This window comes from Eupeodes corollae, chromosome 3 (assembly GCF_945859685.1).
Source record: "Eupeodes corollae chromosome 3, idEupCoro1.1, whole genome shotgun sequence".
NCBI lineage: Eukaryota > Metazoa > Arthropoda > Insecta > Diptera > Syrphidae > Eupeodes > Eupeodes corollae.
Window position 1 is genome coordinate 134,723,632 of NC_079149.1, and position 119,697 is coordinate 134,843,328.

At 33.6% G+C, this 119,697-nt stretch overlaps 8 protein-coding genes across 11 annotated transcripts; 4 read left to right on the top strand and 4 right to left on the bottom strand.

The window, feature by feature from the left end:
* Nucleotides 1-3,960: 3,960 nt before the first annotated feature.
* LOC129951470 (short-chain dehydrogenase/reductase family 16C member 6) lies at nucleotides 3,961-14,757 on the bottom strand. Of its 3 annotated transcripts, none has more exons than XM_056063620.1 (6): nucleotides 14,630-14,757; nucleotides 13,592-13,682; nucleotides 5,345-5,498; nucleotides 5,024-5,178; nucleotides 4,498-4,858; nucleotides 3,961-4,416 (listed from the first exon to the last, which is right to left on the bottom strand). In XM_056063620.1, the coding sequence occupies exons 2-6, from the start codon at nucleotides 13,612-13,614 to the stop codon at nucleotides 4,159-4,161; spliced, it is 951 nt and encodes a 316-aa protein (XP_055919595.1). In that variant the 5' UTR covers nucleotides 13,615-13,682; nucleotides 14,630-14,757; the 3' UTR covers nucleotides 3,961-4,158. The 3 variants fall into 3 exon arrangements, with proteins under 3 accessions (XP_055919595.1, XP_055919597.1, XP_055919596.1); XM_056063622.1 differs by having other exon boundaries at nucleotides 14,649-14,667; XM_056063621.1 differs by lacking the exon at nucleotides 14,630-14,757 and adding an exon at nucleotides 14,294-14,551.
* A 10,232-nt stretch (nucleotides 14,758-24,989) lies between these two features.
* On the top strand, nucleotides 24,990-29,574 carry LOC129949612 (rab3 GTPase-activating protein non-catalytic subunit). Its single transcript, XM_056061177.1, has 7 exons — nucleotides 24,990-25,204; nucleotides 25,272-27,306; nucleotides 27,367-27,583; nucleotides 27,641-27,756; nucleotides 27,819-28,827; nucleotides 28,883-29,080; nucleotides 29,151-29,574. Exons 1-7 carry the CDS (start codon nucleotides 25,129-25,131, stop codon nucleotides 29,322-29,324), a joined length of 3,825 nt encoding a protein of 1,274 aa, XP_055917152.1. The 5' UTR covers nucleotides 24,990-25,128; the 3' UTR covers nucleotides 29,325-29,574.
* A 2,478-nt stretch (nucleotides 29,575-32,052) lies between these two features.
* LOC129950827 (uncharacterized) lies at nucleotides 32,053-32,685 on the bottom strand. Its single transcript, XM_056062746.1, has one exon. It carries the CDS (start codon nucleotides 32,683-32,685, stop codon nucleotides 32,053-32,055), a length of 633 nt encoding a protein of 210 aa, XP_055918721.1.
* A 638-nt stretch (nucleotides 32,686-33,323) lies between these two features.
* On the bottom strand, nucleotides 33,324-42,625 carry LOC129952683 (WD repeat-containing protein on Y chromosome). 2 transcript variants are annotated; one of them, XM_056065440.1, is made up of 8 exons: nucleotides 42,123-42,625; nucleotides 41,954-42,065; nucleotides 41,367-41,896; nucleotides 40,345-41,298; nucleotides 40,058-40,283; nucleotides 39,790-39,988; nucleotides 34,370-34,570; nucleotides 33,324-34,305 (listed from the first exon to the last, which is right to left on the bottom strand). In XM_056065440.1, exons 1-8 carry the CDS (start codon nucleotides 42,570-42,572, stop codon nucleotides 33,801-33,803), a joined length of 3,177 nt encoding a protein of 1,058 aa, XP_055921415.1. In that variant the 5' UTR covers nucleotides 42,573-42,625; the 3' UTR covers nucleotides 33,324-33,800. The 2 variants fall into 2 exon arrangements, with proteins under 2 accessions (XP_055921415.1, XP_055921416.1); XM_056065441.1 differs by having other exon boundaries at nucleotides 34,167-34,305; nucleotides 34,366-34,570.
* Nucleotides 42,626-43,073: 448 nt separating this feature from the next.
* LOC129951817 (glutathione S-transferase C-terminal domain-containing protein homolog) lies at nucleotides 43,074-45,131 on the bottom strand. Its single transcript, XM_056064164.1, has 2 exons — nucleotides 44,136-45,131; nucleotides 43,074-44,071 (listed from the first exon to the last, which is right to left on the bottom strand). Exons 1-2 carry the CDS (start codon nucleotides 44,925-44,927, stop codon nucleotides 43,106-43,108), a joined length of 1,758 nt encoding a protein of 585 aa, XP_055920139.1. The 5' UTR covers nucleotides 44,928-45,131; the 3' UTR covers nucleotides 43,074-43,105.
* Nucleotides 45,132-46,484: 1,353 nt separating this feature from the next.
* LOC129950139 (uncharacterized) lies at nucleotides 46,485-47,636 on the top strand. Its single transcript, XM_056061975.1, has 4 exons — nucleotides 46,485-46,629; nucleotides 46,692-46,979; nucleotides 47,045-47,390; nucleotides 47,453-47,636. Exons 1-4 carry the CDS (start codon nucleotides 46,619-46,621, stop codon nucleotides 47,564-47,566), a joined length of 759 nt encoding a protein of 252 aa, XP_055917950.1. The 5' UTR covers nucleotides 46,485-46,618; the 3' UTR covers nucleotides 47,567-47,636.
* A 3,401-nt stretch (nucleotides 47,637-51,037) lies between these two features.
* Nucleotides 51,038-118,123, top strand: LOC129950829 (uncharacterized). The gene is made up of 19 exons (XM_056062747.1): nucleotides 51,038-52,167; nucleotides 80,118-80,239; nucleotides 80,305-80,438; nucleotides 80,516-81,068; nucleotides 81,632-82,281; nucleotides 82,473-82,867; nucleotides 82,934-83,230; nucleotides 89,234-91,426; nucleotides 100,249-100,392; nucleotides 100,841-101,014; nucleotides 102,777-102,961; nucleotides 103,021-103,098; nucleotides 103,162-103,287; nucleotides 103,350-103,554; nucleotides 114,478-114,642; nucleotides 116,903-117,082; nucleotides 117,180-117,442; nucleotides 117,506-117,631; nucleotides 117,698-118,123. Exons 1-19 carry the CDS (start codon nucleotides 52,029-52,031, stop codon nucleotides 117,959-117,961), a joined length of 6,393 nt encoding a protein of 2,130 aa, XP_055918722.1. The 5' UTR covers nucleotides 51,038-52,028; the 3' UTR covers nucleotides 117,962-118,123.
* LOC129951841 (uncharacterized) lies at nucleotides 99,892-103,729 on the top strand. Its single transcript, XM_056064190.1, has 6 exons — nucleotides 99,892-100,392; nucleotides 100,841-101,014; nucleotides 102,777-102,961; nucleotides 103,021-103,098; nucleotides 103,162-103,287; nucleotides 103,350-103,729. The coding sequence occupies exons 1-6, from the start codon at nucleotides 100,236-100,238 to the stop codon at nucleotides 103,584-103,586; spliced, it is 957 nt and encodes a 318-aa protein (XP_055920165.1). The 5' UTR covers nucleotides 99,892-100,235; the 3' UTR covers nucleotides 103,587-103,729.
* Nucleotides 118,124-119,697: the final 1,574 nt, after the last annotated feature.

Here is a 119,697-nt window from a genome sequence, read left to right on the forward strand (position 1 = left end):
CATGTTCAAGGTCTATTTGACTATTCTCCTTCTCAATTCAGTCCTGTTGCCAACGTACATAATTATATTGAAATGTATTATTGTTTCTTTTACGTAAATGATATATGTATGTATATACAAAAATATAACAATTTCTTTGTTTTGTTTGTTCATTTAAGTAATTTCTTTTGAAAAAGTAAATATATCTTAAGACCAATAGTAAGATTTAATACTTTAGGTAGCCAATTAAGCACTTTTTCGATGTGTCAATATCAGTTACGGTTCTTTAAATACCAAGTTTCCAACAAAACCTACTTACAGATGTCAAAATTTTACATAGAAATTAACAGATTTTTAGTTTGTGTTAACGTTAAATGTAAGTAAAACAAAAAAAAGGTTTAATTGAAAAGATTTGTTTCATGTCAGAAAAGTGTCATTCAGACTCATTCAAACTCATGATTCCTATTAGCTTTCCATTGGCTAAAATTGTTTTTTCTGTGCATTTTGGTGAATTGTCAAACTTAAATAAAATGTAATCAATAGTTTAAGTTTAAGTTGCTTTTTTGTCAAGGCATTCGGAACGTTACTGTCAATTTAGTGTGACATTTTTGATAAAAATATTATAACTTCAAAGGAATGGAAAATACTTTTTATAAGTATACTTTACTTCAACTTTGACATTTTTTTTACAAGTGTCAAAAAATGACACATTAATATCAAAATTATTCAAATACAACATCTTTTTAGACCGAACAGAGTTGGTTTATTAGCTATGTACTTTGAATAAATTTCAACTATTACTTTACTGAGCTTGAGCTTTCTCTGTTTGACAAAACTGGTCTTGAATCCAATCCTCCAAATCTACATTATTTTCACTTAACGTCATCAGGAAAAAGAAGCATTCCATGGCCCAAAATGAATTGATTTATTTTTGATTTAAGATCAAATCTACAGATCTGGATTTTGCGACTAATTTCCCAATTGTGTAGCTTTAAATTTGACAGCCTAACCACACTCGTTGACACCTACACGAAGGTGCACTGTTCCAAAGGCAAAACAAAACCATTTCCAATGCTGTTCCATGCGCCACAAAAATGTTGTTTACAGAAATCTGAATTTACCCCATAAATGGTGTTTATAAAAAATGTGCTAATCATTATGGCATAATCTTTGGGCCTTACCAATAATTATTGCCTAAACAAGCGTTTAGATAAACGCCACGTTAAACTTTAGAGACGAGTTTATTTGTGTGTTAACCAATAACCAAATTAAACACGTCTTTAACTAAACTCTGCTCTATTACATTATCTACTACATTTGTTGCCAAACAGACATATGAGTGAATTGCATCGGTATCAAATCTCGCATTATCTAATTGGAAGTCCACTGACAACATTGCAGATATTTCAATGTTCTTTGGGGGGTGTTCACCAGTTTCCTTCTGAAACCGACTAAACTTATTTTGCTCCTGGCTTGCGTTTTTAAAACAATAGCCAGTGGCATTTCTTGAATGCTCTGTCAAGCTTCAAATTTAGCTTTGAGTGTTTTTCCATCCTTGAGTTTACTCTCCACTGTCATAGAAAACGGCTTTATTGCTTCAACCAGCAATTCCTTCATTGCTGGTGTCCAGTTAACGGACCCGACTTCGCTTTATTGCCATTGGAATAACAATTTACTCTGAAATAAATTGAAATGTTACTTACATATATATTTAAATAAAAAGAAATTAATCAATTTGTTTATTTTGATTGCTAATTTTTATGAGCTCACGGTCACAGCCAAAAATAAATTAGCAGCAGAAGAAACATACGAAAAATTTCTTTTCCTGCCAACTGCCAGAATGACAGCACAAACATGACGTTAAACCTTAATCACGAAGTTAAACACGCGTTTCTCTACTCTAAAATTTAGAGTGACGTTTAGCGTTAAGTTGACTATTAAATTGATTATTGGTATGGTTCATTATTTAGAGTCCACTTAAATATTTAAGTCGTCACTTAATTTGATTATTGGTAAGGCAATTTGTATTTTGAAATATAAAGAAAGAACCTATCACACCTCAAAGTATTTGTAGAGATTTTAGGAATAATTTAGCCTAATTGCAATTTTGTGAGTCAAGTCAAGCCATGCACTTTGCGCCTTAAGAAATTACAAAATAATTTTTTAATTCAAATAACACACTCTAAAGTGTAGACTGTTTCAGCCTATTTGTATACAACATGGAATTGAGAAAAGCAAACATCGAACTCTTTGAGGTATGTGATATTTAGTAGTTTCCTGTTTAATACTCGTTAAAATTTAAATTAAAAAAAAATTTAAAAATTTTTATGACACTCGATTAAATTTGTTGTTTTTGTTTTGATTTTAGAAAAATGTCCTTCAAGAATAATTCTACACCTAATTTGAATTTTCCAAGGACAACATACCCACAGCAATCTATTGGATTAGAGAATCCAACAACGTCTAATTATGATGAAGACCTTGTAATAGAAGATTTGGACTTATGTGATTTGAATTTAAGTTCTTCGAGTACAAGGACAAGTTCGTCATCGACGGTGACGAGTAAGAATGGTCATAATTTGGGGAACCGTATTCCCGGTGTAGTCTCAGAAGCGTGCACTCAAAACAATCTTTATATCTTAGTTCGAGTACCAACCAGTAGTAAAAAGCTTGGTAGAACAGCATCGACTTGTTCCCAAACAACTCCACCAACGTCTGATAGATCCACAAGTCCACCTTTAAATGCCAACCGATGGATTTTCCCCATTCCTGAGGAAGAAGCTGAAGCTGTCAATACATTTCGAACGCTAACGTCATCAGAACATAAAAAAGCGACATGTTGGACAAAAGATAGTGAAGTTAAGGAGGAATTTACTTCCAGAACAAATATAGTCTATGAAACAACTCCATGCTTTTTACCAAATCAAGTTCCTGATTCAACGGAAATTAGGGAAGAGATTGTTATTCCAACTATTCCGACAAGCCCTATCCGATGTCAAAACCAAATTAAACTTCAAGAATTGAACTTAAAATCTATTAACCTAAAAGGGCCAACCAATGTGACATTAGAAAACTATGGAATATTAATTACTCCTACAAAAATGCCAAAAACAGATAATTTACTCGTTATCCAAGTGGATACAGAATCTGATAATGATCCACAACGAAGTAAATATTGTTCCTGTTTTCAGTGGCTTCGAAAGTTCTTAAAAATTGGGCAAGGAAAGTCTGACCACCTTGTTCATGCGAAAGTATACAAAACTTATTTTGTAAAATGGAAAAAATATCCTAATGAAAAGGAATGTTCTTGTTCAAAAGAAATACGCGGAAAGAGTCAAAGGTTGAGAAGAAATTCGACATAATTCGCCAAAAATGTGATTTGTATTTAACTTAAAAAGTTAGATATAAACTGGAGTGTCTAATTTAAAAAAAAACGCATTGTTTTTCTTATTTATTTCAGCCACCAAATAAAATGTTATGGTATTTTTGACACATTTTCTGTCACTTTCAACTTCTACTACTAAGATGATGTTTACATTAGATTATCTTGAAGGGATTCATTTTGACATTTGGTCATTCTATCTCGCTCCAATTCGTTTTCATTTGGTTTCAAAATATCTGCATTACTCTCCTGTTTCTTTTTATCTGTCAAATGGAAAAAAGATGTAACCTTTAAACGTCAAATGAGTTACCAGAAAATAGATACAACGGCTTCTTTCAATCTCAGAAAGATAGAATATCCGGATACCTAATTTTAGTGTTCGATCCAAATCAGCTGGGATAATTTCAATCCTTCAAATCGGTTGTCTACTTTTTGTGAACAGCCGAAAGTTGACACTGGACTCTTTTGAAGGAACCCATTTTGATATTTTGGGTAAAAATTGTCAATTGATAATTACTTAAGGGAGCTGTCAAATATTTTAAGTTCATCAATTTAAAAAAGTTATTTTTGACAGCCCTTTCGATGAATGATAAACTCACTTAAATGTTTTCTATTTGTTTTATTTCTTGTGTAAGCTTATTTTCGTATGCATACAAAACATTTCACCTTAAAAATAAAAGTTCCTTACTGAGCTAAGCTTAAGCATCTGGCTATATCTAAATCATACTTTTGTATTTATACATTTATATCACCTACAATTCAAATCAACACTAAATACTATAAATAATGTCCTTAAATTAATCAGAATAAACACCACTGTCCACATAATCCTTAAGCAATTCAGCACAACTCCTTGGCAGATTTCTGCAAACATTATTCAGATACAAAAGTCCACGTGGAATAGTTGCTTCCGCCACATCAGTTCGTTGCGCCACCACAATTGCACTGGCCACTTGCTTTGGATCCAATAAGCCCAGGATTTTTGGGAACTTCACTTTGGGATTCTTGCACAATCCCGTATTGGTCATATACGGATATATCGTTGTGGTTTTAATCTGTAACATATAACAAGCCATATAAGAACATCAAAAGGACCTTCAATTGCTTAAAATTCTATATGTATATATATGGATTACCAAATTCTTGTGCGGTCCTTCTCGGAGCTCCTCTTGCAGAGCCTCCATCAGACCACGAACAGCAAATTTCGATGCACAGTATGGTACTAAATTTGAAAGTCCTATCACTCCGGCAATCGACGAGATGCTCACAATGTGACCACGATTCTGTTCTCGCATATGGGGGAGGAAGGCCTCCAGAGTCCAGAATTGCGATAGCACATTGATATCGAAGGTTTTGCGAATCTCCTCAGGTGTTTGTTTATCCAGGGGACGGGTGGGCATTATACCGGCATTGTTCACCAACATCGTTACAGGGCCAACTTCAATTTTAATTTTAGTTGCCAGTTCAAGGACCTTTTCTCGATTGGACACATCACATCTGTATGCAAAAGGAGCACCAGTAGCAGCAACAGCAACAGCAAGTCCCCAAAAATGAAAATGAAATGAAAATGAAAAGGTTGAGGAGCGAGCAATTCAATGAATATGAATGAAGGAACATTTTGCCAACTACTATTGATTGTGGCTATTGAAACAGTAATCGTACGTGTATGCTTGGGCGGCTCCTCGTTGCAAACGATTGCAATCGGACACTGTCTGTTGATTGCCACTCTCGTTGATGTCCACACAGACCACTGTTGCACCCAGATCTGTATATTGCAATGCCAGTTCTCTACCGATTCCATGTCCAGTTCCTGTAATCTGGAATTCGAATATGCAAATCAAAATAAGATACAGATAGATAGACAAAGACAAAGATAAATAGAAAGAGAGAGAAAAAGGATGTGAATATAGGATTAGTATTGAACGAATGGCATTGGTCTTTTGTTTTATTTGAATTGAAGTGAAGTGAATCTATCCCACTTACCACGATGATTTCTCCACTCACGTCCTTTTGTTCTTTTCTGGTAAATTGCTGGACAGTAGAAATGAACACTTCGAGAAGAATGCGAACAAGCAAGACTGTAAATTCAAATAGATCCACAAGGACATTGTATAACCGAGATCCGATTTGCCGAGATCTAAAATCAAAAAAGGAAATTCATACATCATTTTTTTATAAATCAATATTTTTAATATATATAATATAAATATATTTATAAATAGAAATATTTAAAAATACTAAAGTTACAACTATTTTAAAAGTGTAATAAATGTCACACAAAAAACAACCTCTGAAAGAATAGTTAAGTCATTTTTTGAGACTTGTTGAAATTGAACATTTTCATTTTTCCGTTAATTCGAAAACGTTAAACAAACTGAACTGAACAGAGTTGTCATTAAAGTTTGACATTCTCAACTTTCACTAATCTAAAAAAATATTACCCTATTTAACTGATTTGAATTCTTACCAAAAAAAAATTAAGAAATGTCAAGTTAAAAATAACATTGGCATACTATTTTGATCAATATATTGGAAAGAGCTTATTTAACCATTAATATGTTAGCAGTTTTCTAAATAGTTATCAAAGCTATCCCAAAGTTTGTATTCCTTGCCAACTAGTACAGTATTAATAATCTTTTATTTAAATGAGTGCATCTGAACACGTCTAAGGAATGACAGTTCCTAAAGCAAAATTAAACAAAGCAAACAAACATATGTAGATTTAAGAAAATGATCTGTCAATTGGAAAGAAATGTCAGAAACCCAAAAGTTTTACTAAAAACCACTTGGTTGTTCTAGTAGAGTTTCAATTGAATGCATTAACTGTAGTATTTTTCTAACTGCAGAATGTCCAAAGTTCAAAGGGTTTGTTTAATATTTATTTTCTACTTTTTTATGCAGCCTCACAATCTTTATCTATTTGAACTCCAAAAGATGATGTGTGTACTCATTATGAAAACTTACTTAAAAAACAATCGCATTCATATGCATATGTAGATTGTTTTTATTGACAATTCTATTGAAAGCAAATCTATAGACAGCACAAAAGCAAACAGAACTTAACAATAATAATAGGCGTATAAAGCTTAATTACCACCTTGTACTGAAAAACGACAGTTAACACGTATATCGATAAAGGTTAGGCGAATTGAAGCCGGCCGGTCGGTCGTTGGTATATATTTTCCACAAATGTCAATGAAGGTTGTACAACAAAATATTTAAATTTTATGTGTTTGTTTTTTCTTTGTCATTCATTTAAATATTTATCTACGCCTAAAACGAAATTTTTAGAAGCTAGCAACTCATAGGTAAGATATTACGATTGTAATTCTGACTACGCATAAAATACTTTTATAAAGAAGTAATGTACTCTAAGTCGTAAGTACACGTTCAATATCAAATATGAGTACAGAAAATTAATTGATCTCAAATTAGTATTCATAATAATCTTGCTAATTTATAATTATTACATTAACACCATAATGGGATTGGTAAGGGAATGAACATTAAGCCATAGTCTCCAGCTGCACCTTTAAGATGAAGTTTTTTTTGTACTGATGGAATTGAATCTTTAATTTGATAAAGAACATAATTATCTGATGTCATATGGTTTTTTATTTCTCGATAAACAATTTATTTAGCGAATACTAATGAGCAAGAAGTTGATTTAGATTTTATTGTATTGTGTTTTCACAATATTTTGCTGAAATGAACGTTATGTAAATTTAACAGACAAATAAAATTTGTTGTATGTTAATTTGATTTGATATACATTTTGTACTCGCACTGCATAACAATTCTTAAACTTTTAGAATACTTGTTTAATGTACTTATTTAAAAAAATTAAAGCATCTCAAGTGAAGAATGTTGCTGGGTTTCCTGGTCTATTATCATATGACAGAACATTTCTGACATTTTGTTACTATTTTTTTTATCTAAATTTTTGAAGCTTTAAGAACAAAATTGTATTGTTTGATAAGTATGCCAACAAAACACAAATTACCTTTTACTAAAATATATGCATCTGAACACGTCTCAATGGTGACAGTTCTAGAACAAAACTTAAATAAACAAACCTAAATCTGAGTCGTATCCATATGACATATAACAAACAAACAAACCAAAATCTAAGTCATATCCAAATAACTCAGATTTAGGTTTGTTTGTTTAACCGACAAATTAATTTCTAGGTTAAAAGTAGTCATTTTAATATTTTAACTTTTCAACCATTTTACTCAATCGTTCAAAATATGGCACTGATGATTAAAGTTCCAAAAAAGTTTGTATCTAAATCTATTTTTAGGAATTTGAGAAAAGTATCATAAGATTGATAAACATTTAGCACGTGTCTTACAATTTTTGAAGTTTAAAAACATCAGCTGTTAATAAATGAATAAAAAAGAAACACTAACGCAAATTAAAAGACAGAGTGACTATTAAAACGACACTTATTTATAATTATTATTGCTTGTGTTTACACTAGACAAGCGCTTTTGTTCAATGATGAGAAAAATATGCGCAGTGTTAAATATATGAATATAAATCAAATTTTATTCTAAGTACAGATAATTGACAGATCAGTCAAATATTATTTAGTGTTTTTTGTATAATAATGAGAAAAAGAGGCACCGTGTGAAATATATAAATATTGATTAGTTAAAATTTAGTTTAAGTACCTACAGACAATTGACAGATTATTTCTAATATTTAACTACTGTGTGATAGCATTGTCATAAATCTTTGTTATCGAACGTTTGAAATTTCCGGATGACGTTGTTGAACATTTCTGACATTATCTTAACTGCCATTTACAATAAATCTGCTGTGTGGTCTTTGGGACAAAATCTGTCATAACTGTCATATAAAATAAATCTTTTGAACGGACGCAAAATCAAACTCGCTATATTTGACAATTAAATTGTAAGACTTTGAAACAAAATCAAACAACCGTGTGAAACAATATATTTTATGTCGGTTTTACACTAAAATAAAACCGATACTATTTGCCGTAAAACACAGCGTCAGAGTAGGTTCCTTTTGGTGAAGACACTATGAGAAAATGACCGCGATGGCGCAGCTGGTGAGTTTGACATCTACAGCAGCTCCGTTTATGCTTTAGATATTACAACAGAATTGGCAAGATTGGTAATAGTTGAGGACGAGTACGCATCAGCTTCTTCAACAACGACCCTCATGTATGTTTCGGTAGGCAAATAATATTTGATAGATTTCGCATTTGTCCGCTTGTTGACAGAGTTCTGTCTGATGTGACAGTGTATGCTTTACTAAGCTTTTATTGGAATGAGATGTCAAAATGATAGACGTCACTCGGTGGAGTTCAAAAAAATTCTTAAAAATATGTGACCCAATATTTAGTACCTAACTATGAAAAATGAAATAACTCCTAACATCGAAATCGATTATGGCTTCTTAAATCTGCTTTAGACCGCTCTTTTTTTTCTCAAGGCCTCACTGTGCTAACATAATAAATTAATTCAACAAAAAAAGTAAATAAACACTTCATTCAATAGATGATGATATGTAATCAAACCATTAACAACCCATGTCATAGTAAAGCAAATTCGTAAACATACATTTTGATAGAAATAAAAACTCTTCAGTCTTCATTACTGTCATTTGAAAAACTGTCTATTTAAAATATCGTAGAAATGAAATTATCACGTAGGTGTTAATTATTTATTCATGGTAAACATTGAACTAGCCAAAGAAGGTCGTTCGGACATAATTCAAGTTCAACTTCGTGTGTGATTGTAGCCGGCGCGTCTATAACGACAACGACGAGTAACGTCGTCGATAGTAGTAACGACAATGAATGACGTTTAAATAAGCAATCAAAACATTAGCACGTGATAAACTTTGACAAAATGCTACTGATCATTGAGTTAAAAAAAAAAAACAAAAATTAAACATGTATTTTTAATTACATACACACGCATGTATAAACTGAAATTTAAAAAATGCTAACGATTTTCAATGTTACCGGGAAACTCATGGTTCAAATATATCCTTGAGTTGAACTATTTGTGACCAACCATGTTTAAAAAAGGAAGTTTAAATGGCCTATAGGATAGTTAAGGTTAAGGTTATGGTAACCAATGATTTGCAAATATAAAAACAAAACAAAAGTTTGATGTGAACGTAAAAATGTCCCAGCTGAAAGTGTGACAGAAAGTATAAACTAAAATGTCAATATTTATTGTTGACAAGTGTTAAGTATATAAATTAAGATTAATAACCATTCCATTTGTATCATAGACGTTTCAGTCTATGATACAAATGTGACAGTTCGTGAAAAACAAAACAAAACAAACAAACCTAAAGGTAGGGAATATCAGAAATTATAGTGATAATTTGATGAAAAATTAAGATTATAAAAGGGGAATAATGACTTAAACAGCATTATAATTCATATCAGCCTTTAACTGATATTTGCAATACCAATTAATTAGCCAGTATAGAACTGAAGTATAAGTGTTTTGACAATATTGACACTGTTTTAAAAATAATAATTATTTTCCATATTTAATTTGCATACGAAATTGAAGTTTGATTCAATATATGGAAAATATTAAAAACAAGAATCATTATTATGAATTTGTATGTCATTTTAACTTGTACATAAAATAATAAAATAATGTATTTCTTTTTATGGTTTAATCCCACTCTTACTTAAAAATGGACAAAATTGGCTTGCATGGCACTTAACTCCATATTATAGAACAAGAAAGAACTATTATTTTTTTTTTATTTAAATTAAACCAGTTTTAAACAAAACGTATTTTTTAACCTTCTTTGTTATTATGGCTTAATAGGTACAATACCAAATTTGCTAAACATTCTGAAATAAGTGAAGGTTGAAATCTTTACAATAAATACTTTATAAGGAGTGGTTCTGTTTTGTCTATAAAATTCTTCTTTCCGGATGCTCTTAACAGATAAGGAAGTGTCGTAAATATATATTTTTTCTTGGTTTAAGTGTCAACCCACCATAAGCTTCTTGAAGTTTTAGTCAGTCGATTCTTAAAATTTAAAGTTCTTTGTCCACGAAATATTTTCATTGAAAACTTAATCACATCATTTAGACATTTTATATGAATGGTTATTATAAGCATTACAATTTAATCCTTAGAACTTTAATCCAGAGATATGTCCAGAAATAAGTCAAAAGCCACCTTTTCTTTATTACAGTTATAACTTAAGATAAGTACATAGGATTAAATTTAATTGTTAAATAAATTTAATCGTATAAACCCTTAAATTGTCTTACAATCGTGTGCACCGAAAGTCAACTGTGGCAATATTTCTAGAAACGTCATTGTAAGGCGATGTTTGATATCATCCGTGGTAGTTGTTTCAGGCAACTGACAATTTTGTCAATTATTTGACTCTTTTGGGCAACTCATTTAGACATTTCATCTCGTTCGTACTAATTTTCTTAAAATTAAAATAAAATTACCAGCCTCTTTCTCCTGTCTCTTTTATTTCTTCAAGAAAGAAGAAGATGCAATTATGAGACATCAAAATGAAGTTCAACGAGGTCAATGTGAAATGTCAACTTGAAAAAGCGCTAACCGTTAGAACAACTCTTCTAAATAAATTTGAAAATTTTGTTAAATCAGTTTGAGAAGAAATAAGTTTAGCAATGGTCAGTAAGCAAAAAGACCGTATATGAAGCAAAGACCTAACTTCCATTAAATTTAAGTGTTTGGTGTGGTTAGCACGCCACCGTTTGTGGCTTATTTCTTTCGAAATGATCAAAAAACTGATGTTTCGGTGAATGGCGAGTTCTGAATTTGAGCTACATATCGGAGAATAATTTATCAAATGCTAGGCCTAATACACCCCTTTTCGACTTCTCTCCCATTACCCCGGAGGATGTAGTTGAGGCCCTTCTATCGATAAAATCTAACGCAGTAGGACTCGATATGATGCACCCTAAGTTTTTAAAAATTGTTCTCCCTACCTTGCTACCATTCATCACACTCATTTTTAACTCCATTTTAAGAACACGTGAGTTCCCTTCTCTATGGAAAAAAGCAAAGGTTATTTCTATACCAAAAAATTCCAAAGGTGATGAGTTTAGACCTATATCTATATTGCCTTTTTTGTCGAAAGTTTTCGAGAGAATACTTCAAAAGCAAATAAACGAGTTTCTATCACGGTTTGACTTATTGACCTCAAGACAATCTGGCTTTCGAAAGAAAAATAGCTGCTTGACTGCCTTGTTAAGTGTTTCTGAGGATATTAGAAAAGCAGTTGATATGGACAACGTTACTTTCCTAATTCTTCTCGATTTCTCTAAGGCCTTCGACATGGTAAATCACAACATTCTTTGCCTTAAGCTCTCAAATTATTTTAATTTTTCCTCCTCTGCAGTCGATCTATTGTTTTCTTATTTAACAGAACGTGAACAGACGGTTGAACATAATCAACAAAAATCGATCTTCTTACCTGTTGCGAATGGTGTTCCACAAGGGTCAATACTAGGCCCCTTGTTCTTTTCAATGTATGTGAACGAGTTGCCTAGTATTGTAAAAAATTGTTCCATTCGCATGTATGCCGACGACACTCAGCTCTACCTAAGTTGTCCCTTAGGGATGATTGAACACTACTTTGCATGTATTAATGAAGATTTAAAAAGAATGGATCAATGATCAATTGAAAATTGCTTGCTACTTAACCCGATAAAATCGAAATGCGTCGTCATCGCTAGGAATAAGATGGATGTGTCATATTTTCCTCATGTTGCTCTCAAAGAAAATGCCATCATGTATGTCGACAAAGCTGTAAACCTTGGTGTTTTGTTCAATATGACCCTGACTTGGGAGGACCATATCAAAAGAACTGTGGGTAAGTGTTATAGTGTCCTTCGTATGCTTTGGCCATCTCAATATTTAATTCCAATAAAAATCAGAGTTCTTTTAATAAAAACGTTGTTTCTGCCTTTAATCACTTACGGTTGCGAAATTTTCTGCAAACTTGACTTCGAAAGCAAAAGAAAACTTAGTGTCGTCTTTAACTGTGCTGTTCGTTATGTTTATGGACTTAGACGTTTTGATCGAATATCCAATTACGTGATTCAATTTCTCGGAATGAAATTTACAAATTTTCTCAAATATCGAACTTTAACTTTTTTCTCTGATATTCTTCAAACCCGACAACCTGAATACCTTTATAATGAGATAAGATTTCTAAACTCAAATCGTTCCGCTCAAGTTTTGGTCCCGCGTTTTTGTTGTGCGACATCTGAACGCCAGTTTTTTGTACACTCCTCACCAATGTGGAATTCGTTACCACGTGAAATAAGAAGTTTAAATTGCGCAAAGAAATTAAAAAATGAATTAAAACTGTACCTTAGCAATTAATTACAATTAAAACAATTAATAATACATTTTTTAAATTCATCTTTTTATAAAATTGTATAAGTACCTATTCTTACTCGTATTAATATTTTTGTTATTATTATTGTCTTTCTTTCTTTTTGTAATTTGATGTTTTAACATTTAAACTTATATTTATTGTGATACAAAATGCCATAGCTGCTGTACACTTTAAAGCTATATTATAAATAAGAATTTATGTTCTTACAATATTAGCTAATCATGATTAATAAAATACTAATACTATGTAACTCATAGCCGTCAAAATTCATATTTTAAAAATAACCAAACTATGAAATTTTCTGCCAGATATTAATAACATAACTTCTTAAGAAAATAATTATAATAAATCTTCTGTTCGACATATTAGCTTACCATTTATGATAATGAAATTAACAGACTTCAAAACAAAATCTGACAACCGTGTGAACAGTTAATTGTTCTATGAAGAATATTTAGCTAGTGTCAGCGCATTGACAGCTTCTGTCAGAACACTGACTGATCTAAATATTGTAAAATCTAAATATTGACAGTATTTAGATTTAGAGAGAATCGATTCTGTCAACTTAGAAATATAAAAGTTCTACATGTTTGACGTTTAGCTTTCATAAACATTGATGATTTTCTTACAACTAGATAGTCGTTAAAATTTCGATCAAATAAAACTGGACGTTTTAATATTTTCAATTTTCTAAAAAAAATTTTAGAAAGAGGTTATTTATGACTTTTAAATTTTCAAAAATTTATTTTTAAAATCTAATTGCAACGAATAAAAACAAAACAAATACAATTTGAATTAATAAAAATTAAAAAAACACAAAATACTCACTCAATAATTTCAGTTTCAATCATTTTGGTTGATTTATTATTTGTTTATTTGTTTTAAATAAATATTTTCTTCAAAAAACACTCAACAAATTCTAAAAAAAAATAAAATTTAAAAAATTAACTATAAAAGGAAGTAAGTTATCCGACAAAACGACACGACACGACGACGCGGCGACGACGATAGCGTTCAATGCGTCACTTTCGATTTCACTTTTCCTCAATATAGTTAGACCGACTTTAAGATTAGACTTTAAAATAAAAATAAAAGTATCTATCAAGCTGCTAAAATGTTACGTCACTTTGAATAATGCAACAACCAACCGAACCGTTTGGTATTTATGTGCAAAAATCCAATAACCACAGCTCTAGCTATGTGCAGAGCAGTGTTGTATCTACGAGTATTTTTGCAACAAACTAAAAAGATACAACTTGCCGCACTATATAGGAGCTGCTCTCAAGAGTCACAAACCGCCGACGCGCCACCACCACCGCACCGTGCCAACCGAAAGGAAAAAACTAAAAATAATATTCAATATAATCAGAAATACACGAAGCGGTTGCAGTAAGCACACAAAATTTAATGTGGAGGAAATCCAAGAACTAGTTTTGTATCTTTTTATTTTATTACAACTTTGTTTTTCAATCTATATACGTTCATAAAGTATCTATGCAATGCACAACTTTATAATAAAAATATCTATACCAAGTCTAATTAACTAAGCTATGTCGAATTAACTTGTTGGGCAAAACAAAAAATAACAAATAAAAATTGAAATCGAAATTGAAATTGAAACTTGAAACGCTTAAAAACCGCGGAAGTTTAAACTTGTTCAAGCTGCAGTTACAAAAATCAGACTAACAGACTAAGTTAAGTTAAAGTATCTCTGTTGTAATGTAACTAATGGGAATGTGAATTAACTTTAAGCAGACTGACTGAACTAAGAGTGTCAGAAATGAACGCTTATAGCTAATTATATGATCGCAATTTTTCGAAATAATGTGGGAGGTATAATTTGTTTCAAATTTTGCTGTTGTTTACTTTGAACTGCGTTGCGTACTCGTATAAATATATAAATTCTTTTATTTGTTTGCTATTCTTTGTTTTTGTTCGAAAAGTTACCGGAAAAATACGTCCGATTGCGAACTGCGGTTGTTAACAACTGATCTGGCATCATATCAATTTGTTAGCTTTAACTTGAGTTTGAATAAGTTATCTACATTTAGTAGCTCCACAAAAGAGTATTTAGGTATGTATGTTTTTTTTTTGTGATATACTAGGCTTGCCAGATTGGGCTATTTATCTGAAATTGAGCAATTTTTTTTTTAAATTGACGTATGATAGCGCAATAATAATTGGGCTATAGATAACCTGCAAGTTTAATCTTAAGGTGTTAGTCTTTTTCACACAAAAACGATTTAAATCATTTAACGTAGCTCAAATTTTATCCCTTGCGATATTTTACGTGGCACAAGTAATTCATTTAAGCACAGCATTCTGTATCTAATTTTATTAAACTTATGCGTCAAAGATTTCAGTATGACAGTCCAATTATAATTGAACTATAAGTTGAGTAGCCCAATTCTAATTTTTGGCGATATAATCTTTCGCACAAATAAATGGTATAAACACAACTTTTGTTATCAAATTACAGTCCAATAATAATTGAGCTATAAGTAGCCCAAATCTTATGTTAGATGCTATTTTCCTACGCTCAACTAACTGATGTAAATTCAAAATTTTCTATTTAATTATTAAATTTATGCATCAAAATTTATAGTACAGAAAATAATTGAGCTAAAAGTAGCCCAATTCCAATTCTCCAATTCTGGGTGATATACATAAGAGTGGAGAAAAAACCCTGCCAGAAAATTACAGAGAAATTTGTATGCTAAACACCTTAAGTAAGATTTGTACGTACATTTTTTATGACAGACTTACCAAATGCATCGAGGACAGAAATCTACTTAGCATGTTTCAAGCTGGATTCCGTCCGGGCTTCTCAACAATGGATCATATATTCGCGCTTAGCAGTATTGCCAAGAAGTCGATTGAAAAAAAAGAAGAAATTATACAGCTGTTTCGTAAACTTCAAAGCAGCTTTTGACAAGGTCAACAGACAGGCTTTGATATTCAAGCTTTCAACGCTGGGAATTTCCCGAAAATTTTTGTTGATATTGATGACATTTGTGATATACTACTTGGAGGAATACTCTATGCTGATGACTTAGTCTTACTCGCTGACAACCCCTTCACCCTCCAGTTGGAAATCAACAAACTTTATACCTTTTGCGAGCAGTGGGGCTTAGGTACTTATCAATATACATAAGTAAAACAAAAGTCATTATTTTTGAAGCATATCAAAGAAGGAGGCGTCACGAAGAAAGCAGGTCTCTTAATAATGTAGCCATTGAAGTTGTAAAAGAGTTTAAGTACCTAGGAATTTTAATTACGCAATTTTTTCGAAACCCGCAGAACTAAAAAGGAGTGATGCTAAACTGGCTTTGAGCGGAATGTGGCCCAAGTTCTTCGCTAATCAGGAAATCGATCTGGTGTCAAAATACCGCGTCTTCCAGACAACCGTAAAGACATGTATGTGCTACGGTGTGCAGGTGTTTGGATATTTATTCTTCGAGTTATTTGAAAAAATGCAAAGATATATTTTTAAGCGCTTATTCAGATTGCCCCACTCAACCCCGAACTACGCCATCGATGTCGAATCTGCTATAATTCCTCTATTCACTCAAAATCTTCAAGCCAACTATGAATATCTAATAAGAGTTATGAAAAGAAGCGGAAGAAATCTTCACAAATCTATTTTGATAAGATTATTACAAACTAATGCCTCCCCATTTAAGGATTGGAATGAGATAGTCCTATCACATGAAGATAATCTATCTATAATGGAGTCAAATGCTGATGAATGGCGAGGATTGTTTGCAGAGCTCACGGCTAAATAGATGAGAAAACTTATAGTCAGTACCTAGGCAGAGCGGCTACAACAACATCAAGGAATACATACAGGAATCTCGAGCACCAATTGACATCGGAAACAAACTATTTCAGCAACAAATTTTCGGTCGAAGCTATAAGCCATATATTTAAAGCATGTGTTGAGCTCTTTAACTTAAGATCTTTGCCTCATCGAGCTGACCTGATACAAATTGCAATTTGCCCAATACTGCAGGAAAAGGAAATCCGGAGTTTATATTTCCAACAATTCTTTCTTTCTTCAAGTCGGTTGTACGAAATTTTAAACGGAGTTCTAGGATGGAATACTTTATATAATTATTGCAAACATGCCCTAGCTTTTCGAAACTCTTTTCTAACTTAAATGTTGTTCGTTTAACCAGCTTTTACAATTTAAAGGATCATTATTATTTATTTTTATATATTCGGGTTTCAAGTCACTTAAAAATTGGTATTTATTTATTTATGCTTCAAATCATTTAAAAATTGGTATATTTTTGTGTTTTAAATCATTGTAAAATTGACATTCTATTAATTGTTATGTTAAATCTCAACAAATATTGAAATTGTAAACTTAATTAATATGTGAATTTAATTAATATATAAAAGTATTTGATTTAATATTGTACAAAACCAGTTACTTTTCTTTTTATTCTTTATTTATTTGAATTAATTACTAAAATGAAATGTTATTTCAGGCAGAAAGGCAGACAGCCAGGTCCTTATTCTTAAGCAAATACTTTTTCTAAAGCATTTTTTAATAAAATAAAAAATAATAATAATAATAGATAGCCAGACAATTTTCCAATGTGATTATTTTGGCTGTCACGAGAATGAGATGGCGATTTTCTCTTTGAACTCACAGAACTGTCAAAAACAATGTGTCTATTTTGTTAGCTCAAATTTTGACAGATCACAAAACTTTTTCATCAGTGCTAGTTTAGAGCTTATTTTTTTCTAATTTAAAAAATTTTAAATGTTAAAAGTCTACTTCAGGTAAACACAAAATTGAATTGTAAGTTTTTCAGACAATTGCGAATGACAGTTTGGCGCTCAGGGGTCTCACTCAGAGACCTTTTCAGAGCCAAAAAAGAAAAACGTCAATAGACTGCTTTTTTAAAGCTTATAATGTTAACTGTGTAAATATCAATTTTTATGAATAGTCTATACATTATTTTTAGCCTTTTAAAAATAAAAATCAAATCTAATTAATTATATCAAATTTGTTTTTGTATTAAAGTTGGGCTATTATTTGAGCTATTTTTTCTGCTCCAGATTTTGGGCTACAAATGTTTTTAAATTCAACTATCGCGCTATTTCAGCACATGGCAACCCTATTCTATACATGCTGAAGTTACTGTGGCATAACATACATATAATAAGGAAAGAGAAATATTTATAATTTTTTATGTTGGTCGAAGATATTGGTTAGCAGCTCGAGTTGTTTGACCAAGTTCGGATGCAAATTTAATCAGAAAACAATTTTTATATTTGTCTGAACGCATGCAATATACATAAACGAAAATGAAAGAGCTATGACCCCTAAAGATTAGGTTAGGTTCATAATGTGAATTCCAATTCATGTAGGCATCAAATTCAAGGTCATATCTTAAGTCTATCACTTTAGTTTATGCTTCCGTAGTGTATTTTTAAATTTGATCGACTTTTGATAAATTTATACACGTTTAATGTGGTTTTGGATTTTTGAATTAAATGATGAGTGTTCAATGATTGGCTTATCTGTTTTCTTACCTTAAGTAGTTAAAAATTAAAAGTTCACAATAATGGAAACAAATGTCATCGTCAATATTATTCTCAACTTCTTTTAATTGTTTTATTTTACTTTGAATGTATACAATAATTGTTTAAATAACTTTACAACTATAAAAAAACGTGTGCATATTTAACAACCTTTTGTCTGGTTTTATGTTTGAAATATATGTACATATATGAAAAGTCTAAAGAATTGATCGACATTATTGATCATACAGATCTTAACCTAATGTTAAACTCATTGCAATAATTTTCGCGTGTAGGAAGGCCGTGTGTGAATTGGTTTTGAAATTTTCTACCACGGTTCTATTTTGAAATTGGCGTGGTGACAAAATGTACTCGTATGGTGGTTAAAATTTTACTTTTTTTAAAAGGAACTCACACATTAAAAAGTTTACTCAAACCCAACTTTGACAATTAATAAGTTTGAGAATTCCACCTAAACACAGCCTTAAGGTAATAAGTTTTGGATGGAGAACAATATTTTCAAAAATGTTTTGCTTTGCTGTTTTGACAAGCATACTTATTAGTAATTTTTTTAATGATAATCTTAAGCATCATCAAGAGTTTTTTTTTTAAGTTTTCTCTCAAGAAAATTGCGTTGGTATTTTTTTTACCATAGAAGTTTGAAAAAAAGGTGAACATTTTGGTTAACCCTAAACATCTTACGCACCGAAAACGCTAGAGACTTGACATCTGATAAAATTTTGAGAAAAATTGAATTGACAGTTTTTTTTATAAAAAATACAAATCTAAAAAAAACATTACTCAAAGTTGGTAAAAATTGAATATCGATTCAAATATCTTTTCAAAAACTTGAAATTTAGACTTCAAACTTATTTTGTCTTGTAAGAAATATTGTTTTCAACATTCTGAAAAATGTAGAAAAAAATCGAATTGATTTTCGAATCAAATATCTTTTCAAACCTGTGAGATATTGGCTTTAATTTACTTTTATCTTTCAAAAAATATTGTTGTCAAGATTCAGTAAAATTTTGAAAAAATCGAATTGACAGTTCTTTTACAGCAAATTAAAAAACGAAAAAAAATTAACAAAAGTTGGTAAAAAATGATTTTCGACTCAAATATCTTTTCAAAAATTTGAGATAATAGCTTCTAACTAATTTTTGCTTATAGGAAGTATTGTTTTCAACATTAGGACACATTTTGAGAAAAATCAAATTGACAGTTTTTTTACAAAAAATAAAAACCTAAAAAAAAATGTATAAAAGTTGGTAAAAATTGATTTTGGACTCAAATATCTTTTCAAAAATTGTAGATATTGGCTTTAAAATACTTTTATCTTTTAAAAAAAATATTGTTCTTAACATAAAGTAAAATTTTGAAAAAAATCGAATCAACAGTTTTTGTAGAAAAAATTAAAAACCTAAACAAAATTTAACATAAGTTGATAAAATTTGATTTTCGACTCAAATATCTTTTTAAAAATTTGAAATATTGGCTTCAAACTTATTTTATTTCACAGAAAATTTCCGTTTTTTCATAAAAAATAAAATCTACAAAAAATAGTACGCGAATTTGGTAAAAATTGATACGAGTACATATGTATAGACAAACTTTTAAGCAAGACAAATCGACGGATGGGATTTGAAGTTATCATTGTGGGTCGCATCTCATCCTCTTTTTTGTTAAACGTATTTGACGTTTTAAATGTGAGAAATTTCAGATAGATAATAATATGTATTTTGCTTGTCGAAAGGTAAGTTATAACCAATGCACTTTATCTTTAATAAAAACTCATGTTACTGCTGACTGTCATTATATACCTATTCCATCAATGTCCAATTGACATAAATAAAACTCTATCAAGTAGATGACAACTTAATTTATGTTTAATCACCTTTAAATTCTCAAACCGTATAGCTTTACAATCATGTCAATAATTTCTTGTGTTCCTTGTAATATGTTATTAATTATACCTAATTTTCCATCAAGTCCACGTGTATGCTAATGCTTAATAAGCTTGTTCTTTTGCTTCTAGAACACACATAATAAGCCAGAATTATGAAATAGTGAGATTTATTCAAATACCTTCGGTAGGTAAGGTACACGTAACTAACTTATATCAAGGCAACGTCCATTCGTAAACCTCTTTTTAAGTTTAATAGAATAAGCCAGAGTAAATGACAATGACATCTCGGTACAGTATAGTATACATATCATTCGTTTATAATGCGTTCTCGTTGTAATTATGGTCATGTTCAAACGTCACCGTCCGTCGTGGTCATACTCGATAATATTTTTAATGACTTTTATTTTTTAACTTACTATAACCTTGGTTATGTGTCTGTTGAGAACATTGATATGTGGATAAATAGGTTTCTTTTTATTTTAATTGATTTGGAAAGGTCATGGTTTCAAAATGAGCACTACACAGTGACATTACTCACAGACTAACGCCTACTTTGGTTAATGCTAATAAATGGCAAATAATGACTTTGCATGAATAATCGTTTTTAAGTTTGACACTAAAAGATCTTCGAGGGTTGGGTTCAGTTTTCAAAAATTCTAAAATAATAAGCAAATACTATAATGTAAAATAATCTCTGAAAGATTAAACAGTTTCTTTTATGGATTCTCAGAGTTTAATTGCAATTGTTGGATTGACAAAAGCTGATGGCAATGAAAAATTGACGACTGATAGATTTGTCCACAAAGTCTAATAATTAAGTGTCAGATGGATATCTGATTGGTTTGTGCGCCCAACCAGAACTTTAACTACAATACGACGATAAAAAAATCGCCAGTAATTGTCAAATGTCATAAACAACGACATCTTACAATTTCAAATGTCAGCTGGCAATGAAGTTGTCACACCAAATTATAAGTTGACACGGTCTGATTGTTAGAAATTTATGACAGATCTAAAAATATTTAAAAATGTGACAGTCGTCGTTACTTAGCTTAATTAGTATAGATTCTATTGTTGTCATAAAGTCACGTACACATCACGTTCACCCAAAACAATACCTTCTCGAAACTCCATGACATTGGTCGATTATGTAACAAAGTCAATTTTTGTTTGCAAACAATTCATCAGCATCACAAATTTGTATTCGAAGATCAAACACCTTTAAAAGCTTCAATATTATGATGACGAATTGACTTAAGCGTTCAACTATCAATTTAAATAAATCCAAACAAAATTAAATAATTATACAAACCGCTGATACTCTCATATGAGCTTGACCCAAATCATATATCGAATGGTAATAGCTTATGGCTCATAGAAAAGTGGCCCGGCATAATGTTTATAAACTATTCAAGCCGAGTTGACGAATTTTTCAAGGTCATTATGTTTCCATACATTCAGAAAAACAAATCAAAACAAAGTACAATAACCAACATGTTGAATAGAAGCGATGAATATTAAAGAAGAAAGAGGAAGAAGAAAACAAAGAAAGGAAAACAAATTAACAGCAAACAAGCTCGATTATATTAAACAACTTTTAAGTTCAAGTTCATGCTTTGAACGACGACGTGTGGTCGTGGTCTCTCTGCTGTCGATGGACTGTTTGGTTGGCTTCACATCCAATTGGGTGCGTTCATTTACACTCTTTTTCAAAGTAATCTAGTGTAGACGACAAACCTGACGCATCTTATTTCTTTTCCTCTTAAGTCTTTATCATGATCTTTTTGTACTAACTTGAAACTTTACTGTGCGAAAGCCTTTGTCTTTGTTATTGAGATTCTGATGCACCGCATTAAGATGCACAATAACCAAGCGAATGGAAGTGATATAGCCATATAAGCGTATAGGCAATAAAATTAATCGACGAACGTGCCTCGGCGAGGTTCAAGACCATTTCTAGGGCGAAACAAGCAGAGGCCTTATACTTCCTGCTGTCACGCCTTTGGACTTTTTTAACCGTGTTGTCACGTTTTGCATTAAAAGCCAATATGCGTCAAGACGCACAATCGTAGGAATGGTGTAGAGGTTGTTATTGTAGATGGTTGATAATATGATTGTGAAGAATGACTTTCAAGGGCTTTTGTCCTTCAGATGACCACCCGACATAATATTTAAACTGTCAGAGAGGCGAATAACTTCGCTTGCAGCAAACATGACATGTAAATTTTTTATTCGGGCACTGGTACTTTCATTCCTCAAGCATATTCAATTACTCAGATCGGCAGTGCAAGCAACAGAAGCAGCAGCAGCATAACAAGAAGACAAAGACCAACCTCAAAGAAGAACAAGGTAAACGTGGTTATTTTCCATTGAAATGTTGTGTAGGTTTAGTTTTAGTACAAAATATTATGAATTTTTCTATAGTACTCGTACGTAGTTGTATAGTCGATAGAACAAGATATTGTACCTTTTAAAAAAGTCATGCAGTTTGTGTGCGAAGCCTCACACAAACAGGTCAGAGATCTGTCACTTATATAATTACTCATTAGTAACTGGGTCAAAACTGTGATTAACATTAAGCCGTGTATGCATATAATTTTGTTTTACGTTGTACTGTAGCCTAGGTCCATCATATCGATGGAAAATTAAAAACTATGTTTATGCAACACACAATAACTTTTAGACCTTGGTGACATTTCAAGTGGAAATCTTTTGCTTAGTTTAGAAATGACATATAAAAATGACGTTTTATTAAAGTTTTTGACAATTTTCATGTTAATTTACACTTTATGCTTTTGTAGTCTTATTGTAACAAAAGTATTCTAAGTAATGTCCAACTGACAGTTGTCAAAAAACAAAACCTTATTCATAAATAATATACCAAATTTCTAACTTTTGTGGGGATTTCTTTTTCATCCGATTTCTTATTAAAATACGGATTAAATATTTAGATGGTAAAACACATTAATTTTGACATTCTAGGTTTGACAAGAGAGTAAAAATGTATCCGGGATTTGCACCAAAATGCAAAATTGGACACAAATAAAATGTATAATGTCTCGATCTGTTCTAAGTTTGTTAAAAGTGATAAAAAGTTCGCTTAAAAAAATAATATGTTCACTGAACTTAGCCCAAAGCCCATTTTTTGGCAGATGACTGTGAATAAGTGAGAATTATTTGAGAACTGTCAAATATAAGTTGAATACCAAAGAACCAAAGAAGTATGTATGTCTATTTAAATAGAGAACATTTTGATAAATTTTAAAATATACGAATATCTTGATCATTATATAAATTATTCACATTTTTTAATTGATTTTTTTTAAGTAAATAAATTCTATGCAATGAAAGTTGTTCCACTTAACGCATTTAAATTTTGTTTCATATACTTATTTGCTAAATCTAAAATTTGACAGCAAATTTGAAAAATTTTCCAACATTTATGTATCCATTATATTTAACAAATTAAAGCTAAGCACAAACCTGGATGCCAAACCGTTGCACAGCCAATTGTCAATATTTTGCAATAGCATAATTTAAAAATGAAGAAAGGAAATGCAAAATGCAAAATGAAAGGCTTAATCGATTTTTATCTGAGAAAGAATAGTAAATTCTGGTGATAGTGACAGATAAATAGCTGTCAAAATAAAAATGTGATATTGTTTAAAATGAGGCTTCCAAACAAGACTGCAAATTTGTAGCTGTTATCTTTAAGTCTGTTAGCAGATGTCAGGTGTAAACCTATACGTTAAAATTATTATATCCACCCTGGATTATCTCATCTCCTGCTTATCCACTTTCTTAATATACTAAATGTCAATCCAACCACATGCTTAAAATTTAACTTTTTCCGGTTTTGTCATTTTTAGTTTTTTTTCGAATTAAGTAATGATATTGGCAGATGTAAGTACCTGATATAAAAAAACTTGACTTATATACTTTCTATTTTAATAAATTTATATTTTAATAAAGGATTTTGTAACTTGAAAACATAAAAGTTTGTTTCAGTTAACAAACAGTTTGGACGTTGGCTCTCAGACCAACAACGTCTTTCATAAAAACAGCAGAAAACGGGTAGGAATTTATTTCGAAATATTATTTTCAACACCTAGAATTCTTCAATTAATTTGAATCCAACCGAGTTGCATCACCATACCTTGACGGAGAACTCTTTAATAGTCATATTTGAATACACATATTTTGAGAATCATATTTTGACGTTTAAACTGATACCACTCCTGTTTACTGACAGTCACAAAACTGTCAACAAAAATATCAGTGCTCAAGAAAATAAAAAAAAAAAAATGATCTAGCAATCGAGCAATAGCCTACTTCACTTATTTTTTAGTGATTTAAACGAAAATGACAGTTCAGAGATCAAGTATATTTCATATAATTATATATGTACATATATCAGAGGCATCTGAATTTATTCTGCTCATCGGTTTGCTCTGCCGATTGCTTATAAATTTATTTGTGCTGTCAAATTGACTGAACAAAATTTTCAGAATTCTAAGATGCCAAACTGACCATTTGTAAGATCTGACAATCATCTGAACTTAGCCTTAGACAACCCTTTTACAATTTTGAAAGGCTTTGAAATATATTGGCTGTTTAAAATTCCTTACCAAAAACCGTTACTAGCAAAAATAAATTTATTTGCTTTAAAATGAAGTGCATTCAAAGTCTTATAAATCGCCATTCAATAGAACCATACACAGATGGCGTCACCATAAGCTAAGGAGATTTTCAAACACAGCTGTTGAAATGTCAAAATTGACATAATCTTTATTTTCTTTGTGGTGTTTACAACGAAATTTTTTACCCAATTTGAATAAAAGAAAAACTCAAGAATTAAATTTATGTTTCTTTCTCTAGAAATTGCCAAATCATATAAAAATCTAGAATTTCAATCGCCTAAAAAATGGCATGTGAGGTGAAAACATTCGCCAGCATCAAAGATCTCCACAAAGTTCAGGAATTCTTTGGTTTGTCTCACGGTAAGTCAACACATTCTCCTTAAAACTTCCAGCAAATAAAAACAACATTATTATAAAAAACAAATAGATGAAAACTGGTTAAATGCTGTCCAATACGCCATATCCCCAACCAGCGAACTAATTGCTCTGGCTCTGGGTGAAAAATTGGCTCTTCTGTCATCTCAGTGGGACAACAAAAGCCAACTCGCCACCTTCGCACCAAGTTGGTCTGGCGAGATTGTCAATCCCAATGAAATCATAACCTCGGTGATCTGCTTGCCTATGTACGGAAAGAATGTGAGCTCAGGCGCCGAATGGACTTGTGTGGCAGTGGGACTCTCTTCGGGGTATGTGAATTTTTACACAGAAACTGGCAACAAATTGTTTTCGCAGCAATGCCACGACAGCGCTGTCTACGGCATCAAATCACTTTACAAACGTGACTCAGAAGAATCACTTCTCTATATTCTCTACGACATTGGGGTTTGTATATTCAAAGGCGATGATATCTTCCCATTTCTTGTCAGCAAGAAGAATAATCTCGGTCACAATGCCGAGCCCGCCTATGGCGCCAAATATTTCAGCGACTTTGAGACTCCAGAAATGATTCCATATCAGAAATTCAAGTATCCCAAAGACCGAGAATGTGTCATCAATGACACAGTTGTGGCGGGGCCAATTAGAACTGGAACATTTGACCACATCGTCCAACAGAGTCTGAGTTCGGGACTGTATGCTAAAGTTGGTGACTTTCCTGCACAGAGTTCACTCGTGCTGGGAGTTGGAACAGAACCATATCTGGGACTGTACTACGCCGAGGAGGGCTATCGAACTATATCTGTTGGTGATGTGGCCAAGGATGTCCTTGGAATGGTCTATAAAAATGTCCTCGGAGGATTTTTCAGTTCGAAGCCAGCTCCAAAGACACCTGAGGAGCAGCCAGTTGGGAAGGAGACTTCAATGCGTTCTGGGAGTAGGATTTACGATGGCAAACGAGATGGTTTCAGTATTTGGATTGCTCCTGGCAATCAACTAGCCGTCATAGCTGATAACCTGGACCGTGTTATTCTCGTAGATTGCCGGCGAGGGGTGGCTCTTCGTGTTTGGAAGGGCTACCGTGACGCCCAATGTGCCTTTGTCAAGGTGAAGGAAAAAACGCTCAAGGGCGACAAAAGTGATCGCAGAAGAGCCCTTTTCCTTATTATCTACGCTCGCGGAATGGGATGTCTCGAGATCTGGGGCATGCAAAATGGGCCCAAAGTAGCCGCTTTCACAGTCAGCAAAAATGGACAGTTAGCGTACATGACCCATGGTCTGATGGGAGTTGTCACCGGAGCCAAATGCAAAGCAACTCTCAACTCATGTCTATTTCTCGATCCATCTGACCAGAGTCTCAAGGAGATAACTATTCCATTCCACTTTGCGTTGCGCGAAGAAAACTCCAAAACCTCCAGAGACATTCACTTGGTTCGACGGCTGAAAACTATTCTACGGGAAGATCCTGATACCTGCAATCTCGAGACAGTCAGAGAGATTTGTTGTGACTTCCAAACAGACGAAGTTCGCCTGCAGTGTCTGGAGATGATGGCCAAAAACAAGAAAATGCCACCAGAGTTCTTCTCCGCTGTGGTGATTTCCTTCACTTCGGAATCGAATGAAAAACTCGAACAACTCCTGGAATTCTATCGAAGACTCACGGAATTTTACATTGCCATGAAGAATCCTCCAAAGAAAGAAGAAGAAAAAACCTATGAGACACTTTCCCTCTCCGACAACGATTTGGAAACAATTGAGCAGATAATGGAACTCTTGGCCGACCGGCCCACATCCAACGCACAAGCCACCCAATCGAAAGTAACTTTCCAGGTAAAACACCAACAAGACGGAGAGTTCGTGGAATACCTGAGAGTGTTCAAATCAAACGACGGCATACCCCAACTCAACCCGGACAAGAGCAATTTGCTTGGAAGCATAAGTGAGAATCTTTTTAGGAATTGCTTCAAGGGCCGCTTCTGTGAACAACATTTCAAGGAATCTGCTCGAGCTGCTGCAATCTCTAGCGAAGATCTAATTGTCTTGGCATTGAATTTCTGGCTTGAGAAGACCTTCACCTATACCTCCAGGTTTGTTTCTCAATTTTCTATCATTTCCAAGGCGGTATTATAGAGTCGTTTGCATTCCAGGGAGGAAATCATTAACGACATGATGCATCTTGGAACCATCGTTAGTGCAATTTGCGATCTAGCAGGGGATAAAGTCAAAAGCTTTTCCTACAATTCAATCTGCCCGTGGTGGCAAGCCGTACGAGAATTGCTTCTGGAAAGTCCACGTTCCCTCAGTCTGATGGTGGCAATCGTTTGTCGAACTGTTGCCAAAACTATAAGACGCTCGCAAAATGATGTGAGGAACTCTTCGATGTGTTCCTTTTATGAATGTAATAATTTGGTGTTTTTTTAGGGATCATGTGAAGAAGGCGACGAGGAAGTATGGGAACAAATCTCGCAGGACGAAGCCCAATGGTCTCTACTCATTGGAAAACTCGATGATATCGCTGTCTTAGGAGCAATCTTAGAGTAAGAGAGAGAGGCACACTTTTTTGAGGAGGTATTAATTTTTGTTTTGTTCCAATTTAAAGATCACCCATGCTCAGCTTGGATCCAACAATGACCGAACTGCCTTACGAAAGCCCAGACTGCAGCTTAAAAGCCATAGTTACCAAAGGCAAAGGAGTTGTATCCGATTTGGCAACCAAGTGGCTTTTGTACTCTCGAATCCATCCGACAAAAATTCTCGAGCGTGATCCTTCTGCCGCTGATCAAGATGAGGAACCAGTGCCGAGGCGCTTACAAGTGCTACGGCGTCATTTCCCCTTCAGTCTGGAATCTGGTGTTATTTTGAGTATGATGTCGTGGGAATACATGGTCCACTGGAGTAAAGAACTGCAAAGTCTTGACCACATGAGAGCTAGTCTCATATGCTTGGGCACTTTCAAAGAATCCGACTACGCCCTGAAGCACGGCATGTGCTGCATGATCTGGAATGCCACCATCAAGTATCCCCTGCAATCGACAATGAAAATGATTCAGAAAGCCGGACGCATTCCGGATGACAAGACCTGTCTCCAAGAAGTCGGAATTTGTTCGAGTTTTGTCGGGGATTTCCTTGATCTTTGCTTAGAATTTCTTATGCACTTTGATATTTCCATGAGTCATCGCAAGAGGGAGCTGAAATTTGAGGAAATTCTATCTGATGGTCAATTGCCGCTGCACTATATCGCCTTGCAGCGGAATCACGCAATTCAGGAGATCCTCCAGCTCCACATCGAACTCTGTCGAGTTCTGCAGTTCATTGTCTTCTTCCAGATGAAGTATTCGAAGCCCATCACAACTCTGTTCGATGCCATGGCAAATAAGACATTTTTCGCTGAAGTGAATAAGGAACTGCCGTACGTGTTGCCCGAGGCAGATATGGTTCTGCAGAAGCATCGGGAGGAGTTCCTTTGTCGAGTGGTGACCGCTTCGATGGATCTGATAAGAGAAGATCTCGAGCAATTATATGTGGTGGAGCACACTTGTTGGATGGAGAAGGTCTACGAACTGGCCGAGTTGTGGAAACTCGAGAGAACTGGGATCAAGCGACATCAGGTAGGTTCTCCTCCCCTCTCTATTAATTGTGGATTTGCAACACTTTCGTTGTTAGATTGTTGAAATGTATGCCCACGGTTGGGACTCCTATGCGAATGATCTCCTACGCGACATGGTTGACGACATGGAAATGGGTAAGCTGCTTCTTGAAATCGCCGGACGTCGAATGAATCTCTTTGCCAAGACTTCTGGTGAGCGGTTCTCAAAGATCGCATCCGTTGGCCAACAACTGCTTCATTATCTCGACAATTTAGTAAGTGTCGGAGGCGTCTACTATCCCCAGACTTGATTCTTTAAAAACAAATGTATGTATATTTTTCTAGAACGAGAACAAGTCAAGTGGCATTCAGATAACAGCTACGTCTCCAGACGAAATTGATCTGATTTCATTGACCAAACTAACTACCGTTGCCTATGAATGTTTGTCAAAGAAAGAGAGTAAATATTTGCACATAGCTGGTCAAATGTTCGACGCTTGTAGTGTTCTACAGGAATAGGCCAACTAATCTGTGTTTTTAATCGTTTTTCTATGTTCTTCTTTTCCTAATTTTTGTTTTCTCATTTTTCTAGAAATAAGAATGAAAGCATATTGAAATATTTTATCAGTTTGTATAGCATGTGATATATGTTTTGTGAATTGTGGCAAGTGAGGATAATGAAAATCCAATTCCAACATCTTGAGTTTTGCCACAAATAAATGTTCAAAGAATCAACAACAAAAATATATTTTATTGTTTTTTAGTCTAATTAGTTTTTCTTTAAATCTTGGTCATTCGAGGGTAACTCTCTTTCAGCGCTATGTAAATGAGGCTTATGTGAGTATTGGGAGGAAAAGGCAACAAAAATGGCGTAAGCGGTTAATGAGGTCAAAACAAAGTAGATGCTGTCATCAAGAAATCCAAAATTCAATACGAGTGCTTTAAGTCATCCCAACATAAGTCGTAGCTATATCAACACCCTTAACTACAGAGCTTCGTCATTAAATGTGAGTGTTGACTGAGATGTTGACGAGATGTGGGGTGAAATTAAAAGTGTTTTTATGGAGGCTGGATCCGAGACTGTACCTAGGCGTAAGAGAGTTAGTGACTCTTGGATATCCCAAGACACCTCGGAAAAAATCGAGCTTCGTAAATCGTTGAAGCTGCAAATAAACTCCGAGACAGACGCTCAACGAAAGGCTGAATTGCAAAACGAATATTGGATTGCAAACAAGATGGTCTATCGTTGTGTGAGACGTAACAGGAGGGTGAGGATAGATAGACTCGCTGATAATGCTGAAAACGCTGCAAGAAGAGGAGATATCCAAAAATTGTACCAAATAGCCAAAGAAGTTGTCGGGAAAAAAAGCAACAACAATCATCCTGTAATGGATGTGGATGGGACACTATTGGTATCAATTGAAGATCAACTTCGAAGGTGGAAGGATCACTTTTGTGCTGAAGTTCCCCAACTTAACAAGATGCGCAGATCCTGCAGGGGTATTGACATCGAACCCCCTTTCAGTAGCGGAAATTGAAACAGCTATTAATCTCCTCAAAAACAACAAAGCAGCCGGGCTTGCCAGAGTACCAGCGGAATTCCCGCCCCAGCAGCTAGTATCTTGCAACCGCTTATACAAACTGTCCAGTAGTCCTACAAAATACTGAAATCATATGTTTCGAACCGACTCTTTAGAGAACAATACGGCCAAAATTACTCGACACTAAAGAAAGTAGAAGCCGGTGTACCGCAAGGAAGTGTACTAGGGACAATCTTGTTTTTTTTATATACAGGGACAATTCCAGTCAATGCTATTTCTTTGTCCAAAGCTAAATAAACTCTTAAGTTTTGATTTGTAGGGATGATAATGAACACAACTTGGAGATTTTGTATTTTTATTTTGTTTTGCTCACTCAAAGTTGACGTTTTCAACTCTCTGATCTCTATAGCTTAGATTTTCTCAACTCTTAAGAAAATTAGAACCAAGATAAAGATATATACATAGTCACTGAAACTGGCGTGTTTCTTGATGGGATTTTAGGGAGTGCAGGTGTTGTGCACCCGAGGCCGTTTTGGTGTAGGAATGGCTCAATCAAGAGTTCTTTCACGTTCGTTTCACTTTTGAACATAAACGTACCAGCTGTTCAGTAAAATGAATACCGTCCAGAAAATAGAAAAATACAGAAGAATAAATGCTTAAACGGCTTGAACTCCTATGAACCAGTGTATTTTTCTTTATAAATAAGCTTTTCAGGTTTAACGACATTAAACAGGTTCGAGGATACAGAAGAAACTTAAAAGTAAGGCGAGTTTCTAATATTTGATTGTTGAAGTGTCAAAAAATTGGCTTCCAATTAAGACAACTTTATTGGAAACTTGACTGGAAAGTAAGTCAAGAAAAATCTCCCCAACTATCAAGTCAAGTCAACTTTTGTCAAAATGATAATTGATCATGTTTTTTCATTTAACTTAAAGCTGAAATTTATTATTCTATGATTTATTTATTTTCTGCACAACTTCATTTAATGCTTTCTGTAAAAAGGTTCCTTGTAAATATGGAAAACAAATAAGTAATATTTCTTTACAATACAAAATACAATTAGTGATGGACTTGTTAATTATGACAATAAGACAATAATGTTTTTGATATTTTTTCTACGATAAACATAAAGCAGAGGTGTGTGAAGTTAAGTTCTAAATTAGGACACTTGAAAAACTAACTAGTTGCCTTGGGGAAAGTTTACGTCCAAAGAATTAAATTGACTGTAAATAAAGTCTCTTATGTTGTCTCCATTCTTGACAACATAAACTCGCACACAGGAATGGTTGAGAGTTGTAAGTCACTAGGCCCTAGTTCTCAACCGACTGTTGCGCCACCCAATTTATTTATTTTATGTTGTCTGACCCTGCCCAATGTCTTAATATTCAAAACACTTTTGAGTGTTTTTAAGAAAAAATATTTTAGAGGAATACATAGAGGCGGAATTTTTCCTCTTTTCTAAATACTATCACTTTCGATTTCTCCAGGTTTATAACAAGATTCCACCGTTGACAGTATTCTGCCATCTTATTTATCATGCCTTGTAGTATGTCTGGCTTATCAGCTAATAGCACACATTAGCAATCGAATTTGCATTCCATTCAGCGAAATACCCCTCCTATGAACAAATGGATATCATTTAAATAGAGTGCGAAAAATAGTGGACTCAGCAAGCAACCTTGTTTAACACCCATCGTTTTTTCAAATCAGTCTGACAATTGTTCCCCATCGCATACAGCAGCTTTTCTTTTATCATACAGATCTCTTATAATTGGGATGAGTTTCTCAGAAATCCCTAAAATTTGCAGTTTGTATAAAAGTGTTCTTCGGTCGATATAGTCAAACGCAGCTTTAAAGTCAATGAAGGAACAGTAAACTTTCTTGTTATCATTCATTTGAAGTTTTATGATATTGAAGAGGTTAAACGGATTATCAGCAGTGCTGTAGCCTTCTCGAAATCCAGCTTGGAACTCATTTAGGATACTAAATTCTTTTTCCCATTGCTGTAGTCTTGTTAATAGAACTCCGGCAAAGCTTTTTCCAATAGTGTCCATAAACGATATCCCTCTATAGTTTTGGACGATGTTCTGATCACCTTTTTTGTAATTTGAGAAAATAATACTTTTTTGGAAATCTGATTCCACTTTTCCACATTCGAGCATTCGATTGGAAAGTTTAGCTAAAATATTTATTGCTGATTGTGGGGCTTTGGTAAGGAACTCATATGGCACTCGGTCTAGACCTGGCGATTTATTCCTTTTTGTGTTTTGAAGAAATTCATTTAATTCGTTGACCGTGATTTGGTTGTCGAGAAGAGGAACAGCAAGATTTTGAGGCATGCTTCCGAAATGCACTGGAAGCGTGCGTGGGTTGAGTAGCACCAAGAAATATTCTTTAAAGTCTGCACTAGTCAAAGCATTTCCTTTCACAAATACAGTTGTTTTCAGCTCTTTTGCTAAACTCCACTCTTCACCTCTTTCAGTTTTGCGCCAATCAATTTGCAGTACTCTTTTTTTTGTGTTTTTACAAAGATTCTTGTAAGCTTTTTTTGTTTGAAGATAAATTTCTTAAATACTTTGTGACGCATATTTCCTCAGTTTTTCTTAACCAATAGAAGGACTTTTTTCTTGCTTTTTCACACTTTTCATTATACCATTTCTTCTTACCTTCCAATCTTTCTGTGTGTCGTTGGTTTCCTGCGACTGATTTTATGACATCAATGGTGTTTTTAGCAGTCCATTCTTCTCGGTCTTGAAATGCAGCAATGGCCACTAGCTTTATCAATGCACCCAATGCAAGTGTTAAATGTAGTTAATCAACCAAATTTTTTCGTTACCAACAGGTTTTTGGAAATTGGTTTGAAAAAAAAAAACAAAAAAAAAATATCGGTTTTAAAGAACTATGTATTATCTTGACGTACGATTTATTTAAACCATCAAATAAATGTTTTAAATAAAGTAAAACAAACACACATAAGTAAATGCAAAACATAAGGATTCTAAATTTGGAATTTATTCAAATCGTTCTTTCTTTTACGCTATTTTTTAAATGTTAAAATTAAAATTTAAATGTTAACATTTAAGTACTTAAACGTACAATTTAAAGTTTAAGCATATCCCACCTTTATTATTAGTCTATGGGTCAATTTATTTAAAATACAAATAGAAATATCACCGTACTTATAAAAGTACTTACACTAACGTTAAATTTAGCTTTTTTCAAAGAACTTAAAATTCTACAAAAGCGAGTGACTCACTTCATTTTACTGAAAATATTTTTCAAACTCCATCGAACAAGTGTTATGTACGTTAAAACATTAAAATTTCTCTATATTCAAAAATATTAAATATACAAATTGATAAGTAAACATTTTAAAAATATAAATTGTCCTTTATCCGAAAAACAAGTTTCGGTTGCTCTGGCGTATACTTAATATTTTGTATGCACCCTACTTTCAAAACTTCTTATCTTTTTCAAAACAATCCATAAATTGTAGGTCCTTTGTCTTTTTTAATATTTCCGGAGTAGGAGGCCTCTCGATGAGTTTGGTATCATGAATTTGCAAATGTGAATACACCGGAATATAGGACAATGATGTATCCAAAACTGGTTGTTGAACCACCGATGCTTTTCCAAGCAATTTGAAATGATTTCCCAAAATCGGATGCCGCAATGATTTTCCATACATTTGTTCCTTAGCATCATCGGGTTTCTCATTATATTTCAATTCCATTTTTGTAGTTTCTTGATAGTTCTTTATGCAGTCCACGTATTCACCACTTAGAACCTTGAGGGTAGTGGAACTTGCAACTCTTTGGATATCCGGAGGCAGGCGATATGTTTTATCCTCATCGACTGGATCCTCAGGTGACAATCGCAACCAAGGTAATGGAGTTCCTAGTGTCCCAAGATATCGTCCTCCCAAAGACCACAATCTACACGAAAAGTCATGACTTCCTCTATAAAAATCCAAGATAAGATAGGTTTTTTTAAAAATTTAAATTCTATTTTCATCAAACCTACGATAGGAGAATCCGCGGTTGATTTACATAAACGAGAGACGTTATAGCTCTTACGTGTGCCTTGTACGAATTGACAAGCATCGGTTCTGGTTGATAGCGAACTATCCTCTTGGGTCGCGGAGCAAATCGTTCCTTGCGCAAAAATATGAACTTCAATCGCAGTTTTGGCATGCTAACGTAAGTCTTTTCCTCTTCGGGAATACTGAAAGCAAGAAAGCAACAAGTAGCAGCAAGTATATAAGTCGGCAATAACAATCCAAGAAATTGTGGGTGGATATTCAAATTAGTTTTAAGGATAAGTATGTACATTCCCGTATCTCGAAATGAATGATAGTAGTTCCATAAAAATGTCAGCATATCATAAAACAACCTCAAGAATTAGTATATAATTGATTATGGGAAGGTCTATGGTAGGGAGAGGTTGTAAACCGCAAAACCACATTAACTAAATAAAATCAGGAAGGGTTTGATTTGTTAGTCGTGTGTCGTGGGGATGGGAAAAAATTAAATGAAGAAGTTAACCCACATTTGACATGCAATCCTATTTACCACTAACTGTAGACTTCTGTGACAAATCTTTCTTCGAATTCCAGTAATGTTTTTTGTGGGCGGGGGTGGAATTTATGATTTTGTCAACATTTCGTGTTTGTGTCAGGAAAGTTTTGCAAAAGTATTTTTCTTTAGATAAGTTTTTACTCGCTCCCTCCCTGAAGTGATTTTGTTTTTGCAATAAAATTATGTGGTAGTACCATTACCATTACTTTATGGTTTATTTATGGACTTTGTAGTTTGAAATGCTGTCTATTGGGAACGAATCAATAAGGATTCTTATACCGTTAAATAAACCCAGAGCACAGAAATATTATTTAGTTTTTTAGTTTAGATTGAACATTTCAACTTATTTTATAAAGTGCCTTAACGTCGATATGTAGACCCATTTTATCATAAATGAGGTTAAGTCAGTTAAAAACAAAGTTAGACACATTTTATTCACTATTTCTTAACTCAAAACGAAAGCCTTCAAGTTGATCAATTCTAGAGTTGACGGACGGTGCTACCTATCGCTATAAGGACAAATTATGGGAGAAGAAGACAACGGAAGTCGGAACGAATTGTAAAATCTTTGCATAAAAAATACACAAACAGAATTTGAGGGATCGAGCGTGCTAATTTTCCAATGGCAATGGCACCGAAAAGACTGCCCAAAAAGGAGCTACCAGCACTAAGTGATCCATTGGAGCAATTGACAGTGGTTTTGACACCTTCGACTTTGGGTGTTGCTGTGCTCTATTAGGTGATAACGACCAATCAATAGCATACCAATTATGGCAAAAGTTTTTGAAAAACTGCTTCTGAAGAGACTTAGCAAAATAATAGAACAAAGAAGGTTAATCCCAAACCATCAGATTGGCTTTAGAAATAAACATTCCACGATAGACCAAGCTCATAGAATTTCGGATGTAATAGAAAAAGCATTAGAAGAAAAACAAGTATGTTCAGCTATTTTCTTAGATGTTGCTCAAGCTTTTGACAAGGTTTGGCATGAGGGACTTGAGTACAAACTGCAAAGGGATCTTCCCAGGCAGTACTTTGAAATATTAAAATCCTATATCTCAGACCGATTGTTTAGAGTAAGGTACGATCAAGAATACTCGGAATTGAAGAAAATAGAAGCCGGTGTACCACAAGGAAGTGTTCTAGGTCCTACCCTGTATTTACTATACACAAGGGATATTTCAGTTGGTAATCACACCATAATGGCTACTTTTGCAGATGATACCGCAATTTTGGTACCCGACAAATGTGTCTCTAAGGCAGCCGTCGACACAGTGAGATCTTGGACCGAAAAATGGCGTATCAAACTCAATGAAACAAAATCTTCACATATAAACTTTACAAATAAAAAGATAAACAATTTTCCAACAATCATTAATCAAGCTGTACCTTACGCCAATACGGCCAAATACCTTGGAATGACTTTGGATGCAAAGCTTTAGTGGAAAGAGCACATCAAAAAGAAAAGAGAAGAACTAAACTTGAAATAAAGAAAAATGTTCTGGTTGCTTGGTAACAACTCTGATTTATCAATCCAAAACAAAATAATGCTGTATAATCAAGTACTAAAGCCTGTTTGGACCTATGGAAACAAACAAATACCGAAATCATCCAAAAATTCCAAAACAAAGTCCTTCGTGGAATAGTTAAGGCACCTTGGTACATAAGAAATACCGATCTACATCGTGACTTACAAATAGAAATGGTTACAGAAGTTGTTAAAAAATACGCTGAATCGCACAACCAGAGACTGCAAAGTCATACTAATTCTGAAATGTAGTCTGTCTTGAATATAAGAAACCATGTTCGGAGATTAAGAAGAACCAAGCCTCATGAGCTTATGGTCTAAAAAAACATGGGAAAGTATTAAAAGCTTAAACTTCCCCCAAAGTGATTGTATAAAATTAAGAAGTCGATCCTTCAAAATTGGTCCTGATGAAGAGGTGGTTTAAGTGGTTAAAAGTCCCTCACTACTTGGTGTCGAATACTGCCAAGTGTCTTTTGAAGATTTCCTCCTGTCAAAAAAAAATCACATTCAAACATCGTGTACTGTCAGAAATGACGTCCAATTGTCCAGATGTAGTTGGCACGAAACATCTTATTTTTTACAACTGATTTTAAGAGCAAACAAGCAACAACTTTAATTGAATAAACATTAATCAAACAATATATCAAGTTTACTCCATCAACTTCTATTATTTTGTGCAGTTGAGAAAATCTTAAGTTAATCGAAAGTTGAAAGTGTCAAATGTGGGTGAATAAAACAAAATGGGCAGGTTCAGACAACATAAGGGACTTCATGTGCAGTCAACTTCATTCTTTTAAGGTAAATTTTGACCCAGGCAACTAGTTAGTTTTTCAGGTGTCATGGATTTCAAATTCAGAATTTTACTTCACAAACCTCTACTTTCAGTTGATGGTATAAAAACTGCCAAAAACATTAATGTATACAAATCACTCCTCAGGCAAGCTACATTTTCATCACGATTTGCATTTTGAATTGTAAAGAAATATTACTTATTTTTTTCTAAATTGCCTAGAAACCCTTTTACAAAAAGCATTAAATGAAGTTGTGCAAAAAATAAACAAAGTTCGGCTTTCATTTGAATGAAAAAACATTATCAACTGTCATTTTGACAGAACTAAACTTAACTTGATAGTGAGGGAGATTTTTCTTGACTAACCTTCCAATCGTATTGTCGAAAATGATGTCCAATTCTCCAGATGTAGTTGGAACGAAACATTTTTATTTTTGACAACCGATTTTAAGACCAAACAAGCAACAACATAAGGGACTTCATGTGCAGTCAACTTCATTTTTTGAACGTAAATTTTGACCAAGGTAACTAGTTAGTTTTTCAAGTGTAATGGATTTCAAATTTAGTACCCGTTGCATGATGGTTAGTGCGTTGGACTGTCATGCCAGAGGTCTTGGGTTCGATCCCTGCCCATGCCATCTTAAGTCTTTTCAAGGGTACTGCCTCTTGCGAAGAATTGAAAAATCCTCCAAGAGTAACTCTTGCCATGAAAAAGTGCTTTCTCAAATTTGCCGTTCGGAATATAAAGTGTAGGTCCCCTCCATTCCTGACAACATTACTCGCACACAGGAATAGTTGAAAGTTGTAAGTCACTAGGCCCTGGTTCTTCATTGGACTGTTGCGCCACCCAATTTATTTATTTCACCTTCCAATCAACTTAGTTGCCTTAATTGGAAGGAACTAGTATTGTTCAGCCATTTGGAGACTGTTATTAAGTATTTGTTATTGTTATATATATAAGCTTGGGTCTTAAAGCCCAGCCACTAGTTTTATATGATAAAAAACAAAATAAAATCGTAAACTAATTATTTTAGGAAATTGGATGACTTAAAGCGAGTTCCAGAGATTGTTACTATTAGGAAGGAAGTTCTCTGTATATGGAAGTCAAATAAATTGTTAACGATCCACACGATAGGTTTAAAGAGGATCATATCTGACGGTTTGTGGATTAGTATAAACGCTGAGTCAAATCATTACGAAAATATAAGGGAAAACGTTGCTAAGCCAAAATGTAATTATTTTAACGAAGCAATTAAAAAAACAACGAAACTTTTTTAATGTTAACAAAATTCTTTCGTCAAAATAAATTGCAAAAGTTTTTAAATTTCTGCTTCAGCTTATGAAATTCTTCCATCAATAAACGCAGAAGTTTAAGTATTTCCTTATTGATCAATGTAAAACCTTTCGTTAGCTTATGACTTTTTTCATTAGGGTTATAATGGTTAACATTTATTAATATAGAAATTATCATTCGCGGATGATACTATTCGTTGATTCAATGAAATTTTTAATAGCTTTAGGATCGTTTTCATAAATTGTATACAAACTTTTATAGATCGGGAAAATTTATTTCATAGATTTAACGAACTTTTTTGATCCCTTCATTATAATTTCATAAATCTAAGAAGGATACATTAATGAACTAACGAAACTATTTATAATAATTTTGTAAATTAATGAAATTTATTCGTTAGCTGACGAACAATATGTTGTTGATACTTTTGTATACATTAACGATTTATAGTTTTTCCTAAAATGTGTAAACGGATACAATCTGGAGACAACTCTTTATGGGCTGTCTTCTAGGTAAGATCCGAGCCATGATATATACAAAAGAGTGGCCATTCAAGGGTCTTAAGGTCAAGGTACAGAACTTGGTGAATGATTTTATCAAAAGCTTTACTAAAATCTGTAATTATAACATCCACTTCATTTCGTCTGTCTAATTCGTTTAAAGGTTTATAAATAAATTCCCAATGATATGTTATTGTAGCATTTTAAAAGCCATAATTTTGTGAAGAAAAATTAGATAGAATAAAAGAGCTTCAGAATTGAAGACAGCCTGGCCAAGGCTCTAGCTATTTTATGAAGAGGAAAAGTAAATTAATCTTTTCAAAATTGTGGAAAGACGGCTTAAGAAAATTGAAGACGAAATAATTCTGAATTACTTTGATTTTAGAATAAGCTAAAAACAATATTGAGTTTTTTTAATCGAGGCTAAGCTTTGCTTCAGTTAACGCGAAGACATCATAAGTAAGTTTTTGGGGGTTGAAGAAAAATTTAATACCCTCAGAATTTCAAAAATGTCAAGATAGTTGAAATAGCAATCAAGTCTTTTAGCAGGTATAGAAAGTTTCGGAACTCATAAAAAGAAAAACTGTTGTAAGCATTGTTGGATCCTATCAGGAAGTTTTAAGAAAATTGGGTTCCGTCGAAATATTTTTAAAATTTGACTCTTCTGAAACTTCTTCTAGAAAATCTATTGATTATTTAATTGAAAGTTATTCCGATGCTGTATTATGATTTTTTGTCTATGTTTTAGTCTTACCAATAATTTTGAATAAGCCAAGCTTTTATATATCCAAAAGCACTTCCGGTGAATAAGTAACGATTTCTTTTATCAGTTTCCATTGCCAGAATACAATCTCCAGATTTATGAACCGCATTGAATTCATTCATGTAACCTCCTCCTTGATGATGTGAGTAAACTTGGATTGTCCCACTGTCTAAGGCCACTAAAAGACTTCCTATAGAATAAGCAGACCATAATTTTATTTTGTAAAAAGTCACAATACAAACCCCTATCAAAAACAAACCATGAACTGTACTCATTGGTCTTGATTGTAGAAACAATAAGGCTTGCACCGAAAGTTTTAAGGTGCTCTTTGTCGTCTGGCTCAAATCGTCCAGATCAAAGTCTTCACCTTGAAAAGTTTTTCTAGTCTGCAATGATATCGACTTACGGATGAGACGAGATAATCGCACTTGTGAGAGTTCATCGATTTTATCATCTTTAACGTCTTCCTTTTTTCTATAGATGAGCTAGAAAGTATTTCCAAAACAAAACTAGATAAGTTTAACCTGGCTAACAATTTCGACCTACCTCAACAAATTCCTTTGGTTTCTGAACATTGTAGCGCCTATAGGGTTGGCCAGTTTCTAATTTCCAAAAAATGATCTCCCCCGAATAAGTTCCTGTCACCATGCCCTCATTTAGCTTAACTTCGGCACAAGTTATATCATCGCCATGGAACTTGAGCCACTTCTTTGATTCAGTCTGCTCCTTGCCCTCAACATCAGCGAATTCGGTGACGTATTTATCCCAGCCGACGGCAAATATTCGATCAACTATCCACGCCACTGCTGTGATCTCAAGGCCAGGAGTTATGCTCATATTTCGCACACACCTGGCATTGTTGTAATTCCAAACTTTCATGGAGCCATCTCGAGCTCCAGTGAGCAAATACTGCTCCAGTGGATCGAAACAAGCAGCGGTTATTGGGATATCTATCCGTTCACCGTAAATCATTTGGGTGTGGCAATTTTTGATTATGATCTGCCTGCGCCCGGTCCACGGATCCCAAACTATAATATAGCTATCTAGGCCGCAAGTTACAATATTCCTGAAGAGCTTATTGTAAAGAATCACTGATACTGTGTCCGCATGGGAACTTCCATCAGTTAGATCCATTCGAATGCGGGGACAACACTTGATCATTATGAGCTTCCGGCCTCCAACAAGCAATTTCCGAGAATGTTTGTCGTAGTAGTAAGCGATTTCTGTTTCGGTTTTTGGTATCATCTGATTAAGATCACTGAAGGTCTGCAGAAGATTATGATCCTCAAGATGCCAGACGTTGATTATCTTCGTATAGTCGACGCTGTAGATTTTTTTCTCAGCTGGTTGGATGAAAATGAAAATTATCCCTCCATGATGACCTGCTAGAATCGCCGTTGGCTTCGAAGGAATGTAGGTGTTCCAGAGGCGAAGGTATGAATCCGGGCCACCAGTTGCTATAATCCTATTAGTCTCATCGAGATAAAACGCTGATACTCCCTAAAACAACCACACATCAGAAGAAGAAGTATTTTTGATACAGAGAAAACTCTTTTATAGAATCTTACCAACGGTACTCGGAAATAAGTTTGCTTCCAGTCATTCCATTTGACTGCAATGGTTCCTGGACACCGTACCCTATATTTCTTTGTGTTTCTGTACTCTGCTGCCGCTAAGAGGATATTCAATTCAAAAGAGAAGTACAGTTTTTGTATCAGCTCCGTGTGAAGGTTGAGAAATTCTTTGGGTTTAAACAACGGATATTTTCCACGAAGCACATCTGACCAATAAAGTTCGACAAGTGATGCTCCAGGTTTGCTCTGAAAAGGACCTCGCAGATGTGGTGAAAACTCCAGCACCCTGACATTACCACTAGAATCACCAAGGACAAGCTTCGACATTGCTGACCCGTTTCTGTCAGATCTATAGGCCATGCAGTAGACTGCAAAAGGCATACTACGAATTACAATTCGCAGATTAAAATTCGAAGCCATAGTCTCATGGAAACGTAGCTCCCGTTCAGTAGAAGAGGTGCAAATTATGGACACATCCGATAGAGCTTGAATTGCCAAGACCCAAGTGGTCATTTTAAGGAAGTCTACAAAATACAAACATTTGAATGCAAGGCTGAATAATTAAAATTGAAACTACGTACAGCTATCTGATAATCCACGGCGAACGGGATCAAGGTCAGTGGACCAAAACCTAACGGTGCCTTCTTTACTTGCCGAAAGATACAAACCATTAGATTCTGATTCTTCATCTCCCTTTAAATAAACTCATTTTTATTTTAATAATTTTGTCAGACCCAAAATAATATACACCTTCTCAAAACTCTTCATATGACTTATGGACACAATAGGGGTTCGATGTTCCGATTTCTTAATCAATGGAACTCCAGAAATAGGCAGAATCAATGTTTCTTTTTCACCATGCGATTCATCGTCCTGAAAGCCATGAATCAAATGTGTCACAAATTCATCCCATTCGATTGTGTAGTACTTGTTTTGGTTGATTATCAAAAATAACCGATTGAACTCATCATCAGTAAATGTTAGGTTTAATGCTTTCAGGGTCGCCCGAAGTTCTTTGTTATTGAGTTCTTGTTTGGGATGATCAAGAAAAACGTTGTACAATTTTTCGATGTCTGCACGGCGCAGTCGTTCGTGCAGTCTAGTTGGACGTTCTTCATGGCGCGTTGCATATGAAACGGCCGAAGGGCGGACTACCTTTTCAGAATTGTTGTTATCAGCTAATGTTAATCTATGTGACATTATTTTTGTAAATACAATTCGGAGCGACTTAAAAGTTTCAGTTTAAATTGTTTTTAAACGATAAACATCTTCAAAGTAAATAGAATCTTTGAAATACTAAAAGGAGTATATTGCTCTGCTTTAAAAGGTAGATTGTAGCCCTTTTGGAATAGCTCTTTTCCACGAGAAGTCTTCGTAAGTTTTTTCTCTGAAACGCAGCTAAGAGATCTAGGTGCCATTCATAAGAACCTGGACCATGATCCTGTGCAGAAGCAGCTCAAGAGTTATGATAAGGCTTCATGATTTATAGAGCTTACCCTCTGCCTCCCTGCTCAAGAATTTGTAAACGATGTACGTCTAGTTTCTTTACAGTATTTCCTTGTTCTTGCCGTGGTTGGGACTTGAGGTACCCAGAAACGTCTCCTAAAAGAATTCTGAGTTCCGACACATTGATGACCCTTGGAAACATTCATTCCCGTATTGAGAAGGAAAACAAATCAATGAAAAAGAAAACAAACAACAACAGATTTTTTTAAGTGAATTTATTGCCACAATCATATCACTCCAACGAGGAGTCTATTTTTCGGTGTACAGTTCTCAGGACGAAGTCGTGTTAATATCACCTCATAGCCAGCTTCCTCAGCGTGCAGTTTCCTATCGGAATCAACAATATCCATGCACATTTGCCCCTGAAACGTTGTTTCCGGTTTACAATTGAGAGTGCCCAGTTCGTGGGCTTGATCGGCGGCGTGTGCTATGTGCAGAAAATCCTTCTCGTCCAACGCCGATTGGAATTTCTTGCTCAGTGGATACTTAATGTGGGGCATTGGCTGAATAGATCCGTAGCAACATGGACAGCAAACGAACTTCGCTCTACTGCGAATGCATTGGTTAAGGACAATGTCAGTGGCGGTGCCACAGGCATGTAAGGATGTCCCTATGTCGAAGATGCCCTCGAAGTAGTCGATGTTGCATTGGTAGAACAGGCAGTTGGTCAAACCCAGTTCTTCGCATCGGTCCTTGGCTTTTTGCAGTGATATTGCTTTGTTCTCGAGGAACAACACCGAACACTTGGGAAGGGTGAGCGCCAAGAGGATGCCCAGATGGCCAGTTCCACTGCAAAAGTCTATTATTCTATCACCGTCCTCGGCTAAAGATTTCACGGCATTGGCTACGTTCTCCAGCTGTTGTCGCTTTCGGTCCAGTCGCTGCTCGGGCAGGGCACTGGTTTTACTTTGGTCTGGCTCGATGGCGTTCCAATCGATTGGCATATCATAAGCAACGTCTGTGTCGCTGGAGAACTCAATTTGCAGTGGCGACAGCTTCTCCAAACTCTGGTCGATCTCACTTTGCTCGGTGAAGATTCTGTTGCGGGGTTTGTAGCGCTTCGGGTCGCTCTTGTACAAACTCGTATGCTCGTAATCCGGCAGCTTGTATGATGTATGAGTTTTCTTGGATATGTTGATTTCGGGGTAGAGTTCCTCCAGAACTTGTTGGCACTGCTCATCTGCGGATTCAATCTGAAAGCGAAAACCAAATTAATGTTAAACATCTAATTAATTTTCTGTTTCTCTTCGAACTTACCTCCTTCATCCATCGATGGAGGCGAGGAAATTCATCCGCCGTAACTAAGCTAACAGGCATTTGTCCTAAGATCAGTCTGAAGCACGGATAGAGCATCAGGTCAGCGATGGTGAATGAGATCCCCTCGGCGAACCTATGCTCGATACCCAGTGTTTCCTTTGGTGTTGTGCATTCGATGATTACTTTGCCTTTCTTTTCCTTCTTCTTGTTGGCATTCTCCCGGGCCAATTTATAAATGTTATGCATTCGGACTGGCTCACCCATGTGGGCTTCGAATCGCGGCAGTTCCTGTGGCAGCTCGTATATTCTTGACTCCGCAACGGGCTTTCCCACGAGGATCTCCTCCAGAGCTCGCAGAATATTCACCTCACAGAATCGCGTCCAAATCGAGCTCTCCGCCGGTGCCAGCAGACAACTCTGTTTGAAGCCCAGCAGTTCCCTTCGATTCGAATCTGAGTTGCGGTCCACAATCTCTCTGCACACCGCGCACAAGCCTGATATGAATGTGTTCTTGTCCTTGACATAAGCTGGCAATTTGAGATCCCTGATTGCTTGAATTGTACTCTTATTCTTACAGATTATCCTATCGTCGTTGAGCTCCTCCAGAGCCTCAGTGTTGAGTCTTATCTTAGCGTGTTCGTGGAAGTATGTCTTAACGTAGTTTAGTTTGATATTGCTCGGGGAATTCAGGTACTTGTAGACATACAGGGCAATGAACGAGTGAACGGTGGTGTATATTTCGGTTTGGTTATCTCTGTTGATCAGTTCGATTTCTACAAATAGTTGATCCATGTTGGTTATGTTTTTTAGTATTTTGTAAAGGAGAACAAGTGTGTCTAATTTATAAAGGAAGACTTTAAGCTTAGCAGAATGGAATTCTGGATTAAATAAAAAAATATGTAGAAAGTTAAAACAAAAAAGAAATAAATTTTGTTTTTCGTTTCGTATGGTTAATGGTTTGGTTTCCCTTTTAAGTTGAGTATGATAGTGACAGCTGACAGTAGAACGTATGATTGGCATGGGATGTGTCCGAGAGATAAGTTAAGGAAAATTAATTAATATTATTCTAAGGGTATATTGACATGACTTGAACATATATATGGTTATTCTGACATCACATCATAGAGGAAATATATTATTTTCCTTTAAACAGGGAACCATCAAGTTTGAGTTTCTTTTTAATTTCCTTAAAATTCTTTTTTTCCCAAAGAAACAAATATACCAGATATTCCTTTTATTGTCGTTTTGGGTGAAAAAGAAGACAATTTTCTTCAACTATGCGATTTTAAACTGTTTTTCAAAAATTAAGGTCGAAAAATGTTGACATTCAGTTCAAAATGGGATTGAATTTGGCTTTTTGCTGATTGCATTACATCAAATGGGACTTTTTAAAAACACTTTGATTTGAATTCCTTAAAGATAAAAGAAATATTCTGAAAGAAAGTTACAATTAATTGTTTTTGTTTAAAATCTAGTGTACAAAAATATTAATTTTAAAATAATGTTTGTTAGAATATTCTGCAGTACTATTTAGTCAAATTTTACCAAACGTCAAATGAACCTAACATTTTAAGACAATCCACACACGGCATTAAGTAACACTGTGTTCACATTAGATTCTGAAATAGCGAATACATATTTCAAACTCACTTCATTGTCTTTTGAGCTATCAAGTAAAAGACAAATGTAGTTGTGTAAAAATCCGTCACCTAAACCAAAACCATTTTTAATAAATAAATAAATTGGGTGGCGCAACAGTCTGTTGTGAACCAGGGCCTAGAGACTTACAACTCGCAACTATTTCTGTGTGCGAGTTCTGTTGTCAGGAATGGAAGGGACCTACAATTTTAGGCCGAATACGAACGACTAATTTGAGAAAGCACTTTTTCATGACAAGAATTACTCTTGAAGAAATTGTCAATTCCTCGCAAGAGGCAGTACCGGCGAAAATTAATTTTTTAATTATGGTGGCACAGGCAGGGATTGAACCCAAGACCTCTTGCATGACAGTCCAACGCACTAACCATCACGCCACGGGTACCACCATTTTTAAGACCATCTAAAAACGTCAATCTTTTTTATTTCCTTCTAAAATTTTTCATAATGAAATTCATAGATAAAGTGATTCAGAATACAAAATATATTGCATTAATGCACCTGTTGTCAATTTTTAAATTTATTTAAAAAAAAATCTATTGTAAAATTACTTGCTCTCATTTAAAAAAAAACTTCAATATTCTTGTTTAAAAAAACAGCTTGTGAACATAACTTAATGAAAACATTCTTTAATCAATTTTAAATTACAATCATTTTGTTTTAAGTGTACAAACTCCAACCAACTTCACGCTTATTTGCCTTTAAATTTTGACGTTCGCTCATTTCAAATTCTGACATCTCTCTTTTCTACCGCACGTGTTTACGTTTAAACAGTGCACAAATTTAATATTTTTCTTTTAAACTTTCTTTAAATTTTACTTAAAAATATGTCCGACAAGTAAGTTTAAAAAGGTTCACCTAATTTGTACAATAAAAATACATAAATATGTAAATTTTTAGATATGCTGTGCCTAACAAACTTCCTGGCAAAACTGTTGCAGTTCTTGCCCATCGTAAGCGCCGAATTCTTCAAGACAAATCGGTGGTCGAGCAGAAACGCAAGGAACGTGTGAAGCGCCTGGCCAAAGCAAAGGAACACCACAAGTTCAGACGTGCCGAATCCTTTGTTATGAACTACATAAAAGCCGAAAGGACTTCCAAGCGTATCAGGCAAACTTTGTTGCATACTAAAGTGACGAGAGAAGAAGACACAAACCAAAATCTTTTGGTTGTTATGAGACACGCAGGGTAATTTAGAGAAGAATTTACTTTTTTGATTTATTTGTATTTATCTTCTGTTTTGGTTTTTGTAGGAAAAAGATCTTTGACGAAACAACAAATAAAATATTCAAAACGTGGAACATGACAAAACGCCATCATACCGTATTCCTCAAGAATAGCAAGGAAAACCAGATTCTCCTGAGACTGGCAGAGCCTTTTGTGTGCTATGGATATCCCTCGTTGACTACAATCCGAGAATTGTTGTTCAAAAAAGGGTTCGCCATGATCGAGAAAAAGAAAACTCCAATTCAATCGAATACAATGATTGAAGAACAACTCGGCGAGAAGGGAATTATTTGCTTGGAGGATATCATTCACGAGATCTTCACAGTTGGACCAAATTTCGACACAGTAACTTCCTTCATTAGTCCATTTATGGTAAGTTAGAGTTCGTTTGCATTGAAGGACTTTGGTAAACTCATTAAAATATCTTTTTTTAGCTAAATAATCCTAAGGACGGTTGGCAAAAGAAAGTCAGTGTTAGTTACAAACGAGGTGGGGAATATGGTAATCGGAAAGAAGCTATCAATGAACTCATAAGCAGGTGCCTATAGATGATGATATTCTTTTTTTATTACTGTAGATTTTAAGTTAAATAAATGTTCCCTCTACTTTTGAAAATTATACGTTTTATTTACTTCGTTATTTCTTCTCTGGAGTTGATTGAAACGTTTCCCTAAATACGTATTGAAATGGCAAGTAAGGTAATTAATGTATACAGCTTTTGAAACTCAAAAGGTTTCTGGTACCTTATTTATGCCAAAGACACTGTGGGCACTAAGAAAGCAAGAAGAGTTTGAAACGATGTGCCTTAGTTTAAGTTCCTGAATATTGACAGGAAAAGACAAAGTGGTAAAGGAGACACACATTCGCCTAATACGGTTAAAGAACGAATATTGGTATTTTATATGAGTATGATGAGCATTTCTTAGGGGGGTGTTGGTACAACTTGCTAGTACACTAGAGTATTATCCGTTAAAATGTCGGTAAATAGCTCTTAAAAATGAGCTTTGAAAAAAGGACTTTGGCGGTTGTGCGAAATCTCTTTCCAATCATTTTCAATCTTAAAAACCGTAATGTTTCAGAGTTAGGTCTAATTTTAGACCAGCCCCTTTTTATGCAAATTGCGTACTTTGAATTCAGGAATTGCATTACTTAAAAAAATCGTTTAAACTTGAAATCCAAAATTTCAGTTCTTTTTGCCAACAAATATTTACATTATTTTTGGTCCTGAAATGTTTATAGGAAATTTGGATCCCAAACCACATGAAATTTCGAAGTTTAAGAGAAAAGGCAAAATCTCTTTCGTGGTTGGAAAGTTCTTTCTTAAATCAGTTGTTTTAGTTCGCTATGAGAACTGTTCTAAGGTTTGTGATGTTCTTATCTTGAATCAAACATCCTCAAAAAGGTAATCACACCAAGTTTTTAAAATAGTTTTGAAGAAGGATGGATGGAAGGCTTGGTGCCTTTATTCTTTTCCCACCATGGCCTTGCCATATACATTAGGAATGATGTTGCTTATCAGCTCTTACCACAATATGGTATTTGCACCAATTCCTTTTTTAATTATTTGTGGTTTAAATTCTCCGTAAATAAGCAAATTATTCACTATTGCTTCATTTATCGAAGCCCTAATTTAGAAAGAGTATCAATTTCTCGTAAATTTGATGCTTTTCTCTTATTCCACCCAATGAATTGTTTCGTCCTATCCTCGCACTGAAATCGTTGTTACGGGCGATTTCAATGTACACAATTCTTCATGGTTTCAACATTCAGGCCAGACAACACCCGATGGAGTGTGTGCAGAAATCTTCGCTGAGTTGAACCACCTAACTCAGCTGGTCAACGAGCGCACCCGAATATCGGACGTTGAAGGTCGGACAGAAAACACTCTTGACTTATTTCTTACCTCTGACCCTGATAAGTACACTCTCCTCTAGGCACACCTGACAATTGTGTTATATCTGTTCAGTTAAAGAAAGAGCTCCTAAGAGAACCGTTTGGCAATACGAGAAAGCCAACTGGGACGGTCTCAATAATTACTTCAGGATCTTTAACGGGTCACTATGCTTCCTCGATAGTGACGTTGACGCCAGCGCTGATATGATCACAAGTTTAGTTCTCCTGTGAATGAGTACTTTTATACCGAACAGGGTTAAGAGCATCAGACCGAAGGAAAACGGAAAACGTATGGTTTGATGCCAGCTGTAAAGAGATTATTAGGGCCAAAGAAGTAAGTTTGCGTTGCTATAAAGCCAACCGTACTGAGGAAAGCCGGAAAAAGTTAAAAAAAGCCAGGAAGGCCTGCAACGCCCATATCCGACGTACCAAATTTTTACATGAACAAAAATTACGGCAAAAAATACTGCAATGTCCAAAAGCAAATGTTTGGTCATTTATAAAAAACATGAGGAATTCTTCCTCTTCATCGGTTCCTACGCTGGTTGTCAATTACACGCCTTTTGTTAGCTCCTTAGAGAAAGCTTATCTCTTTGCTAGTCAGTTCGAAGCAAATTCTGCGCTGCCAGTGAGTGTTATGACTCCGCCAGTACTTGAGCGAGTAAGTGATTCTACGGGACCAATCTTTTTTCGCACTCGTACTGTGGCAAGAGTACTTAGAGATCTAAATACACATAAATCCGCCTGGCAAAACCACTCCGTATGCTCAGGCCTCGCTCTGAGCGGATGGAAAACCGAATTTGTTCAGCCTATTTCCAAAAAAGGCGAATCTTCATCACCCTCTAATTACCGACCGACTGCACTTATGTCCCTTTTTTCCAAGGCCAAACGCTGATTAATTATTAGCTCAAGAAATATCTTGAAGATCGAAAGCTTCTTAATGACCGTGAGTAGGGCTTTCGAAGCAAAAAGTCCACTGGTTATCTCATGGTTCATCTCACCGAAGACTGGAGCAAATCTTTACATCGATTTGGAGAAAGTAAGATTATTGCACTTGATATTTGAAAAGCATTTGATATGTTTTGGATCCGGCTCTCTTACCGAATATGCGTGCTTTCGGTTTTCATGAATACCTGCTTCATTGGATTAGTAATTACCTTTGGGGTCGTTCAATACAAGTAGTATTAGATGGATTGCTGTCTGAAACTCATAAAATAAATGCTAGTGTGCCCCAGGGTTCTCTTCTTTCTCCAACACTCTTTCTCATTTTTATTAATGATCTTCTGTCTGCAACATCTAATCCAGTATCATATTCGTTTTCAGACTCACATCCCTCTTCTTCGGATGTGGAACTGCAACGACAAAATATGATAAGCTCATTAAATTCCGACCTAAACAGCATTGTTCAATGGGGATTAAAAAACCGAGTGGAATTTAATGCTTTGAAAACCCAATGCTGTCTTGTATCGTTAAAGAGAGATATACACCCCTTGGCATTATTAATGGATGGCACTTGCATCGAGGACACTGTACATCTCGATATTTTTGGTTATGTGCATCACCAACAACCTCTTGTGGAACGATCACATACGCGATGTCGCCAAAAATGACGCAAGGGATTTAGGTTTCCTTAGGCGATGCAAGAAATGTTTCACATCTTCTGATATGGCTGTTATCTACAAGACTTATATATGTCCGAGCATTTAAATTGATAGGTGATAATATCAACATAAGTTCATTTACTTCGCTTGAACATCGTCGTAAAGTTTCTTGTTTCACCCATTTTTACCATTATTTTAACAGTTTATGCTCTAGTGCAGCTGCATTCCTCCCCTTAAAAAGTTCAACTAATGATAATCTTATTTATGTACTTGCAAATTTAAAGAGAATAAAACAAGTAAAATAAACGTTCCTTTAAAATATTATAATGTCAAGATTCATATAATTTCCAATAGTGCTACCCTGTATTCTTTTTGCCCATTCATCGAATCACCCTGTTGTGTAAAGTTTCCTCCTGCACTACGCTTTCAACACTACATTATCCACACTAATAAGAAAACCATTTCTATCCATCTCTCCATTACTCTCCACTTCACAATGACGTTTCTCAGTCGACGAGAGAAAGGGGAATCAATCGTCAAAAAAGTGAAAAGTTCTCCAGGTGAGGACGACAAAAACCAAAAACTACCGAGTTCGAGTTAAAAATTTAATTATTCCCAAAACCAATTCAAAACTCTTCTAAAATCCAACAATTTCCTCAACAAATTAAAATAACAATCAACTATCCCAAACCTAAACAATCCCAATCAAACATAGCCACAAATACGTTTTTTAAATAACTTCATAACTTTTTCTTTTCCCAATAAAATCGATTCGTGAATCTTAAGCAGAGAGTGGTGTGGGCGAGACGCAAACAAAAACAAGAATTCAAAAAGAAAATCCTGAAAAATGTAAATTTTTTGCAAATTCAATAAGAAAAATAAAATAATTCGCTAAAATAATCAAACCACTTGAAGTCGATCTTCATTTGGACAAAATCGAAATAGAAAAGTGATAAAAATTAAAATGTTTTAACGCCCATAATCTGCTTCGTATCTGAAATTCCATATTTATTTTTTCCAAAGCAAAGGAAAATTTTGTGCAATTTCGGTTTCGGAATTGAGAATTGGATCTTGAACGTTGGACGTCGTCGTCGTGTCGTCTTTTCCAATAGCAAAATAAAAGGAAAAAATATGCAAGTCTAGTTCGTCGTCGTCGTCGCCAAATCGTCGTCGTCGTCGTGTGTTATTATTTAATTATTTTGTTTGATTCTTTTTTTTTTTTAAATAAAAGTTTTTTTTTTCTTGCTTAAAGAAAAGATCAGATCGAGAGGAGGGTTTGACGGTGACTCGACAACAACTGTGCTTTACAATAATAAAAAAAAGAATACAATTGTGCAAACAGGGGGTGTTATCAGTGTTGCCAGGTTGCCACCCAATTTCAAGTCTTTTAAGATTTGTTTCTGTTCTCCTGTAATCCGACTAAGAACAGAAACAGAAGCACGAATCTGGAAAGGTTAATCCTCGCGAAAAATTAAAACAACTTAGAATTGGAGCAGCAACTACAACATCAGGCACAATGAAGAAAATATTTTCCAAATTCGACAAAAACGAGAAGCTCGAGAACAGCACCACCACCAAGGAGACGAACAGTTTTGTCGGCAAAGTTTTCGTAGTGGGTCGAGTGTCTGTGACAGTTGAAGATGTGCTGGCAGAAGGTAAGTGATGGGCCTCAGGAAGAGCAAATATACAAACCTACCTACAAACTATGTTTAATTCCCACAATACTTGAACAAAAAAAAAATCAAATAATTTATTATGTTTGACTTAAAATATGTATTTTATTTTTAAGGAGCAAATAAATAATCTGCAAAAGTAGATAGGCAGGTGGTTCTTGAGTATTTTCTTTATTTTTTGTTTTGTGTTTTTCCTTTTTGAGTTTGCACACATTTTTCTTTATCAACAAATCAACATGGAGAATGCGTTGATTGTGGACTTAGTTAATATGTCTTCACATTCTCTAGACTTCTGAGTTATGTATTTGGGTTATAATAATTATTATAGGTACCTAATGTGATAAGATAACAAAATGAAGTAACATAATTTCAACAAAGCAATAAATACCAAATAGGTTGATTTGAAGCTTTCTGAATATTTATCTTACACATAGCTGCAATAAAAATAAAATTGTTTTACACTTGTGACTACGATAAACACTCAACCTCTAAGATTAAGAGATGTCCCTGCTGACAGTAAACACTGTGTACTTAGCACAAAAGTATTACTAGGCCCATTAGGATAAAGTCGCTGGTTTTTAATAACTGCTAATGCCATCTACATGCACTTAGTCCAAAAAGTCTCCGTACAGCAGCCTAATTTTAGTGCTTTTTTTTTTTTTGAAAAAAGAGTATTAGGAATAAATGTAAGAACCAAAGTGGTAACATTGAAAAAAAGTTTTAATAATTTAAAAAAAATTATGATTTTCTCAAAAACCCGTTCTTAATATATTGCAATAGTAAATATTTTATTTCGAATCAACAAAAAGAAAGCTGCTGCTACGGAGACTTTTTGGACTGTGTGTACATCGTATATTAATTTTATTTTTAAACTTGACAAAATGGTTTAGAAGTACCAATTTAAAAACACTCACCGTAAAAGTATAAATACTTTAGATTGATTATATATAATTAGTAGAATCCTTCAGTCTTTTAAGCCTCGCCCCTACAGTTTGAATCACTGGTTCTACTGATTTTTATCTTGGAAATTAAGGTCTTGAGCATATTCAAATTATTCGTTTTTACAACTTTAAATAAACGTTTTAGTTAAAAATTGAAAATTCAAATAATTGAAAATGAATTTTTCACATTTTCTTTAAATTTTAAACTAGACTTTATTAATATAAAAAATATGTTTTTGTATTGTCCCAGAAGAGTAACCCCGATAGAACCGTTATTTTTTTTTTATTATATTTTTTTTTTCCAAAAAGCTTTTATATATTGTCTAAATAATATTTGATGATCAAAAATGTATTACATTCTGTTGAAAATTTAATATCTCATACATATGTACAATTATGCTAGAAACATTCCGGATTTTTTTATAATGCCTTCCTTAATATCAACTAGGAAAAATCAAACTGAATTCGTTGTTTGTATTTATTTCAAAAACATATTGGAATACTTTATAATTACTTTAAAAAAATAATCATCTGATGGTAAAAAATAAATAATAATAATAATGAAATATGTTAATTCACTCCATAACATCCCTGCTCAAAACGAACCAGATTTTATACAAAACTTCGAGTCTTGATGTTTGGGTAACGGTTTTTCTTGTCATTTGGATAACATAATTAATTTAAGAAACTAAGCAGGTTGTGAGCTGTCTAAATAGAAATTAATTCGATTAATAAAATTGCTAAAAACACGTCACACAAACGCTATTGGTTATAAAGTGTTAGAAAAGTATCGAGCCGGTACAAAACACAATGTAATCGCTGAAATGCTGAAAATTCCAATTTCAACGGTTTATGACATTATCAAAAAGATTAGAAGCGGAAAATCAGTAGAAGATGAACATCGTGGTGGACGCCCTCGCAAAACAACAGCTAAAACAGATAGGCGCATATAGGATTTTGTTTTTAAGCACCCTTTTGCGTCCTCGAAAAACATCTCTGAGGATCTAAATTTATCTAAAGCGCCATCTACGGTAAAGAGTCAGTCGTTTAAGGGGATTCGGTCTTTATGTCTTCCGACCAGCAAAAAAGCCACTACTTAAAAAAACATCGTAAAAAAAGGTAAACTATGATAGGTGTATCGGAAAGACTTTCAATTTCTTAATTAAAATATTTAATCAGGGTTGAATTGGCAAAAAATCATCTGAACTGGAGTATAAGCAAATGGAAAAGTATGCTCTTCAGTGATGAAAGCAAATTCAACTTATAAAATAAAGGTTGCTGTTCAAAATATTAATTTTTAAGATTTAGTGACAAAAATCCGGTTAGTTTTTAGCAGACGAATTTATAATTTGTATTATTTTTTGTTAACACCATTTATTGTGTGGATTATTTTAAATTGTTTTAATTTTTGTATGAACTAATTACATTATAAAAAATATGCAAAACATGGATTAATAAATTTGAACAAACAAATCCGGATTGTTTGTAGCACCACTGTATATACAAAAATTGAAAAGGTTCAATAATACAAACATTTAAAAGAATTAATTTTAAACTGTACCCTTGGACCTCAAAATATTAAACCTTGAAGTATAAGAATTTCGGATTTAAGCGTATAAAATGTATTGCAAAATTGTTCATGATTTTACTACTAAAGTTTCCAAACGCGTTTATCTCGCTTTTAAATTAAAAAAAAAACATAATAAATTAGGTAGCCTAATAGCTCGTAGAAAACCAGGGTCTTTTGACTTACAACTCTCAACCAGTCCTACAGTTTTTATTTCAATATATATGATTTAAAATGAAACCAGCATAAGAGTGTTCATATATGCGTTTCGCTCCGATGTAATGGTTGGGCTCATCAGAAGATGACCATTACACCTTTTCTTGACGCATATTTTCTCGAATAAATCAAGATTCCATATAATCCGTATAAGAAGATAAATTGTAGATGTACAATTTGTAAGCCTAATCCTAACAGATGATTTTAGAAAGCACTTTTCAAAACAAAAATTTCTTCTGGAATTGTCAATTCTTCCCAAGAGGCATCCAACATCTCGGGATTGACGGTCCTACCAACTAACCATTACGCCACGAGTACTATCATATTTTTCAAATGAAATAAATTAAAAAGACTTCGAAAATTGAAAAATTACTAATTTTGTGCAAGTATTTAAGAAAACTAAATTTAATAGAGAAACGTAATTATATAATATAATACACCTACAGTAAAACCTTGGTAAGTTCATTTCACTTAAGTTCGTAAGTCGCACAAGTATTTCATTTTTGAAAATCAAAATTCTAAAAGTCATCTAATAATCAAACGTCTACCTCCCTTCCGCTTAGTCGAAGTGTCCCCCAAGGTTCAATTTTGAGACCTCTTCTATTTACCATGTATATAAATGAACTGCCGCCTCTAGGATTGAACTTGTCATTTCATTTGTATGCTGACGACGTTGAACTTCGATATAGCTGTTCTCTAGGTCTAATTGAAAATGGAGGTTACAGTGGGGCAAGGTATGTCTTTGGTCTGCGGAGATATGAACATATTTCTGCATACTCGAAAATAATACATGGCGCCTCTCTCGAAAATGTATTTGCTTTAAGAACTTTATAGCAAGCTTCATAGTATTCTGCAAACAAAAAAAACACCATATCTTAAAAGCAAAATTCAATTCCCTCGTTCAACTATAAGTTATGATCTGACTCCATTACGTTATTCTTACCTTATTTCTAGTCGTCAATTTTGTAAACACGCGGTTCGATTGTGGAATTCCATCCCCCTGCCCATAAAGATGATTTGATGCAGCACTCGGTTAAAGACGAGACTTAGACAATACTCTGGAAACTCGCGATGATAAACTTTTTATATTTAACTAATTTTATTACCTTTCTATTGTTAAATGCAACTATTCTTTCTTTTTCATTTAATTTATCATAAAGTAAATTTGCATTTTGTTTTTATTAGTTTTTGAATCTTTCATCTTTAAATCATTAACATTTTTAAATAGTATGATAATACTGTTTAAAAATTCCAAAAATTTTAAATTTAAATGAATTTTAACTTTAAAAATTCTTTTAAGTAAACATTTGAAATCTGCTGAAAAACAACTTTACTCCCTAAGTAGTTATTATTATGTTATGCCTTAATTTTCAAAAATGAAAAAATTGTAGTCTTAATCTACTACAATGGTGAATATAGAAATAAGTGCCTTGGACAGCTTAAACAGGTTTTTATAGCTGCCTAACCAGTATACTCGTAAGTGCATGATGGTTAGTGCGTTGGACTGTCATGCCAGAGGTCTTGGGTTCGATCCCTGCCTATGCCATTTAAAGTCTTTTCACGGCTTGACACTCTTGCGAGGGATTGACAAATTCTCCAAGAGAAACTCTTGTCAAGTGCTTTCTAAAATTAGCCGTTCGGATTCGGCATATAAACTGTAGGCCCCTCCATTCCTGACAACATTACTCGCACACGAAATGGTTGAGAGTTGTAAGTCACTAGGCTTAAATCTTTATGGACTGTTGCGCCACCCAATTTATTTATTTATTTTTAACCAGCATAAGTATATGTTATTAAGGTGAGGCACTTATTTGGGTTTTACCGTATCTTCCATAGACTACTTTGTTTGCAGTACGCCTTTACACGACTTTTTCCCTTTTATAAAATCTAAAACAAAAAATTGAACATATTTCCACCCTGGTTAAACAATCCTTGAATATGGAAAGACCACTTCTCCAAATTATATAACAGCAATGACGAACCGAATTCCGCTGTAAAAGAGATAGAACCACTTAACCTCGGCGATGCAGATCAACAATTCCGCCTACCCGACCTTGACGAAGTGAAGATAGCTATATCTAAACTTAAGTCAAACAAAGCTGGTATAGCGGCCAATGACTTGGTAGGGAGCATGCACCAACTCATTTGTAAAATATGTTTGGAAGAAAGCATGCCTGATGAGTGGAATCTCAGCATAGTGTGCCCGATACACAAGAAAGGAGACCCTCTAAACTGCGCCAACTACAGAGGCATCAGTCTCCTTAACATTGCATATAAGAACCTCTCTACCTTATTGTGGCTTCAGACCAGGAAAGTCCACTACCGACCAAATTTTCACACTACGGCAGATATTGGAAAAAAATCCAGGAGCTTCAATCGATACCCACCATCTCTTTATCGATTTTAAAGCCGCGTATGACAGCATCCATAGGGAAGAGCTATACAGAGCAATGTCTAGTTTTGGCTCTATCAGGGTCGGAAAAGATCTCACCGATGCATTTGATGTCATAAAAGGTTTTAGACAAGGCGATGCACTGGCATGCGACTTCTTCAACATCGTTCTGGAAAGAATTGTGCAAAACTCAACCGTCAACAATAGAGGCACAATCTTCCAAAGGTCCATCCAATTACTCGGATACGCAGATGATATTGGCATAATTGGAAGATAAAAGCGTGATGTCAGTGGAGCGTTTTTGAGCATTGCGACGGAAGGGAAGAAGATGGGTTTAGTGGTCAATGAGGGCAAAACCAAGTATATGCTGTCATCAAAAAAGGACATTGAACAACATCAAAAAAATCAAATCAAATGGGGTGGCGCAACAGTCCGTTGTGAACCAGGGCCTAGTGGCTTACAACTCTCAACCATTCCTGTGTGCGAGTACTGTTGTCAGGAATGGAAGGGACCTACAATTGTAGGCCGAATCCGAATGGCTAGTTTGAGAAAGCACTTTTTCATGACAAGAATTACTCTTGAAGGATTTGTCAATTCCTCGCAAGAGGCAGTACCCGCGAAAATTAATTTTTTAAAATTAAGGTGGCACAGGCAGGGATTGAACCCAAGACCCCTTGCATGACAGTCCAACGCACTAACCGTCATGCCACGGGTACTATTGAACAACATCATGTTGGACAAAACGTCACCATGGACAGCTATAACTTTGAGGTAGTTAAGGACTTTGTCTACCTAGGCACCGCTATTAATGCAGACAACGAAACCAGCGCTGAAATCAAACGAAGAATAACTCTTGCAAATCGCTGCTTCTTTGGACTGAGAAGGCAATTGAGAAGTAAAGTCCTCTTTCGAGCATGTAAAATCACCATCTATAAGACACTCATCATCCCGGTTCTCATCTATGGCGCTGAGGCCTGGACCATGTCAAAGAAAGATGAGAGCGTCTTAGGATGCTTCGAGAGAAAAATTCTTCGGGTGATTTTTAGTCCCGTACGCATAGATGGAGAATGGAGAAGAAGATATAACGACGAACTGTACGGGCTGTACAGCGACACTGAACTAGTTAGCAGAATTAAAGTCCAACGTCTAAGTTGGCTAGGTCATGTAGAGCGGATGGACATCAACGCTCCAGCCCGGAAGGTCTTCGAATCCAATCCCGAGGGACGGCGCATTAGAGGAAGACCGCGACTCAGGTGGCGCACTCATGTGGGTGAAGACCCCAACCAACTTGGCGTGCGAAATTGGAGACAGCTAACTAGGGACTGGGATGGCTGGAGACGCATGTTGGTTGATATTTCATCATGAATAGACTTACTAACGCGCAACGCATGCAAATCATTGAATTTTATTACGAAAATCAGTGTTCGGTTCGAAATGTGTTTCGCGCTTTACGTCCGATTTATGGTCTACATAATCGACCAAGTGAGCAAACAATTAATTCGATTGTGACCAAGTTTCGCACTCAGTTTACTTTATTGGACATTAAACCAACCACAAGAATGCGTACAGTGCGTACAGAAGAGAATATTGCGTCTGTTTCTGAGAGTGTTGCTGAAGACCGTGAAATGTCGATTCGTCGCCGTTCGCAGCAATTGGGTTTGTGTTATTCGACCACATGGAAGATTTTACGCAAAGATCTTGGTGTAAAACCGTATAAAATACAGCTCGTGCAAGAACTGAAGCCGAACGATCTGCCACAACGTCGAATTTTCAGTGAATGGGCCCTAGAAAAGTTGGCAGAAAATCCGCTTTTTTATCGACAAATTTTGTTCAGCGATGAGGCTCATTTCTGGTTGAATGGCTACGTAAATAAGCAAAATTGCCGCATCTGGAGTGAAGAGCAACCAGAAGCCGTTCAAGAACTGCCCATGCATCCCGAAAAATGCACTGTTTGGTGTGGTTTGTACGCTGGTGGAATCATTGGACCGTATTTTTTCAAAGATGCTGTTGGACGCAACGTTACGGTGAATGGCGATCGCTATCGTTCAATGCTAACAAACTTTTTGTTGCCAAAAATGGAAGAACTGAACTTGGTTGACATGTGGTTTCAACAAGATGGCGCTACATGCCACACAGCTCGCAATTCTATGGCCATTTTGAGGGAGAACAATTCATCTCAAGGAATGGACCGGTAAGTTGGCGACCAAGATCATGCGATTTGACGCCTTTAGACTATTTTTTGTGGGGCTACGTCAAGTCTAAAGTCTACATAAATAAGCCAGCAACTATTCCAGCTTTGAAAGACAACATTTCCGAAGAAACTCGGGCTATTCCGGCCGAAATGCTCGAAAAAGTTACCCAAAATTAGACTTTCCGAATGGACCACCTAAGACGCAGCCGCGGTCAACATTTAAATGAAATTATCTTCAAAAAGTAAATGTCATGGACCAATCTAACGTTTCAAATAAAGAATCGATGAGATTTTGCAAATTTTATGCGTTTTTTTTTTAAAAAGTTCTCAAGCTCTTAAAAAATCACCGTTTAGTTTAACCATCCTTACGTTCGTATAATGCTGTTACCTCAAAGTCCTAACATTGGTTTTATAAACTTGGGGTTAAACGCTTTACATTTAGCGACGAATAAATATTTCTTCAGAGTACATTCCGTCACTTAAAATAAATGCGCTTCGGAGTACATGTTTTTTGTATGCTTTAGCACCTTTCATTGAGTTCAGGTGTTAGGGTTAACCTCCTGCATGATACGATTAACCGTTTTTAAATTTAGTATTTTCTAATTAATGATGGACATTACGTTTTTTCATATTTTTCATTTCTATGGCATTATTATAACACTTTATGCCTTTATTATTATGTCATGCTAAAATTACTTGACTTTGGTCTTTAGTTAAAAGTTTTAGTAAACATAATGTGGCTTATTAATCTTTGCTTTGAAATCAATATTAAAACTCTTACAAACATTGATTTGATTTTTTTAACCAAACAAAAATATTGTATGACATTTTCATCAAGTGGTTCTATTATATTATCACAAGCAAAATTGGAAGCCATTATAAAAGTGCAATTTATGGGAAATTTCGTTTGTCTACTCATACAAATCTTTTTCATGACATCTTGAATCCACTTTAGTTGAAAACAGCATACAAAATTATAAATTCTCCAGAGTTTTCAAAAACTATTCGAACTTAAATAAATAAATTAAGTGGCGTAACAGTCCGTAGAGAACAAGGGCCTAGTGACTTAAAACTCTCAACCATTCTCAACCGGATATAAAAAATGTGTGCAGAATATTTGATTGATTTGCAGAATCTTAATTTTATATCTTACCAATCCGTTTCACAGGATAATATTTTTGAGAACAAAGCGTTAATAATTATATAATTAATTTTTTGAAATCTATATCGATTAAAATTTTGTTGTAACCGACTTCTTGAAGACGGTAATGATTTTTTTTTAATAGAACTTTTTGTTCTATTTATTATTATATAAAATACTAATTAGGGGCAACCATGTGCAAAAGATTTAGGTCTTCTAAAACTTTTTATTTTTTTAACTTTTAATTCGTGTATTCTACTTGTCGCACACAATTGAAATAGAACACAGAGAGTCATCAAACAATAGTCATATTGCAGCCTATACCACACCATGAACATTTTCTTTAAACTTTCAGACAATGAGGAAAAATAAACAAAGGATCAAGAAATGAACAAGAACAAGAAAAAGAAAAACTTCAAAATGTGAGCCAAGGAATAGACATTCTGTCAGCCTTGAAGCCTTGTAGTCTATGCATACCTACATATGTACATGTATAGAAATATAAAAATATTATTAAATGAAAATATATTGTCATTTAAAGCCTACTTAATAGTACCACATATGTACGTACTTTGAAATGACCGACCGCAACTATGGAAGTAACATTGTCCCATATTTAAAGTAACTATTTTTATATCAAGCAAGAAGCTAAACCACAAATTTTCATCTGACTAGTTTCAGGAGCTTTTTTTTTTAAAGTAGGTGCTTTGTTTGCCTATCTGACGATGTTTTCTTTCAGTGCTGAAACACTCCCCCTCCACATCTCTAATGAACCATTGTACTTACACTACTCGTAACACGTTTCTCAATTACAATTTATTACACTCAATTAGCATTGTCATTGCAATTGCAAGTTTTTAGTTTTTTTTCTTATTTTGTTTTCTAAATTATTTTGAATTTTACATGAAATTGTGTGTAATGTATTGAACCTAATGCATTTTCAAACGTACGAATCAATCAACGGTAGCGGAGCGGTCGTGTGGCGTGACGTCGTCGCGTCGTCGTCGTGGCACGATGGTAAGAAATAAAACAACTTATGTTTTATTTAAATTAATTAACTTTGTACTGGAAATTCGGAAAGATATTGAATAATTTATAAAATTTGCAAAACCTGTGGTTGATTGGATTTTCTTTCGAATATGCATTTATGTGCATATGACCTTGAACTGACATTTTTCGAATAGAATTTTTCTTGCTGCATATGGAAAATTTAAAGAAGTACCCACACAATTAATATTCATATTTTTTTGAAAAAAGAGAAGTTTTAAAACAGTTCAATAAGTTTTAAAACAGTGATGGATTTCAGAAACTTCAGTTTTAAATTTTTAAAACAAATCAAATGTCTATCTATTTTGCACCCTTGATTATTGGATTGTTTGTTTATTTAAGAAGTAATTGAATTTTTCTCCTTCTATGTATTGTATATATTAAAATTCTTAGACGAGCCTTAATACCTGGGTCTTGTCTTAGATAAAAAACTAAATGGGAAACGCGACGTACAGGAAAGAGTCAAAAAAGCTACTGTTCCTCTCTTTCATTGCAAAAAAGCTGTTGGTAATAAATGGGGCTTACAACCCAGAATCACGGTAATCAGCCCGATTTTAATGTATGGTGTAGCAGTATGGCGGACTGCTTAAGAGATAGTATAAACAGCGATAAGTTAAATAAAGTCCAACGTTGACCTTGCCTATGTAAACTTGATCGCTTCGCACGACCCTATCTGCGGCAATGGACACCTTACTTTACCTAACACCTCTTGACATATTTACCAAACAAATAGCTGCAATCTCTGCTATTCGCCGCAAAGCTTCGTGGCAGTGGTCTAACACTCCGTAATTCTTAGGTATTTAGAACCAATTCCAAAGCAAAGATGGGGGGGGGTGCCCCCAACTGCAATTCGACAGAAATTTCCAGATTTCTTTACCTCCCAGATCTTTTTGGGAGGATAGGACATTCTTGGAGGATGAGTCAATCCATTTTTACACAGATGGGTCAAAAACAAAAGAAGGGATTGGTGGAGGTGTGTATTTTGATCGACTGAAATTAAGTCCTTATTCCGCCTTTCCAATCATTGTAGCGTGTTCCAGGCGGAACTTTTGGCGATAAAACAAGTCTTGTCCTGGCTTAAGGAAAACGTTATATCAACATCTGATATCCGTATTTTCTCAGGTAGCCAGGCTGCTATCAAATCTCTGGACTCTGTCTCTACAAACTCTATAACAGTCCATAACTGTCGATCATCTCTAATGGAGATGGCAAAACAGTTTAATATTTACCTTTGCTGGGTGCCGGGCCATAGAGACATTCCAGGTAACTGTAAGGCAGATGAACTGGCCAGGAATGGTACAGTACAGCCCATCCTACCACCTTTGGCACGTACTGGCATACCAATCGCTACTTCTAAATTGTTGCTAATACAAGACGCTGTGACGAGGGCAGGCACCAGGTGGAACAACATCACCACGTGTCAAGTCTAGAAACCATCTGGCTTACACTAGATTTAAAATGTTCAAGGTGCTTGCCCTCTCTTAGCAGATCGCATATAAGCTCGATAACCAGATACAGTCTAATAGGAAAACACGCCAAGAGACTAGGTGTATTCTCAAATGACTTTTGCAGAAGCTGAGGAAGAGGAAGAAACAGTTCTTCATCTTCTCTGCACATACCCTACTCTGGCTCGAAAACGCAAGAATTACCTAGGAGAATTCTTCTTTAACGATCTAAACGATCTAAATCATATCAGCATAAACAGGCTCTCACATTTCGTAAGGGACTCAAACTGGTTCCATTGAGCTTAGGAGGAAGCCTCAAGATTCATGTGGTGTCACAATGGGCCATTAAACTGTGTCCGTTTCCATCTTAGACAGCCACTATAACCTAACCTAACCATGTATTGTCCCAAGTTAGGTTAGGTTAATGGGCTGGCGATTAATGACGTTATCGCCACACTTAGATTAATGTAGACCCATTAAGTGATTAAACGTATGACATTTATGGATTGTCCTGTTCAAGCCATTGAGGAGCTTTAATGAAAATTGCTAGTTCCTGGAATATTTTTAAGTATTTTAAGATTATTGAAGAACTGTCAGCATAAGAATTTGTTTCTAGTGTGACATAGTGTTGGGCAGTGTAATAAGAAGAGGGCAGTGTTGTCTTGTTCTACCTCATCACTGCATCCTTTGTACATGTTATCGGTGGTTACCCGAATTTTTGTTACGCTAACTAAATGTATTAGACCAACACAAGATAAAAACTTTCTTTGGTTTATAAGCAAGTCATTAAGTTTGTAGAATTAGTGTAAAATTTTTTAGACTTGATGTTTATTATTACGTTTTTTCCTATTCCCCACCAAGACAAATGAATATTACTCATGGAAAGTATTGAACTTGGCCAAAATCTAGTTTAAACTTTCAAACCAATGCTTATTTTAAGGACAAAGAGAAGTTTTAAGTATCTTTTGGCCTCAAATTGTATTATCAATGAATTAACTTTCTTAGGCTCTTACAACTTTAAAACAAGCCAAGTTATTTACCGTAAAGAGAATAAGTCGTTGTATATATTGAACTAAAGAAAAATGTCCTTTTATACTTTTATGTAGGTCGATGAGGTAACCAACCACAAGTCTTCTACTTTTCAAGACCCAATTTAAAATTACTAACTAACATAAAGCAATTAAAATAATTCATCGGTCGGTCGCTTATATGATCGTATAATAGATTCTATTTGCAATAATTAATTAATTAATTTAGAAAACAGACATAAGATAATAGAAAATCTTCATAAATAGAAAACATTAATAATGTATGTACATAGGTACTCTTAAACCTTAAGAGTTGCCAACAATTTTATTTCAAATAAATTATGTTTCTTAAAAGTAAATTATTTTTTGGAATCTTACAGCCCTATAATGGCTATCAACTATCGATTATTTGATAACTGACAACTTCTATCAATTTATTGATAATCTGGTATTATGAGTATCAAATGATAATTTTTCACCCATTGTGAATACTAATCAATATACGATTGTGAATAGGTTTTGTTTGGTGTTTGACGTTTGTCATTTGTGTTGAGTTCTTGTGTTTTGGTCTATAAATAGTTTTGGCGGAATAATGTTAGTTGTTTTCATTAAATAAATTTATGTTTTTTCTAAATAATATTTTGTTTATTTAGGAGTAGAATAGTTAGCTTATTTTGTATTTATTTACCACTTTCATAAATCTCTGAGCGCTCAGTTGATGGTACATGCCTATTTATCAACGAAGAATTTGTGGCTGATAGAAAATTTGATAGATATCATAATTTTTGACAGCCGTCATACCAAGTTTAATTTGCTTATTTTAATTCATGAATTTATAATTTGTCCAGTGGGTTAGAAGCATCTCGTAATACTGTTCATTTTAGCTTGCACGATAAACCTTCGTTCCTCAGTACAATTGCCTTCAAAGAACAATTTTAGTACAGGCATTTCGTTCTTCAATTTGTATATTCAATAAAAACTACATAAAAACTACTTTAATTTACAATTCTTTACCATTTACGAATATTTGATACATTTGTCAACGAGTTTATCAAAAAAGCTATTCACAATAGATCTTTAAATTCACTATTTATCAAAAATATTGATCACCATAATACCGATTCATTAATTTTGTTGATAATTATCAACTATTATCAAATATCGTGTTGATATTTAATAACCATAACATTGTTTATATGTAGATTTTTTTTATCATTATTTTATTATAAGATTTATTCATTCATAATAATATTTAAAAAAAAAAAAAAACATTTGAGTTTAAATTTAAATTTCAATCTTTAGTGGCATGGCCGGAAGGGCCGTCGTAAACCAGATGATAGCCTTAATTAATAAAATTTCCAATTTTTGTTGTTTTATGGTGCGTTATATACAATTTTATATTAAAAGTCTTCTCTTATTATCTGTCTTTTATAGTTAAGTGCTATTTTTAAATATTGAAATAGTTTTTTCCAATCTGTTCCATTTAGAATTTCAATGAATTCCGCTTGTTCCATATAACTTTTCTGCCATATTTGTCGCCGAATTTCTGCTAGAATCGGGCACCTTGCGATGAAATGCAGTACGTTTTCTTTTTCGTTGTTGTTACATAAGGAGCAGCTTAGTAATAGGTCATTGCGATGTGGAATGAAATTGAGAGGCAAAAGTTCACCTCTAGTCCTGAAAATCAATGATATTTTTTCAATGTTATGGGTGTCCTTGAAGTAGTTGGATTCTCCTAATCTATGTAGTGAACTAGTAGCTACCTCTATACTTTTCTCTCTTGATTTAGAGTGGAGCTTTTCGAATAGACTGTTAAGATATGGCTTCCATTCTTGTAAATTATCTAAAGTTAGGTTGAAAGAGAGTTCACAAGAGTCCGCTAAGTTTTTCCATTCCTGAAACCATGCTTTGCGACTTTATAATCGAAACAGCAATATTTCTTGCAACTTTATCCACATGGCTATACATTAACTTGGTAATGTTGTTGAAGTGCAGTTTAAGCGATGAGAGATGTAAGGGTGATAGACCGGTTTCAATGAGAAGCATGTAGTTAGGTGTTGTGTTGGGTAGTCGGAACTGCCTCTTTAGAAAGAACCTCAGGAGTTTTTCAGTGGTTTCAGACTGATTCCAGCCCCATGATTCCGCAGCATACAGCATTATTGATTCAGACGTTGCGAGAAAAACTTTGTATTTTGCACTAAATGCTAGGTCCTTGTTACCATACACATTTTTCCACACCGTCCCAATCGCATTTTTGGATGAAGAAAGTTTTTTTACTAGGTGTTTTTCTAGGTTTAAGTTGCTCGTCACAGTGTAACCCAAGTATTGGTGTTCCCTCACAGTTTCAACTTGGTCCTTAATACCATTTCTAGTTTGCAGCCAATCGCCCTGATCCACTCCAAAACACCATTGTTTTTGATTTGTCAAGGTTTACTGTTAGATTCCACTTCGAACAGTAATTCCGTAATTTGGTGATGATTTACTGAAGAGATTCAGGAGATTCCGAAACCCATCAATTGTTATGCCACAGAGCATGTCTTTTATTGGATCTTCGATATAAAGGCAGAAAGCTGAAGGGCTGAGATTGCAACCTTGTTTCAATCCTACTAAGGCAAGAAACCAATCAGATAGATTTTGCCCATCCTATACTGCATACGTTGTTTCTTTATAGATGTCCTCTATAATTTTTCCAAATCGGCTTCTTAAAATGTCTATGAAGATTTTGAGCGATGAGCTGAGAATGGATGGGTCCGTCTTATCTCATTTTTTGAATATGGGAAAAAGTATTGATTTTCTTAAAGCATCCGGTGTTTTGCCTGTAGTGAAAATATCATTGTACACTTTTGTGAGAAGTTTAAGAAACTCCACTGTTGCGTATTTCCAGAATTCATTTGGGATCCTGTCAATCCCGGGAGCTTTGTTGTCTTTAATTTTGGCTACAACTGCTTCGACTTTATTTAAAGGGACTTAGTGTTTGGGAGATGTGAGACCGCTGTCCATGTTATCACGCTCTGCAAAGCTTCCATAGTTGGCGAGTGCTCATATAGACCGTGTGCTGTAATACTGCGATTTAGTTTTGCCTGATATATTCCAACACAATTTGTCTGCCATTTAAGTTTAGGGAGAAGCAAATTTTTTGTTTCGGACTATTTTAATATGTCATGGTTAGAGTTGTAATTAATGGCATATGGTCAGAATAAATTTGACTATCCACGTCAAAATCAAATAAATTGCCGATCAAATCAGTGGACGTCATAAGATAGTCGATAACAGATTGACCTGGGTTTCTGATAAAAGTAAGTTTACCTTCCTCGTCTCCTTTTTTAGTACCATTCATTATAGCCAAATCAAAAGAACTTCCCATTTCCAAGATTGATTTCTGCGTCTTTTGATTTTCTTGGGACAGGGCGGCTTCCAAAAGACACACATTGTTCTTGTCCGGTTCGCGCGTTAAAATCCTCCAACAGGACGCATTGCTTATCACCCAATACTTGCATTATGTATAGTTTTTTTTTTTTTAATAAACAAAGAGTATAAATGTATAGGGTGTTTTTTTAGTTGCCTGAAAAGTTTTGATGGTTCTTGTATGTAGTTTGACAGTTGAGAATCTTAAAATGTCAAATGACATTTCTGTTAACTAAAGATTTTGCAAATGACCATGTATCATTTCATGATAGAACAATGATTCAAAATTGTAAAAAATTAGTATGAAACAAATAAAAGAATGAAACAAAGATCATTGTTGTTTAAATGGCTACTTCAATAAGCTACAAAGTCCTCAAAGTTCTCAAGCTCTTGAAAAAAACACCCGATATGAATCAATTCTCTTTAAAATGTGTATAGCTCAATAGTTCGTTACATAGAAGCTTTGCGTGGTCTTGAATAATTACGAAAACAATTTCAAAGATGGAATAAATTAACAATATTCAATGAACTCTAAATTAGCACCTATTGCAAATAAAATACATATTATTTATTTTTAAATACATATTTATCACTTAAATGAGTCTACATTGGAATTTATTATAATTAAATTCTTAAACAAAATATTTTTGTAGATAATTTCTTTAAAATTACTATATTCTGATATTGTTGTTTGTTTTAAGTTCAATTGTTGCGACTTAAAAGCGTACATGAACAAATAAATAGTGATAAATCACGTTTTAAAGAAGTAACGCGTAACAAAAAGAGTTTGCGAGTAAAAATCAAATATTTGATGAATCACGAATGTTGTTAGATTGCTCATTTTTATTCTTTTAATTTATGAACATGTAGAACGTGTGGGTTTTATTGTTCTTTTTTTTTATAGTATTTGGTTTGATTTCGACAATTAAACGTTTGAAATGACAATGATAGACTAATTGTGTGTGTATTAGAAATTAAAAAAAAAAAAACGAAGTTGAATGATTTTATGGTTGCTATTACTCGTATTAAAATTGAAAGTTTACTCATTTTGTTTATGTTAACTTGCTGGAGATGTTAATTTCTTATGCAAACAATCAGTATACTTTTAAGGACAAAGCTTTACTTTTTTTATTTAATTCACTTCTACTTTTATTCTAAATAAAAAAAAAAACAACAATTGAAAAGAATAAAGCAGTTTGTTTAGTAAGATTTTGAATTTTTAATAAATAAAAGCTCAGAAAATTCATGGGATCATCAATCGCATTTTATTTTTGAATCGGTTACACATTTAAGACAACATAAGGAAAATGAAGTTTTTAATATCTGATTTGACAGGTGTCAAAAAATTGACTTTTACTAAGTCAACTTGTTTTTGATAATCTGACTGTAAATATAGTCTCCGTTTTATGTCCCATATTGATCTAAAGGAGACCCTCTAAATTGCACCAACTACAGAGGCATTAGTCTCCTTAACAAGGTGAAGGTCTGAAGCCGTTCGCCAACAACCTGATTGGTCCTTATCAGTGTAGCTTCAGACCAGAAAAGTCCACTATCGACAATACGGCAGATCTTGGACAAAATTCAGGAGCTTCAAATCGATACTCTCCATCTCATTATCGATTTTAAAGCCGCGTATGACAGCAGTGTGGTACCCGTGGCATGATGGTTAGTGCGTTGGACTGTCATGCTAGAGGTCTTGGGTTCGATCCCTGCCTATGCCATCTAAAGTCTTTTCACGGGTACTGCCTCTTGCGAGGAATTGACAAATTCTCCAAGAGTAACTATTGTCATGAAAAAGTGCTTTCTCGAAATTAGCCGTTCGGAGTCGGCATATAAACTGTAGGTCCCCTCCATTCCTGACAACATTACTCGCACACAGGAATGGTTGAGAGTTGTAAGTCACTAGGCCTTGGTTCTCAACGGACTGTCGCGCCACCCAATTTATTTTTTTTTTTATGACAGCATCCATAGGGAAGAGCTCTACAGAGCAATGTCTAGTTTTGGCATCCCTGTCAAACTTATCCGTTTATGCAGAATAACGATGGAGAAAATGGTTTTAGACAATGTCATGCGACTTCTTCAACATCGTTCTGGAAAGAATTGTACAAAACTCAACCGTCAACAATAGAGACACAATCTTCCAAAGGTCCATCCAATTACTCGGATACTGATATTGACATAATTGGAAGATCAAAGCATGATGTCAGTAGAGCGTTTTTTACCATTGCGACGGAAGCGAAGAAGATGGGTTTAGTGGTCAATGAGGGCAAGACCAAGTATATGCTGTCATCAAAAACACTGACACTGACCAACGACGTATTGGACAAAACGTCACCATGGACAGCTATAACTTTGAGGTAGTTAAGGACTTTGTCTACCTAGACACCGCTATTAACACAGACAACGACACCACCACTGAAATCAAACGAAGAATAACTCTTGCAAATCGCTGCTTCTTTGGACTTAGAAGGCAATTGAGAAGTAAAGTCCTCTCGCGAGCATCTAAAATCATCATCTATAAGACACTCATCCTACCGGTTCTCATCTATGGGGCTGAGGCCTGGACCTTGTCAAAGAAAGATAAGAGCGTCTTAGGATGCTTCGAGAGAAAAATTCTTCGATGATTTTTGGTCCCGTACGCATAGATGGGGAAGAGAAGATACAACGACGAACTGTACGGGCTGTCTAGCGACACTGACCTAGTTAGCAGAATTAAAGTCCAACGGCTTAGATGGCTGAATCATGTAGAGCGAATGGACATCAACGCTCCAGCCCGGTAGGTATTCGAATCCAATCCCGAGGGACGGTGCAGTAGGGGAAGACAGCGACTCAGGTGGCGCACTCAGGTGGGTGAAGACTTCAACAAACTTGGTGTGCGAAACTGGAGACAGCTAGCTAGGGACCGAGCTGGCTTGAGACGCATGTTGGTTGAGGCCCAAGTCCGCCCCTGACTGTAACGCCACCTTAAGTAAGTACTCGTAAGTAAGATCAAAAAGTTAAGCGAAATTTTTAAAAATAAATCTGTATGGGGTAGTCAGATTCATTTTTTGTCAGCTATCTCAAATTAGGTATCCCACTCCTTCAATAAGGTAGGTATCCAAAAAGTCACCTATCCAAGATGGCAAGATTGAACGCAGCCAATTAAACCATTTACCAAAGGAGATTTATTTTTTTATTACTTACTTTTGAAAAGTGTTTAATCGGGCCTATCTCGAATTACATCGTAATTGAGAGCTTTTACGAATTCCGAAAAACCGTATCACGAAATCGGTTCAAAATCTAATATTGTATGAGATTTTTCACTGCGGGCTTCGCAAAAGTTTCCAATTGCGATATAATTTGTGATAGGGCTGAATGTGTATGATAAATCCATTTAAGTTATCTTAAAGCCTTTTAACTCCAAGCCCGCAACGGAGTTTTCGGCTAAACATTTTCGAAAACCAGAAAATCGTTCACATTGAACATTTACACGTTTTCGTTTGACATTCCAATTTTCGCAACATCGAGTGTCAAATATTGTGGTGATGCAAAATTCTGTAAGTAAAAGTTTAGTTCTTCAATTATTATTTGTGAAAATAAAATGCATTCTGACCAATTAAATTTATTTTTAATAAATAAAATTGAACAAAATATAAAGATTTTGGTAAACTTTTGTTCATTATCTTAAGCATCTTTCTTTTTTGACAGCATCCATTAACTGTTTACATTAATTGAGCGCTGAACGTTTCAAAAGGTTTGTTTGTTTAGTTCATCTTTGAATTGCTACTAATGTTCGACATGTTTTATTTAAAACTTATTATTTACTAATAATATATGTATACGACAAAATGGAATTAATTTCAAGTCAAGTCTACTTTCATACATTTTTGTTATTAATAATGTTTTTGATTAAAGTGAATTGAAATAAAATTTGAAGTTTCAAATGCATGACATCTAGAAAACTTACTAATTGTCTAAATTTGTTTTCTAAGAATGTTATCAATGTTCATTCATATTTAAAACTGGTATCAATGCTTGTTTTTAAACAAACTCAACTTAGTCTTGATTGCGAATATTATTATAATTATAATTAATTTAATATTTATTTCATCTGTCAAGTTCATGTTTAATTATTTGCGCATAAATACATTATTACGGCAATTCAACATTAATGTGTGAACTTTAATGCATGTACGAGTTCGTACATAAATTCGTACAATCTATACATGCACATTAGACTGATTCAAACAAATAAAATGTCTTCAACTAGCTTTTTGGTTATAGCTAAGTGACGTCTAAATTTCAGCTTTTATATTGATATATGATAAAGTGCATTAATTGGAAAATATGTCAATACCTTTTTTTTAAAATACTATAAGAAAAGTTCATACTGATTTCAAAATAACATGTTCTTAAGTTAGAAAACAAAGAAGTTAAAAATGCCAAAAGCTCTTACATAACTTAAAGACATTATAATGGTTCAGATGACACAAGATACTTGAAAGTTAGTCTAGTTTCAAGTACCTGATTGGCCAGCTGACAAAAAATTACCTTCCAATTAAGGCAACTTTATTGGAAGGTTGACTAGAAAGTTAGCCAAGAAAAATCTCCCTAACTATTAAGTCAAGTCCACTTCTATCAAAATGACAGTTGATCATGTTTTTTCATTCAACTGAAAGCTGAACTTTATTACTCTATGATTTTTTTTTCTGCACAACTTCATTTAATGCTTTTTGTAAAAGGGTTCCTTGTCAATGTGGAAAAGAAATATTTCTTTACAATACAAAATACAACTCGTGATGGACTTGTAGCTTGCCTGTGGAGTATTTTAAATAAAATAATTTTGTTGGTACTTTTTGTACTATGAACTCATATAAAAGGTTTGCGAAGTAATGTTTTGAATTTGAAATTCATGACACTTTAAAAACTACCTAATTGTTTTGGTCAAAATGTATGTTCAAAGAATGAAGTTGACTGCAAATGAAGTCCCTTATGTTGCCTGAACCTGTCCAATTTTTTGTTTTGAATCAGTCTAACGTACATGTAACATGCGATGAAGGAAACATAATGTAGACGTCAATAATTGTATTCCCCGTTGCAATTCCTGCTTCACTCATGCAAAAAACTTAAAACCTAGCAGCTGAACATTGGACTAGTAGGTAAACAAGGGTATGAGTCTTCCGTCTTAGTATAGTCGCAAAAGAATGAACAAACAAAGCGCAAAAGTAGCATGCCAAGAATTGTGAGTGTTATATAGACTTGGGTTGGATAGATAAAAGTAGGACACATTTCCATGCATAGTCTAGCCCCCTAGCGGCAACAGCTGACTCACCGTTGTTGTTTGCTGTAAGCGCAGCCCAAACAGAGTTTATAAATACAGCAAAATTATGAAACCAATTTATTCGGCTGAAGCCAGAAGCTGATGGCTGTGGAGCGTGCGTGCTTCATTGCAACAACAAATCTTCACAGTGATCTGGACTTTGCTCCGGTTCTAAGCAGTCTTACGGTTCATTCACACTGTGTATTGTCAATTTTAAGTACATAATAATATTGAAGAAAACACAAATATGGAAGAATTAGAATAATGGAAGTTCTTCACTCCACTGTTAGGAACGAGTAGGTACATCGCATTTGCCATTGAATTCCAATGAAGTTTTAACTAAAGGCTAACAGCTCTTGACACAGCACACTCAGCAAGCTTCTGCTTCCAGCTTAAGATATATGTATATATGTATGGTTTTTGCTAAAAATACAAAAATACACACGGAATAAACAATAACAAATTGTTTATGAAAATTAAAACAAAAAATAAAATTAAACGTTGTTTGTTGTTTGAGTTTAAGTTGGGTGGTTCTTTGCATTGACTTTAACCGGTTTTGGTATTTTTAATTATTGCAAAAATGTCTCATGTTATGTTTTGTAGTTTTTATTTTTGCCTGCCTTCAAGCTGTGTAATTGGAATTGAAGCGTATGTATAGTTGGGGGATTTGTTTTAAAGTTAATTAGAAAACAATGATATGAAATCTTATTTAGAGTAAAAAAAAGCTTTTTAAATTAAGTTTACACAAAGGTATATTCCTATATAATTAAATATTTCATTGAGATGTTAATATACGTTATTAAAATGCTTAAGTAAACATTAAGAGGTAAAAGGTTAATTCTCGCAATTTACATGACTAAAAAATCACAGCTTGGAAATTTATTTAAACCTAAACGAATCGTTTTGAGAAGTTCAGTTTGAAAAAAGGACATCAACAAGGGAGCTTTTAGAATGAGGTGTTGAGAGTTTTTTGACAGCAATAATAAGAACAGGGTTGTTTCAAAATACAATCAAAAACCAATAATGTGGCTTGTAAAGCTTAATAATTATCACCACATAAATAGACAGGTTCAGACGACATATGTACGTATTGAAAGTAAGTGAACATTTTAGCCTCTAATTGGCCAACTGTCAAAACATGTCTTGAAATTAAGTCAACCTCTTTGGAAATTTGACCAAAAACTAAGTCAAGAAAAAGTTAACTTTCAAAAAATATCAGCTGATCAAACTTGCAACTAATGAGGGTTTTAAATCAATATTTAAGTATACGGCCAGATTTATTTAAAAAAAATTTAAAGAACTCAAAATAAAGGTAAATAGGAAGTAAAGTTCCAAGTTAAAAATTATGACGCCTAATTACAATAGTGTAAATGAGCGTTAAAAGAATGGGCAGGTTCAGGCAACATAAGGGACTTGAAAGTAAGGCAAGTTTCTAATATCTGATTGGCGAAGTGTCAAAAAATTGCCTTCCAATTAAGACAACTTTATTGGAAGCTTGACTGGAAAGTCAGTTAAGAATAATTACATTGGTGTAAATTAGCGTTAAAAGAATGGGCAGGTTCAGGCAACATAAGGGACTTGAAAGTAAGGCAAGTTTCTAATATCTGATTGGCGAAGTGTCAAAAAATTGCCTTCCAATTAACACAACTTTATTGGAAACTTGACTGAAAAGTTGGTCAAGAAAAATCTCCCTAACTATCAATTTAAGTGAACTTTTTTCAAAATGACAATTGATCATGTTTTTTCATTTAACAGCTGAACTTTATTACTCTATGATTTATTTATTTTCCGCACAATTCTTTTAAATGTTTTGTGTAAAAGGGTTCCTTGTGAAATTGAAAAAGAAATAAGTAATATTTCCTTACAATACAAAATGTAAATCGTGATGGTCTTGTAGCTAAAGATTTGTACTTAAAGACTGTTTTGAAAACAATAATGTTTTTGATAGTTTTGTAACGATGAACTGCAGGTAGAGGATAGTGAAGTAAAGATCCAAGTTTGAAATTTATGATACTTGAAAAACTACCAAGTTGCCTTGGTCAAAATGTAAGTTCAAAGAATGCAATCGACTGCAAATGAAGTCCCTCATGTGTTCTGAACCTGCTCAATGGACTTGAAAGTAAGACAAGTTTCTAGAATTTGATTGGTCAGCTGCCAAAAATCTCCCTTCCAATTAAATCAAATTAATTGGAAAGTGGACTGGAAAGCTAGTCAAGAAATGTCACTAACATCAAGTCAATACCACTTACATATGTCAAAATGACAGCTTTTTATAATTTTGTATTCAACTGACCGATGAACTGATGATTGGTTTGTTTATTTTCTGCACAATTCTATTTGATCTTTTATGTCAAATTAAAAAAGGAATAAGAAATATTTCATTAAAATTCAAAATCCAAGTCAAGGTTGAATTTTAGCATGCCTTAGTAGTGTTTTTGTTAGTTTTTGTACGATCAACTAAAGGTATAGAAATTAGTAAAGTAGAGTTCCAAGTTTCAAGTTTATGACACTTGAAAAAATAACATGTTGCCTTGTTAAAAATAAAAATGTATAATCCTGTCCACTGCAGTTGACTGAATATGAAGCCATTTAATGTCGCTTTCCAATGAATTTGACAATAAATTTAGAGTTACCATCTACCCAATGCAAAATTTTATCAACATTCCCAGTTTTTCATTCAAATAGACATTCTACTAACAATTTGAACAAAAAAATCAGTTTTGTCCTTCTTGTTTGAACCTCTTGAAAAATTCATCATGGCAACCATTATTTTGACAATTATCATCGTTAATTGTTCAACTCATTTGATTCTACACAGAAAGTTTGGTAATTATCAAATATGGCTATCAAAAACGCGATAATAACTTATCACCTTTGCCGATTCCACTCCAATATCGGATTTCTGAAGAAGACTCCAACGAACGTTGTTAGAAAAGGTTATTTTAAAAATAATTTCAATTCTTTTTTCGTGACCTTTTCATTTATATTTTATATATTTTTATTACAACAGCAACGACGCACGACTCCCTGCCTATAATCAAATTACTTGGAAGTAAACCTGCGAATCAATTACCGTTTATGTAAATTGTATTTTTATTTTTATTAAATTGTAGCTAAGAACATAAATAATGTAGGTATTCTTATATATATGTACATTTAGGTAATCCACAAGTTTAATTTTATTTCTCTTGATTCTATTTTAAACCCAACAAAGCGTTCAGAAATAACAACCCATAGTAATCGTAAGATGAACCAACCTAAACGAAAAAGAAAAATATCATAAATGCTTTTAACTTCTAATGTACGCAATTTATGTATTTTATTCTACAAAAAAAGTAGAAATAAAAATAATGAACTCAAATTTAGTTGTTGTCTTTCAGCAACCTTGAAATCATTCAAGTCTAATGTTGGTTATTTTGGTTTTGTTTTATTTTCTGATAATTGACATTTATGTCATACCAACCTTTTTTTTCCATCCGCCAGAGGACGTCGCCGGCCGCCGCTACCGTATCGGCTTCAGTTTCACTGATATGCCTTACCTGTTTTTTACGTTAGGTCGCTATTTATGGAAATTAATTATATCATAAATTGCAATGTTTTTTAAATAATCAATTTAAAAGAGCATAAAGTATGGGAGATTGTTATAGGTTAGGAAAACAGTAACGAAGTTAAACAGGAAGGATCCATCTTTGTTTTTATAATTAGAATCTGATGACGAGTTTGTGAATCTTTGGTTCTGACAGTTCAATAATAGAAGTACTTTACGTAGTGTGACAGTTTAAACTTAGGTTTTGTATGCATCATCACTTTTTTCTATATTGTTGCCATTTGCACTTAATATTGAAATTTTATAAGTTTATGAAATACCTTTTTTGGTAAATGTCCAATAACGAACATCTATAAGAAACTATCAAAATAACGCAAACAAAATTAAGGGGCGGTAGAGCTTATTATGCTCCTCAAAGTTGTGCAATATTATCGATCGCGAACGTGACTGCGGCAGACAATTTTAAGGAGTTTTTCTACTTTGTTTTTTGTTTTTTTTTTTTTTTATTGCACGAATATTAATCGTTTTCGTTTTGTATATATGCAATTTTAGTATCCATTACATTCGAAATAAAAAATTAAAAAACAAGATGGCATGGACTTATGGGCAGTCAAGTCAGTCCTTCATTGAGCGTACATTTTGTCCACAACAATGTATGGTCGACTTTTAGGTTTTAACTCTTTTTTGAACTTCTGCCGTTGTTGTTGCTGCTGCTAAACGCAATAAATATAGCACAGGGTGTGTGCTTTGAATATGAATCGCAATAGCAGTCTGTTCGCGTTCGTATTCGTATTCGCACTCAACGAGTTCTTTGCTTCAACATCAGCCGTAGTAATATGATTAGACGGCAATGATGATGGCGGGAACCATTTCCGTTTATGCTTCCGTTTGAAATACTTTGCGTTTATTTTGGAGCAGGTGCGGTGCTTCAATTTTTAAATTGCTCGGCTCTATGAATTATATTTTGGGAATGGTGCCGTGGAATGGTGCAATGATATAAAAGGAAACCTTTTGGCCTTGGCACAGGAAATTCGGTAGAAACGAATAAGTTATTGATTTCTTTTTTTTTTTCAAATTTAGCTTAAAATAGGAAATGTTTTATAAATATACCATAAACATACTTAAGTGCATACATTCATGTTCATACATATAAACTTAATCGATTTATTTTAAGTTTTGATGCAGTTTATAAAAGACCACTTGATATTTTATAAATTTAGGGTATGAGATTTTATTTGGCCGAGAATGTTTTAGTGTATCCTTTCCGTACATTGGTATTTTTGTTTGTATAGCATTCAATATGGTTATTTTAATTAAATGAAAATCGAACAAAGCGGATTAAGAACAGTATTATATATTCTTCCAAACTAAAAAAAAATTCTCTTGGCCATGGTTTTCAAATCCGGATCCAAAATCACTCCATTGCGTCAAGTTTTTTGGATATTCTTAAAATTTGAAAAAGCACATTTGAGGCTACCTTAATCCATAAAACAGTATAACACTCGTAATGGTTTTTCAAATCTATAATCCCAATCTTCAATATTCAGTTTAAAAATGTAAAGTATTTCGAAACATGTTACAAAAATTTAGATTTCTCGTTTACTAAATAAGTCGTAATGAAACACTAAGAAGATTTTTTATAGCTTTGAAGATAAAACTGTTGCTTACACAAAAGACCGAACAGTTTTAATATTTTTTGTTTTATAACGAATCCATCGCAAGATTTTGAAACATATTGAATAAAAATATAACGTTAAAAACGTCTCTTTTATAATTTGAGCAGATCGAAATTCGGACTCCATAACGTGAATTTCAAAACCATAAAAACGTTAAATTCCCGATTTCTCAAATCTTCAGAAAAACTAAAATGATTTAAATTGTATCTAGAAGAAGAATTTTTTTTTGCAAACGAAATAGTAAAGAACTATTTTGTGTTTATCCTAAGCAATAAAAACACCGTTTTTAATTGAATTAAGTATTTTTAAAAAGGCATATTTTAAAAATCTAATGCGATAAAAAAAGAATGTAAGGCAAGATTCAAATTTAGCACAACTTAACTCTTTTTGTAGTTTTGTCCCTGGGAAAATTACCAATAATATTTTATATATATAGAAATAGTTAAGTGAGAATTTCTACTTTTGTTGAATAGATTTTTAGTCGACAAAATTCGTTTTACCAATTTTAGTAGAATTTCTTAAATTATTACAAATTGGATAAATGAAATTAATTTGAGAAATATCAAGAACCGAACGTCAATTTTTTTATGAAAAAATGGACTGTTGGATTTTTATAAAAAAAACTACTGAATACCGAAAACAATCTTTTCTTTGAAAAAAAAAGTTTTAAGACAATATTTTTAATTTTTGAAAAGCTATTTAAGTCGAAAGGAAATTTTTACCAAGTTTAAGTATTGTTTTTTAGTTAGGTTTTTATTTTTTGTAAAAAAAAACTGATTTTTCTCAAAACAATATTTCTTGTAAACTTAAATTAGCTGGAAGCTATAATCTCGAAGTTTTGAAAAGATATTTGAGAAGAAAAACAATTTTTACCAAATTTGAGTAATGTTTTTTTATGTTTTTATATTTTTTATAAAAAAACTGTCAATTCGATTTTTCTCAAAATTTTACCAGATGTCAAAAACATGATTTTTCGTTGCACAAAATTGTTTTGGAGATACAATTATTTTGTGTTCGTAAAATTTTCGAGGTGACAATTTTTTTTTTCAGTTTTTTTGATTTATAAAAAATCCGTTGATTGGATTTTTGTCCAAAAATATACTGATTTGGTATCACGTTACAATATATAATATAAAATTTAATTCAAGTCTCTAGCTTCATTGGTTCGTAAGATATATAGGGTTTACCAAAATGTTCACCTTTTTTTTAAACTGCTATGGTAAAAAAACCACCCACGCAATTTTCTTGCGAGTCCTTTCTGCATCTTTCTGCATTTTTGTCTGTATAACAAAATTTATTTATTTATTTATTTGAAGTCGATATCTCTTCTGGTTTTTGAGCTATGGAAGAAGAAAAAAATGTCGCGAACGTACGTACACACGTACGCACAGAAATCTTTCTAAAAATCTTTTATATCGACTCTAGGGACCTTGAAACGTCGAGAAATGTCAAAATTTTCAATTTGACAAATCGGACCCATTACAATAACTTCCTACGGGAAGTTAATTATGGTTGACCAGTGTGTCTGCTATGACGTCTAATATTTTTAGGGTCCACGGCCGGACTAACCAACTGACAAAAAATTGTTATAAACTAAAATTAATTATTCAATTTAAAAAAATCCTATGAACTTAAAAAAAACACATTTTTTCAAGCTTCATATGTACCTACATATATTTAAAATTTCAAATCAATCGGATGCAAATTATTTAAAATATGAAGTATTGAGATAAAAACTTTTAAAGTTTTGAGTTGTAAAAAACTCAATACCTTTAATACTTAATTTAAAAAAACAAACGGCTTTGAAGCTTTTTCCAACCTTAGTCTTTTGGGACGTTATATTTGATTCTAGGGTGCCCTGAGGCCTCAAGTTCTTCCATACATAGACATAAGAACTCTTCAAAACAAGCTTAAGATGATATAAATTGAAATTGAACTCTTTAATAATTAAACCTTCTTAAAAAGAAAACACAAAACCGTAACAAATTTTATAAAAAATAATTTCTAAATGTTTTATTTCTCGTTTTTTTTTTCTAGGTGGTTTTGCGATGGTATTTCTGGCCAAAGCCAATTCAGGAAATGCTAAGTACGCTCTTAAACGTATGTACGTAAATAACGAGCATGATCTGAACGTAGCGAAGCGAGAAATTCAAATATCTGTAAGTTTTTTAAAATGCATTAGCATAAATTCAATAAATTACTATAATTTATATTCTATTAACAGAGCAACTTAAATGGCCACAAAAATATAATTGGCTATGTCGACTCAAGCATTACTCATACGGGCAATGGAGTTTGTGAGGTTCTTCTATTAATGCCTTACTGCAAGCATCACATGCTGGCCATGATGAATGCAAGGTAAAATCAAATTTACATTTTTGAAAATTTTATCTTCTCAACTCTTACCATTGTGTCTTTTTTGTTGTTGTGGGTAGATTGCAAGTGGGCTTCACTGAATCAGAAGTTTTGACTATATTCTGTGATATCGCTGAGGCTGTTTCACGCCTGCACTATTGTCAAACACCGATCATCCATCGTGATCTCAAGGTCGAGAATATATTGCAAAACGATGCAGGGAATTTTGTTTTGTGTGACTTTGGTTCGGCCACTGCAAAGATTCTTAATCCCACGACTCATGGTGTGACTGCAGTTGAAGAAGAAATTCAAAAGTACACCACCTTGTCGTATCGGGCACCTGAAATGATTGACTTGTACAGTGGAAAACCCATCACAACTAAGGCAGATATTTGGGCGTTAGGGTGTTTGCTGTACAAGTTATGCTTTTTCAATTTGCCCTTTGGTGAGAGTACACTTGCCATTCAGAGTGGTAATTTCTCAATTCCCGATAATTCAAAATACACAAAAGGAATGCATCAGTTGATAAAATTTATGCTCGAACCAGATATGGACAAACGACCCAATATTTTCCAAGTTTGTGAGATTGCCTTTAAACTTGTAGGCAAAGAGAATCCGGTACAAAATCTGCACGTAAGTATATTTGTTATTTTGTTGATTGTTTGTCTTTATTGAATTAATTATGAATCGAAGTATAAAGAAAAAGTTGAATGAACGACAACGACAACGCCTTGCTTTTGATTGCTTCATGTTGAAAATGATTAAGAATTTATTCATGTTGAAGTAGTTTTTTGTATGTATCAATAAAAGCGACTGGACAAAGAATTTATATTTAATTGATGTTCATTGTTTTAATAAATGCTCTTTGAATTGGTTTTAACTTGTTTTAGGCAGATTAGAATAATATGTTTCAAAATATTAAAGTACTCTGGTTCAATCAGTCCATGATTTATTAATGCTACGTTTTAAGCATCAGTGAAACCAACTTAAAACCTTATTGTGGAATTTCGCTGTAACCAGTAGTTATGAGCATTTATTTAAAATCTTTGAAAAAGCAATATGATTTTCAAAAAAAAGCACGAATCAAATGATATTCTAAATGACATAATAGTCACTAAAATTTAAAAAAATCTTTATCCATTGCATTGTTCACCAAAAACAACAATTTTTACTTTACGAATCATGAAACCTTTCAGAAATCTCCCCTACCCGTACTCGAACAACTGGCAGTGCCTCCTTTTGAAACAGAATTCAAACGCCTACACAGTTCTACTACTGTAAAAGTCAAGCCTCAAAGTGTACCTATCGTGGAATCTGGAACAAGCGTTGCACCCAGACAACGACCCAAAGGAAGCTCGGCACACAGTCAGCACCCACTCTCGCTGGGTTTACCACCCAGTCCATCGCCACGAAATAATATAACATCACCACAACCGGTAGTAGAACAATTTCAAGCAAACTTCCCAGCAATTACTGCTCCATCTCAGCAGCAACCGGCACAACCAATCGCAACCCCACAAGCACAGCAGCCAGCAGTCACAACACCAGTTCAAGCAATGCAACAGGCAGTACCAACGGCACACACACAAGGGGGGGTACCCCCTCCGAAAGGCAATAGAGCAAATTTGGATAGACTCTTTGAATCAACGTATCCGGATCCATTTAGTGAAGCTGCTAGTATTGCAGAATCCGCTGCTTCTATCGAGAGTAGTCTGCCAGAGCAGCCAATGTCACTTCCGCCCGATATGATTGCAGCACTAGGAACTCCAACTAAGACAATGCTAACACCACCCAAGTCAAGTGGTGGTCATAGGCGCAATGTAAGCGACACCTCAGCATTCAATAAGTAAGTATTGTAAATTTTGATTGCCCTGCTAAAGTGATCCTTTCAAAATACTCTCCTCTTTTTTATTTACTCTTTTTTTAAATTTCAATTCGTTTCATTTCATATTCGTTTATTTATTGTCGGTCGCTTGCTGAATGACCCAATCCAAACTGCCTGCTTGCCTGTAAATTAAATTATTTTCCCATGCCCAGAACTTTTGCAAACGAAACATCCCAGTTCCTTGCTCCCTACGATCAGTCTGTGAAGAGCCGCAGTGGTAACGTTGAATCACCACCCAACAGCACTGGCGGCGGCAGTCAAGGATCTAACCCTGGACTATTCCTATCCGAACAGAATATGGCCAATGCACGCTTGCTATCGCAATCGATTTCTGCTTCCATTTCCAATACAGAGCTTTCTAGTTTGCCAGCAAATACGACGGGAACGTCATTAGAATCAGCTGCAGCAACTGCAGGTGCTTCACTCACCCTAGAAGCAAGAGTCGATGCTTGGAATCCATTCGAAGACCAGCCCTTCAGTCAGATGACTGAGGATCATATTTTTGAGGTAGAATTTGATAAAATTCGTCAGCGTGGGAGTCAAGGAAGTAAGCTTTAATCTAATTATAATTTTCCATAAAATAAAAAAAAATGTGTGTTTTCATTTCTTAAAGGTATTACTGCAAAATCTGGTTCTACTGCATCAACATTGACGCCGACTGAGAACAATCATTGTAGCAGCAATCAAATGCAATCCACTCCAATTCCCGTGGTACCTGCACCACCACAGCCAACAGCAGGAGTAGCCCCAGTTGTAGCACAAGTAGCAGCACAAACTGCAGTTGTTAGTGGTGGAAACGGCGGTGGGCCAACTATAAATCCCACAATCCCCGAGGACCCATTTGGTTCGGCACCATTTAGCTTGCCACCGGGATTGCGTGAGAAAGCCTCAGCACTTAGGAAAACCGGAGGTAAAGCATGAAATTTCTTTCATATAAAATTTATATAGCATAACATTAGAAATCGCACACACAGACGATATAGATGCCGTCGTGTTGAATACCCAGTGCAAAGCAGAAGAGGAGTAGTTCCATTTAGACCTAGTTGTATTTTCTTTCAACTCTTAGTAAACACATCAGTCGATGTCCTTCAGGAATTCAAAGTTAAAAAAAATAAACATAAATTAACAAAATTTAAGCTCTCATTACATACAATGTTGTGGGCTACGCGAAAGGGAATTTTTCAAGGATTTGTGCTCGCAAATTAATTGCATATCAAAGTAAATGTTCGATATTGTGTGTTGTTTCTCTTTTGTTATTATTTATTGAATTATAAAATAAAATATTGTAGTACAAAGTTTTGATAGATACTACAACTTAAACTAGATAAATTCAAAGCAATATTTTTGATGAACGATTAAAATAATTATAAATATTTAGCATGTAGTTCACTATAAATTATTTTTATTTTTTAGCAAGGTTCAAAATTTGTTGCACTCACATTTATGTAGAACTGAACTGAACATTTTATTTTTAATGAATCACCATTAGATTATAAACAAAATAATAGATTAATGCAGTCAGTGGCCTTCTTCGACACGTTTTTTGAAGAAATTCAAATCACTTTTTGTCCCACAGGAACCTTAAACTTTTTATTTGGTTCCATTAAGTTTTTGGGCTTTGCCCTGTTTTAATAGAATTTTTGTGTTTTCTGCTTTATATTGCCAAATTATTAATATAACAAAAAATTAAAGGAAGACTGACATATTTGAAAAAATCCAATGAATATTCTCTTTGCGCAAAGCCCCCAACATTATCAACGCTTATGTAGTTTAAATGTGAAAACTTAGCGCAGCGTAGACAACATTCATTGTTCTGCGATAGCATTCAAACAAACAAATAAAATTAATAAAATTTAATTTTTTGTTCTATGTAGTGTACTTAAAGCTCTCTTCTGTCAGGATGTTTCAACAATACGCAAATAAGAAAAAATATTAAAAATACAAAAAGTAAAAGAAAATAGACAAATACAAAAATTTTAAAATTGTTAAAACACTTATAAATAATATTGTATATATGGGTTAGAGGATATTAAGATAGATTTGTAAAAGGGATTTTTATTTTTAAATTAAATACAACAAAAGATATTTTCTTTTTATAATATACATACATATATATATTTTTAATTTCTTGATCAATTTTGTGTTCTATTCTCTTTTTAAGCAATCTTCTCATCAATTCCTTAGCATTGAAGTTATCATCTCTTATCTGTTTTTAACTTTTTTATTTTCCACAGCCATTTAACTAACATTTTGAAAATTTTTAACATGCATGTAATCATAACTACCTCCACTCTTTTAGATAATTCCCTTCATTTAAAAATAACTGTTTCAACACTGAACGTTTTCAAATGGTACTTGTAAATAAATATTGGATATCTTTTTGCCTATCTTTTTGTGTGACGCACTTACAGGACATGATATAAAAATGGGTAGATTTCTGTTATTCCTTCCGATCCACATTGATTCAAACGACTTATTAGGTCTTGACTATTGTAGTTTTTGTTAATAAATAAACAATTTAAATCATATGAGCAAACTTACACAGTCCTGGATGATTGGCATTTCTTTAAATTAGCTTTCACCTGAATATTATTTCAATTTTAGTTTAGAATTAAACATACGAAGTAAACAAATTCTCCACCAGAAAGTCTATTAGTATACAGCTATAGCTAAAATAATAGAAACATTTCTAACTTTTGAGTTTAATTGTTTTTTTTTTACTTAAAGTAAAGCTAAAACATCTTTAAAAAGTTAACAATTTATATGTTGTGAAACTATTCAGTTAAGAACTTTATGAGTACACAAACAATATGTCCCAAACAGTTTATAGAGCTTTAAAAAATACACTGGTCTTGTTTAGTTAAAAAAGCCAAATTTTTGTTAGGATTTTGTAATCTTTAAATATGCCGCATACAACAGAAACACTGCACTCAAAAACATTGTTGAGTCTTTTTTAGCACTTCATAATAAAGACGTATCCATTAGTGAGATCTCGAAAGTAGATAAAAGTTCTCCAAGAATGTTACTAAATGTCATACAAATTAAATTGATTTTTAGAGACAAGTCAGCTTTAAAAACAAAATTTAAGCAACGGCCTAGTCACTGATAAAGCTTCGGTTCCAATCGATCACCGAGATCAAGCTCAGTGAGCGTGGTTAGTAGAAAGATGGGGGTCGTCTCGAAACCTACCGCGTCATGTGTTCTTTTTGTCTGTTTTGTCTTTCTCTTCTGCCCTTCTGTCTGGCATTAATGTCTTGTGTTGTTATCACCTTACATATTCTAGTCGCTCAAGGTACTGTGTTTTCAACTGTGTACATTTATGTATGTGCTGAGTAGTGTGTAATGTAAAATTAAAAATTAAAAGTTAAAGTTTATGTCATCTAAAAATTTGCAGTAAATTTCTTGCTGCCTTTGCTGGTTTTTCATTTTCTGCAGAGACCCAAGCTTAACGCACAATTTCCATAGAAGGTGCAATTTCAAAATACAGTCGTACGTTGAACGAGAGTCATTTTCCAAAATAATACAAGATAAACAATGTCTTCACTTAATGTTGTGTTATTTGAAATGGATTGGAAAATGACTATTCATAGGCAATGTGGGAACCGTTCAAACTGAAGCTCACAAAACTAATGTCAGAACTCAGTGGAATAAATCTTTACATAGTTTTGGACAAAGTAAGATTATTGCACTAGGTATTTCAAAAGCATTTGATAAGGTTTGGAATCAGGCTCTCTTATCGAAAATGCGTGCTTTCGGTTTAATTACCTTTCGAATCGTTCAATACAAGTTGTGTTGGATGAATTCAAGTCTGAAAACCACAAAATAAATGCTGGTGTGCCCCAGGGCTCTGTTCTATCTCCAACACTCTTTCTCATTTTTATTAATGATCTCCTGTCTGCAACATCTAATCCAATACATTGTTTCGCTGACGATAGTACTCTTAGCTTTTCATATTCGTTTTCAGATGCGCAACGCTCTTCTTCGGATGTGGAACTGCAACGACAAAATATGATAAGCTCGTTAAATTCCGACCTAAACAGCATTGTGCAATGGGGAATAAGAAACCGCGTGGAATTTAATGCTTCGAAAACGCAATGCTGTCTTGTATAGTTAAAGCGAAATATACGCCCCCGGCCATTATCCATAAATGGCACTTGCATCGAGGAAACTGACCATCTCGATATTCTTGGTATGTGTATCACCAACCAAGTTTTGTGGAACGATCACATACGCAATGTCGCCAAAAATGCCGCAAGATGTTTGGGTTTTCTGAGGCGATGCAAGAAGTTTTTCTCCCCCTCTGATCTGGCTGTTATTTACAAGACTTATATACGCCCAAAGCTTGAGTATAACTCCCATGTCCGGGCTGGTGCTCCTGCAACTTACTTAAGCCTCTTGGATAGTATTGAACGTAGAGCATTTAGATTGATTGGTGATATTACCATCATAAGATCATTTACGTCACTTAAACATCGTCGAAATGTTTCTTGTCTCACCCTGTTTTACCGTTATTTTAATGGTTTATGCTCTAGAGAAATAGCCAGATGCATTCCTCCCCTTAAACAGTTCAACCGTAATACTCGCGCTTCTAGGAATGTTTATCAATATACCCTCGAGCCCATCTACGGTCGTACTGTCAAGTACAGAGAATCGTTCTTTAACCGTACTATGCGAATGTGCAATGCCTTGCCACACTCTGCCTTTCCCAGCTATTGCAATATTCAGGAATTCAAAACCAATGTGCACCGACATCTCCTTTCAACCCCTCTCTCCCTTTCCAAGTGCTCACACTGTGTCTGCATAATAAGGGTAATATATCCCTTTGAGTGTGCGCTTATTATAAAAAAAAAGAAGTTCACAGCATTCGACTTAAGAGTCCAAATTTTGTTATAAATAGAAAATTTTTAAAGTATTTATATATGAGGATATAATAGAGAATTTTACTTATCAGATGGCTTGTTTACCTGCATAACGACCCCAAGTATACTGTAATGTTAACGAAGCTCTGATTTTAAAGGAACTAAGTTGATGTTTTCGAGTGAATTGAACAACTATTCAATTCCTCAAGAAATATTTTAGTTGGCTCTAAAAAAGAAAATATAACTAAATAATTACTATTAAAATTAAATGATCAAAATTAAGATGCGTTAGACAAATGCTAAAGAAATAAATTAATTTAAAGGAGTTAAGTTATGTTTCTATTATTTTGGCCATTGTATGTGTCTAACGTGGAAGACCACCCTCCTTTCCATTCCGATTTGTACAAGCTGTCATTTTATTTGTTGGCTTTATTGTTGGTGACCCGAATGCCTCTGGTTTTAAACTCCTCCATATGATACTTAAGGCAAATCATTTTTTTGAAAGAAACTGAAAAACATTTTATAATTAAGTCCTGTAAGTAGAAAGTTTACATCACATTTTTATATCTGAATTAAATTGTAGGTCCCCTATTTTGGTGTATAAAACACGCACAAATTAAGTAATTGAGAGTTGTAAGTCAAAAGATTCTAGTTCTTTTTTAAAATTCGGTTCGAACAAAAATTTTACTAATTATAAGTTATAGAAAATAGGATGATTTCATTTGGATAACAAGCAGTTTCAAAAAATCTTTTAAATTTTCAGATTATTTCATTTGAAATCTTTAAAATGGTTTTTATTTATCATAGTTAAATAATTTTTCAGTTTTCACAACATCCTTCAATTAGAGTGTAGTCCATAAAGTTGACATTGTAGTTTGAAAATCTTCTATTTTTCTAACAAATTGTTATTAATAATTTCCATGTACAAACATAAGTCTTAATTTAGAAAACCAACATTTTCCTTCATAAAATTTTGTATCATCATACGTCCTGAAAACCACATCATCATCATTGATCAACATTTTAATAACAAAGTATATTTTTTAGCATAATATGTAGCAGAATTGAACACACATTACTTCCTAAATTTTCGTCTGAACAAAGTTAAAAGCTAGGTACAAAAAACCAACACGATATTAATTATATAACCTTTAATATTAGAATGTGAAATATATATTATATGCATACTAAAATGAAAAACTATGAATTGTAAATATTTTTTAAACAATTTTTCAGTCGAGTGTACAACTTTGAGTATGATGAATAATTATATTAAATGAACCAAACAAAAAGAAAAACTAAAAATGGGCAAGGATTTTTATATTTAATAATTTCTTTTTATCCATTTGTTTTTTGTTTGTTTTTATTTATAACAAAATGAAATGTTTATATAAACAGAAATCTGTTAATCAATCGAACAAAATGAGTCTTAAAAGAAGAATGGATTTTCAACATTTTAAAATAGCTATTGTCAAATGCATATATTAAAAAATAAAAACAAAAACAAATTATTTAATATATAAGCTAAACATTATAAATGAAAATATATATTTATTTTAAATGATTAAATAAAATGCAATTACATATATATATTATAAAGAATGTGGCACTATTCAATTTTAATTTTTATTTTTATCTCTCATTGCATTATCTTTTTTAATTTTTCCTGCATTTTTAACCATAACTTTTATTTGTATCTTTTTACTAAAACAAAACAAAAATTGGAAGGTGGTCGTCGTTTGTGTTTTTCTAAATTTATTGTTTGGGAAATGAGCTTTATTTTCCCTCCAGCTCATTTTCGAATAATAAAAATCTAATCGGATTGTGATTTTTAAGAAAAACATAAACAATTTGATGGTGATGGAGGTGGTGGTAATAAGTATTTTACTATTTCTCTTCTTCTGTCTTTCTTGCTTTTGTGTTTCTCTTCTTGACAAAATCAATAAATGCTTAGTAGGTAGTTGATGAAAACACAAATTTGAAAATTTGAAAAAAAATATACCAAAACACTCACTCAATTTTTATACTGCATAAAAGACCTCGATTTATTTCAGCTCATCGTGGGAGTGCCAGCGGCAGCACCTCAGTAACGATTCCACAAGCCTGTGGAACGACATCTTCCACATCATCCAAATGGCTGCTTTCACCAACTTTGGAAGTAATTTCAAGCGAAGAAAAAGCTTCTTTGCTCAATAATTTGCGTTCAGATTCCGAACGAGATGGCGATAGTGTTACCATAACTGGGAGTTATGTGAAAATACCGTTAGAAGATCGAAACAAGTATGAAAAGTTACGAAGCAATGATAATCCAACATCAGATGATTCAGACTCTGAGTTCTTCAACGAGGACTACGGCAGTAGTAAGAAGACAATTTTCAAACACATCGTAACCAATAACATTCCAGAAAAAATACACAAAATCCAACAGGCAGCTTATCACAAAGTTGATAAGACTCAGATTAAAGTTCCGATCGTTAAAAAACTGCGGTCTTCTACGAAAGCAAAGAATTCCACCTCACAGGCGGCATCATCAGCAAGTAAAACCGAGAAAAGCGGTAATTCAGAGCCACCTGTTGATGGAAAGAAATCTTCTGAACGTGACGAAGATGCAGATTCTATTGGATCTGCGAGTGACTTGCGTGCTGAGGATGATGACTTCTTCGATGAGAATAACATGAACTCAGCCAATAGGTTCAAGAAACCCGTCATGGACGATGGAATAAGTGAGAGTGTTAAGACGTGCAGTTCATCGGCTTATCACGCCGAATGTGAGAGTGTCACAACTCACGAAGACGATGTAAGTCGGGTCGTTGTGAAAGTACGAATGAGGAAGAAGGACCGCATGAGCGAGGGGAATAATAATGTCAATGAAAACGAGCTCAGTCCATCTTCCAATGACTTTCTACATAAATTTGGTGATAAGCCTCTCCTACTCGACGATGAACTGGATTACGGCTCTGGAGACAGTGATTCCAAAGGGAAGAGTGAAGAATCACCAGAAGCTCCTAATGATGAAGAGGAGTTAGATGTTTTTGCTATGGCGCCCTTCAAGATGCCTGTGGCCCTACCGAAGAAGAAGAAAAGTCGAGCCAAGAGTCTTCCCGTAGTCGATACGAAGAAAGAAGAAGCTGAAATCTGGACTTCTACCCCAATAAAGGAGGACAGTCGACAAGGCAAACGCAACTCTTTCGTTACCTATTTAAATGAGGCACCAGCCTTACCCGGACCCCCTGTTTCAGTTCGTCCCTCAACTCTGACACCAAAACCTCGAAGACAACAACTTGATGAATTCAACGAGCCGGTTTTTAATCCCTTTATTGATGGTATAGCGCCAATTAAGCCTCCTCCAGCAATTCCGCCCAAGCCAAAAGTGCCATTGGCAGCAAACAAAGTTCAAAGTTCCTCAGATTTTGGGATGGTAACTGTAATCTCAGCATCGCAGCCGTTGCCATCTGATGCCCCATCGACTAATGGGCGTGATCTCTTTGGCTCGGAGCCATTTCCACAGGTAATTAGTAAATGTGTCACCCCTATAAGTCAATTCACACCCGATCCAGTCCAGCTGGTTACTGTAAACCACTCGATAATAATAAACAAAACCCCCGAACCATCTCCAATAAATATACACCAACAACAACTCCAACTCCATCAGCAACAACAACAACAACAGCAGCAGCAAAGTCAACCAATTTCCTCTTCATCCTCCACCACAAATACAACCCAATACATGGGATTTCCCGTGACCAGTGCTCTTAAAACCCCACACGATTTCTATCCAATCGCCGATAGTGACTTTGTACAAATCGCCCAGGATCATTGCTCAGACTTTACCCCAGACGATGAAGAGGAACCTGTTGTGCCACCATCCAGTTGTGGTGGCGGTGCTGGAGGTAGTAGTAGTTCCTCGAAGCCAAAAAAGGAAAAATCTCATCTGGGAGTGCGAACTTTACCAGCAAAAATCTCACAAAAAGTTAAATCGAATGTCGGAACCTACAAGAAAGTCTCTTCGTCGAAAAGCAAGAAGCAATCATATGACAATGATGAAGAAGACGCTGGTTACTTTAAATCAAACACAATTCAAAGCTCAAAAGCTGGCTTTAGTAATATGAGCTTTGAGGATTTTCCATCCGATCAAGAAATTGATCGTATGTCGAAAACGATCCCCTTCGAAGTGGTTCGCAATGAAAAAATGCTTCTAGAAGCCGAAAAGAAATTCGGCTCTTTGAAAAGACGGAGTAATCTCTTCTCCTAGAAGCGAATCTTTGAGACTAAGAAGTCTTTGAAGAAAGAATTTAAACAAGTGTTACAAAAATACTTTTAAGAAAAGAAGTATTTTTATTTTAAATTAAGTATAAACCTACTTTGAATATTATGTATGAAAAACGTTGTTATTTAAAACAAAACAGAAAAAAGTGTCAAATGTGTCAATTAAACAAAAAAGACGAAATTATTTTTCGATCGTCTTCAATAAAAATAATACAAAAACAATATATAAGTAAATCAGAATTGTGACGAAAGAGACTGATGAGAAACTATACAAAACTATTATCTTACGGGATTTTTTACGAACGAAACGAAACTTATCGAATCTTAGCAGCCCCAAAAAATAAACCCAAACAAAATAAATGTCATTCCTCTGTCTACTCTGTCCCCCGTTTAAATGTTGAATTCCATTGTTGTTAAACAAAAAAAAAAAACTAAATTGTTATTTGTTTGTAATTTGATATACATATTTTTTCTTTAATTTATTGTTTCAGCATTTTTAAATGAAAAACAAATTCATATACAACTAAAAATCACAAAACAAAAAATAGCGATACACAAAAATAAAACATAGAATTAATGGAGAAGTTAAAAACAAATATTTTTAGAAAAACTTATTATACAAGAGTATTATTGAATGCAAACAAAAATATTGTACTTTAAGATCGAAATGTTATAAATATTATGAAGATTTATCTACACTTTTAATACTATTATATGAAATATAACTTTGTTTTTGAAATATTGTAAAATTAAGGCATGTATGATGTTTACATTACTAGTTTTTATTTATGAAACATAATTCTTTATTAACTCTGTTGTATGATATTTTTGAAATCTCTGTTTTAAAAGCGAAATACGTTGTTTTATATTTATTTTCGAGTTTTCAAAGTTGTAATAGTGGCAACAACTTTTCACGATTATGATTTATATTTTTGCAGGCCAACATTAATTGAAAATAAAGACTAATGGTCTTACAATAAGTATTTATTAGAATTCGTTAAAACACCCCTCAATGGTTGAATAGTTACCAAGTGTTTATTAAAAATTGGGTTCTAGAGATCGAGGGAACTCGATTTTTTAAAACAAGTACATTTGCTTGCAGTCTTCCAAATTTCAATTTACTATCAAAAAGAACTTTAATCAGTCTTAGGGACCAGGTTTTAGTTTTTATCATTGATCTGAATCGTTTCGAGATTAACGACTTAGAAAGCTAAATTGTCATGTTTGGTACCAAAATAAATGAATAATACTTTACTTAAGTTTTTAGTTTTTTTGAAATATCAGTTGAATTCTAATTTCAAGTATTTTTTAAACAGAATGATGACTAAATTATATAATTATAATTATCTTACAAAGATATGGTGTCGTCTAACTAATGAACCCATATGTCTTACCTTGGATAAATGCATTGAACGAAAAGTTGCAAAATACCCATTGCATTTAATTAAGAGTCACACAAGAATAAAACAATAATTTTCTTTTGTTTTTGTTACTTATTTTTAAATATACTTTGTAAATCCATTTTATACTTCTTTTGAAATATGAAAATCAATATTAAAAAAAAAAACCTTCATGTTTGAGGCGCGAAAATGTTGGTTATTTATTTACTACCACACATTTCAATCATAGAAATTCAAAAAATTCCAATGGAAGCTAAAACTGGCCTCTTAAAGACGGAATTTAAATCGTTTTGAGTTAAATTCTTCCTTTTTTTCGATTTTATTTCAAGTGATAGTATAACACCCGAGTTTAATATTTTGCCTCTTATTAATATTGTTTTATTCCATGTGTAAAATAATATCTCCGACAAAATTGAGAAATATGTAAATGTATAAGGTACCATAATGTAGACGATAGGAAACAATTAAACACGTTTAGTTTAAAAAGCTTCTATTCATCGTTAAATAACCTTAAATAACTACTTTCTGATGTTTGTAGCCTCTAATATCCGTTTATAAATGCAAATGTTAGTATTTATTTTCGTCGTTCAACCGAAAATGGTTTTGCTTACAGGTAAACACAAATTTCAGGGCATTTATAAGTAAATTAAAATAAACTAGTTTCTAGAAACCAAGTGAAATCCATATTAAAAAAAAACTTGCGTTTGTTTTAAATATTCGACAGATTTGAAAATTCCACAAAAACTTTTCATTTGTAATGTGAGAACATTTTCTTTCAGTTGTATACAAGTTTATACGGTTTTCCTTAAAAAATTAAATGAAAATCGCATCTTATCTTCGATCGGTGTCGTATTTAAAAAATAGTCTTTCTCAGAGATCCCAATCTCAGCCATTTTAGGTTCATGAACTTGATTTCTTAGTTATGCTGTAAAATTTTGATCCCATCGGTAAAATTTGCATGGAATTAAATCTAATGACTTTCTGTGTTTTATTTTAACTTAAGTGAGTTGAGTGAAACCAGAAATTGTACAATAAATCTCATTTCTAAAACTTTTCAATTTTTTTAATTTAATAACCTTATTTATTTCGATCTTAATGCAAAATGAAATACAAAACAATTATGCATTCTTAGAAAAAACATAAACATGCATAAAACTATAAATTGAAATGCATTGCTAAGCAAAGCAAAATTATTATATTTTTGAAAAACACCTGCAAAATAATAAAAAGTAAATGTTTTAAATTAAATTTAGAAAAAAAATGTATTTTAGATAAACCAAAGTTATTTGTGAGATTTTTTCTTTTTGGTAATTTTAGTAAAATCAAACAACACAAAACCTACTTACAAATATATGAAAAATTGTTAGCATTTTATTAGTTAAAAAACAACAAACATTATTTGTGATCATTGATAAATTATTTTTTTTTTAATACATACATACATTTAAAAAAGAAAATATAAAATTTAATCTAAGCATTTTCTACACATAACAAAGAATTTTAATTTAAAAAATAAGACATTCCTTCTTGGAGATGTAGTTTTAAACAACACAACAACAACAAACAAAAAATTTAAACAAAATAAAACTTCACTCGTCCACTAACAATAAAAAAAAAAAACAAAGTAAAATAAAAATGCTTTAATAAATACTTACATGCAAAAATTCAGGTAAATGTTTACACGTAGCAAACAATTAACAAATGAAACAAAACAAAGTTATTTAATTTTAATAACAACAACAAAAATCTACATCTACAACTCTGGTAAATAAAATAAATTGCAAATTCACAACGAAATGCTTTTATTTTGGTGTTTGATTTTTTTTAAGACCTTAAAAATATGTCTCTTTTTTTTAAATAAAATAAAATTATTTGTATCTTTCAAATTGCAAACTGCACTCATTCAGACAACAAAAAATACAAATCATTGTTCATTATTTGATTAATATACAATTTATTATTATATTATATAAAAAAATAAAGGAATACAAGAAAATAGAGTATTAAAAATAAGTGAGAAGAAAATAAAATATTATAAAACCTTTATATTGTTATAAACTCATATTATACATACAACAAATATATATATATATAAATAAAAAACATAAAGTATCTATATTATATATTAAATACTGTATCATAGTTATTATTCAGTTATTTATGTATCATTAAACAAATTAAATATTATTTATTGGAAAAAAAAATACACAACCAAGCATTTATTGATTTATTTTTTTACTTGCTTATTTTGTTGTTTTGTCGTTTCTTTTTGATTTTACTTAAATTAATTAAATTCAATTAATACTCTAGATTTGATGAAAAAGATTCGCAGATTATCTATTGCTTCATATAAAAGATTTATTGGAATATTTTAACAAGGTTTGTATTTTGAAGTTCACTGATAAAATGATAATGAGTATAGATGATAGCATATCTTGAATAAGCTTTTGTTACACTTATCAAACAGATTTTGTAACTTAAATTGAATTAAAGTTTTCTGAGGTTTTTGGTGCCCTTACTTTAAATTTGTTATTAGTTATCAACATCATTTAATCAAGCCATGGGCGGCATTGTGTTACGAAAAACTAATCATGTAACTGGAAAAAAACGTTATTGTACAGTTTCCTTTGTTTTTTAAAAACTAATGGTCGTTTATGTTTAACTATTTATTGAATCTAGGCCCTCAGATTTTTAATATATCACGGTTCTAAAACCATAATTCCAGGTTCTTTCAGGTGAACTAGTTTTTTTTAAACAAATTTACGATTATTAAAATGAATAATCCTTATTATTGAGTTTATTCGAAAATAGTCTCAAGTATTTTAAAAATTTGATTTACAGTGAGTGCCATTCTTCTTGAAGCCGTTGCTTGAGTGCACTTATTGACGAGACAGGGTTTTAGCGTACTCGACGATCAAATTCATCCCACAAATTCTCGATTGAGTGACGGTCTAGAGATTGTGGAGGTGTTTGGATAACTTTTCGACAGTTATACAAAAGCCCTTCTCTAACAACATGCGCTTTGTGCTTCGGGTAGTTGTCCTGGTAAAATTTGGAATTCCTTTAAATGCCCATTTTCTCAGCCATTTGCCTTCAATAGACCATCGATGAATACTAAATATCCCATACCTCTTGTCGAAATGCACCCCAAACCATGATGTGCCCACCTCCATGCTTTACTGTTGGCTTTGTGTTCCTGCTTTTAAGCACTTCATTTGGCTTGCGAAACACCATAACTCTCCAATCCGATCCAAAGAGATTGTACTTACTCTCGTCAGAAAATTTTATTTTGTTCCCTCGCAAATTTGATCCGAATTTGCCTTTTGCGCGTATTGATAAATGGCTTTTTTTCGGGCAACATGACCATTGTAGCCATTTGTCTTTATGGTTCGGCGTACCGTTGATGCAGATATTTTCATTTTGCATTCCATTAACACTTCTTGCACTATTTTTGGTGCACTAAAACGAGGATTTGCTTTAATTTTTCTTACGCCGTTCTTATTTCGTTATTAGCTTTTTTGGTTGAACCATCTGGTTCTTTGATTTGATCCTTCCTTCTCTTTTATACCCCCGAACAATATCACCAACAGTGTTTTGCTTCATGTCTAAAATATCAGCAATTTTGCTGTATGTTTCACCTCTATTATGATGAAAAATAACAGGGTTTCTTTTTTCAAGGCTTGCATTTTTTTATTTTCGCCTCATGATTAACTTTTTAAATAAAACCAAACGATCTTACACTAAATTGTTTTAAAAATGTATGCGAGCGTCTAGTGAACACTTAATTTTAATGGTACTCTTGAATAACTGTTAATCGTTGCAAATGTCAAATTTAGCATAAGTAAACAAAAAACCGAATATTAATGAAGCGCTTACATGCGCCCTTTTTGCCTTGTTTATTGTTTATTGAAGCAACTCAATAATATGGGAGCTACTGTTCTAAGCTGTCAGGTGTCTTTTGAACATACATAAAGTTGGAAAAAACACTATAAAGATTTACCGATAGAGCGAATTCTGAAAATAAAGTGTGATATTTTAAAGATTTGAAGTTTAGTTGGGAGATATTTGTTCTTCACAAAATCATCGTACAATTTGTTCTTAAGAATTTTCATGTGATTTATCTTAGCCTTGAAAACAGCGAACCATATTTATTTTTGTATTTAAAAGGGCTATATTTTAAACACTTGCTAAATTAGATTTCAAGCTTATTCAAATCTTGTGGAGAGCATCTTTTGGCTTGTCTTGTTTTATTCACTTTATTTTACTAATTTTTCAGCCTAAACTGTAAACGTTATTTTCAGCAGCTGCAAGAACCAATTGACGGGCCGTTTGATATTGAAGGTAACTGAACTTGTTTACCCTTCTTCGTCCTCATATTAAACATACAGGGTTATCCATTTTGCGGATTTAAAAGTAAACGTAAATAAAACACACATTAAATATATTTTTTCATGATATTTCTTTCTTATAATAAAGTTTGAAAGTTGACATTATGGGGCGTATTATCACTCGCGAGTCGAATGTTTTGGCGAATTAACAGTTTGGTGATATTACTAATGGCGAACTCCGTAGTTCGTCTTTGAAAACAGAACTGCCAAAATCAAAAACTAAAAGTGAATGTCATAAATATTTACAAAGTAAGATTGAAAAATAAAGATTATTAGCAGCGTTAAATTGTTTTTCGAGGATGAAAATGAAGAAGTAACGAATAAAGAAGTAAAAATCATGATCTGCAGATTGTGGAGAAGTTTAAGAGATGCTTTCAACCTACTGGAAGTACCAGATAATTTGTTATAAAATTAACAATTCAAAATCAAAATGGGGTGGCGCAACAGTCCGTTGTGAACCAGGGCCTAGTGACTTACAACTCTCAACCATTCCTGTGTGCGAGTACTGTTGTCAGGAATGGAAGGGACCTACAATTTAAGGCCGAATCCGAACGGCTAGTTTTGAGAAAGCACTTTTTCATGACAAGAATTACTCTTGAAGGATTTGTCAATTCCTCGCAAGAGGCAGTACCCGCGAAAATTATTTTTTTTTTTTTTTTTTTTTTTTTTTTTTTTTTTTTTTTTTTTTTTTTTTTTAAATTAAGGTGGCACAGGCAGGGATTGAACCCAAGACCTCTTGCATGACAGTCCAACGCACTAACCATCATGCTACGGGTACTACTAAAATTAACAATTACTTTAATAAAATTTAACTAGTACTGAATAATGCATATTATCCAGTGGATTGGAAGACCGCTGTGGTTCATCCTCTCCCGAAAAAGGGAAAGGACAACTCCAACCCGTCAAATCTTCGGTCGATAAGTCTTCTTCCGAGCATCAGCAAAGTTTTCGAAAAAATCATTAATAGGGCTCTGACTAAGTGGGCTGCGGACAACAAAATAATTCCGGATAAACTGTTCGGGTTCAAGGCAGGTCATGACACAATTCATGCTGCGTCTAAACTCGTTTCTGATATCCAATGTAATAAATCAAAACAACAATGCACAGGTGCTGTTCTGGTTGATTTGGAAAAGGCCTTTGACAACGTATGGTTAGAGGGTCTTTACCTAAAACTGAGCAGGCTTGGCATAAGCAAGCCATTGTTGTATATACTTTATGATATGCTTAACGGTAGAAAGTTTGTTGTCAAAAGTGCCAATGGTATTCCTCTTTTTAGACAAATGCGGTCTGATACAGGATAGATTGGCAATACCGTTAATCTACCACGTCAGACGAAGAATCGTGGATAAACGACTCCCGTACAATCGGGACGTCATGGCACAAGGTGGAGCGGAGCTCCTTCGGTTCAGTAGGGCTGTGTCCGAGCGGGACCGAACTGATAGGGTGAGGCTGGAGAACCAGTTTTGGTGGCTTCAATCGGCACTTGATAGTGGGTAGTCGGGGTGGGGTTTAAGCCTTGGCCGGCTTACATACTTGTTTTATAGTTTTAGGGTTTAGTTTTAAGTAGAATAGGCATGGTGGCACAAAACAAAATACAAAAAAAATTAAAAAAAAAAAAAAACAAAAAATTAAAAAAAAAAGAAAAAAACATGAAATATACAAAAAAAAAATAAAAAAACATACAAAAAAAGACAGTAAAATATAGAAACAAAATACGTTAGATTTGTTGCTGTGGTTGTTCTAGTTTTAAGTAGTTTATAAGGAGAATAGGTAGTTTAGGTTAGTTTTATTTTAGGAAATAATTTTAAGTAGTTTTTAAGTAAAAATAAAAAAACAGATCTTGATATTATTTTTTTTCAAAATTTTCTAATAAATACTTGCAATAAAGCCATATAAGCTCGAGGTGTGTCGCATGTAGCATGTGGCACCGTCCAAGTCGAATTTTTCATTAGTAAGCAAAAAAATCGTTCTCGAAGAAGTAAGGTCCAATCACACCTCCGCACCCGACCAAAGAGCGCACCAAACAGTGACTTTTCGTAGATGTAATGGCCTCTCTTCAATTACTTCAGGATTCTCAGAACCTCCAATACAGCAATTTTGTTTATTAACATACCCACCGAGTTAGAAATGTGCAAATTTCTTCACAATTTTACCATTTGCGTTGTTTGACGATTGTAAACAATAATTTCCATTTAAAACAAGGTATGTGACTGTGGAAGGTTTTAACAGTTTTTATGCGTGCTATAGTTAACCGATCCATTTTCGTAAATGAATATATAAGAGAACATTTAAAAAAAATATCTAAAAACCGATTTCATTAACTGAATTTCCGTTAAATCATATCAACAAAGTAACGTCTTTTAACCTTATTTCAGCCTATGGACTTAATAAACCCAAAAATAGAATCCAAATTGTTAAAACTTGATAAATTTGGCAAGCAAGATAAAAAAGGTAAAAAAATATGTAAGGTTAGACTTTGTAGAAAAATATATTTAAAAAAAAAAAAACAAGTATACGCCCCACCATCCCAAAATATTATTAACTAATAAAAAAGCACTCTGTTTATTTCTAAAAATAAATCTTAGCAGTCAATATTAATAAAACAATAATAATCGAAGTTGAAATAAAAAATATATAATATTAGCAGCAAAAGACGGTTATCTTTATTATTCGAGTCTCGACACGGAACCTCCTCCATTTATAGTCTTCAACCCTCTCCCTTGCAACTTCCCCAAATCGGCTCTATATATCCAAAAAGCTTTTCGATTAGGTGACACTTGGTCTGCTGCTTTCATTTAGTTGTCAAGAATTGTTTTGATTGTCGCGGTGTCCGAATTATTTTCTTCTTTCCATTGCAGTGTTCTCGGTTAATTTTTGTTTTCTTCTGTTTCTTGCTCCTCGCCGCATAAACATATACCTTACAATAGAAACAATATTCCTATTTTCTGACTTCTGGCTACTCCTACTGGTCATTTCCTAAATTTTATTTTCGGAATTTTAATATGAACCACAAAGGTATCCTTGTTAAATGTGGAGGATTTTCAACTCAACTATCGAAGCACGTAAACGAAACCATCGATGGTGACCCCCTATGGAGTGCACGCTACGATGTCACTCATCCTGATGCAGTTATTCGAACCCACTTGGATTTTCTTGAAAGTAAGTAAAATCTCGAGAAAGAAGATTGAGATTAAAAGTTTTCAACTCCAACCGTTCTTTGTTACGTATTAATTTGTATCTGATAAGTTGTACCTATATACTCGGATGTGGTACGTGCCTAAAAAATATATCACAGAATCAAGTGTTGGAAATGCAATAAAGCAGCTGATGTATATCTACATACATATACATACATATGTATGTTATTGTGCTGTCTCATTCGTGCAATTTTAACAAAATTAAAAAACAAAACAAAAATAACGATTTTTTCACCACAATCTGAAGGCCATCGTGACTCAACTTCTTTCAAAATGTCCGCATTATTGTTTACATTTCTCTGAATGAACAATTTTATCAAGGTTGTGAGTTCAGGGAGAAAGAAGAAGAAATATTTCGTTTGTATTTTGAATTTAACGGTAATGTTTTCAAATTGCTTTTATGTACATAGATGGCGCTGATATTATCCTGTCAAATACTTATCAAGCTAGTGTGGAGGGATTCATGAAGCATTTAAATTTAACTCGAGATGAAAGTATTGAAGTGATGAAAAGTAGTGTGAGACTAGCTAAAAGGGCCAAGGAGATTTATTTGAAGACAAATTCTTCAACATCTACTGAAAGTGGTGAGTATTGAGTATCGTTAAATGGTATAATGCTTTATTATTATTTCAGCTTTTTTTTAATGCTTACCTTAACGTGTAACTTTTATAATAAACAAATTGTTTTTGTCAATTCCATTTGAAGAGTTAAGGCATTGAAATTGAATACAAACTACGAAATTATAGCAGTTTCGTTTATTAAATTTTACAATAAATCGTTAAAAGAAATTTACTATAAAAGTACTAGTTTTAAAATTAAGATGCTGTGCAGCGTTTTTGTAGTGTTGTCGGTTTTTTTCAGAGTTTATGGCCGAACTAACCATTGTTCTTTTTTGAATGTTTGTTTAATCTTTCTACTTTCCAAAGTATAAACAATTTTATTATTATTTCAGTTTTTTTTTAATCGTTACCTTAACGTGTAACTTTTATAATAAACAAATTGTTTTTGTCAATTCCATTTGAAGAGTTAAGGCATTGAAATTGAATACAAACTACGAAATTATAGCAGTTTCGTTTATTAAATTTTACAATAAATCGTTAAAAGAAATTTACTATAAAAGTACTAGTTTTAAAATTAAGATGCTGTGCAGCGTTTTTGTAGTGTTGTCGGTTTTTTTTCAGAGTTTATGGCCGAACTAACCATTGTTCTTTTTTGAATGTTTGTTTAATCTTTCTACTTTCCAAAGTATAAACAAAATTTCAAGTCAATTGGTCGGACATTTTTTGAGATAATAGTCTGGCCAACTTAAGAGAATCAGTAATAAATAAACGTGTTTGAAGTTATGAGAAAATCATAAATAATTTTCTAAAGCTTTTAACTTTGGTACACGTGGCGCGATGGTTTGTGGGTAAGACTGTCATGCCAGAGGTCTTGGGGTCAAATCCTGCCATCTAAAGTTTTTTTTTCACGGCCTCTTTCGAGGAATTGACAAATCCTCCAAGAGTAATTCTTTTCATGATAACTGCTTCCTCAAATTAGCCGTTCGGATACGGCTAAAAAATATAGGTCCCCTCCATCCCTGACAACATTATTCGCACACAGGAATGGTTAAGAGTTGTTAGTCACTAGACCCTAGTTCTCGACGGGCTGTTGGGCAACCTAATTTTTTTTTTTTTTTACAAAAAAATTCAAGAACCAGTACTTGTAGGTTTTTGTTGGCCATATTTAGTTTGTGTTACCGCCACTGTCAACACCCTGTAACTTATTCTGCTAAACTGTTTCAAACTTATCTTGTAACCTTTTTTCTAAATGTGCTGATGAAGAAAGTACGAAATTAACCAGCACATTTAGAAAAAATGGTACAAGAAAAGTTTGACACAAAATGTAGTAGAATAAGTTACAGGGTGTTGACAGTGGCAGTAACAGTTGGGATGTGATTTTTGCGGTCCTTACGGCCCCTTTTGTGGACAGAAGGGAATTTTTCTAAGGAAAAAATCAATAACCGTGCCGCAATTTCTTAAAACTTGAGATTGTCTCAAGTGATATGGATGATTCTTTCTTTGTTATCATAGTTAAAAAAGAAATACATTAGTAGAAAAATAATTTTAACAAATCATGAACAGAAAACATTCCTAAAAACATTACGCCGATTAGTCAATCACATTTTAAAATTTTGTTATCATTTTTCGGTGTAACAAAAAGAAAATAAACACATTTGTTTATAATTTTGTTTTTTGATTTCTGTTTTTAATGATGGCTCAAAATATAAAAATGATTCATAAAAATTATCAACCCCTTTAAGTTATTTAGTGCTGAAGTATTTAAATGTATCTTTACCCTTAAAAGGACTTCCCCTGGTCATGGCATCTATTGGACCTTATGGTGCACATTTATGTGATAAATCTGAATACAGAGGGAGCTACGCAGAAAGTGTTACACCGGATGTAATGCGTGATTGGCATAGAGTTCGAATCGAAGCTTGTTTAAGTGAAGGTGTTGATGGTCTAGCAATTGAAACGATTCCATGTCAAGTAAATTATCTTAATTCTAATAGATTTTATATATTTAATGACAAAATGCATTTTTATAGAAAGAAGCTGAGACAGTTGTTGATCTTTTGTGCGAAGAATTTCCAAGTACAAAATTCTGGGTTTCATTTCAGTGTAAAGTAAGTATAATAAAAGGTGTCAAATTCTGCTCTGTGAAAGATTATTTTAAATGTTTTTTTAAGGACAACCAACATCTTGCACATGGTCAAAAGTTCAAGGATGCATATTTGTCCATACAAAAAAGACTTGAAGATAAATCAGCAATTACAAACTGTATGGCTATTGGAGTTAATTGTGTTGATCCCAAGGTGAGTAAACAAAACTCTTGGCCTTTTAAAGCTTACAAAAATACAAATTTTATTTTATATAGATTGTAGCATCACTATTTCGTTCGGTTCAGGGAAACAACATTCCATTCATTGTCTATAGCAATCGTGGTGAAGAATTCGATGAACAAAACGGCTGGACAGGTGCTGAAAAATGTGTTCCTTTAGCAACATTCGTCCCGGAATGGTCTCAATTGGGAGCGAAAATCATTGGAGGATGCTGCCGGGTTTATCCAAGCGATATTTTAAGTATAAGAAAGTCTATCGATGATAGGTCTTAACCGATTACACCTTTAAAGATATATAATTTAATTGTATTATGTATTGTTATGTACATTTGTTTCCTATGAATTGTATGGGTATTTTATTTATCAAATGTTTTATTTTTTATTACAAATAATAAAATAATAATTGTTTTCTCGCACTTTTTTGACATTATAAAAATGAGTTTATTTTCAACTGATACATATTTTTTCATGATAATAGAAAATGAGACTAAAGCAAATTCCAGCTTTTAAATAGACTTGTAATCAGCTCCAGATCACCTTTTATTATAACGTATGATAACAGCAAAGAAAAAAATATAATTTAGTTGTTAATATTACTACATTCGACTACAAAGCTAAGTATACAACTTTTGATACTGCTAAATATTTTTCATCACCTTTGTATTAATTTTCTCAAAACAAAAACCTGGTGTTTTCTGATAGCAAATTACTTATACTATAAAAATGATAAGCATACATAGATACATGTGTACATACTAACAGTTGTGGTCATATAATTAAGCCACTTATAATAAAATGTTCTTTTATTTAGTTAAAAATTAAGTATACATTGGAAAACAATTATTTTAACCACATTGTTCAAGTGATTAAATTCTTTGATATTCATAATTCATACATTTTTAAACTTAATTTAATATTAAAAACTTGGTTTGTAAAGAAATTTATTAAGATTTCAAGACTTTAAAATTTTCCCGACCATCGGTGGACATTGAGAAGATGTCATTTTTATATACTCCTGTTGAAATACCCCTCGAGTGAGGATTTATTCATCTGTTTTGTGGGGCAGCTGATCTTTTTTAAAATACCTCATAAATTAGAGACATTGGTCGCATTCACAAAGCTAGTGGCAACGTAGTCAAGGGATTCTGATTGTAAGTTAGTTAGTGGAGAATGATTTTGACGTTTCAGAATCAGCAGCTTGGTAAAGACACACGAATGCAAAATGAAATAAATCGTTCAGTAATTAAATGCATGTATAAATCATTCAAATTGTGTCTTAAATTTGATTTTATTTATTTATAAACACAAAATATAAGTTAAAGTTATCAAATCAAAAATGTTTCTTATTTATATATCTGCATTTGTCAATAATATGACAGTTCCAGATTGACTAGCTTTGTAGTGTAGTTTTGCATTCACAAAGCTAGTTGAACTACAAGGCCACTAACTTTTTTAATGCGACTATTCACTAAGCTAGTGACTACGTAGCGAAGTCATTTTGATTGGCTGAATACAATTACAAAATGAAATTGAAATTTCCCCATCGACGCGACGTTGTGTACAAATTTCAACTGTAAGGTTACTGGACACTGATTTTGACGTTTCACAATCAGCTGATCGGTTAAGACACAGGCAAACAGAATTTCTTAGATATACTCGAAATATGGTAAGTTTGTACTTAAGGTTTTTAAATTTTAATATTTTGGATTTGGTGATTTTAATTTTGGAGCTTTTAGATTTGGGGATTTTTGCTTTGCGGCTAGGGTACCTAACCCTAGACCTGCGTTACACATGCTCAAAAAGTCAAACTTGCAATGGAACAAACGTAGATATCCATCAGCGCCAAGAAATTGTAAATTCATATTTTTTTGACTCCAAAAAGGGGGGAGATAAGAGTAAAATAGAAAGTGCGAAAAATATAAGTTTTCATTGCTAAAATGTTATATAGTCGCCCCCATACACACTTTGTAACTCCACATTAAGAATAATGTTTATTTATTCTACGAGGGTAGTTCCAGAAAAAACACACAAAATGTGGGAAACATTTTTTTCAGCGATATTCAACAGCTTCGATACAATCTTTATTGTGAGAACCGCCAAGCTCCTCAAAATTGCCAGCAACCGCAGACTCCACTCCTTCATTGTTGGCAAATCTTGTACCAGCGAGCCATTTTTTTAAGTTTGGAAATAGAAAATAATCCGAAGGAGCTGACGAATAGGGTGCGTGAGGAAGCTATTCGAACTTTAACTCATTGTTTTTGGCCATCGTGATAACGGATTTGTGAAAACTGGTGCATTGTCTTGATGAAACAATACTTTTTTGTTCACCAAATGCGGCCGTTTTTTCGTCTCTCAAAAGTTAGAATAAGATCGCAGAGTTCAATGAAAATTATCCCACGCTCATCCTAAAAAACTGACGCCATGCCCTTGCCTGCAGATGAAACTGTCTTCTCCTCCTTTGTAGCCGATTCTTCCCTTTCAGTCCATTGTTTTGACTGTTACTTCGTCTCAGGTGTAAAGTGATTTACCCATGTTTCATCGATGGTTATGAATCAACGCAAAAACTCTGCTTTGTTGCTGTGAAGCAGACTGCCCAGAGTAGAATCTAGCTCCGCTTTGATATTTGGTCCCATCGAGGTAACCGTCGGAGCAGAATTCTTTCCGATTTCCTCCGAATCGGAGACATTTTACTTCAAGGTAGTTGTCCGATCAGCAGATCGGACATTCTCTCCAACAAAATTCAACGCATGAAATTTGCATGCGATGCTCTGCGATGAAGTACTTGTTTAATTTTTTTCTTGACAGATACAAACACAATTTTTCGAAGCCCTCCGGAAAATTATTGTTGCGGAAAGTGTTTTCTTTTTTTAAAAATGGTTAATTAAAATGTAAGGAAAAAATTAACTTCATTTTTGTATTCAGGAAAAACGAAAAATCAAGCGCTCAGCAATATGAGGGAATGGTAAATCTGCTGAGCGAATATCCAGACATAGCTCAAAACTATACAAAAAGGTCACCAGAAATTGTGGCTTTGGTTTAAGAATTAGAATTAGATTAGAAGATAAGTTTACTTATGCCGCGTCAAAAAGCTCACGTATATTGCTTTTATTTCGCAATGTTCTCCTATTTTCTTTATTTTGCGCCCTTAGCTCATTTGATTCAGCGTCCAAAAATAAACCAACACTATCCATTTCTTATTATTATTGCTTGTATAAAGTCAAATAAATAAATAAAACTTATGTTTCAACAGTTGTTTTTTCAATTTATTCTTTTTTTTTGACACTCCAAATGGAAACAAAGACATATGTTTGAAATAGGGAGGGGACTTAATTCGATAGTTTTGATTTAAAAATCGTTGCATCTAATTACATGTCTTAAAAATGCTAGCGCATTATAATTGAAAAAATTACTTTTTATAAGCAATAAATTACGTTCTGCCACCAATTTTTCATGGTTTAAAACACTTATTTAGCCCTATCATGAATTCCATCGTAATAGGAAATGTGCTCCGAATCCTGACAAATCGATCACAAAATTCATTCGTAGTGGAAAATCTGCTACGAATTTCGAAGTTCGTGAAATTTGGTATCACTCAATCCGAATGAAACGTAAATTTTGCCTCTTTTTCTACGACAAGTAATTTGTGTCGGAATCGTTGGGAACCAATTTGTTTTTCTTTTAATAATATTTGTTGCTTCAAATGAAGCTTCAGTTAGAAGAAAAGTACATGAAAGATTTTTTGGACAGAGTCTTCTTTCCATTACATTCAATACAGTTTTGATTGTTGAAGAAAATGTGGATTGTGCCATTTATACCTCATATTCGTTAACAACACCAAGTTGGTATCCACCTCCTGCCAAGAATCTTATGACAGCCACGAGCCAGCTAATGGAAGTTATTGCGCATGAAAACACTCCTAAATTAAGCTCATGTTCCAGCTCATCCAATACAGATTTCAATGCTGATTTGTTCAGTCGGAAATTTCTTTGAAATCTGTAAGATTTTGTTTTTTAAACATAAACACAATTAAATTCAATGTCACTATACATACGTTATATCATCTAAGTCGAGTGGAATAAAAGCGTCTCGAAGTATTTTCCTCTGAATTTTCAGGTTTCTATTTCGCCTGAAGGACTCTATTCGACCAGCAATTATAGAAAAAGCCACTGAATCCATTTTTAAAGACTTTATATTTAATTTGTTTACACCTAAAAAAAAAAAAACGTTTTTAAAAAACTGGAAATTAATTCATATTTATTTGGGTAATCTTCACAATGTTTGACACGAAACAGCTGATTTCAAAAATGAAAATGAAAGCGGCAAATGAGGCAATGCCTTTTTAAATTCCTTTCGGATTTTGTGATGTAAATTTTTCGTAATTCGTAGGGTAGATTTTGTTCGGAGATTTTCTACGAATGGATTTTGTGATAGGGCAATATTATCGAAAACATATCGCATTTTCCATATATCTGTTAATTTGCACTTCTCTGCCTGAAATGTATATCCATCGCATTTCGTCGTATTATGTCTGTAAAATGTCTTCCAATGACAGCTACCTCAAACCTGATTAGCTACCAAACAAATACTGAATAACGTAGCGTCGTAAAACTTCAAACCTTACGACGTTACGTATATTAAGTTGGTACTCTCTACCAAAGTCGTTCTTTCAAACAACAACCGCCATCTATACTTCAGTTCGGGTACTTCTGCGACCAACCTCGTATTATGTAGCATAGTTTGGAATTCAATAAAGATAACACTCCATAAGTCCGAGGGTTCGAAAGGTTTTTTGTTGGTGATAGTTGCCGACAATATTTTGTTTTAGTTAAACAGATACCTGCATTTAAAACTCTATTCAAAACCGATTAAGGAAATTATCTCAAATAAAATGCTGGCAATTTTATAATCCACATTGTTCTTTGATTTATGTGTGTTTTTCTTACATTACGTAGATAACATCAGTTAATGTTCGTTAAAGGACAAACAATCTAAGTTTGTGCAGAAGCACATTCTCCGAAAAATTTGTTTTGTTTGTTTTGTGGCTTAATTATATGACCACAACTGTATGTACTAGATCAAAAAACACTATACTCAATATGCAAAGCTGATAAGCCGCCCAGAATAACCAGATGACAACAAATATAAAAGCCAAGGAAAAACTTTGCCGCAAGCATTTGGAAGTCGCTAACATACGTGATAAGCACAAAGCAGTCTTAAGCAAAGCTGAGTGAATAAAATAACAACAAATTATTTTGGTGGAATTATTTTGATTTTAATAAATAATGTGAGTTCAAATTTTATATATTTATTACATGTCTACCTAATATCATATCACGATCAAAAGTTCAATAGTGACCCTATGCATATTTTAAAGCAAGTTTTATTAAAAGTGAAATTAAATTTTAAACTACATTAATTTTTCTATTTTTAAGTACGCCGCCGCCGAGTATATCCGATTAGGTGTCGATAATTTGTTTTCGTTTGCATAGTGATATTTAATTATTTTATTCGTGTTGTTTAATTGAGTTCTCTTGTCAGTCATTTTCAAGAGTTTGAGGTTGTTTGACTCATAACAAGTAAAACTTATAGGTTGTGTGGTTTTGTGAATCGAATAAGTATTTTTTTAATTCGCTGAAGAAAGCTGAAAATAAAATTACAGTAGGTATGGAAGTTGGCGCAAATTTAGGGCGTTTATTATTAATTTATAGCAATTTGTGGAAATATTTTTCTTTAAAACTTAAACACTTAAAAACGAAGATACAAACACTTCCCAAAATTAATAATTTAATATTAAATTCAAGATTGTATATTTTATTATCAAATCTTAATACACGATGTTATGATGGTCGTATGATATTGATATTCCCTCTCGTGTTAAAGAATTTAATATCAAACAACTTGTATGTACATAATATGCACATTTTTAATTGAAGGTCCATTTTGTTTACGAAAAATCTTCTATACCTAGTACCTACTTAAAATTCTTTGTTTACATTTTAAACAATCATCATTCAAACGCGTGCATAGTTTTTTTGTTTTTTTTCAATAACAAACAAATAAAAATAGAATTTATTTGAAAGCTAAAAATAATTTCAATATTTAGGCACACAACACACAACAAAGGTGGTTGACCATTTGGTCAAGTAGGTATATCATTTAAAAACGTATATTTTAAAATAAAAGACTGTTATAAAAAATTTATGAAAATGATTTTTACATATATGTACATTTTGAACCTACAAAATTTGGTGAACAAAACTGTTGGCTCGAAAGCTAAAAAAGGCCAAAAACATTATAGTGTCTTGTCTTGAAACTGAGTAAAACTTTTTTATTCCAAATCTCTGAGCACTTGAAGAACTTTTCTTTTGCTAAACTATCGTAATGTGATTAACTGCAACTGAAAAGTTATTTTGTGGTCCAGGATTCAGAGAACATTGTGAATAACAAAAAGATCAATTCTTCAGTTCAAAAATGTAATTTTTTAATAATGTTTGAAAACTTTTATTAAAATACAAGACAGAAATGTTGTTGGAATAAATTTTGCTTGTAGTAAAATCTGGTAGAAAATTTTATAGCATTTATTTTTAAACATAGTAGTTTCCAGCATATTTCCGCCACCGCAGCGCTGCGGCTAAGAGTTACATAGCCAATTCCATCTATCCATTTTATCACTTCTTTTTCCTATAAATCTGCAGTCGTATGGCGTGAATTATGGCTTGAATATTGGCTTCCAATGTTCCTAGAATTGTTCTATTGTCGGTTTAGACTATAATTCATTTCATAATGGATTTTGAAAAAAATAAGTACCGATGATGTTGTCAGCTTGTAAACCGCACCAAAGAGGCAATTTCATTGGTATTATGATGGCTTCAGGAAAGAATGGACAAAGTGCTCTTTGAACTTCTTGAAAAGATTCATTTTATTCAAAGAAATGTCCAAAATCTGAAACCCATGTTTGTACTTTTTCTAACTATACACATAATTATATCGTTAACAATCGTTAAGTATTTGCCAGGGCGCATTTAGATGTCCAAAGGCCTCAGGGCAATAAAGGAGGCCCCCTCGCCCCAAATTATTTTCAAAATAAAGTAAACCATTTTTTTCACTCTAGTTTTTCAGTAAATAAATTATTGTGAAACCAAGTAGATTCATTTAGTATTGAACAAACACATATAAATATAAACGGAAAAAAGAATTATCTAAAATTAAATTTTAGGCTTAACGAATTGAACCTTTCGAGCTTTTTTCGCGGAAAATTTTTGATGATTTCGTTGAAATCCAGTTCTCGGAGTAAAGGGTTTTGCACATGAGGGCGAACAATGGAGGAACAAACGTGATTTTACACATTTAAAAAAGTCAAACTAAAACAAAAACACATTTAAATTATAAGAAACCAATTGACACTCATTTAAGGATAATAAAATTTGCATTTCGCTTAGAGAGCGAAATGTCTTGCTTTAGAAAGCAAGACAATTTTGTAAAAACAATTTGGTAGTAACGAATTACCGTGTGGTTGCTACGAACTGTCAAACTCTATTCGCGTTCCACATACAATCCACACTGCAACGAATAAATTGTTCGCGCTCAACTTAACCTCAAAATTATATCTCTCTTATTTTGTTTTTTGAAAAGGGTAATTATAAATTGACAATTCGTCGCTGTCTGAGAATTTCTATTCTCATGTGAAAGAAAAGTCAAAATATGCGAACATCCACAGTTCGTAGTTCATGTGCAAGATGCTTAAATCGATTTCAATGCTCTGGAGAGAAAGCTTCTATAGACGGTTTTGTCCCATCGTGGTTCGAAGCCTATTTTTTATAATTTTTATTTTTGAAAATCAGCGTTCTCCGGTGCAATTTCTTACCATTAAAACCAAACACATTCTCAATACAATTTTGTGGTTTGGGAATGTAGCTCTGACATTTTGATTTTCGAGAATTTGGTAGTAAAATAGTTTCGGCGATTGATCTGTTTCATAGTCCTTTTCCTTTTTGTATGAGTCCATCAAAGACACAAATTTAACCAACTCATTACCAAGACTAGGCTTTAAATCATCCGGATACAATTTCACCAATGCCTCTACAGCAGCGTGCAAATTTCGAGCATCCATCTTTTAGATGTGATTCAGTAACATTTCTCGTTCTGGTGCCGGGGCGTGATTGTACATATTCATCAGTATGGTATATTTTTTGGCTGCTTCCTCGTATTTATCAACATAATTTTGTTTGGATTCCACGAATGATTTCAATGATTCTAGTGCACGCATTGTTGTCTAACAACATGTTTGCAGTGTACGAATATTTCAGTGCCTAAATATGTCTCATTGTCTGTCATTCTAGAGGAGGAACTTATCCAACCCTTCAGGAACCGCAACCCTGACTCGTAAATGCTTACACGGGCCTCTGTCTCTGCCCAGCATTAGTCTGTTGTCTGTCTCTAAACATGGGACATCTGCAAATCTGTCTCGAAGGAACAATGTTTCTTGTGTTAAAATTTCCTTTTAGATTTCCAATTGATAAAAAGTAAAACTCAAATTCTTTTATACTTCGTTGTTATTACTTTAATTCTCAAAATTCGTAGGTATTTCATAAAATGGTGTCGGGTTGAATAGAATAAGAATTGACCTTCATTTTATTTAATAAGGCTAAAAGATAACTTTTATAATTATAACATTCATAATTAGTTTGACAAGAAATGTCACATTGGGCTAATATCATATTGGATAGTTCACAATAGTAGGTAATTTTTATTTAAAATTGTATGCATATTTGATTTATTTTGTTCAATTGTTTCTTTAAAATAATATAAATATAAATCTATAACATATGTCAAACAGTAGCGTTAAATCGCTTCAAGATATCGTTCCAAAATGTTCGTTTCGAGACCACTCATCTTCTGTAGAAAGTATGTTGCTTCATTCCTCTCGTTGTCTTTTTGCTCATATTGGAAGATATATTAAAATACATATCAAAGGAAAATGTCAACATTAATACGATTTGTAACTATATGACATATCATGACATCGTTACCAAACTCATTGTTGAAGTGTCAAATAGTTACGATTATTGTAACAATTTACAACTTAGCTCGGGAGGAAAGTGTTGAAAGTGTAGAACTGTCAACAAAATAATTTGCTTGCAAAAAGTAAAAGTAAGTAAAGTAGTATCTAAGTCGAATCATAATTGTTCATTTTAAAATTAACCAATGTTTTTCTTTACTTTATTTCCTTTTCATCCTCTTCTTGCATACCAAACTTAATACTTGATTCAGGATAGGTTTGTAAACTTACATTATTTACCTCATTAACTTTTATAAAATTGTGTACATTATTTATTTGGCGATCTAAAACCGGATTTTTTCTATTTTGATATTGATGGTTTGCAACAATTTCTAACAATTTTCCAGTTAATAGTTTTTGAGATTTCAGAGATTTCCGTATTCTCAGAAATATATAAACAAAATTTTGCATACAAATTCCAGAAAACTGAAAATTTAATTTTTACGATTCAATTACTCAAGAACTGTCTGTCTCACAATTTACAAAGATGCTAGGTGAGAGTGAATAGTGAATTTTGTTTGTATTTCATTCTTTTGGTCTGTCAATCCCTATGAGAACATTCTAAGAAATCTAAGAAATATAAACTGACTAAATAGTCGTTCGTAAATGATTCTAATACGTAATCCTCAAAATTGGTAACGATGACATTTGAGGAAATTTTTGTTGAAATAACAACAAAAGTTATTTGCCGTTAAACGTAAACACACTTTGACATTCGTAACTGTCAAATCAGTTACTTTACTCCCTATGCAGAAAAAAAAATTAGGTTACTAGCCTTTTTCTCTGAAGCACATAGTTTCCTCATAGGAATGGTCGCATTCACAAAGCTAGTGGCTACGTAGTGAAAATTTAACTATCTTTGTGAATTCAAAACTACAGTACAAAGCTAGTCAATCTGGAACTGTCATATTAATGACAAATGCAAATGTATAAAATATGAAACATTTTTGATTTGATAACTTTAACTAATCTTTTGTGTTTTTAAATTCAATAAAATTAAATTTAAGACACAATGATTTATATTTGTATTTAAGTACTGCACGATTTATTTCATTTTGAATTCCTGTGTCTTTACCGAGCAGCTGATTCTGAAACGTCAAAATCGTTCTCCACTAACTTTGTAGTCGAATTTTTTACACTAAGTTGGAGGAGAAATTTCAACTTTTTTGTAGTTAGATTAAGCCAATCAGAATCGCTTGACTACACAGCCTCTAGCTTTGTGAATGCGACCAATTATTCCATTGGAATTTGGCACTGTTTACATTGTATGTTCTTTTCGTTCAGATTAAAGCAGTTATTCTAAGTATTTATTAATTTATGTTCTATAAACAATATTAACACATCTGTTTTTGGTTTTTTAATTCTTGTCTATAAGAAGCTGTTTTATATTGTTTACTTTTAATAATTTCCCAGAAATATGCAAACCACCTGTCATCAAAAATATGCTCTCATCTATAATTATATTAAAAATTGATTTTTGTTTTATTGTCTAGTCGACTTTAAGTTAACCTTATCGTATCAATCATGTAAATTGCCCTTGTAACCAGGCAATTAATGACGTTCATCGGACTTTTGCCCGGATACAGATTAAAGCAGCTGTAAAAATGAGTACTGACAAATAGATAAGCTTCTGCAGCATTCGCTGTTCATTTTTTCCATGTAAAGTTAAACAAATGTTCTATCTGCAGCCCTTGTTTCATAAAGTTGATTTGATGAATATTAAATCAATTATTATTGTTTTCTGACCGGATAAGGAGATTGATGTTTCTTTGTTTTTGAGTCCCTTATCTTCAAACCTAAATATATCAACTTTTGTCTACTGATAATAAAACAGCATATCTTATGTCTACCTAAGCTGAAAAAAAAACATTTTTAATTTTATACCTATGCATAGTAAAAGTAAATTATTTAAGATTAAAATAATGTCAAGGCGACTAATTTCTTTTCTTATCTCAAAAACTGTTTGTTTGAACTTCAAATGCTTAGATAGTGTTTTTGTTTGTTTGATTTTTGAAAAACAAATGCAAAGAGGTCTTTTGTGTGGCATTTTATTTTGATTAAACAACAAAATAATTTGATTTTATTGTTTCACTTTTGCAGAGGAATAAGCTGAAATGGGACTTGGACGAGTATTAATTAAAGATGGTGGTTTTGCAACCCAACTCACCACACATGTGGGGGATCAGGTGGATGGTGATCCACTGTGGAGTGCCAAATTTAATGCCACAAATCCACAGGCAATCATTGACACACATTTGGATTTCCTTCAAGGTAAGTGACACTAAACTATTCGTATATGGATGATGATAACACTGATCGACAAGGATTTGTTTCTGGTAAAAATTATTTATTCGAAAATCCAAGAACCCAAATACAAAATCACTCTCCTGTCTCCAAAAAATAGTTTGGAGATGTCATCAAAATAGATTGTGTTTTTGAAATGATTTCGTCGTTGGAGTTAAAACTCTTTCCGACAAGCTATTTATTCAACTTTGGGAACGAGAACAAGCCAATTGGCGCTAAATCTAGAAAATAGGGTGGATAAGGGAGCAATTTTTAGCAAAATTCATGGATTTTGTAATAGAAACTCCACAAGCTTACTCATTGCCAATTTATCATTCAAAATTGAAACCAATGAACCATGTGAAATCCGTATGGCTTTAACAATCTCTTTCACTTTCAATATCCAATTGGTTAAAACCATAACGTGATTTTTTTTAATTATTTAGGATTAATAGACCAAAACAGGGCGTTCAGGAGTGGTTAACTCCTTATTTATCAATCTTAGCCTTGGTTAGCAATGAGCAAAAGAAATTAACTTTTTTGTTCAAACAAACAGATTGTTCAAATTTTGACAGAAGTCAACTGACATTTGCCTGTTGACATTGGGAAAGTTCAGACAACATAAGGGACTTCATTTGTAGTCAACTTCATCCTTTGAACGTAAACTTTGACCAAGGTAACTATTTATTTTTTCAAGTGCCATGAATTTCAAATTCAGAACTTTACTTCGCGAACCACTACTTTATGTTCATAGTACAAAAACTACCAAAAACTACCAAAAACATTATTGTCTAAACAACACTCTTCAGGCAAGCTACAAGTCCATCACGATTGTATTTTGTATTGCAAAGAAATATTACTTATTTCTTATATACTTTCTGAATGAAAATAAATAAATCATTGAATAATAAAGTTCAGCTTTTAGTTGAATTAAAAAACATGATCAATTGTCATTTTGACATAACTTACTTACTTTCCAGTCAGCTTTCCAATTAAGTTGTCTTACTTGGAAAGTAATTTTTTGGCAGCTAGACAATCAGATACTATAAACTACAACTATAAACTTGCCTTACTCTTAAATCCCTTATGCCGCCTGAACCTGCCCATTAACAATGTTGCTATTTTAATTACAAGGAGTGACATTTAAAAAGTCATTGACTTATTTAACCCAATTCGTGTGGGGCTTTTTAGGTTTTGAGTAAGTTGTTAGATTTCACCTATCTTAAATAAAACTTATGGGGGTTTCAATGGGTAAAATAAATCAATTTGTTTTTAACCTAGATTTGTCAAAACACAAATTTACCCTGTTTTTGATTTCCATGGGGGCAACATGAATTTTTTTATTTTGGGGTAAGATCAAATCTGCAGATCTAGATTTTTGATCAGATTAACCTATCTTTGCTCTAATTTATATTACAATGTTCAGTTGTCAGTTTAACAGGTACAAGAAAGATAACGAAACTGTTTAAAATTATTGTTAAGCAGGAAATTTGACAGATCTACCGCAGACGCTGACAAAAAAATTCCATAAAATAATTTTGTACGGAAATCTGAATGTACAAATGGAAAACCCCATACAAAACGCAGAATGCTTAAATTTTGACACAAGTCCTCTGACAGTTGCCTGTTGACAGGAAGCTATTTCAATTAAGAGAAGGTAAATTTAAAAAGTCATGGACATATTTAACCAAACTCGTGGGGGGCTTTATGGGTTTTGAGTAAGTTGTTAGATTTCGTACGTCTTTTTTAAATCTTAAAGTTGTTAGATTTCATATGTCTTTTTTAAATCTTACCTCAATTTATTTTTAACCTAGATTTGTCAAAACACAAATTTCCCCTGTTTCCCCTTAAATTTGACAGATCTAGTGAAGTCGTGAACTTATACATTGAGCAAAAAAATCTATTCGTGTTGCATTAAATCGCATAATCCTAAAATTTTGACATAACCCCTATGACAGTTCCCTGTTAACAGGAAGCTATTTCGATTAAGAGTAGGTCAATTCAAAAAATGTAGTACCCGGGGCGTGATGGTTAGTGCGTAGGACTGTCACGCCAGATGTCTCGTACTTAATCCCTGCCTGTGCCATCTAAAGTTTTTTTCACGGGTACTACCTCTTGCGAGGAATTGACAAATCCTTCTTTATTTGTGGGCCAGAAAACTAATTTTGCCGACCACTGTATTTGCAAGAGTTGTTATTTTTACTTAATCAAATATTTCATATCAATTTTTGTTTTATGTTTTTAAAAGCTGGGGCAGATATAATCCTAACTAACACTTATCAGGCTAGTGTTGAAGGTTACGTCGAGTACTTAGAGATGGATGAGGAACAGAGCATTGAACTGATAAGACGCACTGTTCAATTTGCAAAAGTGGCAAAGGAAAAATATCTACGAGAATGCTATGATACCAATCAGAGATTACAAGAAGGTAATATATTAATTTTTATTCCAAAAACCTTTTATCAGGTTTATTAAAGTTATCATCGCCTATAAAAGTAACCTACATTTTGTTATTTTTCAACTAGGATTTCCAATGATCATTGCGTCAATTGGACCATATGGAGCCCATTTACACGATGGTTCGGAATATACTGGAATCTATGCTGATTATGTTGCACCCAGAGTGATAGCCCAATGGCACAGAACTCGAATCGATGCATGCCTTGAAGCTGGGGTAGACGCTCTGGCCATTGAGACAATTCCGTGTCAAGCCGAAGCTGATGCGCTGGTTGATCTTCTTTGTGATGAGTATCCTGAAGTTAAATTTTGGATTTCATTTCAATGCAAAGTATAATAATTTTTTAAAATTAAATTTAGCAAACACAAACTATGATACTTAAACTATTTATAGGATGGTTTAAGTTTGGCTCACGGTGAAAGTTTCCGAGAAGCAGCTTTGTCTATTTGGGAAAAGTTGAGAAAACGAAAATGTGTCGACAATTGTTTGGCCATTGGAGTCAACTGTCTTCATCCCAAGGTTAGTTTCCTTTTTAATTTATTTTAATCTAAAGAAGATTTTAAAAATGTATTTTGTTTATTAAAGTTTGTTACTCAACTATTCCAAAGTCTGAACGGAAATCGTGCAGAAAAGGATAAAATCCCTCTTGTAGTTTATCCAAATAGTGGAGAAGTATATGATGTGAGAAAAGGCTGGACCGGCAAAGAAGACTGTGTTCCTTTGGAGAATTATGTTCCTGAATGGATACATTATGGTGCTAAAATTGTCGGTGGATGTTGTAGAACTTACGCTAGAGATATCCAACGTATTGGGGATTGTGCAAGGGGCCTCAAGGGAAAGAAAATTTAGTCTTTAAGTTTATAATGATAATATTTAGGTACATTATACATACCATATTATATGAATATGCATAGATTGTTGTTATTTTTGTTTGTTGATATATTTAGTTATTCAATGTGAAAAATAGCAAAGAATTATATTTTGAAATAAATTGTTTTTTACCTTAAAAAAGGTTCTTTTTTTTGTTTTTCTATTCAAAAATACTGTTTTTGAGTCCATCCATATTATTTCTGTGCTAAAGCAGGAATTGAGGAGACCAACAATTTTTAATTTTTGACATAAAATATGTGTTTTCGCAATTTTCATTTTTTGTGTTCTGATGTAAATGTATCTATCACGTCAAATAAAATATATGTCTTTAAAATCGTTAACAAAATCAAAAAAATGGTGTTTTTAAGGCTAAAAGCTAGGTTCTAGAAATCAATAAAAATCAAAAGATAAAAATTCCGGTGCCGTCCCTCGAAATTGGATTCGAAGACCTTCCGGGCTATAGCGCTGATATCTATTCACTCTTGGACTTTTATTCTGCTAACTAGGTCAGTGTCGCTGTACAGCCCGTACAGTTCGTCGTTATATCTTCTCCTCCATTCTCCATCTATGCCTACGAGACCAAAAATCACCCGAAGAATTTTTCTCTCGAAGCATCCTTAGACGCTCTCATCTTTCTTTGTCAGGGTCCAGGCCTCAGCGCCATAAATGAGAACCAGGATGATGAGTGTCTTATAGATGGTGAATTTAGATGCTCCAGAGAGGACTTTACTTCTCAATAGCCTTTTAAGTCCAAAGACGCAGCGATTTGCAAGAGTTATTCTTCGTTTGATTTCAGTGCTGGTGTCGTTATCTGTGTTAATAGCGGTGAATAGGTAGACAAAGTCCTTAACTACCTCAAAGTTATAGCTGTCCATGGTGACGTTTTGTTCAACACGTCGTTTTTCAATGTCCTTTTTTGATGACAGCATATACTTGGTCTTGCTCTCATTGACCACTAAACCCATCTTCTTCGCTTCCGTCGCAATGCTCAAAAACGCTCCACTGACATCACGCTTTGATCTTTCAATTATGTCAATATAATTTGTATATCCGAGTAATTGGATGGACCTTTGGAAGATTGTGCCTCTATAGTGTTGACGGTTGAGTTTTGTACAATTCTTTCCAGAACGATGTTGAAGAAGTCTTGTCTAAAACCATTTTTGACATCAAATGCATCGGTAAGATCTTTTCCGACCTTGATAGAGCAGCGTGCATTTTCCATCGTCATTCTGCACAAAAGGATAAGTTTGACAGGGATGCGAAAACTAGACATTGCTCTGTAGAGCTCTTCCCTATGGATGCTGTCATACGCGGCTTTAAAATAGATAAAGAGATGGTGGGTATCGATTTGAAGTTCCTGGGTTTTTTCCAAGATCTGCCGTAATGTGAATATTTGGTCGATAGTGGACTTTCCTGGTCTGAAGCCACACTGATAAGGACCAATCAGGTTGTTGGCGAACGGCTTCAGAACTTCACATATTACGGCAGAGTGTATCTTATATGCAATGATAAGGAGACTGATGCCTTTGTAGTTGGTGCAATTTAGAGGGTCTCCTTCCTTATGTATCGTTCACACTTTGCTGAGATTCCACTCATCGGGCATGTTTTCTTTCGACCATATGTCTACCATTTGAACATCACATGTCTACCATTTAAACATCATTATTATATTATCGTCAATATTTTTCAAAAACACCTTTATTGTTGTTAGTATA

What these genes read in the sequence shown, in the direction of transcription:
- LOC129950827 (XM_056062746.1), bottom strand. Translation starts at nt 32,685, where the DNA reads ATGCCTCAAAATCTTGCTGTTCCTCTTCTCGACAACCAAATCACGGTC.
- LOC129951470 (XM_056063620.1), bottom strand. Translation starts at nt 13,614, where the DNA reads ATGATTGAAACTGAAATTATTGA. An exon ending in ATTGAAACTGAAATTATTGA is followed by an intron (nt 5,499 to 13,591) that starts GTGAGTATTTTG and finishes TTTTGATTTTAG; the next exon opens with ATCTCGGCAAATCGGATCTC. An exon ending in TGAGTGGAGAAATCATCGTG is followed by an intron (nt 5,179 to 5,344) that starts GTAAGTGGGATA and finishes TTCGAATTCCAG; the next exon opens with ATTACAGGAACTGGACATGG.
- LOC129951841 (XM_056064190.1), top strand. Translation starts at nt 100,236, where the DNA reads ATGAACCACAAAGGTATCCTTGTTAAATGTGGAGGATTTTCAACTCAA. An exon ending in TTCAACATCTACTGAAAGTG is followed by an intron (nt 101,015 to 102,776) that starts GTGAGTATTGAG and finishes TACCCTTAAAAG; the next exon opens with GACTTCCCCTGGTCATGGCA. An exon ending in GGGTTTCATTTCAGTGTAAA is followed by an intron (nt 103,099 to 103,161) that starts GTAAGTATAATA and finishes TGTTTTTTTAAG; the next exon opens with GACAACCAACATCTTGCACA.
- LOC129949612 (XM_056061177.1), top strand. Translation starts at nt 25,129, where the DNA reads ATGGCATGTGAGGTGAAAACATTCGCCAGCATCAAAGATCTCCACAAA. An exon ending in TAAGACGCTCGCAAAATGAT is followed by an intron (nt 27,584 to 27,640) that starts GTGAGGAACTCT and finishes GTGTTTTTTTAG; the next exon opens with GGATCATGTGAAGAAGGCGA. An exon ending in GTCTTAGGAGCAATCTTAGA is followed by an intron (nt 27,757 to 27,818) that starts GTAAGAGAGAGA and finishes TCCAATTTAAAG; the next exon opens with ATCACCCATGCTCAGCTTGG.
- LOC129950829 (XM_056062747.1), top strand. Translation starts at nt 52,029, where the DNA reads ATGAAGAAAATATTTTCCAAATTCGACAAAAACGAGAAGCTCGAGAAC. An exon ending in TTCAACATCTACTGAAAGTG is followed by an intron (nt 101,015 to 102,776) that starts GTGAGTATTGAG and finishes TACCCTTAAAAG; the next exon opens with GACTTCCCCTGGTCATGGCA. An exon ending in TCAACTGTCTTCATCCCAAG is followed by an intron (nt 117,632 to 117,697) that starts GTTAGTTTCCTT and finishes TGTTTATTAAAG; the next exon opens with TTTGTTACTCAACTATTCCA.
- LOC129950139 (XM_056061975.1), top strand. An exon ending in GTTGTTATGAGACACGCAGG is followed by an intron (nt 46,980 to 47,044) that starts GTAATTTAGAGA and finishes TGGTTTTTGTAG; the next exon opens with GAAAAAGATCTTTGACGAAA. An exon ending in CCTTCATTAGTCCATTTATG is followed by an intron (nt 47,391 to 47,452) that starts GTAAGTTAGAGT and finishes ATCTTTTTTTAG; the next exon opens with CTAAATAATCCTAAGGACGG.
- LOC129952683 (XM_056065440.1), bottom strand. Translation starts at nt 42,572, where the DNA reads ATGTCACATAGATTAACATTAGCTGATAACAACAATTCTGAAAAGGTA. An exon ending in AACCAAAGGAATTTGTTGAG is followed by an intron (nt 40,284 to 40,344) that starts GTAGGTCGAAAT and finishes AATACTTTCTAG; the next exon opens with CTCATCTATAGAAAAAAGGA. An exon ending in CAACCGCGGATTCTCCTATC is followed by an intron (nt 34,306 to 34,369) that starts GTAGGTTTGATG and finishes GGATTTTTATAG; the next exon opens with AGGAAGTCATGACTTTTCGT.
- LOC129951817 (XM_056064164.1), bottom strand. Translation starts at nt 44,927, where the DNA reads ATGGATCAACTATTTGTAGAAATCGAACTGATCAACAGAGATAACCAA. An exon ending in TCCATCGATGGATGAAGGAG is followed by an intron (nt 44,072 to 44,135) that starts GTAAGTTCGAAG and finishes TTTCGCTTTCAG; the next exon opens with ATTGAATCCGCAGATGAGCA.